This window comes from Dreissena polymorpha, chromosome 5 (genome assembly GCF_020536995.1).
Source record: "Dreissena polymorpha isolate Duluth1 chromosome 5, UMN_Dpol_1.0, whole genome shotgun sequence".
Classification (NCBI taxonomy): Eukaryota; Metazoa; Mollusca; class Bivalvia; order Myida; family Dreissenidae; genus Dreissena; species Dreissena polymorpha.
In genome coordinates, this window is record NC_068359.1 from 37,555,823 (window position 1) to 37,700,001 (window position 144,179).

General features: G+C 34.8%; 6 protein-coding genes across 6 annotated transcripts; 3 read left to right on the top strand and 3 right to left on the bottom strand.

The window, feature by feature from the left end:
• Positions 1-7,619: 7,619 nt before the first annotated feature.
• LOC127881677 (uncharacterized) lies at positions 7,620-9,680 on the top strand. The gene is made up of 3 exons (XM_052429782.1): positions 7,620-8,040; positions 8,341-8,568; positions 9,017-9,680. The coding sequence occupies exons 1-3, from the start codon at positions 7,752-7,754 to the stop codon at positions 9,286-9,288; spliced, it is 789 nt and encodes a 262-aa protein (XP_052285742.1). The 5' UTR covers positions 7,620-7,751; the 3' UTR covers positions 9,289-9,680.
• An 18,333-nt stretch (positions 9,681-28,013) lies between these two features.
• Positions 28,014-38,633, bottom strand: LOC127881694 (NOP protein chaperone 1-like). Its single transcript, XM_052429801.1, has 4 exons — positions 38,482-38,633; positions 38,245-38,328; positions 30,831-30,967; positions 28,014-30,365 (listed from the first exon to the last, which is right to left on the bottom strand). The coding sequence occupies exons 1-4, from the start codon at positions 38,540-38,542 to the stop codon at positions 30,171-30,173; spliced, it is 477 nt and encodes a 158-aa protein (XP_052285761.1). The 5' UTR covers positions 38,543-38,633; the 3' UTR covers positions 28,014-30,170.
• Positions 38,634-52,493: 13,860 nt separating this feature from the next.
• On the top strand, positions 52,494-83,702 carry LOC127881635 (solute carrier family 41 member 1-like). The gene is made up of 11 exons (XM_052429713.1): positions 52,494-52,594; positions 53,889-54,463; positions 56,180-56,287; positions 64,061-64,132; positions 66,301-66,445; positions 73,251-73,397; positions 74,870-75,017; positions 75,532-75,605; positions 78,242-78,376; positions 79,984-80,132; positions 83,455-83,702. The coding sequence occupies exons 2-11, from the start codon at positions 53,921-53,923 to the stop codon at positions 83,638-83,640; spliced, it is 1,707 nt and encodes a 568-aa protein (XP_052285673.1). The 5' UTR covers positions 52,494-52,594; positions 53,889-53,920; the 3' UTR covers positions 83,641-83,702.
• Positions 83,703-90,737: 7,035 nt separating this feature from the next.
• Positions 90,738-95,412, bottom strand: LOC127881681 (uncharacterized). The gene is made up of 6 exons (XM_052429786.1): positions 95,141-95,412; positions 94,502-94,621; positions 94,137-94,215; positions 92,525-92,692; positions 92,026-92,120; positions 90,738-90,829 (listed from the first exon to the last, which is right to left on the bottom strand). The coding sequence occupies exons 1-6, from the start codon at positions 95,300-95,302 to the stop codon at positions 90,806-90,808; spliced, it is 648 nt and encodes a 215-aa protein (XP_052285746.1). The 5' UTR covers positions 95,303-95,412; the 3' UTR covers positions 90,738-90,805.
• A 3,020-nt stretch (positions 95,413-98,432) lies between these two features.
• LOC127881684 (uncharacterized) lies at positions 98,433-107,301 on the bottom strand. The gene is made up of 6 exons (XM_052429788.1): positions 107,091-107,301; positions 106,135-106,254; positions 104,477-104,555; positions 100,399-100,566; positions 99,349-99,443; positions 98,433-98,525 (listed from the first exon to the last, which is right to left on the bottom strand). The coding sequence occupies exons 1-6, from the start codon at positions 107,241-107,243 to the stop codon at positions 98,502-98,504; spliced, it is 639 nt and encodes a 212-aa protein (XP_052285748.1). The 5' UTR covers positions 107,244-107,301; the 3' UTR covers positions 98,433-98,501.
• Positions 107,302-130,344: 23,043 nt separating this feature from the next.
• Positions 130,345-133,846, top strand: LOC127881679 (mucin-13-like). Its single transcript, XM_052429784.1, has 5 exons — positions 130,345-130,512; positions 130,657-130,734; positions 132,053-132,187; positions 132,449-132,760; positions 133,018-133,846. Exons 1-5 carry the CDS (start codon positions 130,458-130,460, stop codon positions 133,092-133,094), a joined length of 657 nt encoding a protein of 218 aa, XP_052285744.1. The 5' UTR covers positions 130,345-130,457; the 3' UTR covers positions 133,095-133,846.
• Positions 133,847-144,179: the final 10,333 nt, after the last annotated feature.

Genomic DNA, 144,179 nt, shown 5'->3' on the forward strand with positions numbered 1-144,179 from the left:
TTGATATTGTTAATGGATCTTAATAATATTGTTTTTAAAGAAAGAGGGATGTTGATAGATATATGTTATATTGGCATGTAACCGAATGTAACCGGTAGCCAGTCTATTATATGTTGTATAAGGTTTATGTCCCTTTTGTACTCTTCGTAATAAAGTAATCAACAGTCTTCTTTTTGACACTATCTTTCATGCTAACCTGCCAGTAGCCACTGTTTAGATCCATTGACGAGAAGAATTTAGCACCGCTTAGTGCGTCAATGCAGTCATCCACTCAAAACATATTTAAATGATTACTCTATCAGTTAATATAACAATTAAACACTTCAACCATAATCTTGTGTATGGGATAGTGTAATGGTTGAGTAAATGATGATATAAACAATAGCAATTTGTTTACATTATGAAATAACAGATAATAAACAAGTTAATGAATACTCCAGGGCCTTACATTATGCACTTTCATCATGCAAATACTGATTAGATAGCATGAAATTGCACCATTTTAATGTGCTATTTCAAAAAAATTCGACGGCGGGAATGGACACCCCTCCCACATCCTCCCCAGTTGAGCCCTCCCCCCTCTGAAAAACTTCTGGATACGCCCCTGTGTAGGAAAGAAGACAATTACAACGAGCGAGGCATGGTATAGGGGAGATAACCCTTGGTTATGGTCAGGTAAGGGTTAGGATAAGAGGTCGTGTTAGGGTTAAGGTATGGGTTAAGGCAAACCCGACCCCTAACCCTTACCCTAACCCTCTAACCCCCAATGCGCATACAATACCTCGCTCGTTGTCGTTGTCCGCTTCCCCCCTGTGTATGGCGTAAGATGGATACGGTCTAACACACCGAGCAAACATTTTATATCGGTACGATACATATTCGTATATCAGCCAAATATCCGTATTAAAAGGGAATTTTCACAGATTTTAGCATTTATTGAAGTTTTTCATTGAATGCTTTATATTGATAAATGTAAACATTGGATCTAAAAAGCTCAGGTAAAAAAAAAGAATAAATTAAAGAAAGATAAAAAAAGTAACCATCAACTTTGCTCGAACCACTGATCCTGGAATAAAAGTCTATCGCTTTGACCACTCGGCCACCATGAGTTGTGTATTTTAAGCAATCCTCGTCGTATCACAAAATACCACGACAACAACAAAACTCGCCAAATTATTGAATCGTTTCGCATTGCAACGCTTTATAATTTTCAGGTTTTTAAATCATCAAAAGATGCACATAATGGATATTTTAGAGCATGGCATATGTTTAGTATTACTGTTTCCTCATAAATATCATAACTACAACGAAAATTTGCGAATTTGAAACTTTTTATTGTTATTTTATCAATTTACCACAACGTGTTAAGTCCCCTTTAACATCGGTCCGACATTGGGCCTGCAAGAGGGCCTAAGGTCATCGTTCCATCGCAATCAAAATCTCGACCCGACATTGCGTTCGTGTTTAATCCCTGTACCCGTCGCATGACAGCTTTGGTTAGTGATCATCAAAGCGGACCGGTTGGATTTGCTCAGGGTACTCAGCTTTTGTTCGACAGAACAAGACACCACTTCAAAATTAAATGCCTTTCAATTAAATATAAATGCTTGAAAGTGCAGATATATTTCGGAATTCGTCCCATGTTTCGTGAGTTTAGAAAGTTGATTAGGTAGGAGTGTTGGTACACACTCCGGGTCCATAAATAATGCAGCCTTAGACTTGGAAGGACCTCATTAACATCGAAGAATAATCACTTAACAGTAGTTCTTTTCTCGGCATCGTTTAAACTATTGAAACGATTCGAACAATTAGGTCATTGACAAAACACTAGGAACCTTGAGTACACAGGGATTGGCAATCATGTTCTTGCGACGTAAAAGTCTACAAACAGGATTCCTACCTCTAAATAGCTCGGGTCGCAAGAAGAAAATCATAAAATAGATCCATTCCTTCTAATCAGCACTCAAAGTCACTGTTTATGTTCCATATCTAAGGTACGATGTATGTATACAGACCCGGAGTCGTATCTACTTGAATACCCGAAGTATTGAATACCTGAAATGAGTCTCGTCTTCTTGACCTCTTCTGAGGTCTTGTCTTGATGGACTTCTTACCTGACCCCGTGTGGTTTTATTCAGCACAACTAGTGCAAGAGCAGATCTTAGTTGATATCTTGTAGTTAATATGGTTGTATATAGTTCTCGAGGACATCAATTTAAATAAGGTTTAACACTTTATCAATTGCTAATCATAATCCCGTGTATCCTGAGTGAGGATTTACGTTTACATTGCATTTATTTTATTTAAAAAACATATTGATATACTAAATGTTTAAAACCATAGAAGCATGTTGATTTACTTTTATTTGATCAGTTAATCTCGGCACAGGTTTTGATTTACAAGCCATTAAAATAATAAATTAAAACACTTAAGACCCCTTCAATAAATATCTGTTCACATAACTTTGTCGAAAATCATTCGCTTTGAAAAGTTGAACTTTACTGTAACGTATGAATAATTGTAAAAATTGTTTTTGGTCAATGAAATACAAACATAAAATATATAAGCGGTACGCGTATTTCGTATTATCAAAGCAAAAAAAGGTAAACGTGAATTAACGCTTTATTCTTATTTTCAAATGTTTGATTTTTGCTATATTCAGATAGAACAGAACACATGAATACGGACATAAGTTTCGTGTTTTGTTTTATAATAAGAACAACGATAAACTTTGTATTCCTTACCAACAGCCTTGCTACGCTCTGCTTATGTGCCAATCGCCTCTGAAGGTGGCATTTGGAAGAATCTTGGACCACCATCTGACCACCATCTGACAATGTCTTGCGTAGATTATTCCCATATTTGAAGTCCAAAAGGAAACGATTTTTCCGAAAGTTAAAATCTTGTTCATATTTTATTGATTTTTAGATGGACTTTCGCTTGCCTTGAGTTCGATATTTTAAGCGAATAAACTTTTCTCATTAAAAAAAATCATGTTCAACTAAATTTACCGACATGAGTACAACAATTGATATACATGTACGGACCATTTATGCAACATTTTACCCCATCCAAGATAGAGATTGTTTTAACTTACACAAATGCAATCTGTTGGTTGGAATGGGATAAAAGTAATTGAATTCTTCCTAAGTTTGTTGACGAATTAATGTGGGTGCCTAATTTGATTTTTTTTGTAGTTTATTGATTAAGTACAGATGAAATGATCGCAAGTTGCATTAAACGACATAGCGATAGCATTGTCGTGTACACTCAATTAATGAACAGACTAAATAGGTACGAATTCTAACTGAATAAGTTTCCGACTAGACGTTGTGAGTAAAAACAAAAACAATTATTAACACAAGTTTATCTCTTTAAAAAAAACAACATGTCCTCACTTATTATGTTTATTTCAATACAAACATAACGGTCAACATCAATATTTGAAACTTAAATATACGAAACAGGAAGTTCAATAAATGCAATAATCATCCCTGAAATTTAAATATTAAGTGCCCAACCGCGTTTTGCAAACTCAATGAAATAATTCTGATCAATCCACGCGCTACAAATCAACAAGGAATAATTTCAGAGACATACAATTAATGAACATAAATTGAACAAAAGAATATTAAACAACAATATAAGCAGGAATGGTAATCTAATTTACTTGAAGCAATATACCATACATGATGTTCTACATTCTTGTGAGGGTTTTCCTTTATTTATTCCTTTGAACTGCTTAAAAATGTTCACAAAACATAAAATTTCATACGTACAAAATGTAAGATGGTTATGTAAAAAGAACACACACAAAACCTACACATTCAGATATACTTGCACTTATTATTTCTGGATCTTCTCACGCATTTACCTAATATTCCAAAGGTCAAAGGTTTAGGTTCCAAGTCCTTCTGCTCTCTTGAATGATCCCTGTGGAACAGCCTATCAGCTGACATATCCAGTATAAGAAGGCCTACCGGCTGACATATCCAGTATAAGAAGGTTACCTTATTCAAAATAGAAGTTAAGAAGTACCTGATGGACAGTTTATAATTTTCTCATTTTTATATCATTATAATCTATGTATCATTATTGTTTTGGTATAGGAATATTTTAATCAGTTCAGCTAGATCTAATAATTTGATGATTTTTTTTCATAACTGCTGAAGTTGAGATATTGTTTTTATCAGCTTTCCTTTAATTGATATTGAATTATTTTTATTAGGTTTTTAGAAGGACATTGCGTAATGTGTAAGTGTGTGTCTTAATTTCAAGTATTTTCTAGCTTTTTTGAATTCCATAAATATATTTCTTTATATTTCTTTATAGCCTTTTCCTTACTGTGAAAACAAAATGCCAAATATAGATTTGTACATTTATCTGTGGTATCATTCCATTTAACAATGTGTACTTATATTAACTTTATTATAAGGTTAATGTTTAAAAGCTACTTTTTGTTGGTAAAACGCTCTCTGTGTCATGCCACCAGCACAAAGGACAACAATGGAAATAAGAGTTGCTCTTTTTGTGTTATCCTTGGTGTTAGTGTGCATGTCATGGTTTATTCATTCTCATGTGTTCTACGATTCTGTATTATACATGTTATTTCAATGTCCATGTTTGTGTACTCCATGCCCAAATAAATAAATCGATCAATAATATGTTGATGGTTTCAGAGTAACACCATGTGGATTTATAAAAAATATTTTGATTATTTTAATAATGCCACGAAGGAAACCATGGAATAATTGCACTATACCACCCATATGTTTTTCCACTCTGTAACTTTCGAATGTCAATGATGAATTAATATTGCTCTTGGGTATTCGTCTACATGATCATATTACTTAGAGTAACGAGTTACCTTTCTAACAATCATATGATGTAGGGGCGTATGTCACAGCATGGGCAAGCATAGTTGTTTTTGTATTGAACCTATTGTTTAACATGTGAACCAAAACGTCAATTTTTAAATTGATGTTTTTTTGGTTGAGTGTTTTCGCTGTAAAAAAAATTCAAACACACCACTGCCCTCTAGTAAATTCAATTAACGGAATGCATCAAGTCAAACATCATCGTTTTACGCTTTTGTATTAGTTTTAGAATAACAGTCCATTCGATTCAGTTTAAACACAATTGATTTTCAACATTTTACAGTTCAGTACTCTGAACAATAAACTAGACATGAAATGATGTATGTATGATCAACATTTGTAGGGAATAAATTTATATCTGATAATATAATATTATATGATATTTTACAAATGCATTATTAACTGGATCATATATAAGTCATATATGGTATTTTTGTTCACCATATTGACATGTTTGATCAATTGTTTAAAAGGTCTAGCAAACAAAACATAACAAAACAAAAGCAGCAACAACCAAATATATTTCAAAAGGCTATTTTTTTGGTATTTTGTATTTTGCTAATTAAATGATTAACTATTCATCAAATTGTTTTAATTATAATACTAACCATTTGTCGTCGTCGGCTCTGGTACACGTTCAACATCTTCATGAGGTTTTCACATTTTCTAAGCTGATTTTAATCTGGGTCACGTGCATCCAAAAACTAGGTTGCCAGGTTAAATTCACACGATCAAATCTTAGCGCGAAACTTGTTATCGCTTTGAGGAGACAGGGGAGATGACAATTGTGGGGTGAAATGAAACTGCAGAGATTATACAGGAAAGAGGTATGATGCGACAATGCAAAGGATGAAGAAACAGGTAGTATGAGATAGAAGAGAGATAAAAGGAGACATACGAGACGTGGCAGGTAAAGGACTGAGGAAGTAACATATAAGTGGAGTGAGGTACGAGCATAGTAATTGGATATAAAAGAGTGGTAAGGTGAGATATGTTAGAGTAGACAGGTAAAAGGGGTTTGATGGAATGAAAGGTTTAGGTTAGACAAGAGGTTGGAGATAGGAGGTAGTTGGTTGGAGACATGTGGGTGTAGACAGATTATAGAGGTTAGAGAAAGCAATCAATATGTCAAAGGAGACAAAAGAGATGTAGGTGGAGACATTACAGTGATTTTCGAGACATGAACGATGTAAAAAGACACCGTAGTGTAGGAGGATGGTTTTTGAGAGAAGTGTAAGGAAAAGAAGAATTGTGATGAAAAAGTTTCTCGAACCTCTATTAAGATTGGGTATAACGTATTAAATGAAGAAAAAAATGTAATATGCTTCTTGGATTTTTGAAATTTGGCAAGACGACTGCGTTTATTTTGCCCCGTAAGACATCCTTGCAATTATCTTGCTAGTAGATCACTAGATATTGTCATATATGAAGGTTCCTGGAGTGAAGCCAGATGTGATCGCAAAAAACATATTTACAAATTATGAAACCTTTAGGCCTTGCAGTTTTACTGCAAACTAAGAAGCTAATGTGAGTCTTTATAAGCGACATTTACTCTCGGGTGGCCATTTTTTTGCGGCATGGGTAAAATTTGAAGCGTTTAGCCATTTAAGCACGAAAAACTGAAGATGAGTAAACGTGATCACCCTCTGTTCGGTTTCTGTCGTCATGTGATCCAGTGTGTTTTGTGCGTCTTTCAGAACCACTCCCGAGGCCACATTTAGCATTCCATTTTAATGATAGTTGGTCCGAATAATGAGGTCAGTTTCTAGGTCGAGTTTCAATCTGGGTCACGTGTCCAATGACACCAGTTAAAATCTTTGACAGAAACAAATAAATCTTGAGGCGATTTATTATTAATTCTGATAGAACTTCATCAGAAAATTCGTTTGGGCAATGTCTATAATGAGTTAGAATCAGGGTAAATAAACTGTAAGTAATATTGGTTTGGGGATAGACTTTGTTACATCCCTTTGACTGTAATTGTTTTAAAGATAGTTCACTTTCATTGTGTGTATCAATTGTTTGAATTTCTAAATATTTCACACAATGGTCGGTCCTGTTCACAAAGGATTTCCCTGCATAAGTCATTTACCCATTTATTTTCGATATGAACTTCACCACAATGGAGCGAGGCAGTCTTCCTTAATTCGCAATATTGAAAACTCAACAAACATTTATATCCGCAAATCCCTGGCTGATTTAAAAACCTTAAAGTAGAAATATTTATTAAAGGAACTTTCGATAAACTTCCCTTAAATAATTTTATCACGTTAAAATACATATGGTCATATAGGCAATCCGATTATCTAATAACATATTCCTTGGATGATTTGAAACTTAATTTAAAATTATGGGTGTTAGTAAATCATTACATATAGACGTCACTAAACGTAAGTCATGCTATAACATTCGTTTGAGCAATCGAGGGCTTTCTTGCCACGTTTGTTTTAGTACATTTTGGAAAAAAACATATATTTATTCGCTTGCATTAGCGTATCGTTTGTCTTTGTTTTTTTAACGAAAGTGCGTTGTTTGCAGCGTCATACATTACCATGCAAGCGACACTTAATATGACTTGTTTATGGTTATTATGGGTATAAATTAATACCACATCCGGGTATACAATAAAATCACTTCCAATCGAAGTTGTGCGCCTACGCCATTATATATTTATGGGTAAGTTTTGATTACACGACGTGCATTGACAAGCCCAAAGGTAGGCTTGGGTGGGTATAAAGCCCCCGGCGTTTGCAAATCTCGATCAATCAAGCTGCATCTCTCAAGCATACCTAACGAAATAGTGATATAGGGATAAACGAGTTGAACAGGAAGACATTTTAATTTTACGAACTTTAAATAATTATTAAATTAACAATGCCGTATGAGTATACGTGTATCTCGGTATTTCTGAGTGTGGCAGTGCTAATAAGCGCGGCATTCGCCAATAATCTGCAGTGCAACACGAATGGCGACTACCAAATCATCCCTAAGGCAGACTGCATGGGTTTCTACATATGCGTTTGGGGGTCGCCCGTCGAGATGCCGCCTTGTCCCGCAGGCACCAGGTTCAGCGCAACCGTTAACGCATGCGTTCACAAAGGCAGCGACTTAGACGACTGCATTCCGGATAGTGGAGTGACGGCGACTCCGGTGACAACTACCGGTGAGTAATTTTGGGGACGCTTACACTATTACTATGTTATCTTGTACGCAAACATGGTTTGAAGATTATGTGAATTATTTACTATACAGGACGTGTAGTGTTTACTCAGAAATTTTGCAAAAACCTTAAATAGCGTTCAGCCGTACACATTGAAAATATTGACAGAACATTTCATTACATTTGTACTAGGGATGGGAACGAATACTGAAAATGATATTCGAAAATTCGTTTGTTATTCATATTTCCGGAAACACATCGTTATTCTAATGTTGGTACCAATATAATGCTTTAAATTACCAGGTCCGCTATCTGTCGAAGAACGTTGCGCCATGTTTGGCGGCATCATCGCCCACCCCACGGAGTGTCAGGCGTACTACAACTGCAGCGTGTGGTACCAGTACATACCTCGTTTGCTGGAGCAACACATGGTCGAGTGTCCATACCCACAGCTCTTCAACGCGGATTCGGAGCAGTGTGAACATTTTGAAAACGTGACTTGTGGATCTAGGAAAGAATTTAAAGGCGCTTGTAAGTATACTTGATAAATTTTAAGCTCCTTTGATGTTATTAAATGACCCCGGTTTCAGCGTCTTGTACATATACATTTATCTTGTCCGTACGACCTTCTCTCGAACCCGCTTGATTGTGCGCGTCGCGCGTAACGCAAAACATATCGAGGAATGAAAGTACTCAAACACATTACCACTCAATCAAAGATGCGCGCCTCAAGATTTCGGAAAGGATACTTTTTCATTACCAGAGTGTTGACCTCTTTCTAAACAGTAACAGTAAAGCAGTCTCTCAAACAGTATAGAGAGAAGGGGAACATATTTTTAACTGATACACGTCTGGTATTCTCATTTGTAATCGTTGTATAGTTACATCGTTGTATAATTTATCCAAATTGCATCTTAAAATTTAAGTATTTTGTTGTTGTTGATGTTAAGTCTCACCTTCTAATTGTTTGACACCTTAGGCGACTACAGACAGAATCAATGTGCGGCAGCCCATTGTATTCCTTGCAATGTCCGGTTCGGCAACTGCGTTGGAAAACTCGACGGCCTTGCCCCGCACGAAGCGAAGCTGTGGAGTCCTTTCTATGTTGTCTGCTATAAAGAACGCGCCGTTGAGCACAACAGATGCCCACAAGACGCTGGCGGCCGGACGCAGTTATTCCATCCGGTATTGATTCAATGTGTTCCTCTGGAGATGATCCCGCAAAAGTACGGAGGTTCGATGCCCGCGTAAAACACATACATTACATTCGGTGGATAAAGTGAAAAACACGTTTCAAGTTTATTTCTAAGAAACGCAAATTTAAAACAATAATTTTCATAATAAGTATATACCCCGAATATCTTGTTTAAAGTTATCTCTATTTTTACAATCATTTTTATAAAGATTTAAATATATATACGATCATAACATTTTCCTTCACAGCTAGTGTTTGAACTTAAAATCGGCGTCATATTAATATGTCATCATAGCACAAAACTGCCCCCATTATTATTCGTTTTAATTTAATTCCATCTGTATACCATTTTAAAAAGCGCGTTGTGTAAGAAAGCGATGTCAGAAAGATGAAGTGTTGTTATGTTTGCATATATACATACATCTTGATAATAAACAAAATAAATAAACCAATTTCTTGTAATACTCATAAAACGCCCCATAAGTTCTTTTTTATTTTTTACAATATATATTTATACTATTGTTATGTCCCTATTTATGTCTGTTCATGTTTCCGTTTTGTTCGATAAGTAAGATAATGTTGTATTTTGATACTTGATGCTACTCGTTAAAAATAAGTATTGGGCACCATGTTCGTTGTATTAACTTACGTATTAACATTCGTGCACGACATTATGTGAAAGGACCTTTCCGGTTACAATATCTACACATTAAAATGCTATTCTCAATAATGTATAGTGATGAACAAAGTGTTTTGCTAGCCTATTTAAGAGACAAGCTAATTCATGTTATACAACATAGCAATAAAACGAAAAATAACATTTTTGCATATTTTCACAAGATTTGTGAGCGAATCCCGGGGATATAAAGTATTAAGCAATACAAGTTCACGTTTTGCAACACTGAATTCGATTGTTTGAATTTACCGATTGTGTACTTTAAGAACAAATGAACTTTCAATGTGTTTATAAATACTTTGTATAACTGGTGGGTCGGTTTTTGCGTGATTGCCTCATGAATTATTTTTACAGAGGAAAGGCTAACAAATAATCTATTAAAAAAGCAACACCCGATTTTATCTATTGAAAGCCAAAATTAATTTCGTCTGTATTATCGTACAAACGTACGTAACGAACAATTTTAACGTCGCTTTACAGCAAACTGGAATAAAAGTGCAGAAGGAATGGTACCTTAACATCAACGAGCTAGTAATTTATACAATTTCATGTTCGTATAGTAATGGATGTAAAATTTACATGCACTCTGTATGAAATTTCCCACTATTATGTTCAAATATTTTCAAGCGCCTCATCGACACGAATTTCGGTTTCGTAACAAATACGATAACATTTTTGGTATTACTGTGTCGCCAAAATGGTTTCGGGCTAACCGAGAGCTAGTTTCTCAATTCGATGTATGAAATACTTAAAATATACATTAAACACACATACAATAATTCTTTGGACGAAATCATTTTGAGTGTTCATCAGATAAACTGTAGTGCAACTTAAAGTAGCTACTTAGTATTCAATGATCATGCCATAAAGCACTTAAAATTTAACTACATTCATTTTAAGATACCGAAATGATATACGTACCACCATTAAAATGGTTTGATAAAGCTATAGTTGCTTTAAGTCAAGCTTTTTAGTCCATTTCCCTTTTATTCCTTTGTCTGACATCATGTTATATAATCATGAAGAATGAAGAACATTTAACCCTTTCCCACTTAGAAGCAAAGTGAAAATGACTTTTGCAACCAGCATAAAACCAGTACCTCGCAGTCTATTCAGGTTTTATGCTATTTGCTGCTCATCAGTAACTAAGGGTTGGAAATGGCGCCTTTAAAACTTGATTTTTTTTAGAAAGGTATTAAATAAATGTAACTTTCTAAGGTACTAAAATGCGTCAAAATATGTATCAATGTCGTAAAGGTTTAACAGAACATTGTTTAAGCTGTACAAAGTTTACAAATGTTATTTTTTTCTTACAAATGGTTTCATCTGAAATATTAAATACAGTCGAACAGATCCGTGTCCGTCGTCTAGCATAACTTTGTATTGCGTAAGATGGACACGCTCTAGCACACCCAGCAAACATTTTATATCAGTACGAAACATATTTGTATATCATTCCAACGTCGGTATTGACATCAGTCCGACATTTGACCTGCACCAGGACCTAGGGCCATCGAACCACCGCAATCATCCCCAGGATTCAAAATATCGACCCGAAATTGCGAATGGGTTAAATCCCTGTTCCCGTCGCATGTCAGCTTTGGTTAGTGGTCACCATAGCGGACAGATTGGATTTCCTCAGGATACTCCGCTTTTCTACGACAGCACAATACACCACGTAAAATGAAAAGCCTTTAAATTAATTATAAATGCTTGAAAGTGCAGATATATTTCAGAATTCGTCCCATCTTTCGTGAGTTTAGAAAGTTGATTAGGTAGGAGTGTTGAGTACACAGGGATTGGCAAACATGTTCTAGCGACGTAAAAGTCTACACACAGGATTCCTACCTCTAAATAGCTCGGGTCGCAAGAAGAAAATCATAAAATAGATCCATTCCTTCTAATCAGCACTCAAAGTCACTGTTTATGTTCCATATCTATATACTTTAAACCCAAATCTCGGGAAATATGCTTCACTTTTCTTAATGTTTAAAACCAAAGAAGCATGAATATTTTCTTTTTATTTTATCAGTTTATCTCGGCACAGGTTTCGATTTATAAGCAATTAAAATAATAAATTAAAACACTTAAGACCCTTTCAATGAACATCTGTTCACATAACTTTTTTAAAATGCTGCACTTTGAAAAATTACTTTTAACTTTAACGCATGAATAATTGTTAAAATTGTTGTATGACATCGTGTACTAAAGGTGCGAAAAATAAGAGGGTTTACTATTCAGCGTTATAAAGCCAATACGTATTAAAGGGAGTGCTCAGGATGTTCAGTGAAATAAAAACAAAATATATAAGCGTTATGCGTATTTCGTATTATCAAAGCAAAAACGGTAAACGGGAATACACGCTTTACTCTAATATTCAAATGTTTGATTTTCGATATATTCAGATAGAACGAAAAGTATATACGGAAAAAAAATTCGTGTTTTGTTGTATAATAAGAACAACGACAAACCCTATTAAGAAAACCTTTTGATTTTCTGTATTATGTTGTTTTGTTTGTTTATAAATCACAATACGAAGTAACGGGTTGTTTTTTCTTGTTCCGTTTTTGTCGAAAGAAAGCGAAAAACAAAAAGACCGTATTTACACGGACCAATGTAATTTGTCATTTTGTCTTATTCTTACCAACAGCCTTGCTACGCTATAAGCGTTCTGATAATGGGCCAATCGCTTCTGATGGCCATCAGAAAGGTCGCACTTGGAAGAAACTTTTGTTGACCACCATCTGCCAATGACTTGCATAAATAAAGTATTCATATGTTTGCAGTCCAATAAGAGACCCGATTTCTTTCCAAAAGTTTCAATCTTGTTTATATTATATTAATTTCTTTAGATGGAGTTTTGTTTGCCTCTTGATTATACATTTTAAGCAAATTATGGTGGTTTCTTTTCTCATTAAAATATCAATATTACATAAATTGACCGATTATAGAACAAAGATTAATATACATGTACCAACCATGTTTGTTACATTTTACCCCATCCAAGATAGAGATTTTTATACTAACATATGCAATCTGTTGGTGGGAATGTAAACAAATTTACGTGGGTGTCTAACTTGACTTAAGTTTGTAGTATATTGATTTAAGTACAGATGAAATGAAATGATGAAAATTGCACAAACGACATAGCAATTATATTGCCGTGTACACTTATATGACATACAGACACAATACATACGAATTCTTACTGAAGAGGTTTCAGACTACACGTTGTAAGTAAAAACAAAAACAATTATAAACACAAGTTCATCTAGTTTCTTTAAATAATGCATGCCCTCACTTATTCTGTTTATTTTAATACAAACATAATGGGAAACATCATCATTTGCAAGTGTATTATAAGAAATAGGATATTCAATAAAAGCATTTACCCACTCATGAAATTTAAATATTAAATGCTCCATCGCGTTGAGCAAACTCAATGAAATAATTCCGACCAATCCGATGCGCTACAAAGCAATAAGGAAGAATTTCAGAAACTTACACATGTGGGCGGTATAAGAAATGTTTTTGGGAATGTTATGCTTTTACAAGGATTAAATGTACGTGCATGTATGAACGATTTTTATGATGGTATGTTGCAATGATACATGCATTCACCGAAACGAATACCTACTTCATTTAGCCAACACATATGACACTGTAAAAATATTTTCAATGACGCAAGTCTTAACGTACGCATGAGCAACTTTCATGCCATAAACAAGGTTTTAATATGCGCGCACGTGAAAATCTTCGCGTGCGCACTTGCAAATATATTTTATGTAGTTATATGGTAATTGTCACTGACAAAGGGTTGGCACATGCTCGCAAGTCTGATTTGTTTACTGTCTTTGCTCATTTTCTATGATGGCATTACTAATCATAATGTATCATTTACTGTTGTTTTTTTTTAAATAAATTAACAATCATTTGAAGTTATGATGCTTAATTAACATCTAAAATGAAGTTCATAGTTGTTGTGTAAGCTTTTACCAATACAATCAAAATACCATAGAGTAGTAAGGTATTTTAAAAGGCTATTTTTTTGTGGAAATTCTTACCAGTATTGATCTTTTTCAATTTTGACTCAATCTATAATGTGGTAAATACTGTATAGTCTTATGCTTATCATTAAATATTGTATTGTTCTGATAAAACTGGTCATAATGCATGTGCGTAAAGTGCCGTCCCAGATTAGCCTGTGCAGTCCGCACATGCTAATCAGGGGCGACTTTCCGCTTAAACTTGATTTTCGAAAAGAAGAAGGGACTTCCTTGAAACTAAAAATACCATTAAAGCGGAAAGTGCCGTCCCTGATTAGCCTGTGCGGACTGCACAGGCTAATCTGGGACGACACTTTACGCACATGAATTAAGCCCAGTTTTCTCAGAACAAGACACATATTGTATTGTTTTTTTTTGGTAAGATGTTGTGATCCCAGTGACGATTGTAAACAATTTCTAATGTTTATCAATATTTCTAGCAATCTATGTTAATGTATAGCTTGTAAACGGATCGTTATTAGATATTTAATATCCGAGTAGTATACTGGTCACTTTAGAACATTTAATTACTTAGTTTGTCATTTATTATTCTGTATCTGTAATCATTGAATTTCAAGTTTTCTATATGTTTGTTTACACTAAAATATCCTTTTAAATATTTTCAAGTCGACCATTTAAGCATACAAGTGTAACTCTCTTGGTCCTGTTAGTGATTAAAAACTAAAGATTAAAAAGGTTAGACCTGTTCATTTTGGACTGTTCTTTTAAAAAGATGAAGTACCGGTAAGTAAGTGGAATAATTGTATTTCTCATAAAAAAATCTAATTACGTATTTTTATCTTCTTCTGATCTTCAAAAAAATTAGATCGCTGGACATTAAACGATACAAATAAAACCGCTGAACGAACAACCGTATTTTTTAAAACTCAGTTTCTTATTTTTCGTTATATAAAGGAACCAGATTTTTAAAGCATATTGGCGCGTAATCGAGATAACGTTGACGTCATCTATATTGACTTCCGGTAACACAAGTTTGTTTGGCGCATGATAAAACGCTGTGTTTAAGATATTTATGAAACTAAATTATTGAAAAGTCATTGAATTTAACGATTAATTAAAATTAAAATAAATCGATGAACAAAGAGGAAAACGGAAATCATTTGGTTGGAGAAAGTTGATAGATACCTGCTTGATACATTTGCACAGAAACGCCAGCGTAGATATTTTTCTTCAAGGAAGTTGGCGGATGAAACCGGAAAAACAATCGAACGTTATTTTACGTCGGTCTCGTCGAACCACACTATATTTCGGAAACGACGTCGTATCCTGGCACTAAACGTTTGTTTGTCAAGAAACGAAGATATTCACGAATTATGGAGTCAAAAAACGAAACAAAGGTTAAAAATAACCTATGGAGGCGTCTGTCCCGAGGTGTGGGAACAGAACACGTGAGCGCGTTTGCGGCACTCTTCAGAAAACTGTTTTCGGATTGAGCAGCCTGTGTCAGATCCGCACGGTCCACGTTCCCCGACGGTGATAGCAAACCCCCAACAAAAGGAGGGGAGTCCAACACAAATCCCATCTACAGAGGGCCCCAAATCACCGTGCCATGGACCGGTCCCGTGTTTGAGTACCCCACATCTCGGTTCCTTACAAATGAGTAGCTGAAGGCTCAGATGAACCTGCTGGAACTCAGGTTCCGAAAGCAGTCGGAGATCCTTGCGCGGCACGGGCATCGGACCTCCGGTCTGCAGAAGATTACAGCCACCCGTATTCCGTATTTCAACGACGAGAAAGTTGTCGAAATGGCCGATCTAGTTGAGAAGATCAAACTGCTTGTTTTTTCTTGTCAAAAGGGATATTTTATATTGTCCGTCCAACGTCTTGAACATTTGTTTAATGTCAAGTTTAAGAAGTTACCGTTTTTAGAGGTAAAATGCCTTCATATAAAACTTTCTTTACCAAAACAATTGGCTGATAGACTTCATGTTGTATCTGAAATGTTTATATTTCACTCCATACATTTATTGAAACAACCTATGTACTACCGGTATTAATTGGTGATATAAGAGAACAGAAACCAAGCAAATGCATTTTTATAAGAGCTTTGTTTACAACAGACGGTGATTCCAGCTCCCCAACAAAAGGAGAGAATCCCATGCCGAATCCAATCAACAAAGGTACCCAAATCACCGTTCCTTAGACTGGTTCCGTGTTCGCATACCCCACATCTCGGTACATCACAAACGCCGAGCGGAAGGCTGAGGTGGACCTGCTGGAACTCAGGTAACGAAAGCAGTCCGAGATCCTGGCGAGGTACGAGCGTCGGACCGCCGTCCAGCATAAGATAATGGCAGCCGGTATTCCATATTTCAACAACGAGAAAGTGGCGGAAATAACCGATCTCGTAGCGAAAGTCAAACTGCGCCGGTACATCCACGAGTCTGGCCTAGGTAAGGTAAGATTTGAAAACATATGTTAAATATTTGCAGGATTTTTTGTTGTAGGTCCATCTTCTTAAAACTTTACCCCAAAAGTCAATGTCAAGTGTAAAAAGTTATAGTTTTGGGAGGTTAAAGGCCGTCATTATACATTTGTCTTTATCAGAACACCTGTCTTATGGACACCATGTTGTATGCGAAATGTTTATATTTCACTATATACGTTTATTGAAACACTATTAAAAAATTATATGAGATAACAAACACCAAAAAGTGTATTGAAATAAGAACTTTTTTATAAGCCCTTTATACTTTCCACACCTAGCAATGGTGTATATTCGATTAATCTAACACGTGTTTTGACTGTGATGAATAATTTCTATGTTTTTTTCCCAATTTTCAGATTTGATGTGATGTTTTGCCGTGAAAGCAATAGGCTGGCCGCGAAGCAGTACAATGGCGCGTTTATATAATGATATTAATGATATTTTTTATAAAATCATATTTATATGTTCAACTTATTTATGTATTTTTTTCATATATATATATATATTGTGGCAAAACGAATTTTTTGAAATATGCTCTGATTGTGTTTATTGATTTAGAAAAACAACAACATTCAATATAAATGCACAATGTACTGCAGTCCCTGTTTTTTTGACATTTTGGCAAAATTATTAATTTATGTTAATTGTTTTGATGAAGAAATAGGTTACTTCATTGAGTTTTATTGTTTGTAGTAACTTTATTTCATTCCTGACCCGACCCAATCCAAACCTTTTAAGTTTTGACCCGCCGACCAACGTCACATAACTATACTAACAATGAGTCAGACTTAACATATAAGCGCATACCGAAGGTTAGAAATATGCAAATTATCGTTCACATATTTAAACATAAGTCGTAAAAATATGAGTAAATAACAAGTAAGAGCTGTCTCCATCAGAAGACATGCCCCGAAAAAATGATTTTTCGAAACCTAAACGCAGATTTCGAAACCTAAACGCGGAACCTTAGTTCAAGGTCAAAGGAGTCAACATTTGTGTGCGTATGGAAAGGCCTTGTCCATATACACATGCATTCCAAATATGAAGGCTACATCTGAAGAGACATAGAAGTTATGAGCATTTTCGAAACGTAAACGCAAAAGTGTGACAGACAGACAGACAGACGGACGGACAGTGCGACTGCTATATGCCATCCTACCGGGGGAATAAAAAGCTCCAGTCCACAGAAGCTATATTAATGTATTTAACGATAGTTATGATGAAAATTAAATACGTTGATTTAAATGCAAATATTTTGTACGAAGGAAATCCTTTGTATGCAGTTAATGTTGCAGGTAGAGACATCACTTATCAGGCCCGTAGCCAGAGTTTTGAAAACGGGGGTGCGAATTTTCCCATCAACGATTGTTATTGAGCAACGAAGTGGCGTGGCGGTAGGGGGGAGGGACGCCTGCAATCGGGGGTTTTGAGGTCCCCCCTCTAGAAAATGTTGAAAATGAAAAGTAAAATCCTGCATTCTGGTGGGTTTTTATCTAAATTCAGAGACTGAAGTCATGGAGCATTTTTATATGAAAATTCACATTTATTGACTATACTCAGCGACTGATCGACATGAATATGATATGACATGCATGTATTCCCCACTGCCGTTTCTCAATAACCAGCTTTTCTGATCAGTCACGGAAATACATTATTTTATACCCGAAGCTAGTATGCGCGCACACACTTTGTTTACATATGCAACAACACATTGATATAATATAAAATCAACAATAAGAACGGTATACAATATCATTATTTATTGGAATCTTGTTAACATTGGTGTTATTTACCATTCTATATTCTACCATTCCTATATCAAGCATATTAAAAGGAATAAAATGATTATTTTTTTCAAAACAACTGTCTGCTACTATGGGTAGTACCCGAGGCCTAGCATTGCTTTAAACGTGCTAATAGTGTTTTGTACAACAAACACTGATTAACAAAACTGGGTCTTCTCTAATCTGCATCAATACTAAACAGAAATAAAAATGTTATAACTGGTTTATTGTATTTTTTGAAATTATTTTTAACAAATTAGTTATTATTTTCCAAACGAATTTCAGAATACAACAATTAATGCTTCATAAAGACCCTTTAACCACAAACTACTACAGGACCCTATCGTCTCAAAGCCCTTATAAATGTATAACAGGGCGTTGAAGAAAAAATATGGACTTATTTTCCCGTATGTTCACGATCCGTCACAGTTAATGAACATTTAACGTTAACGTCCAACTGATCATATATGTTATAACGTTTTAAATTCATTTCAAATAAGTATTGATGCAAAGCATCAAAGGGCATCGGGAATTTCAGTATAAAAGGCACTCAATGAAGTTACATGGAACGATTTTTATACGCCCGTATAAAATACGGGACGTATTATGTGAAACCCCTTGGCGGGCGGGCGGGCGGCGGGCGGGCGGCGGGCGGCGGGCGGAAGGCATCACTTTGTCCGGACTCTAATTCAAATTGTATTCATCCGATCTTCACCAAACTTGGTCAGCAGTTGCATCTAGTTGATATCTAGGCCAAGTTCGAATATGGGTCATGCCGGGTCAAAAACTAGGTCATAGGGTCAATAAGTGCATTTTCGAAGGGGCCACTTTGTCCGGACTCTATTTCAAATTGTATTCATCCGATCTTCACCAAACTTGGTCAGCAGTTGCATCTAGTTGATATATAGGCCAAGTTCGAATATGGGTCATGCCGGGTCAAAAACTAGGTCATAGGGTCAATTAGTGCATTTTCAACGGCGCCACTTTGTCCGGACTCTAATTCAAATTGTATTCATCCGATCTTCACCAAACTTGGTCAGTAGTTGCATCTAGTTGATATCTAGGTCAAGTCCGAATATGGGTCATGCTGGGTCAAAAACTATGTCAAAGGGTCAATTAGTGCATTTTACTTTGTCCGGACTCTAATTCAAATTGTATAAATCTTATCTTCACCAAACTTGGTCAGTAGTTGCATCTAGTTGATATCTAGGCCAAGTTCGAATATGGGTCATGCCAGGTAAAAAACTAGGTCATAGGGTCAATTAGTCCATTTTCAACAGCGCCACTTTGTCCGGACTCTTATTCAAATTGTATTCATCCGATCTTTACCAAACTTGGTCAGTAGTTGCATCTAGTTGATATCTAGGTCAAGTTCGAATATGGGTCATGTCGGGTCAAGAACTAGGTCATAGGGTCAATTAGTGCATTTTCAACGGCGCCACTTTGTCCGGACTCTAATTCAAATTGTATTCATCCGAAACTTTTAAACAACTTTTTATCCTGCGTCAAAGTGGTATGGGGGTATAAGTCACATTCAGTGACAAAGCTCTAGTTCAAGTTGAATTCACCAAACTTGGTCAGAGGTAGTATATAGATTATATATCAGTCAGGTCTGATTGGAGACATGCAACCGATTAACACATGCAATATTTTTATGCAATATTTTTATCCAGTTTTATTTTGCGATATTTTCATCGGGTTTATTTTTTTCGCGATTTTTGAATTTTTTTTTTGCTTATTTCCAAAACAAATACATCAATCATCAGTGTATCATCTCCAATGGCACACGAATCGGGCGTATATTGCTCCGTCATGCGGCGCTCTTGTTTCTACTGTTATTATTAATATATTGGCCGATTATTTTTAACAAAATAAAAAAGATACTGGTATAACCATTATCAATGATTTTGTGTTATAACCCCCAAATAACCATTATCTATGATGTTGTGTTATTAACCCATATAATCATTATCTATTATTTTGTGTTGTAACCCCCAAATATTTCATAGTTAATTTTATTTACATTGGTTGCCATATTTTTACTGGCATCCGTGTGCAGTTTTCATTAATGGAACAGAACTGTGTAGGTTTTAAAAAATCTGCTTCCTCTTGTAAGCGTAATTTCATATTTTTCTCAACTTCAATGGAATATGATTCTGAACTTAATCTTACGTTGCTCATTTACGATAGGGGTTGAGTACTCATTGATATGAAAACACTGTAAAAGTTTTAATGTGTTAACGAACCCCCCCCCCTCACACATATATATCATCACATAATAAAAACAAAAAATGGTTACAATAAAACAGTATATTTATTTATACTAAAATGTATAAATCAAAACAAAAAGTTAACATAGAACACAAATAAACTAATTTGATTCTCCTGGGGCTCGAACCTTGGGCCTCTCACATGTGAAGCGAGCGTTTAACCACTACACTACGGAACCGCTTGAAAAATTACCTTCTAACTAAGATATTAATAAGCTATTAATAGTCGGTTTAAATGTAAACCAGGAAGTTTAAACACTGGATAGTGAGCGGGGTTAAAGGTCCATTCCAAAGTGTCCATACCACTGGCAAGATACGGGTCAGGCCTGCGGCCTTCTATATGTGGTTCTTAAAAAAAAAACAACCCTGTAGGAGGAATTGATAGTAATGAGACTGGGGTGCTGTGATGGTGCTCCTCATTGATAAGCGGCTGCTTCCTTTATCAAGACTCATTATTACAATTAATAATACGTGTCGCGCTTCGCGCTCTATAGCGCCTTTATTAGTAACTCGGTGGTTGCTATGAAAGTGGAACAAAGAAGTTTTGTTTTTATACAAAACCAGAAAGTTTCACCGGTTCGCGTTTTTGCCCAGTCCCTGTGATCTTTTATTATTGCCCAGTCCATGTGATCAGTTATTAATTAAAAGAATTAGCTTTGCATTTTTGGCAATAAATGTTGTAGTGAATGTAAAAGGCACAAATGCAGTACTTATTTACACTAATTTACACAAAAAAATCACCACTATGCAAGATATTCTGACAACAAAAAATATATACATTGATCCGTAAAATAACTTCTCCCCCCATAAGCGAAAAAAAAAACGTATTACATACTAGTCGCCGCACTTCAGTGCAACGCCAATAACAACAGTTTCAGAGTTTGGCATATTTCCTGATGTCAAGTTTGACATAATTAAAACATTGTGGGCAGTTCTGTATGTGGAGCAGAACAGATGCCATAAGATGTTTGTAAACTACAAAAAAGCTACATGCTTTGTAGAAATGATTTGTTTTCTTGCCATACAACAACAAAAAATTATCCTGTCTTGAGCATAGCTGATATTTTTTGTCTGAAAACCCTGCAGGCGATCCGAAAATGGTTGTACGGGTATATAACAAAAAGACAACGCAGTCTGTCGAAAATGCTGCATACAATCGTTAATTGTTATAAATCGTGGTATAATGCAAAATTATTAACCAGTGACTCATTAGTCTTCGGCAATAGTCGACGGGTGTCTTTTGATTTCCGTCATTTTCGGAAGCTGGCATAACATTCCGTTAATTATAATCTAAATTGTTCTCTCTTTCCTGTCGGTAGCATATCGAGCTCAACATTATTGAAACGCTTAATACGAAGACTCACTGGATTCCGGGAAAAGATAATCGTTTTTGCGTCGAATAAAGTTTGGTGCATCTTATAGTTCAAATATTTTTTTACTCGTCTAAAAACATTGGGTGCAATCGCACCCAACGCAACCCCCCCCCCCCCCCGCTGCGGGTATGACTTATTGGCCAATAAATAATTTGCACCACGGCTGTGTGTATCTACATGTCAAGTGAATCGTAAGTCGAGTGGGACGAAACTTGAGCCTAACTCCTGTTCATTGCACATGCAATAATGTTGGTATGACCTGACAAATGTATAATCGCTACGATGTGAGGTGTATTTGTCCTTCACCTATCTTATACCATTACATTTGAACACACGCTGTGCAAGTTAGGTAAGAACAGATGCCAAATACATAAAGAAAGTCGCGATATGATCAAGTTTACTCATCTCATTATTTCTGTTTAAATATCATAAATGTCGTTGTAGCAAAATTAATTACTGAACATAACTAGAGCTCTGTCACATACGTGACGTATACCCCCACGTGCCGCATTTACACAGACGATTTTGCATGCTGTCTTCACAAAACAAGAGAATCTAATTTATGGCAATTTTTAAGAATTATTATGCCATTATCATTTATGGCCATTTCGTCCTTAGAACTTTTGAATTCTTTCGCATGACACGCCGTCCAATGACTGTGAACAAAATTAATGTACAGAGTCATTTTAAAATCTCACAATGAATGACTTAGTTATGCCCCGGACAAGCTCATTTATGGCAATTTCTTACTTTTGAACTCCAAGTGTGACCTTGAACTTGGAGATATCGACGTAATTCTTTCGCGCGACACACCGTCCAATTATGGCAAACAAATGTGTCAAATGATTTTAAAATCCCACAATGAACAACATAGTTATGGCCCGGACAAGCTCATTTATGGCCATTTTTGATATTTGAACTGAAATGTGACCTTGGAGATATCGACGTAATTCTTTAAGGCGACACACCGTCTGATAATGTTGAACAAATGTGCCAAATAATTAAAAAAAATCACAATGAACGACATATTTATTGCCCGGACAAGCTCATGTATGGCCATTTTTTATCTTTGAACTCTAAGTGTGACCTTGGAGATATCGACGTAATTCTTTCGCGCGACACACCGTCCAATGATGGTGAACACATTTGCCAAATGATTTTTAAAATCTCACAATAAATGATATAGTTATGGCCCGGACAAGCATTTGCCCTTTGCACTCCAAGTGTGACCTTGACTTTGGAGATATCGACGTACATTTTTGACACGACACACCATCCCATGATGGTGAACAACTGTTCCAAGTCATTTTAAAAACTTACGATAAATAAGATTGTTATGGTCTGGACAAACTATTCAAACTTGACCTAGACATCATCTAGATACAACTTGTGACCAAGTTTGGTGAAGATCGGATGAAATTTCGGGACGGACCGACAGACTGACCGACAAAAGTGACTCCTATATAGCCCCCATTACCAATGTTAATGAGGGTATAATAATAGTTTCAGTGCTGTAATTATTTGCAACAAGAAACTACTATTAAACATATATAGATTTTAAACTATTCGACTTGATATTGTGGGCTCGCTTTACTGAGAAGACCTTGCACTTACATGCATGCTTAATGGAAAGCCTGAAAAACAACGAAGTAAAAATACGTTTAAATGATGATGTCTATGTAGCTAAGGGAGTCATTTTATTTTCCTACTTATGCTTATTTTGGCTGAAATCTGATTCTCAATTTCAACCATTTTTTTCCATATTAGTCAGTTGATTATTATTATTAACTCTTAAACTGAATAGACAAACTTACATAATATTTTGCATATTATTTTGACGAATATTCAGAGCTCCAGATAAGGATTTAGTCTAAAGGGTAGTTTACCACCTGAAATTATTGTTAAAGGGTACTAGTATTTTAGTCCTTTGTTTCAGCCATAAAGGTTATTTCGGAATTTTGAGGTGTATTTTCCATTTCCATAGAAAACTGACATAGTACATGGCGTGTTTAATCTAGAATTATTATTATTTGTTAATTAATAAATGCAAACAGAATAAATTATCAATTATGATATGAACAGACTTTCTTTAAAATATTCAACTTACATGTGTTGTATCTCTGTCTTGAATGGGTCTTTCTTGCATATAGTATTCATGTAGTACACCACGAACGCCATTTCGCAATTAAACTAAGTTATGGCACTGCTTGTGCAATGAAAAATAAAGTCACACTATATGTGGTCTATGCAAGTTAACCATAAACTTCTTCAACAATGATATCGCTTAAAATTATTAAAAAAATTCTAGAAGCATCATAAGATTTATGGTATATTGTTATATACAATTACTTCCTGCATGAGCCGCTGTACGATTGAAACGTCCCCTTTTCGAACCTAGAACACAATGGGCCGCCATTTTTATTTCAGGGTTTTATTGATTGACTTACTTTTGATTCAAAGGTTAACTTACACTAAACCCTTAACAGGATTATTTGTTTAACCGGTTACGCACTTTAATCGATCAAAATTGCGTACCGAGATTTGTATTGCGTAATGTTACGCACTGCGCCTATTTTTAAAGCGTTTTTTTAAAATATATTTTTCAATGCGTTAATACGCAGGTACGCATCTTATCTGTAGCTCTGATTATTATTATTACGTGAAAATGTTTTAAAATAAATTAACGAGAATCGGTTAACCTTAACGGGTGGGTCTTTCGCTTTTCCGGTTCATTTATGGTCATAATACACCAAAAAGTTTCCCTATATAATTCAATGTAAAAGCGACAACTTTGAGCGAAAATAAATGCAACATTTTGCACATTCACGATTTCGACATTGTTAAATCACGCGTAACGAGACTGCCGAGATAACGCGAGATTTAGGGTTCGGGGGGGGGGGGGGGGGGGTTCTGCCAGTATTCGCTCTACATGACACACCTTACCGATCCGCTATATAGACTTTATAAATAAAATAAAAACATAAATTGCCGATTTATTACTAATAAAAACAATCATTATTTCTATTATAACGTTCAACGACCATCTGCTCGATAATAGTTCAGCACCATTGTAATTAACGGCGCCGGAATTAACTACTGACAAAAATAACAAAATCATACCTTAATTACTGTACTGTTGTTGCAGAAACCTGTCAGAAATTAAAGCAACCCTTGACTATTATAATTTGTGAGTGCAAGTACATTTAAACCCACCCACATAATAAAATTATTAAAAAATAAACATTTTTTTTATTATATTAGCTCATTTTTCTAAATTTTCAGAAATAAAAACCAATTGGTATTTGCACATTTCAGTGCACATAAGACTACTTTATTGTTAAATATGTTCGATTTGTAAATTGTATAATAATCAATATGTTTTTATTAGTTATGATGCAAGCCTAACTTGTTGTGCTTTTAAAATACATAAAAATCAAATTGTTGACAACTATAATATTATTTAAGATCATTATTAAGCAAAAGTAAGTCCCCAATTCCAAGCTTACCCTGGCCAGCTAAACCGGTAGAGTGCTGATCTCTGACTCACTCATGGGTTGGTAAGTTTAAGCCTCAACTCGGGTTCATCTCTTAGAAATAATTACACCTTAGGCTACCCCGTCTGTAACCAAAATTGCAGTTGAGGGTCACCGTCATACATGTATCAAATACAATGTATGTGCTTATGTTAACATTTCCTGAAGATTCAACCACTGAGCAGGATTACTAAGTTAACCCATTTTATTAATGAAAATAAATAAATATACTATTAGATGTATCCAAAAAGACAAACCAACTAGTACCTACTAGTACTATCATAAGGAACATCATCCATTAACCATCTATACTTCAAGGTCTTTTGGCTCTGCTACATCAACAGGAATTAGCGTTTGGTTAATGTTTTCTGTGTTAATCATAGGGATTACAATTTATAATATTTCATCCCCACAACAAAATCTTTACAATGAAAGTAACCATTTTACAGTCAGGTTTTACTTCTATAAGGTTAAAAACTAAATAGTGAATCAGTTTTTGAGATGAGCTTGTACCAAACACACACACAAGCTCCTGCACATACACACACTTTAATGAGCAAGTTTTTGGAGTGTCACAGTTATTGCTTGTTGGTATGTCTCAGACTAACCAGCATATACAAGCAGTCTTCACTTTAGCATTTTTGAACAACTAGCGGCAGCCCGAATCTGTATGCATTAAATGTAATAGAACAGATTAAAATACCCACTAGCCCGACTAAATGAATCTGGAAATTTTAATAGCCCAAATTTAATACATATCACTAGCCCCGGGCTGCTGGCTAGGGGTAAGCGTCAAGACTGTAAAAGCAATTATAATTCTTCAAACATTGATACTTGTCTTGCTTTGAACAAATCTGCCATGACGGGTAGTTAATTGGGATAGCCCAACACACAACCAGTTTAAGATGACTGTGATGCAGGTAAAAGTTTCACCCATATGGATATTTAATTAGCCAATGTATATTTGACAAGGGGCACTTATTTTAATTCGAAGTAAATGTTTTCTTAGCAGTGTTAATTTTCAGGTCAACACATCACATGTTATATTAAATGATTACATGACAACATTGGATGTGTAGCAACTTAAACCAACATCCATTTTATTATATTTCTGAATGTGTAGGATATTTTTTAATGTAAGGGTATGAAGAAGACACACATCTAAAGTATCTTTATTTTATTTTTTTCAAAGAACATAGTTATGTAACTGTGATGATGTATAATATTAATTGCAAGAGTTAATAAAATTCCAGGTGTAGAAGTCTTGGGCTTGATGCAGAATGAGATACAGTATCCCAATTTCTGTTGACACTGTGATATTCCTGAAAAAAAAGTTTTTTTTATAAGTTATAACAATAAACCATTCATAAACATTTAAATACAGCAAAGTTATCTGTTTTAAAATAATTGTTCTTTTTAAAGAAAAGTATTTTACCAAATGTCATCAAACTTCTAATTTGCCCAAACTTAACAAATAAGATATTTTTCCATTCCCCACCCGCTTTTGGCATGTTTCGTTTTTACCTACTTTAAAATCGAAATAAAGCATGAACGACAATTAAATCAAAGATGCTAAGCTAATAACAAATTACACAAAAAATCATACCATATAAGTTATATCTGCAAATTATTGGGAAATTATAATTGCATCAACACAGAACTGTATGCAGACGCACTGCAGTAGCTGATCGAGTACCCCCCCCCGACCTCACTAAATCCACTCAGAGTTGTCTCCCTTAAAATAATGTCGAAAAGGTCAATAGAGACCCCCATAACCATACCTTTTTTTAGAGGCCATTCTAAGCGGAATCGATATATGCAATAAAAAAGATGTCATGTACAAAGCAAGAAAGAACTTGACACAAATCAAAATCGACTGTTTTTGCAACTTTTTTTTCCGGACGTTTCTTAGTGGAATGTAACCTTTTCTAGTGCAATGGTTTACTATAGTCTTCAAGTGTGTCATATTTTAGGGATTCAGTAGTGAACACCCATTCATGCCCTACCATTATCTCCACAAGATAACACCCGAATAATGGTAAAAAGTGTCAAACATGCCTTCCTGTCAACTATGATATTTCTTTTGAAAGTACAGCCCTACATGAAGCGATCATTTAGTGTATTGTAACCTTATTTTGAGTTAATGCATCGAAAACCTAGAATGGTTTATTGATGCAGGATGCTATTTCGCTCTTTATTAAACAAATACAATTTTTAATACGGTACATCATGTTGCGTTAATATGCTGCTCGCAATAAATATATCTTAAAAGTTTTGCTAAAATTCAATATGTTGATTCAGTTTGTGAACATAATAATTTCAGATTCGAACTTGGTATATCAGGGACCTATATTTACTTGTTTGTATAGGTCTGGGTATATACATTATACCATGTAATTTGTTTGACTGAGTAATGTCTTGGGTACGGTTCATACAGTATCACCGGAAGCAGTTCGTACCACGCATATTTGGCAGTGTGTGGTTGGGTTTATGTAGGAAAAGTACATAATAAGCATGTACTTTATGGACATATTTTTGGGTAATTGTTATACAACGTATTTGAAAGCAGTTTGTACAACGCACATCCAGCTGAGACTGGCAAGTTTACTTGCAATTGAAAGGCAAAGTTTTAAAGTCGTTATTGCAACTCTTCAATTAAACCATTTTATTTCAATTATTGATTGAGGTAATGTTGAAATGAAAAATTCCATAGTATTTCTTTAAGGATGCAACTCTGTTGCCAGTTAATTATTTGCGAAAAAAAGCGCAAATATTTGAAATTTTACAGCTTGCAAACTTCAACAAAAAGTTACATGTATACAAATAAGTGGCATATTTTAAGAAACTAAATATATAGTATCAACACTTATATACTGTTGAATTGAACATAAAGTATTAACTGTCTATGTCACAATCAGAAAATGATTTTAACTTCCACAACTAATTAACTATTTTGTTTAGCCTACAAACAATACCAATATCAATTCTAAAATCCACCTTTAGGTCGTAGATGACAAACTTTTAAGTACAAGCCCTCATGTATATTTTCACAATCCTTTACGAGTCATTGATAATCAAAAATATTATTGCTTAAAAAGTATAAATATTAAACATTTCCTCACACTACATAACATCATTGGACCAACTAAACTTAATACAAAACTGAAAGTCAATGTAATTTTACAAAACAATCTTAAATTTCATGCAAAATTTGATATAAAACAACAGGACGGTACAATTTATTTTATTAATATAAATTGAACAAAAGAATATTAAACAACAATATACGCAGGAATGGTAATCTAATTTACCTGAAGCAATATACCATACATGGTGTTCTACATTCTTGTGACATTTCCTTTATTCATCCCTTTTAACTGCCTAAAATGTATGTTCACAAAACATAAAATTTCATACAAACAAAATGTAAGATGGTTTAGTGAAAAAAAAAAACAAAAAACAAACAGAGCTACACATTTATAATGGACATTTTTAAAAGTTCTACAAGCAGAAATTAGTGTCAAGATTTGTAAAATGAGTACAAAATGCAATCCATAAGTAAACATAAGATTTGTAAAATGAGTACAAAATACAATCCATAAGTAAACAATTCAAGATCAAACGATTCTTCTCTTCTCTTGATAAACAAAAATCCTGTAGACATACGAGTTGTATGAAGACTAAATCAGTACTGTATTGCACAATAAATCTGCAAATCCAACTGTTACATACATTTAACCTGATGGGGTAAAAGAAAACCCATGTACAGGCTTATTACTGTAATCATCCATCAATGTAAATTAATATTAATATATAACATGTGTAGTTTAATACACAATATTTTGATATTACCATAACGAATTTATTTATCTATCCATAAGTCAACCAAAAATTACAAATATCACTAAATCACATTTTATTTACAATAACATATCATTACATGGTAGGTATACAAATACAAATGGAAGATAATTAAAATATAACTAAAATACATTTTTTAACAAAAACATTTCCTAACAGATTATACAAATACAAAGGGACAAATATACATTTTTTAAATGTTCTATTTTAAATTGTGTCCTATACCCCCCAAAAAAGAGAACGAGAATGTAAAATACGCTTGTTTAAATGTTGGTTTATATTGATCTTTGAAGGATGTATTTATTTGTTATATGAATGTTGGTTACAAGAAACATAGAAATGCCAGGAAACAAGATCTTCAGTATTTTACCAATTAACCTAATTCAATTCAAACAAATCTGCAATCCCAAGAAAGGCCAGCAGGTAAACTACCTACATACAACATGTCAGCACAAATCTTCCAACCAAACTTAAGTTTTTGAGTAAAAACAGAATCTCCATTTAACATTTAACATAACAGTAACCTTAATCCTACTTGCCTGCATTGCATTCCCAATTTAGGTCTATGTGTAAGCTATCTACACATGTTTTTCAGAGCAATAACTATTTCCAATCTTAAATCAATGAGTGGACACAGTTTTTCTATTTTTAGTCACAGTGGCCTTGACCTTAAGAAGCTACGTCTTCAGGTACGCTACCTACGAACAAAATGTCAAGGCAACAGCTCCATTTATCCTGAAGACATTGAGCATTTTTAAGTTACAGTGACCCAACTTGAACAGAACTTTTTCAAATATTTAGCAGACACTGTCTCCTGGACGCAAGGTATCCCGCGCTGGTGTTCCCTTAATATATCCTGCTTTTCAAAGGAGTGCATTAAAAGTCTTTGTTTTGAAATTAATTAAAAACTAAATATAGCATCGCTACATCATAAATTGTTAAGTACTTAATCAGTATCACAGTTCACATCTTTAACATCCAAAATCTGCTCCACAAGTTGTTTACCGTGGCCAATCTTTCTGTTGGGAAGTTTAATGTTGTCCTCGGTCACAGGACCACAACCCATGGCAATGTCACTATCAGATAATTCTGAGTCCGAGTCACTATCCTCACTGTACTGCTGATCAATCAAGGCAATATTCTGAAACAGAAATATACTACAATCAAAAACGAAATACACTGCACTTTCTACATCCAACTTTAACACAGTGGGAAATTGTACCAGTTTGAATTGATGTTGAATGGAGATAAGAACATCAATATGGTCGTTGATTGCACACCTGTATAATATGACATTGCCAGTTTCAAACTTAGGGATATGATTTGATTTTTTTAAGAAGACCACAATCTTCTTATGTCATATACCAAATATAAATTCCATGTTAAACATTTCAACTCCCAGTCTGATGCAGGGCCTATTTTCATGGTCTCAGGTTATAAAATAAGAACTCAGGCTAGCTTGGCAGAACTGGTAACTTCAATGTCTGAATTAGCAGAATAAACTATAATTGACTACATTATGACTTTTAAAATCAGTGAATTTCACAACTTTTATGCAATTAAACAGTTTGTAACAATATACTACAAGTGTATATTCAGCACACACCATCTCTATGTGAGGTTGACTATCATCATCAATGGCCTCTATGTCTGCAGAGAAGCTGGGATCTGATTTCAATTTCCTCTCCAGTTCATCATTGGCTGTTGCAATTTGCGGAAGAAATTGTTTCACCTGACTTAACACTGAAAATAGATCGAGTGGACATGGACAGTTTTCAAGAGAGAATATTTACAAGGACAGAGGAGTATGCCTGGATTATGCACCTTGTTTCACTTAAAAGTGATCTGCAAATTTTCCAGTAAACTTAATAATGATAATAAAGAGAAATAATGTTCACATAGGGCCAGAACAAAAGCACACAAAATCAAAATGCTACTACTACTATCAATTTAGAAACCAAACTTTTAAAATGGTTACTTTCTTAATGATTATTTGTAAATAAAATGTATGGGTCATGGCTGTACTGTAAGCATGTATACAGGTTAATATTATCACAGTCTTAGCAAAAGTCACAAAACCAATCAAGGATATGACTGAGGTGAAGTTCGAGGTGAAGAAAATTAATTTATGTTGACTTTTTTAAATTATGCGATTCGCGTGCATAATGCAATGGCAAACCTTACAACAGACATTTAAATAAACACCTTCTTAAGGTTCATAACTATATTTATTTATGAAAAACTGTTTAACTTCACATTAAACATATATTATTTATTGTGCAAGGTAAACAGTGATCAACCACAATATGTCATCCAATCATTGTGAACGATGTCGGCAATCTTTCATTTGAGCTCAATGTCTTTACCTTTGAAATACATATGGTATACACTGTCACAGTTTTAAACTAATGACACTTTACCACCGAATCCGAAGTTCAAGATTTGTTCACATGGAACACAGGTATTGGGCGCGTGGCCAAGTCATTTTGACCAAAAATAAACAAAAAAACAAAAAAAAAAACAATCTGATATAATTGGGCGCGTGGCAAAGTCATTTTGACCACCAAAAAAAATAAAACAAGAGATGTGTTCGTCAGAAACACAATGCCCCCTATTGCGCCGCTTTTAATTATATATATATTTTTTTACCTTTTACCTTGAAGGATGATCGTGACCTTGAACTTCCACCACTCAAAATGTGCAGCTTCATTACAACGCCGCTTTGATTTTTTTTGACCTTTGACCTTGAAGGATGACAATGACCTTGAAGGATGACATTGACATTGAACTTCCACCACTCAAAATATGCAGCTTCATGATAACACTGCTTTGAAATGTAAAAATAAATAAATTTACCTTTGACCTTGAAGGATGACCTTGACCTTGAAGGATGACCTTGACCTTGAACTTCCACCAGTCAAAATGTGCAGCTTCATGAGAACGCCGCTTCATGTTTTTTTGACATTTGACCTTGAAGAATGACCTTGACCTTGAACTTCCACCACTCAAAATGTGCAGCTTCATGAGAACGCCGCTTTGAATTTTTAATTATTTTTTTTACCTTGAAGGGTGACCTTGACCTTGAATTTCCACCACTCAAAATGTGCAGCTTCATGAGATACACATGCATGCCAAATATCAAGTTGCTATCTTCAATACCGTAAATCTACGAATATAATACGCACTTTTTTACCTGCCGATTTTTTCTTCAAGTAGGGGGTGCGTATAATATACGAGTTTAGAGCAGAACAAAATTTTTCCTGTGCAAATTTTCAACTTAATCGCTGTTATTCGCTTCGCGGCAGCCATTTTGAATTACACCGTTACATCAAAGGGGGGCAACTGTGCTTATGGAAATTGTCCTGGCTACACCGTATATTACTATACATGCTAACCAACTATCGGTATATTAGATTTATAATAATAATAGTTATTATTTTATTATTATAACTATAATTGTTCTGAATATTGTCAAATGGAATTAAATGTTATAATAAACAGCGTTTCTGTTGTTTCTTTTGCAATTATGACTGCTTGACCCAGGTGTCAGCAGGTGGCCCGTGTACGTGTTATCGGTAAAGTTGTTGAGAAGGGCCCTCGCTTGTCAGCGGGAAACGACTGAATACCCGTGTATTCGAGGTGTTGATAAAAGGGGCCAGATTAAGGGGCCAGAGTAAACGATTGCTAATTTACACTTATTGACACTTACCATACAGGATCTTTATAAACACAGAACGTCAGCATTGGGCATCATTGGTCTTTTTACCATTTTATATCTTACCATTATCAATTTTCCTTCAATAGTATACAAACTATTTTTCATTTACCGTGCACTCCCTCTGGTCCAGGGGAAACAACCATTGAAGTCTCCATCACCACAATTACCTCCCTTAGTACAACTGAGTGACACCACCTCTGCTGGCTTTTCTCTTCCCCCACCCACATCGGCCTACACTTCCAAAAATCTCTCCTTCTTTCATCCCTCCAGGGTGGCAACATATATTTTAAATATATAAATGCATATAGTTCTGTACATATTGTAAATAATGTACCTTCTTGTACAAATTTAGCTGTTTTTGTCTCATTTTTAACTGTAAAGCACATTGTCTTACCCTTAATTTTTATGTGGCGCTATGAAGGTGACCGTTTGGAGACACGTAAGTTATTGCCCTTAACATATAAGGGTTTTTTACCAAACCCACTTTTAAATATTGTTTTAACGCCACTCTGGGGGGACCTCTCTTCGCCATAGCCCAATCTTCCTTAAGTTCCATACAGACAGGGTCTTACGTTGGAGCATTAGGGCTATATTCCCTGTCTGCAAGTGTTCAACATTGAGCCACATACATAAACTTGTACTCATTAATTTTTAACAACTCAATACTCAACTGCAACATTAATATATAATTGAGAGTTACACTCCCTATGTGTTATCATATATTGTCTTTTTTTCCTTTCCTTTTCATATAATTACATGTACACATGCAACTTCACTTTACATTTGAGAGCTGTTAAATCAGGCTCTGGCATCCCTATTAATTAAAGTTCATATATATAAACATATCTCACCAATGATTATATCTTGTTGTGTGGCATTTAGTTTAAACCTTAAATATACTCATAAAAATGGTACTTGACTGTGTATGTAAACATATTGTGGCAATGTTCAACCACTTTGTGATCTGGAAAACCCTCAAGTATTACTATTGTATTATTCAAACATATACACATATGTGTATCCCTTTTTCTATAAGACTTATATTTAAATAGTCCTATTTGGACTCTAACATTTAAAACACAGATCACAAAGTCTAAAGACTCCAACAAAACCCATTGCAGTATATACTGATTCACTGAACAATGGGTCTGGTAATGATAATGCCACATACAACAGTATGTGTGTTTTCACCATCTTTACTTATAAATATTGGGCTATTCTTTCTCTCTCTCCTCCTTAAATAACAAAACAAACAATAACATACAATAATAACATCATATTAATGATAATAATTAATAATAAGCACAGTAACATAACATAAACATAATAATTTATAACTATAAAATAAGTCCAAGTTCTTTTGGATTTATCATCTTTTTTTTAAATTTATTTTTTGCATATAAACTATTATTGTTTACTTTTTCTTAAAGTACAAATTCAGCCGTGGGAAAATCTATTTATAAAACGGATTGACCTACTGGCAATCCGTAATAAGAAATTTCGGCCAATCAGCGCCATCGTTCTATAAGCGCATCAACCAATTAAAACGCCGCTTTTTAACAGCGATAGGCATATCCACTGTAAAGTACTGCGTCTTTTTAACGCTTCATATAAAGGTTATATATTTTTAAACCACCGCACCAACACTGCAAAGTTTTATATTTATATCAATGGTACAGCCCAGTAAAATCGGGCTGTCCATTTTATGGCCGTTTTCGACCTTTTTAAGCAGAGTTATATGTTAAGCAGTGTGCTCGGGCAATGGTTTTTAACCGAAGTCCCGAGGGTAAATAACCCCATTAGTTCAGATTGGGCATCATTATCTTCCAAACAGCCTACTGACTACATATCGTCATCGACAGCGAACAAAACAGCTCCAAATTTATTTATCTTGAAATTGTCAAAAAAGGCACTTTTTATCGCCGATCTGTTTATTGTCAAATAGGCACTTTTTAGCGCCGATCTTGAAATGTCACAATGGGCAAAGTACGTGCATCGTACACTGCCAAGGAAATGCTAGCTGCTATTTCCTATGCAGAGGCACATGGCAACAGAGCAGCCGGACGTGAGTTTGGCTGTAATGAAGCCTGTGTTCGTCTGTGGCGCAAGCAAAAACCCAGTCTGCTTCGCCAGAAAAAAAACCAACGGGCTGAGCGAGGGCAGTCAGCCAAGTTCCCTCAACTAGAATCTTGATTTTGTCAACGACCGGCGTCGACAAGGGATATCCGTGTCAACCATGGAACTGGGCTTCGAAGCCAGAAAACTCGCCAAAGGGATGGAAGGGACGGAAACATTCAAGGCCTCACGCATGTGGGTGTGGAGATTCATGCAGCGCCACAGCCTTTCAGTACGACGGCGCACCCACATAGGACAAAAGCTGCCAGAAGATTATGAAGACAAACTGATTGAATTTCAGCGTTACATCATCCGACAACGAAAGCTGCATAACTTCCCATTGAGCCAGATTGGCAATGCCGATCAAACGCCACTGACGTTTGATTTACCAACAAATACTAGTGTATCAGCAAAAGGGCAGAAGTCGGTCTCGATAACAACAACGGGTAACGAAAAAACCGCTTCACCGTTATGCTGGCCTGTACAGCTGATGGGGGCAAGTTACCGCCCTACGCCGTTTTCAATCGCAAGACCATGCCCAAAGGCGTCAAGTGGCCGAAGGGTGTAGAAGTGCGGGTACATGCGAAAGGATGGATGGACACCAACCTTGTCCATGACTGGATTGAGACCGTGTGGGGCCGTCGTCCAGGTGGTTTCTCTCAGCGTTCCCTACTTGTACTCGATGCCTTCAGGGCACATAAGTCAGATGATGTAAAGACGTCACTATTGTCGGAATACAAGACACATCTGGCCGTCATACCCGGAGGGATGACCTGCATGCTGCAGCCACTAGACGTCGGCGTCAACAAACCCATGAAACAAATGCTGCAGTTGAAGTGGAATGAGTGGTACTGCAGCGGTCCACAGTCATACACTGCCGGGGGGCGACGAAGAAAGCCGGAACTGGAGGAGATCTGCCAGTGGATAGTTGACTGCTGGCAGCAACTAGATCCTGCAATCATCCAGCGTGCTTTTAAGAAGTGCTGCATCAGCAACAGTCTTGATGGCACAGAGGATGACGTACTTTTCGAGGAAAGCGACGATGACGAGAGCGATTTCGAGTGATTCGATGAAAGTGACCTCTGATCAACTCGTCACTCGAAACAACTAAACAGCCCTTTTCAGGGCACCCATTTATCTAAGAAAGAATTGTCTTAAAATTGTCAAATTTTTATCAAATCAACCATAAATTATATTTGCGTAAATAAAACAATCAACAGTAATATAAACCGCAACGATATCTATTGATACGACACATGAACACTTATATGGTACCATTTTAGTGTTTGTGTGTCGTATGAATATATACTCGCGGGAAATAAAAATGGAATTAATTGTGTTACAAGTAAAGAATTTTGTATCTGCAAAAATGTATGACTGTAATCATATCAAATCATCCATAAATTATATTTGCGTAAATAAATTAATCAGCGGTAATATAAACAATAGACATAGATATTTATTATGCAATTACCACGACAACGGCCCGATAACACATCACGATCAATATGCCGAGGTATAACTGTGGGACAGATTGTCGATTGCTATTTCCACAACACAAAAATATATCGAAACATGTTTTCGGAAATGACAGCGTAATGGTCGATTTCGGACACGATTTTTTTGTGCGTATTATATTCAGATTTTCAATTTTTACCCATGAATTTGGACCAAAATCGGGGGTGCGTATTGTACACGATGGCGTATTATATTCGTGGATTTACGGTATTGAAAAAGTTATGGCCGATGTTAAAGTTTTCCGACGGACAGACGCCATATATTTGACATTTGACCTTGAAGGATGACTTGACCTTCACCTTTCACCACTCAAAATGTTCAGCTCTATGAGATACACACGCATGCAAAATATCAAGTTGCTATCTTCAATAGTAAAAAAGTTATGGCCAATGTTAAAGTTTTTTTCGGACGGACCGACAGACTGACATACACACACACTGACATTCTGACTGACGGACAGTTCAACTGCTATATGCCACCCTACCGGGGGCATAAAAATTCTGATATAATATATATATATATATATATACAAGGTAGGTATCTCTTCAATAGTGAAAAAGTTATGGCCAATGTTAAAGTTTTTGGACGGACAGACATTTGACCTTGAAGGATGACCTTGACCTTGCACCACTCAAAATGTGCAGCTCCGTGAGATGCACATGCATGCCAAATATCAAGTTGCTATCTTCAATATTGAAAAAGTTCATTTTTTTCTGAACGGACAGACAGACATACTAGTCCATATAAACGGACTCCCAGAACCTTTGATAATTTTTGCTATGGCGGCTCTTACAGTCCATATGCACCCCTTCATAAACATGGGTGCAGTTCAGCGCAGCGAATCCGTGTGCGTCACTAAACAGACGTTGTTCGAGAAAAATTGAGGAAAATAATGAATAAACTTCATAAACATGATAAATTTACCTGAATGGCAACCTTCGGATGTTATCCTTTGCATGCACCCTATGTTTCAACACACTTTTCTCGCTGACATGTTTATGTTTAAATTTGAAACAGTGTATTCTGTATCGAATACGATATCATTATCGACTTTATAGGCTGGAGCACATAACCCAACGTGCAAAATATTGGTGTGCTGCGACCTAACCAATATTGGGTCAATTTTCCAATATGGCGGATACAGCGTACAAAACAAAACCTAAGTCAATAAAATCAATTATTTCTTGTTTTAATGGTACCATTTAGATAAGTTTGTGGTTTAGATAGGTTAACTTTAATAAGTTCTTGAAGTTTCAGTGTTCCTTAACCCTTGCATTGTTGATAACATTTTGCACCCATGGACAAGAGAGAGCTGAGAGTTGAATTATTGCAACTTACACACATACTGACTGACGGCAGTTCAACTGCTATATGCCACCCTACAGGGGGCATAAAAATTGATCTTAAATGGAAGATTGGGAAACATAGCCAGTGACATCGCTGGTTACCGGAGCGGAAATCCACGGAAAAATCACACTCCTGCCAATACTAGCCAAAAGGTCAGGTTATCTTGTAACCTGGTCCAAATTCCATTGTGCTGGTCAGTCAACAACAAATTGGAACTTGACCTGACTTTGTTTCAGCAGCAATGGCAATTATTCAGTTTTATATGGCTTTTTTTGAGGGCTGGAAGTGCTTGTGAAGCATTGGTTAAGACAAATTTACTTACCTGATGTTGAGCATGGCATGCTCTTGAAATTTTGTCGGAGATCATCCAGTGTGTTCAATTTCTTATTAACCAACAGTTGTGCACCTGAAAACAAGCATAGTTTTCTTTTATATGAAATTCAAACATTTTTCTCAGAAAAGTGTAAAAGTCTCATGGTTTTAAACCTTATCCGAAACTAATAATGACCGAAAATAACTCCAGTGACAGCGTAAGATACATGACCAAGTGATTACCTACTTTTAATGTTTGGCTGCACAGACAAAAGATCCGTTGATTTGGAAGATTCTTTTACATCCATGTTGCAATTACATTAGCTGTGTATACTGGTAAATGTTTAAAAATTTATATTTATTGCATGTTACAATAATTTAGCAACATGTAGGCTGACATATTGGAATAGTACAGTATAAATATTTGACGAAGCGTTATCAAATTGTCAAACACAAAACAATAAGAACAAATACAGAGATGCTCAGTTAAAAAAATATTGCCAATGTCGGCATTTATTTAACCGTTTACATATGCCGATTAAAAATTGTGTTTTAATAAAACTGTAACGTTTTATTAAATAGTATTATATTTGGAAATTTGATACCGATACAAATATTCCGGTTCGTTGAACACACCAAGACACCTAAATAAACACAATATCCATGCAAAGCTGTCGTTCCATGCTCTCTCATAAAATCTCTGCCTTCACAAGAAAATCCTAAGATTTGGTAGGATTTTACAAGTTATACATTTTGAAAAGGAGACTCATTTTCTTTTATATTTAGAAAATATTGTATACGTTTAGGTTCATAATAAAACATAAATTACCTAAATTAAAAAAAAGTAAGAATAACAAAGTGAAAATAATTGTATGAGGTGTCTCGGCTTTCATCACGTGTTTGGTTATGAAGGCATGGATTTGATCCAGTTATGCTTGTTCCAATCTCTGCGCGGAGGTTGAAATAAACACTGAATATACCGTGTATACACATGTTCAATAATAATTGTAAAAGTAACATTAAAATAGTAGATTGTCCATGAAATACACATACAAGATGTTCTCAAGTAAAAGTCAAGTAACATTTATTCATACCGCTTTACATGGCAATTGAAGTAAACATATCAATATATGGCAACAGAAAGAAAATAATTAACAAATTTACATACAGATCTTTATAAGATTAAACATATTCGATCAAATATCCATAAACAAACATAGATCTCTGATTAGATCACAGACTCAGTTGTTTCAAAGATCTTTGGTTTTATTAAGATAACTTCCAATGAGCTGAAGAGTCGTTATAATTTATAATTGTCACTGGTAAGGTCACCTTGTGAACTTATAATGGTATTTAATTATTTTAAAATAACTATTTCTAGTGTTGATAATCATATTATATCTGACTTATATCTGACTTTTCCAATGTGATGGAGATGTTCGAAAAACAATGAGAGAGTGTGTGTGTGTGGGGGGGGGGGGGGGGGGGGGGGGAAATGGTCCTGACTTATTAAAAGTCGCTCTTTTCCACAAAATATGGCACACTCAATACTAAATAATAGCACACTTACACATTGGTTATTATTATTTGTTAATAGTTAATACATAAATGCTGTAGTTACGTAATTATTGCAATAATGAACTCAATAATGGCTGTATATTTTCATTTGTATAAAAGATGGTAAGCATTACAACACTGGAACTCTGACAAAATACATAATTTTCGCGACATTTGTCAGACGCTCAATTCTCAATATGGCCTCTGACTCTGTCGCAAAGTAAATATGCGAAAAATGGGCTAAACAATTAGTGACCAAGAGGTAGACGTTATAATAGACTTTATGAAAGAAAATCTTCATTATAAGATAAACCAAATATAAACAATGGCTCGGGAGATCAGGGCATTGTGGTCGGAGTAAAGCTGATGGCATGCAATTATGTGGACATGTATATGCATTCAGAGGAACTGAATGAATTTGTCAGTTTTGTTCCGTTTCTTTATACCGTCTTTTCGTTGTTAACTAGAAAAAAACGACATACAGAAATCAACACATATCAGTACGTATTCTCATTTTCAAATTACCCAAACTCATACAAAATATATATAAAAAAACATTGATTTTTTTCAAGCATGTTTGTTGTACTTATTATAAACACAGTTTAAATGAAGCAACAATCAATGCTAACAAATTAACTGAATTGAGGTTTCTCGTTTTCCGTTTATAAGCTTTGATAAACCGTAATGCTGCGTTTACATTATGTTCCCGGCAGCCACGGCAGTCCTGTTTGTCCGAAACGTATCGCATCGTGTGAATGTTGCATATTTTGACCTTTAATCCAAGATTTGCTAGGTTGTGCTAAGTTTCCTCACGGTTTATCAAGGTATCCTTGACGTGCCGTCGTAGCGAAAACGCGGCCCTTCGACGGTGTGCTAAGTTTTCACCCATGGTCTGCCACGGATGTATAAATGTTGCTCAAGGTACGATGCGTTCTGTAAAGTTCCTGCACATTGTTTGCGTTTGCCATGCAGGTTTGATACGTTGTACACGTTCTGTCAAGGTATCGTGCGGATCAAACGTGGACATCCGAGAGGTTTCGGACACGATTGTGCTCCCGGTATAAAAGAAAACTCTCAATCAACAGTATTTATCATAACAAAATATTTCCAGTGGCATGAATGTGAACGACTAGGATGATTTTGCGATTGCCTGCTTATTTGCAGCATTAAAAAAATCTTTGCGTTGTAAAGAGCTGAAAGAAGCACAAAAGTCCGGGAAAAGACGAAGAAGGAGGCCAATGTCCCTGTTGGTTCTTGGTGGCATTATACTGATCGAGTGTTCAGGCTGAAATGAAGGTTTCCTGAATGGCACAGCTTTTATATACTTATCTCCGGACCGCGCGAATCGTGTCAAACCGTACAACAACTCAACTGGCCGTAACGCATCTGTCTGCAAAACGCAACACACCGTAACGGGTCGGAATAAAAACGAAGCAAAACGGCTGTCAATTATCCTAGCTTGCCGTGGTTATCTTGACAAAACGTAAGAAAACGTAACAAAAATTGATAGAAACTTAACATGTCGGGGAATGAATAGGATTCCCGTCAGAGTACGGACTCTGTTCGGGTTCTGTTACGGCCTGCTACGTACTGTGAAGTTTTGTTGCGTTTAAAAAGTTCTATCACGTCTCTCATTTCCGCCGTGGCTGCCGTGGCATTTTTTTTTACAGTTTAAAATTTTGGCTAGGCAACCACGACAACCCCGTTGTGTCACGTTTGGCTATCCCGTTTCCCTACGTTGCCTCACGTTCATCCCGTTTCCTCCACGGTGGCCCGAAACGTGATTGCCGTGGTCGCCGGGAACATAGTGTAAACGCAGCAAAAAAAAAAACAACAGAGTTGCGCTACTGTATTGGAAGACACTTTATGAGCGACGTCTCACTCCCCAAGGTAGGAAAATGCAGCAGCATGGCATCGTTAAAGAATGTGTGACAACGTATCTTCGAAGGTGGTGGAGCGGTTTTATATTAACTGACAAGATCTATACAAGCATCGCACCTTCATTCTACGATAATTGGCAAACACACTAGCATTTAAACGATGCTTTATAATGAGGTCAGCCGTAAAAAATACGGCGATTATTCATTTTAAGTTAGAGGGATCTTTTCACGGTTTGGTAAATTCACAAAAATGACAAAAAATGGTTTCAGATTCGCAAATTTTCGTTGTAGTTTTGATATTTGTGGGGACACAGTAATACTGAACATTTACCATGCTCTGAAATATCCATTATACCGGTATGCATCATTTGACAATTATAAAACCTGAAAATTATAAAGCATTGCAACGCGAACAGATTTAATAATTTTAGGGGGTGGATCGTTCGCAAGTAACTGGCGTGGCGTAAAAGAGAAAAATAGTAACTGGTGTTCAAAATGGCGGTTAACGGGTGAATTGTGAATGTTTTCGTCGGAGTTTTTGAAAGGTTTGTACATTTACGATACTTATACGACATTATACTTACGCACAGGATGATCTACTGATATCCATATAACCTCTGTATAAAACCTATTGATAATATCAATATTAAAAAAGTTATTGAAGACTTTATGCACAAGATTCTCATTGTTTACGATTGACACGGTTTATTGTATGTGCATTTGTATGCCATATATAAGGGTTTCACAGCAGTTTTTATGGAAAGGTGGATTTAAAAACCATTATAGTTTACCTGTTATGAGCACCAGGATGCTTCCAACAGGCAATCGCAATATATGCATCAAAATTCGAAAATTAAACCCCATTTCAATAACTGGTGAGCACAGTACTTTAAGTAACTGGTGTTAATTCAAAAAGCACACTAGGTATGTGTACATAAAAACAAGGCTTGAAATCATCAACGTTTAAGTCTGATTTATAGACTCAGACTTAAAAAAAAGAATCGAATTATCATTTTATCTACAATTCGTATCATACAAAAATCACATTTAATATCAAGAGATTTACACAAAGACCACTTTTCATTCATTATTAAAGCATGATTTAATATCGCTAGATACTTGATTTAAAATCTCAGTCTGAGTCTATATTTTAGCCTTTCAACGTTTGTGAATACGGGTCTTTGTGCAGTTACAATCCCATTCATCACAACTTAGCTTTCTGCGTTTAAAGATACCATCGGTATATTGATGACTACTTATAATTCTTTTAATTTCAGTAAATTATGGAAAAGGTCAAATGGTCCAAGAAATCCATCCAATAATGAAAAAGATATAGACAGGACGCGCCTATCAATGCAAAATTATTAATTATGGAATAAAAACAGGCTAATTGTGACATTGGCCTTTGTGATAGGACCTGGAAATTGCGCATGACAATTCCTCTGTGCTATACATGTGTGCCAAATTGATTTAAAATCCATAGATTAATAACAAAGATATGGACCGGAAACACATTTATGGACAGACGTACAGACCGACAGACGGTGCAAAGACTATATATCTTCCTTCGGAAACATCATAACGCATTATTTAATTTTATTTGCAGTTTTTGGATTTCTCTCTCTATGCTACAAGCACTTATGTTTCAGAAACCATGAATTTGAAATCATGGCTCCGCACAAAGGAAAGAAGGGAACGATAAGCAACCTCGGTGGAATTCTGAAAGGCGTTCAGTCGATTCGGGAACACTTCAAAGTTAATGAAGCAAAAATATTACCTTCTTTAAGACTTGGCATTTCATCTAATGATTTAAACGAACTCTTAATAAAACAAATAATGCTCTTTTCATAAAAGCTGATTTAAAGTGACTTTGACATTAAAAAGGGATTCATATTGACAATGTTGTTATAATCATAAACAAATGATTTTGTATAAGCAAAGAATAAGTAATGCAACGGATATCCTTTCATGTTTGCAGTACGCGACTTGTTCATGAGCAATAAGTGTGTCTTAACTGTGTGTAGTATTACAGTTAATAAAAATGTGAACGATATGGATTCTTTGTGTTATTGGAAGGTTTAAAGTATTTCACCACGGCATAGCGGGCACATGGGTATTTTTTTTTTCAAAATACTTGCGCACGCATTACTTATGTGTTCACGTGCGCACGTAATAGTGAATACTACTCCTACAAATATGATATACATCCACCTCATTTCGTTTTACGTCATTTGTATAGTTCCGACAGGAAGTCTTGTCGGAAACTTCATGTCGGTAACTGTAACGACTGCAAATTCATATAACAGCGCAAACTAATAATGTAAACATTATTGAACATAAAAATAGACAATAATTTTCTAATGTCCTAAGAAAAATGTTAATTAAAACTTACAAGTAAAGCTATCCAAGGTCAGAAAACACTACCACTGTTTGTTGCCATATAGGCTTGGCACTGTGTCAGTTGAAAGTTGCATAGTTTAACGTCATTGACCGGTTATAATTAACTGGTTTCTCTATATGATTGGATTCTTTTGCCGTGTTTTATCCAGGATGACTCAAGTGTAGCCCCTTTTGTTATTTGATCTAGTTCAAAGTAATTCTGCATTAAAGAGTAACCCATTTTTCAAAACTTACACAAGTAGTGTTCTTGCACATTTCTCACACATTTAAAGGGTAATCGTTCTCATTTGTGTCTTACAAATGATAATTTTATGCATTAGCATTGACTTAACAATAAAAACTGAAAAATACGTTGAAATCAATTTGCAATAGAAAAATATAGTAAACCGTTGAGACGTAATCGATATATTATGTCTTATTATTTGGACTAAAATGAACACTTGCGGCGCGGAAACGTGTATAAATACGAAGGCATTTTATAATGAATACATGCGCACTAGAATTCAATATGTGCGCGATTAAAAGCAATACGGGCGAAAAAGAAAGCAATACGTGCGCATGTGATAAATAGATCAATGAAAAAGCAAAACGAGCGAACGCAGAACTTAAAGCATGCACACATAAACATTTATAGGCGCGCGCGTAAGCGTTTGTGCGTGTCTACTTACAGGTGAATACGTGCGCACTTATTCACTTTTATTTTCGCACGATAAAAGCCATTCTTGAGCATTCAAAATAATTCGTGCAAAAATGAAACCAATACGTCCGCATGTGAATTGTATAAAAATGTCTCTTCTATGCAACCTTGCAATTTATTGTGATTTCACAAATTAAAGTAACGCATCACTTATTTAAAAAGCAAATATAAACATGCGTATTCTATTATATTTTCTTTTTGTCTTTGTTCTTTTGAATAAACACCAGTTACTTAAAGTGGGGGTACTGTGCTCACCAGTTATTGACATGGGGTTTAATTTTCGAATTTTGATGCATATATTGCGATTGCCTGTTGGAAGCATTCTGGTGCTGGTACAAGGTAAAACTGCTGAGTAACCCTTATATATGGTTTAAAAATGCACAAAAAATGAACCGTGTCAATCGTAAACAATGAGGCATTTGCGTATAAAGTCTTCAATCACTTTTTTAATATTAATAATGCATCTACAGGATTTATACCGAGGTTAAACGAATATCAGTTGATCATCCTTCGCGTGAGGACAATGTCGAATAAATATGGTAAATGTACAAACCTTTAAAAAATTCTCACGAAAAAACATTCAAAAATCACCCGTTAACCGCCATTTTGAACACCAGTTACTATTTTCTCACTTACGCCACGCCAGTTACTTGCGTACGATCCACCCCCTGAATTTGGAGAGTTGTATTGTTGTCGTTAAATTGTGTGAGACTACGAGGATTGCTTATATAAAGTATAAAATACAACAATCATAGTATGAGCACGGATGGCTGAGTGGTCTAAGCGATAGTCTTTTACTCCAGGGGTCAGTGGTTCGAGCCCAGTTGAGGGTTACTTCTTTTTTCTTTTTAAAGTTTATTCTTGTTTATACTAGATCTTTTTAGATCCAATGTTTACATTTATCTACATTGTATATAAAGCATTTAATGACACACTTCAATACATGCCAAAACCTGTGAAAAGGCACCTTTAATTCAATCTGAACAGACTATACTTACTTTAAATTGCTTGCAGTTTTTAAACTTGTTATATTAAGAACATTATATTGGAACATAATATGCCCAAGTTTAGTGGAGAATATCCTCGATTCGACCGTCGTCGTTTTTGAGAGCATCAAGCATGAAGATTGTACAGATAGCAGTGTCTAATTGACTAAAACGAGACAACTGACTCTTGTCGACGACTTATTTAGCTGCGTGAACGAGATACATAACTTTTGGTTACGATTTAACAAGCAAACTCCACGTAAGAAAATGTTATGTCAACCGCCCTCATACCGTATTGATTAGAGTGTTCGCTAACTAAGTTGAATGTCAAATTTCCGAGCCAATTTAATCAATAAATCAAAATAACGCAGTTTTAGGTAGAAACAACAGTGGAAACGGCATACATTCAAAGACAGACATGCTACATCTGTAACAATTTATCGTTTAGACATCCATAAAACAATGGCGTACTATACTCTTTAGTCGTTAAGAACACCACCAGTAATTTGCTCACGGATGAAATGCACGTTCAAAGGAAGTGATTCACGAATAAGGGTTTCTTAAAAGTCTGAACGACCCAGTTGTTATGCTTAAATATGTCCAGATGAGGTTAACATTTTCTATGAATTGTTTTTTTCTACTTACATATAATTTTATATCATAATAAATATAATAGATAAGTTAGTAAATACATTAATTGGCATGATGATACATTGAAAATGAATTATTGTTCGATGGTTTGTTATTTCGGGTTATTCTAACAAAATAAGTACGTAAACATTAAAATTGAAATATGAAAATCATGTTTTTAAATTAATAATGTCAGTTAATTCGTGTTCGTGTCCGGTTCCGTTGTGCGTTAAGTAAGTAAGCGGTTCATTTTAATTATGTAGACCATTTTTTAAGTAATACGAAATGGGACACATGATTGGTGCGTTCAAAAATGTATTTTCATTGAAACAATACATTATTGAAAAGGATCTGTCGTGATATGATACAAACACCATTGAACGAAAAACTCATTACTTTATCGCGATGATAAATCTTCTTTGGTTAGCTTACTATAGGACACACATATTCATGGGGACCTTAGTAAAGTACACGTGGCAATAAAGCACTTTATCGCGATGATAAATCTTCTTTGGTTAGCTTACTATAGGACACGCATATTCATGGGGACCTTAGTAAAGTACACGTGGCAATAAAGCGGAACGAAAACATCCTTTAGTTTAAAGGTATATATAGAATTGCCCGCGGCGTACTGCTTCGTTTTGCAAACTAGATTCAATATTTAATAAAACAATTATTTAAAGTACGCATACAATTATTATTCGGAACGAATGTTCATCAAATTAACTTCAGTTTGTATTGAAGTTGCTTATATGTATCCAATGTTCGTGCCATTACGCAGTAAATCTTGGGAAATGATAACTACATTTGTTTAAAGGTATACCTAATCAAATACGCACCATCACTTAGACAATGTTTTAATTAAGCAGCACTTACTCGTGGGAAGGGGGGGGGGTATCTGGAGCTTACTGGGTTTAAGTGAGGTTAGATGGAACATACTTTCAAGGTGGCGTCGTTTTCGTGATTTTCGTGAAGGAGTAGCGGATATTTTAACCCGGTAAGCCACTTTATATTTCTTTTAAATGTATACGCCCTTTCGACTATACGGTGTTTGTGCTTCCCTCGTTTTTTGGTTCAAGACCGTAGACGTAGGGATACAAAAAGTTATTGAAGGAACACCGTCCACAAATATGTTGTCTACTAACGTGACGTTCGAGAAATTGGATGTACACATATCATTTTATCTTATAATGCACAGTATTGACGCACATGTACAATACATCACAAAAATCACGATTATTTCATTTTCCTTACGCCGTTTTATCTCTGAACACTAATTTATTGCCATTTTGGAACCTGGCTTCCAAATGATAAACATAGCTCATACCCATGTAAGAAGTTTTTACACGAAATACCTGTCATGAATGAACTTACAATTGACATGAATGTTTAAAAGAACGTTTTCTCTGTTAAAATATAGACCTCATTCATACTTTTCAAAGATACGAAACCTCATGCTACATTACAAAGGATTAAACATAGTTTGTATTGTTATAGACTACGATATTATTTTTGGTTTGCTTCGCCTTTTTGCAATACAATGTACTAACTAGTGAGCAACATAGCGCCATTTTTAGAAGGAATATCATGCTTCAACCGCAGTTAAAAGGGAATGCATGGCTTATGCATTTAATTATAATTATGAATTTCATTGCAGTCAATTTAATTTCAGTAAAAAGATCAAACTAATCAATAAGGTCATGGTCAAACCGTTTAAATGCATATTGAGATTCAGTCCTACTTTTGTAAAAAAAAAAATCTATTGTGTAAAGAATATTGTGAACTCTTAAGATAATTAATGATGTGCATTAATACCAAAAAATAATCGACTGTAAAATTCATTTAGGAACAATAAATGGTGGCATTCGTGATTGAATTAATAGCAATAAACAAATACGTTTTTCGTCTAGTTTCTAACTTACTTTCCACATCCCTATAACATATTTCAGAGGCAGAAAATTGAGTATATTACATATTTTTGACATATTTTGAACGTTTAAAAAAGTCATTTCGACTAATAAAACAGTATTTGTGTTAGTTCTGATTAAATCTGTCGCTTTAATTATGTCTAATCAGAAAATCAGGTAAACGTATCAATTCCTTGAAACTGTCATACTCTTAACCGGTCAAAATGTGTGCGAGTTTTTAAAATACAAAAGTAGAGAAAAATCTCACATTATATTCAGAATATGGCCTTTGTGCAAAATCGTTTTTAGAACGTCCGTTTATAAGACTCAAAACCCATATGCATAAGGTTAAGGTTACATTAGATGTCAAATGTTAACATTTGTATTCTTTTGCAGTTGACTCAATATGTAATATATGATGAATTGTTTAGTTTTTAGTTATAAGCACTTAAAACCAGAGTTTATTGGCTGACACAAATTCTAACTCGTTTACCAGCCAACAACCACAATCCCTCTGAATTTAGGTGAAATGATGCAGTCGGTCAACATCAGGTTATTGCTACAGAATTAATGTAAATCTAAGTCACTGGATTAAGCAAATGCGTGCATTGTACCACGTTACTTGCTGTACAATTACAACATCGATGTACTCTTATAAACTTTATTGAAGATTGGAAGGTATTTCGCGTCAAGCTCTTTAATATGGGAAACAGCTGTTTGTCATTTGGAAGTAAGGTCCCAAAATGTGCTTAACAAGGAGTCAGTTACAAAAAGGGAGATAAACCCAAATTGTTTTAGCCATAAATAAGTTATCAGAGATAAAACGGCATCTAAAAAATTGAAATAATCGTGATTTTAGTTATTTTTACTTTACACGTGCGTAAAGGCAATGTATTATAAGAGAAAATGGTATATGTTCATCAAATTTCTCGTAGACAACATATTTGTGGACGGTTTTCCTTCAACCACTTTTGCAACCCGACGTCTACGATATTGAAACAAGAAACCGAAGGAGGCTAACACCGAAGTGCTGAAGTGTATTCATTTAAAAGAAATATAAATAAAGTTACTTACCGAGTACTTACTTGTTATGTTAAAGTCTTAAAGGGTATTTTAACACAAATGCATTGGTTATTCGATATGAATACGCACAAATGTTGTACGTGTTTTGTGTTTAGATGTGTTGCAAACTATTTAATATTCAACATACATTTGCTGTTATTTAACTTAACAAAGGGTTGTAGATGAGAGAACATAGTTTTGGAGGAAATATCTTACGGTCAGACACTTAACGATGTTCGCTTTACGGTGACGACGCATGTACTAAGCGTGTATATATTTATAACTTATGATTACGTACACTAACAAAATTGCATGATAAATAATACATACTCCTACCAGGCAATATTTCTTCCAAACAATCCGTTTCATTATTTATTAAAATACATTTATCGATAAGAGCTGTAATATTTCAGTCTCCCAACACCGATATCTGGCGCAATCAATTCGTAAGTCACGGAGCTGTTGTCATCAATACTTTTCGTTGAATCGTTAGCGTCTAGAGCAGAGAAGCGGGTTTGAATTTATGTCGTTGCCCTAGATGTTAAAACAAACCTTTAAAATGTAGTAAGGGTAAGTTATCGCTTTTATTGCTCATGATGAGCTTTTGGGATACCGTGTGGTCCGTAGTCAGTCAGTTCATACGTGCGTGTAAAAACAATTTTCTTCTAACGAGTTCTTCCCCTAAACCGCTGGGCAAGTTTTACTGAAACTTCACAAGAATGATTCGTGATGGCGCTCTTTCAAACTTGTACAAATATTTAAGGTCCATTGCATATGTAGGTCACCGAATCTAAAAAGCGAAATAGTATTGTTAACTTAAAAAATAAACATGTAAAATTATATGTTTATAATACAATCTTCCTCTCTGAAACCGCAAGTACGAATTTTAAAGGTTTTGTATTTGACATGTATTATTGGATGTTAGCTCTATACCACCCGTGTTCAAAATAGGCCGCTGGGGTCAACAGTAGCCTCGCCAAAATCACGTGATGTATATCGATTAATATACTAAATAACTTTTAATTAAAATATTCTTCTTTAAAACCACTAGGGTCGGTGGTTTGACATTTGGTATTAGGAAACCGCAAAGCCGCGTTGTTTGTCTGGCATGTATCATCGTATGGTGGTTCTCTTCAAAGTTTGTTGGAACCATGCTTCATTGGTGCCGCCCTAGGGGTTACCGTTTCCCGAGTATGTATACAGTGAAAACGTAACAATCTTCTCTGATACCGCATGTTCAGTTTGTTTTAATAAATGTTTATCATGTAGCATCGTATAGTGGTCCTCTGCTAAGTTTGTTCTTGTTATGCCCCTGGGGTCGTAACTTGCCAAGTTACAGGGGATAAATCATTCGTAAAGACTTGTATAGTAGATAGCAATAAACTAAAAGCTTCGCTGAAACCGCAAGGGTTAGTGGTATGATAGTTTATGTTTTTCTCTTCTTAGTTTGTTTTAATCATTCGCTTGGGCTCAAAACTAACCACGCCCTAGGGTCACATGATTGATATAGACTAATGTAGTAAATATTTTCAAAATAATGTTCTCTGAAACCGGAAGAGTCATGGGTTTTATAATTGGTACGCGACATCGTGCGGTGGTCCTCTGTAAAGGATTTTCGAACCAAGTCCCTAGGGTCACACTGACCCCAGTCTAGTATTTTTGTATATTAATAATGTTTTTTATTTGTTCTACTACTCGCGCAGATATCATCAAGTCTATGTCATAGACAGTAAAGAAAACGTGATTAACACAACAGTTATTACACAACCATCACAAAATCTTCACATAAAATGCAAGTTTTTGCATGTTTCAGGTGAGCGACCTAAGACATTTCAACAATTTTTTATGTTTTACTACGTATAAATTGTATTTATCTGAATTGAACATGTGCGTGTATGCTTTTAAGCGGGTTAACATATAGCCAAGCGTATTTCTTACACTTTCTCAAGGAATAACAAAGAAATTGTGACCTTAAATTGAGAAATCTTATCTACCCGGGATGAATGTATTCGGTCCAAACACCACAGAGCGTATATTGTCATCTAGATTATTAATTGTATTCCTGAACTGATTTTCATGCTGAACTATAAATATCAGGAATTATACAATTGTTACTTTTCTTCCGATTAGGTAATAGACGAGTTTAATCATCATAATACTAGCGATGATCACTAAGAAATATTGTTTTGATTGATTTCGAAACTAGCCCCTGTTTGGAAGTGGTTACTACTGTCTGCACACACATCCACATTTATTTAGCAACGAAGAAAAGGCCTAAGAAAATCCATCCAATACACATTCTCTGAGTCCAGGCGCTACCTGGGAACAGCACTTCTTAAAGACAACGTTGAACATCCTTTACAAAATAATTTAGGAATGCAAAAACATATGCGCGATACGATTATCAGATGTGTTAAATATGTACATAATGAATGTGAATGTTAATTTATACTTTGCTTTTGTGATTATAATGTTCTTATATATTAATTTAGATTCGATGCAATATAATAAATGTTTAACTTTTAATTTGTCCTTAAATGATGTTTCAATTCATGTCTATATAACAATAATTAAAAGCAAGTTCTAAAATGTTTGAATTGCATAAAAACCCGAAAAACAAATACAATTCAGATTGAAACACACATTTACAAAACCATAATATTATATTACAATAAAATACGGGCGAAACAACCCACTTGTAAGGACGAAACGACTCAGGGTGACCTAGGGCGAACAGCTTTTAAGGCGAAACGACCCGATACCTGGATAAAGCAGCATCTTTATTTTCTGTTCGATTGCTTCCATATATTTTCGGTTGATATAAATTAGATTATTTTAAAAAGTATGATTTGTAACATTTAATAACGATTATTATAAATAGGAGTGCATCTATAACTTCGCCTGCTTGTAATGCTAATTGTTGGCGACTAGCAGTATATATAGATAAGCTTTCAACTTATAAAACAGCGTAACGCTGCCAACTTATAAAACAGCGTTTTCTATTATATTGTAAAGGCTGCACATGGATACCCTATATATTTTGTTATAGTTGTACTGTCAATTAATCTAAATTAAAAACGTATAAAAGTGTGTTTAAGATTTAATATTGCACTCGAATGTCTTGGTGTGTATTAGGGTGTGTTGGAGTGTTTCAACGGACCCAAAATATTCCACTACCTGTCAGTTCAGAAATGTTGACAACTTGGCAAGTTGTCGGTTCGCAATTCCGCTCTTTTATATTGTGAGTGTTGTTATCAAGTATTACGTCTTGTGAATTAAAAAAAACAACAACAGACAAGCTGTCGTAATTCTGTACGGAATTAACACGAACTTAAATTGTTCTATTACCCAATATGATCAAGAAATGTTGGGAGTTGAATATATTTCGGATGTCAATCTTTTCGGGTTTGTCTGACACACATTGGTTTTTACTATGGAAAACTATTTTGACAATCAATCCCTGTACACTTTTTTCGAGCATAATATGCGACTTTGACATAAGCTGTACGGATGATTGTGATAATCCTTATGGGAATGTCATATATCGAAAACAAGTATGACTGTCTTTCATTCCTTCATTGAAATTTGAAACTTATACATATTTTACAACTGAACGTATGTTTCTCAAAGTCAAACAATATATAAAACCAGTATATAACCCATAAATGAAAACTTTAAGATCAAAGAGTTGATCCACAATCACCTAAAATGTACTTTATATAATGTGAAGAGATTTAAATTACACTTCAACACCATTACTTCGAACACCGATAATCGAAGTCACCATTATTTTCAAAGTATTTTTCTGGTCCCGGTTTTGGTTCTTCTTTTTTTTATGTTAAATTTCATAGTTAAACCAAAGAAATCGTTAATTAGAAGTGATTCTGTCAGTGCCAACACTATAATTCGCACCTAATTATCAGTCTTTAAATCAAAGCCAAAACTGCAAAACACTGAGCGTTATTTCACACATTTGTTGTCTGCACGTGGCGCTTCAAAAGACAGTAATAACACCTTTGTCTTCTGCGTGTAATGTGTTAATTTTGTGTCATCAAAAGCCGGTAATTACTATTTATGTAGTTTTGCATTCTTTAGTAACAAACAAACGTGTAAAATAAAAAGAATAAAAAGAATTGTTTAATTCCTCCGTTTGTTAAAAGTAGAAATCTATTGCCATCTGACTAGTTTACGTTTTTAAGTAAAACAATTATTAATAGTGGCGTGAAACTGAACAACGTTTTCACAACGTTTTAAGTTTCCAGAATCAAAGAAGTCTTCTGTCAAATGTTTATTTCGAGGAATCATTAATTCGAAGTTTTTTTAATTGTCGCGACGACTTTGAAATAACGATGTTGAAGTGTATGTTAATTGCAGGAAAATGTGACAACTGGGCTTAATACATGTGCGTAAAGTGTCGTCCCTGATTAGCCTGTGTGGACTGCATGGACTCAACTGGGATGACACTGTACACACCCAGTTTTCCCAGAACGAGGATCATTTGGTAAATAATGCACAAGTACCTTCTGGCTTTGCAGGAGACATTCAGTAATATGATGGCTGAGTGATAATGACAAGTTCCGGAAACGGAGACCATCCCTACAACCTTCGTTCCCGAAAACCAAGAATGGTTCCCTATTCCCAATCTGGCCCCAGCTCCTTAGTTTCCATGGATACCAAAGATGTGTTTCCCAGCGATATTCATACTAACTTTACAGTGAAGCCAGATGGCAGAGAGAAAATTTTGTATAAGACTAACAGTGGTATAAATGGCAATACTTTACCAGCATCTTTAGAAATTGGAAGTGTTCGAGTTGATGAGTTTGTAGACAAGGGTGGGGGTGATTCAGCTAGTGCTAATGGATCTGAGAAATCAGAAAAAGAAGAATCATTTAGAGATGGTGACACAGAAGAAACCAGTTTTATAAATGGAAATGCAGACACTCAGCCTTTGATAGTAGACGACAGTTTTGATGATGACATTGGCAAAGTTATTGTTAAGCTTGAGGATAGCTCAGAGACTTCTCTGCAGATCATTCTGCAGGTGTCCTTTCCATACTTGATAGCAGGATTTGGAATGGTTGCAGCAGGAATGGTGCTTGACGCAGTTCAGGTACTATATTGCTTTTTCTACTCTAATTGTTGAAATACCACTGATATGATTAAAGATGTGTAGCAAAGGCAATTTTTGTGGTCTGCGCTTTGTGTGTCAGTCAGTCAGTCTGTCCGTCACACTTTTCTGAATCCTGCGATAACTTTAAAAGTTCTTCATATTTTTTCATGAAACTTCAAACATGGATAGATGGCAATATGGAGATAATTAGTGCTGCAACAATATACCGGTATATTGGTATATATCGCAATACGCATATTGTATTGCAATATGATTTTCATCATACGGGTACGAAAATTTTACAAAAATTCATTCACATTTCGTCCAGAAAAGCCATTCGAAATAATGATAACAAGGTAAACAAAACAAAGCAGTGTAAATAATTTTTTTGTAAAAATAGCATTCTGAAAAGTGTATTATACGGAGTAGCGTTGTTATATCAGAGCATTCGTTCGATGCTTTTGAACAGATTATCGTTGAATTAATTGCGCACAGCTGTTAATGTTTCGTTCGATTCTGAATTGAGCATTATTAAATTTGTAATCCGAATTTCGGTAATACGCTTTCAAATTTTAATGCTAATGCGACAATACAAAATTCTAGCGTCAAATAAAAAGTGCTTTATCCTTTGTCTCAATAAAAAGCGCGCGAAAATTATGCAGACATGTAGAACGTCGCATGGAAAGTATGGGTGTATTTTGTGTTGTATAAAAACGGGAACATCACGTCAGGTGAATTACGCGTGTTCAGTGGAAAAAAACGCCCCGGTTGGACGTTATTTCATCACATCTTTAAATAGTAACAAATGCCAAAATGTATTTGATACTTAAGAAAATTTGCGAATGTTTGTGTTTCTTGTTATTCTTGAGCACATTTATAGTAAATATTTACCAGAATTTGCTTTAAAACTGGAATATACGGGATTATCGGGTAATTGGCAAGTTATAATTTTGGTACAAGTTAGCAATATATTGCGATATATTGCAATACGGGTTTTTGAACTGACAATATATTGCAATACGGTTTTTGGCGTATTGTTGCAGCACTAGAGATAATGCATGTCATTTCATTTTGTTCCTACGTCAAGAATTCTGGTTGCTATGGCAACAAATAAAAAAAATATTCTGACAATGGTTGAGTTTCACCGGTAGGGGACCACATTGCTTGGCAATCTCTTGTTTTCAATGTGACTGGTGGCATGATTCCCACAAAACTGAAATGAATACGCATTTTTACCTGTATATAAACATTCCAATTTAAACCTCTGCTTAAATAGTTAATTTTTGTAACGCACGTTTCCGATGTCATTCAATCTGAATTAATGAGTACTGTATGGAAATGCATTAATGCATCAATTTCAATACGAGTATTTAATTTTTTAGCTCGGATATTTTCGGAGAAAATCCGAGGTATTGTCATAGCCAGCTCGTGTCCGGGGTCTCCGCATTTTGTCAAGGTTTTGAACATTGGCTCTAAAATCAAAGTGCTTCAACCTACACATTTGAAACTTCATTTGTAGCTGCACCTTGATGAGTTCTACATGCCACTACCATTTTTGGGTCACTAGGTCAAAGGTCAAGGTCTCTGTGACCTCTAAAAAAAAAAAAAAAATCTAAAAATGTCTGACAACCGTTCATTTATTCAAAACTGCACCCGCAGCCGAGCGTGGCACCCGTTATGCGGTGCTCTTGATTATGCATCACAATTCTTTTTCAGCACTGGCCTGTTTTTGTAGAAGTGTCCGAAATTTTTGTTCTCGTGCCAGCGTTGCTTGGTCTAAAAGGAAATTTAGAGATGACTTTAGCTTCTAGACTTTCAACACAGGTGAGTGATGTTGCCTTGAAACAACGTCCCCACACTTAGTGACTGACTCAGAGATATTTGTTCTAATATTTAACATTCTCAAATGATAAAGAATTGTTTCAAATGTTCACCATTATACAATTTCTATTTCATCTTACTTAACGTAATGATCAGTGGGCGATGGGTTGATGTTTGATGTCTGATTCAAACCATTTCCCAAATGGCAGACAGTGATTTTAATGAAGAATACATGTATACATATACATGTATACCAAAACAAAGGACAATTTATTATTTAATCCAATTAGAATTGTAAAACAATAAGTTGTAAAAGCAGGCCAGAACAAACTGATAAGATGCGCGTCAGATTTGCCACTCATACAAATTATAGAATTCATTTAAAATATTATATTTTTATCATTTTGCCGACTGTGTCCAGTTTGAATGCACCATTTTTTCTGCATAATAGCAAATTTTACAATCGTACATTTTTTGTTAAAATTCTTAATTAAACAAAATGGCAGCATTAAGCTGTTTTGTTGTGTCTTAAGCTACACTCATTTTTCATTTGTAAGTTGTTTCTGATCAGTGGGTTACAAATATTTTTTTGCAAATTTGTTTTGTACTTTACAGTCACTATACTATACTACTGACTAAAAAGATGTTGGTAAAAGTGCAAGATAATTTACTTTACTCTAAATAAAAGACAATGAAATTTGATTGCTCAGCTATTTTATATTAATTTATATATTAAATACAGTTTGTCAACCAGTTCTTGATAATCAGCAGTTCCGATTAATTTGTATTTTATTTTCCATAATGCCCCAATAAAAACAAAATGATAAGTGTCTATGGTATAGATTTGGTAAAGGAATAAATTAACAAAGTTTTAGCAAGAAAGCTTTTGTATAATGCTTACAGGGGGGATAAATGCAGCAAAAAGTTAACTGGAACTGATTGAATAAGTTATTTTTTACATGTGCATATGGATATAGAAGGCTTTATTATTTTTAAATACACTTTTTGCTGATTGAAAACAAATGTCATGACAATGTTTTGAAATACTAATTCTGTAAGTTGAATGATTTTTAATAATTTTCCGAAGGGTGAACTTTAATTGGCTATTTTTTACAAAAAACTGCATATGCCGTCTGGTCTAACCTGTTATCATACAAAATAAATGTTTCCCTTTATTTTTACATCTTCTCACATTGACACTAAATCCTGAAAGAAATTATTGTGGTCAAAAGAATTAACGTTTTTTGCCGCGTTGTTCTAAACTGGTTGACTGACTTAATATAAAGTTAAGTGTCAGTTATAACATATATTTTGTACCGTTGACAATTACGCAATATTCTAGCAATTGGATAATTGCAAAAAGTGTTTATAAATAGATATTTTTCGGAAGGGTACTGTACACTTATAGTTTCATTTTATAGTTTAAACAAAATCTACATATACATTTAAATGTTTATGTCTTCCAAAAGTTTTTGGAAATTTACAATGGAGTAAAATGAACTCAATATAATATGTAACAACTAAATTGATCAAATTTTGTAATGTGATAAACTTTGATATTGTTTACATAAGGTTGATAAAATCAGTAAAATATGCAACAGCTGTTAAAAAAACCCGAAAGTACTAGTATATGGTAAACTTTTACTTTGTCTACATTGAGTTAGTAACAAAAGTGATACAGAAGAGATTGTCAGAGTTGATTAAAATATACCTTTAGTGATCAGGCCTTTTTCTGCCTATCTCACGGGTTCGATAGTCATACCCATTCCCAATGCCAAATATGCATATTTTTTTCACAATTCTCCAAAAAAAAAAATCCCAATTTAAAACAAGAGGGCCTAAAAGGCCCAAAGTCGCTCACCTGAGATAACAAGATATTATTGGGACAAATCTTCTGACCAAGTTTCATTAAGATCGGAAAATAAATGTGGCCTCTAGAGTGTTAACAAGGTTTTACTATAGCCATATTAGGAAAAATGCCCCGCCCCCTGGCAGCCATGTTTTTCAACCAACCGGCTTCATTTTTGAACTCGTCCAAGATATTATTGGGATGAATCTTCTGACCAAGTTTCATGAAGATTGGACAATAAATGTGGCCTCTGCAGTGTTAACAAGATTTAACTATAGCCATATATAGCCATATAAGGAAAAATGCCCCGCCCCATGGCAGCCATGTTTTTCAAGCAAAGGTTACCATTTTTTAACTCATCCAAGATAACATTGAGACAAATCTTCTGAGAAAGTTTCATGAAGATCGGAAAATAAATGTGGCCTCTAGAGTGTTAACAAGGTTTTACTATAGCCATATAGGAAAAATGCCCCGCCCCCTGGCAGCCATGTTTTTCAACCAACTGGCATCATTTTTGAACTCGTCCAAGATATTATTGGGATGAATTATCTGACCAAGGTTCATGAAGATTGGACAATAAAAGTGGCCTCTAGAGTGTTAACAAGATTTAACTATAGCCATATATAGCCATATAAGGAAAAATGCCCCGCCCCTTGGCAGCCATCAGGGTTGTCATTATGATTGTAAACAAATGATTATTTTGGAAAAGTAACCGATTCGGCCGGGGGTCAAGGGGGCCGCCTAGGCCCCCTTGTAGGTCCAGGGCAAGGCCCTGGTAAGGGGGGGCTTCCCCCCGATCGAAAACGAATTCTATACATTTTAGGGACAAAATACTGCTATTCTCAGAGCATAAAAAAAGAGGTTTAAAAAAAAAGATAATTTTAAGATTTTCACATGTTTAGTATACTGTACAAACTTATTATATGGATAAATCTTTGCATGTTCCAATTCTATCCATTTTTCGATAATCCAGTATAATAACGATTTCTTTTTTTCAAAACCAAATTACGGCAAAAATTGACGATGAATGTTGTCCGACATTTAACGCAAGTTCATATACAAATTGAATTGTGGGATTGGGGAATTCCCATTTAACATGCGTGAATCACGTGACGCGATTTGAGAGCATTGAAAACCGTTTATATTTAGTAATTACGACAAATCGACGACTCAATCTAAACTGTTACATGTACCTCCTTTCAAAAAAGTTTGCGAAAGTGAAAATGAAATTCTGAGAATAAAAACGCGTCTTTAAATTTTACCAAGTACTTTTCATTCCGGATCGTGATATAACTTGTCAGGTCATTCATGCATGTAAACCTATATGTATGCATAATTTGGCAATCTCGAAAGACGTTATTTACCTACTTATAACATTATGTGTTATGCCCATTTGTATAACAAAATGCATTATTAAATTGAAGTAATTTCAAATGCGTCTAATTAAATGTGTTATCCGAAATCATTTCCAGATTTCATTATTCACCGAAAATTAAGAAAATTCTAGCAACAGAGACACATTTCTCGTGTTTTTCATACACAGATGAAAATCATGCCAAAATTAGACTTCATGTATAACGTCACGTCATTCTTCCTCGGGGAAAGCGTGGACTTTAATATTTAGATGCTGAATAACAACTTCGTAACGCAGAGGTCGCTAATATCTTTTATTTTGGTATAAAATTGAAGAGCATTTTTTAATATGTGGAAACCTTTTCTCTAACTAAAAAAACTAGTTAATTACGCTCTACAGTGCTACATTCGTTGAGATACGGTCAGTAATAATCTGTGAAATGTACAGCTATTTGATACAATTTCACGTGGGGTCGGCGTGTATTCGGCTGCCTGAGCGCTGATTGGTTGACGTGCACTGCTTACCAAGAAGAATTTGATTGACAGCTGGAAAAATCAATATTGGCCACTCGCTGAGAAATTCATTGAAAACAGGAGCTCTTAGGCGGAGTAAATGGACTGACTGAATGGGCGTCGCTCTACTATACTACGGTTATTCCTCGTCAATTATTGTCGGTTTTTGCGTGATCAAAACTTCCGATAGCAATTTTAAAGATTCATGAAAAACAACCGATTTTCTGGCGATTTTAACCGATGAATTCGATCGGCAATCGGTTAATTATGACAACCCTGAGCCATGTTTTTCAAGCAAAGGTTACCATTTTTGAACTCATCCAAGATATCATTGGGACAAATCTTCTGAGCAAATTTCATGAAGATTGGAAAATAAATGAAGCCTCTAGAGTGTTAACAAGGTTTTACTATAGCCATATAAGGAAAAATGCCCCGCCCCCTGGCAGCCATGTTTTTCAACCAACTGGCATCATTTTCGAACTTGTCCAAGATATTATTGGGATGCATCTTCTGACCAAGTTTCATGAAGATCAGACAATAAATGTGGCCTCTAGAGTGTTAACAAGATTTTACTATAGCCATACATGTTACATATAGCCACATAAGGAAAAATGCCCCGCCCCTTGGCAGCCATGTTTTTCAAGCAAACGTTACCATTTTCGAACTCATCTAAGATATCATTGAGACCAATCTTCTGACCAAATTTCATGAAGATTGGACAATAAATGTGGCATCTAGAGAGTTAACAAGGCAAATGTTGACGCCGCACGCCGCACAACGCACGATCCACGACAGACAAAAAGCGATCACAAAACCTCACCATGAGCACATTGTGCTGAGGTGAGCCAAAAAAAAATGTTTTTTATTATTTTATTTTTTTTTAAAGAAGTGTCTGATGACATATGATTATTAGACTCTATATCTCAATTTTATTTTTTAAACAACCTACAAAATATATAACCATAATTTATATGATTGTTATCCAAAATGACTGGAAAACCCCCTGCCCAAATAAGGCTTTTGTCGATGAAAATTCTTCCCAATTTGGAAGATTTCGCGACTCGAAAAATCCCAATTTTGCTAGGTACTTTTTCCCAAAATAGACAGAAAAAGGCCTGGTGATATTTTATAGTTTTCGTTAATGTTTTTGTTTCTTTTATTCTTATCAGAAGTACAATATTTAATAGTTTTCAGTCCATTAACAAAGTATTGACAAAAAATCAAACAATGCAGGCATACAATTTTCCATTTGTGAGTTGGTTTAAACGTATTATATATAAAACAAGCTGTGTAATTGCCTTAGGAAACCGAATTTCAAAGTGTGACCAACCAACACATTGATAAAATAATCAAGCCTTGACAATATTTGTGTGTAAATATGTCATCTGTAATTTACACAAAATTGAACCAATATCCTTAAAGTATTACTAGCCCTGATGAAATAATCAAGCTATGACAATATTTGTGTGTAAATCTGTCATGTGTAATTAACATGAAATTGAACAATATGCATGAAGTATCACAAGCCCAGATGTTACATCGTTGTAGTTTTCCCAATCATGCCCCTGTTATTACCATAAAAAAAATGTCATGACATCCCCACAACTATAGTGGGGAACTTATTGTTTTTGTCCTGTCTGTTGGTTTGTTAGTTTGTTGCTTTGTTTGTTTGTTTGTGCAAACTTTAATATTTGCCATAACTTTTTCAATATTGAAGATAGCAACTTCATATTTGGCATGCATGTGTATCTCGCGGCGCTGCACATTTTGAGTGGTGAAAGGTCAAGGTCATCCTTAATGGTAAAAGGTCAAATATATGGGTCAAAATGGCTCATTTAATTTACACTTTTGCAATATTCTAGATACATTGTAGCAACTTGATATTGGCATGCATGTGTATCTCATGGAGCTGAACATTTTGAGTGGTGAAATGTCAAGGTCAAGGTCATCCTTCAAGGTCATAGGTCAAATATATGGGGACATAGTGTTTCACAAACACATCACTTGTTTAATAACCATTTCATACTTCTTTAGAAAATAAAAAATACCTATCCTAACTCCTGATATTTGTCTGAAATAAACTGTGTATATAGTATACAATGTATGATATATTTAATGTGAAAGCAACATTGTAAATTTCATCCTAATCTGTTGCAATTTAAACGTCATAAAAATGATTTCTGAAATCCAAAGTGACTGTGTTACATATAATGATACAATTGCAATTGCATGAAAGACCATATTGTAAGATATGCTCAGAGGGAAAGTGAAAATACACAATGTAGATGTATGCAACTGTATGCACTAGCAAATAACTTGAACCAGGATGTATGCAACTGTATGCACTAGCAAATAACTTGAACCATATTTTATGCTGTTTACTGTTCATCAGTATCTAAGCGCTGGAAATGGAGCTTTTAAAACACAAATCTTTAACAGGGCAACATTCAAGATTTCATGACAATAAATTTTTACCACATGCTTGTTGTAATAATTATTTTTTTCCTTTCAAAACTTTTTGTCAATTAGTTTTTGACAATACTTGTGTTAAGTACTATTATTGTGCTTTACTATTGACACCGCCTTTTGAATATTGCATGATCCATCCCTAGCCCATACTGTTTTAACATTACCTTTCATACAAATGGTGCACTTAAGGTGCATTTCCTAACCCTCTCAATCAATGACAAGCTAGTGGACATTGTTTTTCCACAATATTATTTGTTTTTCAAACACGGAATCGCCGCTGCGTTTTGCACTGAATATTTAAGAATCTATTACCACCTGTGGGATTAAAACTGAGAGTATACTCTCAGCAACGTCTTTTCCAGACAATTCGGGTCATGTAACAAATTTTAAAATATTTGGTGCGACACCAATAATGAAAGTTTCTTAGCCTGTCCGCGTTTAGGAGTCCACATTTTTATTCTCCCCCCAAAAATTTTGCGGGGAGCATATAGTCGCCGCTTCGTCTGTCCCTCCGTACGTGTGTCTGTCCATGCACAATTTTTGTCCGGGCTGTTTCTCAGCAACTAATGACCGGAATTCAATGAAACTTTATGGGAAGCTTCACTACCAAGAGGAGATGTGCATATTGAAATTTTCCTTTAACTGTACATTTAGTGCAATTCTTGTCCGGGCTATTTCTCAGCAACTAATGACCGGAATTCAAAGAAACTTTATGGGAAGCTTCACTACCACGAGGAGATGTGCATTTTATCAGCGGGTTCTGGTCAGATGATTTTTTACAGAGTTATGGCCCTTTGAAATTTTCCATTAACTGTACATATAGTGCAATTCTTGTCCGGGCTATTTCTCAGCAACTAATGACGGGAATTCAATGAAATTTTATGGGAAGCTTCACTACCAAGAGGAGATGTGCATACTATCAGCGGGTTCTGGTCGGATGATTTTTCACAGAGTAATGGCCCTTTGAAATTTTATATAAAAAAATTCCTGTCCCCCCAATTATACTGTGCCCTCAAGACGTTTCTTTTTATCTGAATATATAGTGCAATATTGTGACAAAAAATCTTTGGGGAGCATCACCCATCTTGTTTCTTGTTTACAATGGAAGTAAATTTTTAGATAGACACCAGTTCGAACCAATGTCTATATAAACATAATACATAAATTACAGCCGGACTAAAGGTCACAATGTACTTATTTAAATCAAATGGGGTATAGAGTGAAATGGTACATCTTAAATGACCAAGAATTGATTGCAATTTGTTTTCCCATTTTTATAATCATTTTCTGTACAATTAACTTTTTTATTTTAATTTATTTTTTTGTCAAATATAAATCGTAAGAACGATGTAACAATCCTTATCGTTGCCCTGCTGTAAAGAAAAATCTTTTCTTTTGATTTTCTAAGGGACTTCAAAGGGTTAAGATGTGTATCCGACTGGTAAAGGGTAACTAAGTATGTCCCACATGAAGATCACTATTTCATAAAGTTAATACCTGCAGGAACATGTCTTTTCTTTTCTTATGTTTTTTGGCTTATTTGCACTATGTTTGTGGGCGTCTGTCTAGAAATTTGATTTCTTCTTTTTCAGGCTAATTTGGGTAACATGAGTAAATCCTCTGAGAAGTGGAAGATGATTGCTGGAAATATGTCTCTCATTCAGGTAATGAAAGAATTTCCTTCTAAATGCAATTAAAAAACAAGGGACAAAATTGTCACAAAACCAGGTTTTCATTGTGAAAAAAATCTGATAAAGGGAGAAAACTGAAACTGAACTTTTGAAATTAACAAACAAAATTAACCCCCTTTGTAATTATTATTATTTTTTTAAATCTATTTTTAGTCGTGGCGACCTTGACATTGGAGATATTGACGTGATTGTTTCGTGCGACACACCGTCCCATAATGGTGAACAAATATGCCAAATGATTTTAAAACCACACAATGAATGACATAGTTATGGCCAGGACAAGCTCATTTATGGTCATTTTTGACCTTTGAACTCAAAGTGTGACCTTGACCTTGGAGATATTGACGTAATTATTTCGCGCGACACACCATCCAATGATGGTGAACAAATGTGCCAAATGATTTTAAAATCTGACAATGAAAGACATAGTTATGGCCCGGACAAGCTTGTTCCGCCCGCCCGCCAGCCAGCCAGCCCGCCAGCCCGCCCGCATTAGCCAATCTAATAACCAGTTTTTTCCTTCGGAAAACCTGGTTAATAAATACCAGGAGCATGTGTGATGCCATCATTCATGTGAAAGTGTCCATGGTGTTATACGCATGCCTTGGGCTGCTTAAAGAAAGCTAGATATAACAGTAACTTTGTTGTTCATAATGCAGTTTTAAAATTACTTACCACAAATATTTACCATGAGGAGACAACTTGTTGCTGTATACTCAAAGGTTATGGTCACACTAAGAGCTTAAAGGTTAAAATTGGTCCTATAACAGCTTGCCCGTACTGTAACTTTGGCATTCAGCTCAAAATGTGCAGATAACTCTCAAAATGTGCAGATAACTTACCCCACAAATGACTGTTTGTATGGATGTTACACACCATCTTTCTTTCTGAAATGTCTAAATCAAACTTATTGGGGTAGTGAATATTGTTACCGTCTAGCAACCAGTAGGTTCAGTGTTTGATCCTCGCTGTGTGAGCGTTCTTTTGATCTCCCCCAGACACCAAGCACTGGTTCTAGTCCCAGGAAAAAGATTTGAGAGCATTTCAAATGAGCCTAAGGTATTCTATGCAGTTCAACTAAAAAAATAGGTTTAAATTAAATTTATTTGGGTAATTTTTTTTTATAAAAAGCTTGTGTGGATTGAAACATGGTCCTTCACCATGCAATTTTACAACAACTTACCACAATTTAGCATGAGGAGATAGTGTGGCAGAAACATTCTCCTTACTACAAAGATCAAGATCTAGCTTAGAGGTCAAAGGTCAAACTCCATGCAATATGCAGTTTTAATATAACTAAGACAATGTCCGACACAAGAAGACAGCATGTAGCTTGTAACACTTGTCTCCTTACCTCAAAGGTCAAGGTCACATTGAAAATAAAGAATGTTGTAACTTGGCCAAAAAATACCTTTTCAAGACTGCTACTTCATATTTCATTATGCAATTATAAAATAATTTACCGCAAATGTTAACTATATGAAGATCTGAAGGTACCCTTAAAGGTCAAAGTCTCAAATTAAAGGTTAAATTTTGCTATGAAAAAGTTTATTTGCACTGTATTTTCATCATCTTGCAGTTTAGAATAATTTACCACAAACAATCACCATGAAGCGTTGGCCTGTCATTTATAATTAATGTTACCCTTCCTCATAGGTCAAGGTTACAAGTAGAGGTCAAAGGTCAGGTCCCAATTGAAAATTACATGACATATATTCGATTGTAGGCAAATTACAGTTTGTGTGGACTGTAAGAGCAGCATCATAGTAATAACAAGAATGATTGACCATGAGTTTGAAATGTTGTAAGCAGGCATCTTGCTATAACTTTGGTGAAATACTTCTCTATATCCTCATATTCTCAGAGAAAAAAATGTTTTTTGTTATGCCTGTTTAAAATGATGAAAAGTTAATGTTGTTTCTCTCCTTGAAATACAAGATGGAAGACTAAAAACCAAAAATATTTGTATGTTTCTCTTACAGGATTTTGTCCACATTTTTTTAATGAGCCATCATTTTAGTCTCATGCATGCTTTAATTATAATTATGGTTATTTCTCATAAAAAATGTCACTTTTAGTTAAAAAAAAGTATAAGCAATAATTTCTGTCTGTTTGTGTTCATGTACCATTAATGCACACAGGCGCAGGCTCTGGTGGTTGGTTTCCTGGCATCACTGTTTGCCATGGTGATGGGCTGGATACCAGACGGCAAGTTCAACATGCAGCACGCCCTCCTCCTGTGTGCTAGCAGCATGTGTACAGCAGCCCTAGCCAGCTTTGTACTAGGTAGGCATGGTTGTGTTTACCCTTTCCCACTTAGAAGCAAAGTGAAAATGGCTATGTGCAAACAGCATAAAACCAGAACAGCCTGCGAGTAACTCGCAGTCTGTTCAGGTTTTATGCTGTTTGTTGCTTATCAGTGTCTAAGGGTTGGAAATGAAGCCTTTACAATTTGAATCTAGTAAGAATGGTTTTTAATTAAAATAACTTTCTGAGGGACCACAAATTCGTCAAAATACCTATCTACGTGGTAAAGGGTTAAACAATCAGGGCTTGCTCTGACATTTGCCAAATGAGCCAATGGCTACACATATGGACATTAGCTCAAGACAAGATTTTCTTCCTATTTGCCCATAAAATATCCAAAATAATAAGAATTCTGACATAAAAAAGTAAATGGCTACAGAAAATGGTGAGCCAGGGGAGCCCTGAGGTCAATAAGTTTTTTTAGCTCATCTTTTTTTTTTGAAAAAAAATTATGAGCTATTGTCATCACCTTGGCGTCGGCGTCGGCGTTGGCGTTGGCGTCCGGTTAAGTTTTGCGTTTAGGTCCACTTTTCTCAGTAAGTATCAATGCTATTGCATTCAAACTTGGTACACTTACTTACTATCATGAGGGGACTGGGCAGGGAAAGTTAGATAACTCTGGCGTGCATTTTGACAGAATTATGTGCCCTTTTTATACTTAGAAAATTGAAAATTTTGGTTAAGTTTTGCGTTTAGGTCCACTTTTCTCAGTGAGTATCAATGCTATTGCATTCAAACTTGTTACACTTACTTACTATCATGAGGGGACTGGGCAGGCAAAGTTAGATAACTCTGGCATGCATTTTGACAGAATTATGTGCCCTTTTTATACTTAGAAAATTGAACATTTTGGTTAAGTTTTGTGTTTAGGTCCATTTTATTCCTTAAGCATCAAAGCTATTGCTTTCATACTTGCAACACTTACTAACTTCCATAAGGGGACTGTGCAGGCAAAGTAATGTAACTCTGACTGGCATTTTGACAGAATTATGTGCCCTTTTTATACTTAGAAAATTGAAAATTTGATTAAGTTTTGTGTTTAGGTCCACTTTATTCCTACAGTATCAAAGCTATTGCTTTCATACTTGCAACACTTATTAACTATCATAAGGGGACCGTGCAGGCAAAGTTATGTAACTCTGACTGGCATTTGGACGGAATCATGGGCCCTTTATACTTCGAAAATTGAAAATTTGGTTAAGATTTATGTTTTGGTCCACTTTACCCCTAAAGTATCATAGATATTGCTTTCATACTTGGAACACTCAAAAACTATCATAAGGGTACAGTAAAAGGACAAGTTGCATAACTCTGGTTGTCATTGTTACGGAATTATGGCCCTTTTTTGACTTAGTAACTTTTAATATATGGTTAAATTTTGTGTTTCGATCCACTTTACTTCTTAAGTATCAAGGCTATTGCTTTCAAACTTCAAATACTTTCATGCTATCATGAGGTTACTGTACCTGGCAAGTTGAATTTTACCTTGACCTTTGAATGACCTTGACTCTCAAGGTCAAATTATTAAATTTTGCTAAAATTGCCATAACTTCTTTATTTATGATTAGATTTGATTGATACTTTGACGAAACTACTCTTACCTGACATACCACAATAGACTCCACCCAAACCGTCCCCCGTGCCCTCCCCCCCTCCCCCCTTCCCCCCCACCTCCCCCCTCCCCCCCCCTATTTTTTTTTTTTTTTTAAGATCATCTCACAAATGACCACCACACCCTCACACTATACCCCCACCCCACCCCCCACCCCACCCACCCCCCAATTTTTTGTTTTTGTAATTTTTTTTTTTTTTTTTTTTAAGATCATCTCACAAATTACCACCACACCCTCACACTATACCCCACCCCCCCCCCCCCAATTTTTTTTTTTTTAAACGGTTATGTTTGAAATACCGTCCAACCATCGCACCCAAAAAATCCCCCCCCCCCCCCCATCGCCCTTAATAAATGTCCACAACCCCACACTATACACTCCTCTTCACTCCACCCCTCCCTCCTTTGTGATTGAAAATGAGAGTCCCTTCGCCTTTAAAAAGAAAATAGATGAGCAAGGTGCTCTTGTTTGATTGTGTTGTCATTTGGTTTTGCCATATCTGATTTTTTAATGAATTTCATATATTAATTATAAGATTTACTCCACTTCATTGTCAGGTTATTTCTGGTCAGATGATTTTTATGCCCCTGGTAGGATGGCATATAACAGTTGAACTGTCCGTCAGTCCGTCTGTCAGTCTGTGCGTCCGTCCGAAAACTTTAACCAAAACTTTTGCAATATTGAAGATAGCAACTTGATATTTGGCATGCATGTGTATCTCATGGAGCTGCACATTTTGAGTGGTGAAAGGTCAAGGTCATCCTTCAAGGTCAAAGGTCAAATATATGGCTTCAAAGCGGCGCCATAGGGGTCATCCCAGTGGGCATCAAACATTGTGCGAACGTTGGTGCAACGTAATATTTAGGTCGCAACGTCGGCAACCATTACCGAACGTCGCCACAACATTGCATACAAAACATTACCCGGACGTCCGGGTAATGTTTTGTATGCAACATTGTGGCAATGTAATATTTAGGTCGCAACGTCGGCAACCATTACCGAACGTTGCCACAACGTTGCATACAAAACATTACCCGAATGTTTTTATCAAACGTTGCAGTTTGGTTGTCACAATGGTGTATATGAAAGTTTTCCCGACGTTTTTTTCCAACGTTGCTGCAACGTTGCAGGGCTCGACATTAACTTTTGAAGCCACTTGTCCGGTCGGTCAAGTAGACTAAAATTTCACTTGTCCTGACCAAAAAGCAACTTGTCCTGACCATTATATATTAATCTGCTCAGAACTTTGCAAGATAATGAAATAATACAAAATTCTCAAATCATAACGACTGTAATCATTTAAAATACATGTTAACATAATTGTAGGCAAGTTCAATACAAAAAGAACTGACTGGAATAACAGAAAACTCGAGATTATTGATTTTTAAACATACAAAGCCATAATACCTGACAAAAACTTGTGTTATGTAAAATCATTCTATACATAGAGATGACGTCACTTCGTTAATTGTCTGTAAGATCGGTGTGTACCGGTGTCGTAAAATGCATATTCTTTACAAGGGAGAATATTCTTGTTATCTTGGCAAAGGAAAATGTTAAGGGTTGCTTCCCTTGTAAACAGTACGGTGTAGTATTGCATGGAACTATCAGAATACCTTGCGCTTTGTCGTTTAAACGTCACATAATATAATTGAAAAAGTTTTGAGGTAACTCCACAGAAATAACGGATTTAAAGGCATTTTTTAAGGAATAAAATTATAACGACCGCTTGTCCCGTCGGACTAGCAAATTGTATATTTACTTGTCCGGACTAAAAATTTGGTTGTCCTGGACAGTCGGACTACCGTTAATGTCGAGCCCTGCGTTGTAATTTATTTTTAGGTTGCATTCAAACGTTGCAGTTTGGTTGTCACAATGGTGTATATAAAAGTTTTCCCGACGTTTTTTTCCAACGTAACTGCAACGTTGTATTTAGGTTGCATTCAAATGTTGCAGTTTGGTTGTCACAATGGTGCATATGAAAGTTTTCCCGACGTTTTTTTCTAAACGTTGCTGCAACGTTGTATTTAGGTTGCATTCAAACATAGTATTTTGTAATTCTTTTAAAAAAAATAATATTTAAAAAAATAAAATTAATAAACAAACCATTTACTGCCAACCGCTCTTTTGAGTATTATCGCCAGATATGCACACTGTGGAGTCCGTTTCCTAGAAAGAACCAGTACTTGGTGTCTAAAGAGGAGATAATAAAATGCTCCCCAAGTAGGAAGCGTACTTTATAATAATACAGTTCATGTATAACATCAATGAAAATATGATTTCTTGTAAATTTTAGAAATTCATTTTTTATTTTATTTTACAGATCAGTTGCTTAAACTTAAAGATGCTAAAGATGAACTTTAACTCAATATGGCCGGATAAAATAATTTGTTTAAGTTGTGTTATGCATTAATATGGTTGATTCTATAGTTTCAAAGTTTCAACAAAAAATAAATAGTCAACATTTTTGTCTGAAACTTTCAATTGTCGCTGTGGTGTAGTGAATGAGATGTCCGCCTAGCGATCGGGAGTTGGTGGGTTCGATTCCCTCTCGGGGAATGTTTCATTAACTCCACTATAGACATCAAATAATGGTTCTTTCTAAGAAACGAACTCGAAAATGTCCATAACTGCCGATACTAATCGAAAGACCGGTTGGCAGTAAATAATTTTTTTTAAATATTATTTAAACAAATCGAATTTTTAATGCGACCTTAAAACAATGTTGCAGCAACGTTGGGAAAAAACGTCGCAGCAACGTTGGCAATAAATCGTCTGGAAAAATTGCATATAGACCATTGGTACAACCAAACTGCAACGTTCGAATGCAACCTAAATACAACGTTGCAGCAACGTTGGATGCCCTCTGGGATTGTGTTTCTGACAAACACATCTTCTTTAGTTGTGTTGTTATTTGGTTTTGCCATATCTGATTGTGAATGAATATTATATATTAATTATAAGATTGACTCCACTTAATTGTTAGGTTATTTCTGGTGAAACAATGTTTTTTTCAGTTTTTGTCCTTTAATTATTATCATGTCATTATCTTATTGATTGTTTGTTTCCTTGCGGGATCTCAGTACCTAATGATCTGAATTTGATGACAATGCTTTCGATTAATTAATTGATAAATTGACAAAATGCACCAATTGGTAGCATCCATCAGTTTTACTGGTATTCTTGTTGCTTTTAGAACAATAAGAAGTTTTTTTAATGTGTTTACAACAAACAGAACAAACTTTTCAAGCAACCATTTAATGCATATTTTTTTAAGATGATATAATTATTTTAGCTCATCTATTTTTTGAAAAAAAAAAGAGCTATTGTCATCACCTTGGCGTCAGCTTCGGCGTCGGCATCCAGTTAAGTTTTGCGTTAGGTCCACTTTTCTCAGAAAATATCAACGCTATTGCATTGAAACTTGGTACACTTACTAACTATCATGATGGGACTGGGCAGGCAAAGTAAGATAACTCTGGTGTGCATTTTGACAGAATTATGTGCCCTTTTTATACTTAGAAAATTGAAAAGTTTTGTGTTTAGGTCCATTTTATTCCTTAAGTATCAAAGCTATTGCTTTCATACTTGCAACACTTACTAACTATCATAAGAGGACTGTGCAGGCAAAGTGATGTAACTCTGACTGGCATTTTGACATAATTATGTGCCCTTTTTATACTAAGAAAATTGAAAATTTGGTTAAGTTTTGTGTTTAGGTCCATTTTATTCCCAAAGTATCAAAGCTATTGCTTTCATACTTGCAACACTTACTAACTATCTTAAGGGGACTGTGCATGCAAAGTTATGTAACTCTGACTGGCATTTTGACAGAATTATGGGCTCTTTATACTTAGAAATTGAACATTTGATTAAGTTTTGTGTTTTGGTCCACTTTACTCCTTAAGTATCATAGATATTGCTTTCATACTTGGAACACTCGCAAACTATCATAGGGGGAAAGTACAGGACAAGTTGCATAACTCTGGTTGTCATTATGACGGAATTATGGCCCTTTTTTGACTTAGTAACTTTGAATAGATGGTTAAATTTTGTGTTTAGATCTACTTTACTTCTAAAGTATCAAGGCTATTGCTTTCAAACTTCAAAATACTTTCATGCTATCATGAGGGTACTGTACCTGGCAAGTTGAATTTTACCTTGACCTTTGAGTGACCTTGACTATCAAGGTCAAATTATTAAATTTTGCTAAAATTGCCATAACTTCTTTATTTATGATTAGATTTGATTAAAACTTTAACATAACAACTCTTACCTGACATACCACAATAGACTCCACCCAAACCATCCCCCATGCCCCCCCCCACCCCACCCCAGAATGCCCCCCCCCCCAATTTTTTTTTCATTTTTTTTAAGATCATCTAGTAAATGACTACACCCTTACACTATACCCCCTCCCCCCCCCCACCGCCCCCCCCTCCGCAATTTTTTTTATATTTTTATGTTTTGAAACATGGTTAAAATACAAAAATATATATATTTTGTTTTTGAAATACCGTCCAACCATCCCACCCAAGAATACCCCTCCCCCCAGATTTTTTTTTGCATTTTTTTGCTTATTTTTGGAAGATTAATGTAATAAATGACCACACACCCACACCATACATCCCTCTCCACCCCACCCCTACCTCCTTTGTGATTGAACTATTGAGATAGGTCCCTTCACCTTTAAAAGAAAAATAGATGAGCGGTCTGCACCCGCAAGGCGGCACTCTTGTTTAAATTATAATGCCACGTTTACCATCAATGTACCCCTTACAGTAAAAGCAAGACTTGAAAAAATTGACACAAGCAGTGAGTCAATAAAAAACTAATTGAAATAATAATTGTGTTGTTCTTCTCATCAATTCAAAACTACTGCTACTCAACTGCTGGGCTTAGACATGAAACCCTGGGAGTTGATGCTTTTCAGAAGCAAAGTGAAAATGGCTGTATGCGACCAGCATAAAACCAGACCAGCCTGCGAGTCACGTGCAGTCTGTTCAGGTTTTATGCTGTTGGCTTCTCATAAGTATCTCAGGGTTTAAAAAAAAGGCTTTTAAAACTTGGATCTTGTCAGAAAGGTCTTAAATTGAATTTGATTTTGTAAGGCACTACAAAGGTGTCAATTTTGAGTGGTACAGGGTAAAGCAGAATGATGTTTTCCACAGGTTGTGTGATGGTTGGAGTGGTGCTGTTATCAAAGAAGGTCAATATTAACCCAGACAATGTTGCCACGCCCATTGCAGCCAGTCTCGGGGATATCACTACACTGTCTCTTCTTGCAGGGATTGGATCTTTACTCTTCAAGGCTATAGGTGAGAACAGGTGTGGAGATAGTGAAACAATGAACTACAGTTGAATCCCGATGGCTCGAGCTCGTTGGGACCGGCAACAAAAGTTCGAGCCATCTGGAATTTGAGCCATCCGATTTTAATAAACTTTTGTTTACGAACAAGTCTGCAGTATATTTTCACCTCCAGTTGAAGAGTACACATATTGCTTAAACTCCGTACTACTTCCTACTTCTCTCTGCTTTTGAGTTCATAAGAACCAAATATATACTAAATAACTTTATTTACCAATATTTTAAAACTGTTACAAATACAATCAAACACATATCATATAGTAAATTATATCAGCACGTTTTAACGTAGCACATTTTCTGGAAACACAGAGCACTAAGGAACAAACATGCATCATGTATCATCCAATGATGATACGCATTATTTACATATGAGACAGTACTACATTTACTGATTTATTTTAAAAAAATGAAGAAACACTTTATGTCAGTGTGTGTTGCGTTCCTTAGCTGTCGTTGAGCAACGCAGCTTTCTATTACATCCAGTTGACACTGAACGTGCTTTGAGTTTTCGCACTCCTAAAGATAATTTCTGATTGCATTAATACAAAATGTAATCTTTTACTCAAATCAATGAACGATTAAGTCGATGACATGTTTACAACCGGTGTTAAATCAATTATTGAGTGCCTTTACTCAAGAGCTCATAATCGATTTACAGTTTTTGCGAACCGAAGCAAATTCGAGCCATCCGAACATAAGAACGTGTGAAAATTGTCACTGGGACTGTGAAAACAGTTCGAGCCATCCGATAATTCGAGCCTCGCAAATTTGAGCCATCCAACAAAATTATATATGAATATATAGCAATAAAAAATCGGTGCTTTGATGAGAGTTCGAGCCAACCGGAAATTCGAGCCCAGCGAGTTCGAGCCATCGGGTTTCGACTGTACATGTCTCACAAATGATTTACGTGTAAAGAGCAATGTTTGTTAAATGTACATAGTTTAAATAGTGCAGTTATTAAATAGTTCATAACTGGTATCAATATTATTTTTTCAGAAGAATAAAACAAATAACTGAGAGAACAATTCTTCATGTTAATTATTTTATTGGGTTTGTCTAAGAGCTTTTTTAAATTAAAACAAATTTGCTAGATTTAGGTTTGTGATAAATTGTTCTTTGCTAATAAAACAGAAGGTTTCTCAGGATCAAAATTTGAATGACCGTAACTATCAGTAAAATAGTCTCTTTATACAATCTTTTTCAAATATTTCAGTTTATGTAGGAAATGCATTAAAATTATCAAAATATCAGTATATTAACTTATATATCAGGAATAAAACGCCACTCTTAAACTGCCAGGATCATTTGTTCACTTTGTTTATAAGATTTAAAGGGGCTTAGCCATTATTAAGCTAATATGACACGTTAAATTATTTTGTGAAACTTTAAATGTAATAGATTGTCTCCCTTTGTCTGTAGGTACTCAACAGTGGTTGTCCCCCCTGTTGATAGTTATATTTATTCTCCTCATACCACTATGGATCTACTTCTCCCTGCACAACAAGTACACCCACGATGTTGTGTATAACGGATGGAGTCCCGTCTTAAGTGCAATGGTAATCAGTAGGTAAGATATTCTTTATGACATGGACTTATTAGTTTAGAGAAGGTTGCAACCTTATGGTCCAATTCATACCTTTGGTTACCAGTATTATTTATATTCTTCTTTAAAATGCAATGTCATACTTAAAAGGACGATAGTGAAAACAAATTAATATAAATTTATAGAGACGTATGCTATCTTGGCATGAAATCAATTAGCTTTTCACACGTATTTTAAATTTAAATAATTTCTGTTCATCTTAACAGCTTACCTTTTATAAAATGTTTTGAACAGGCTTTCAACCTCACAGTATATACTAGGGATGGGAACACATAATGGAATATTCAACACTTGGCTGAATATTCTAATTCAAAATTCATATTAGAATGTTTGATTTTGGTGCAAAGAAACTTCCAAAAAAGTTATAAGTCGAATATTCGAATAATTACAAAACAATGAATATTTCAATATCATTTTCAGTATTTGTTCCCATCCCTGGTATGCACATTAAGATTTGATATATGTTTGAATGTTACAGTATAGGGGGTGTGATTCTGGGCTTCACAGTCTCCAAGTACCCGGGTATAGCTGTGTTCCAGCCTGTGATAAATGGTGAGTGCGTAGGATGTTGTCAACTGTTAGCTGATTGCCACTCTATAGGCCACATTTTTCATCGAATTTGGATGATACTTGGTCGGAATTTGTATTTTGAGTATATCTTAGCTGAATTCGAATCTGTTTCAGGTTCATTAAAAAACTAGTTAACCAGGTCACTTTTTATGTCCCCCACTATGGTAGTGGGCGACATATTGTTTTTGCCCTGTCTGTTGGTCTGTCTGTTGGTCTGTTGGTCTGTCTGTTGGTCTGTCTGTTGGTCTGTCTGTTTGCGCCAACTTTAACATTTTGCAATAACTTTTGCTATATTGAAGATAGCAACTTCATATTTGGCATGCATGTGTATCTCATGAAGCTGCACATTTTGAGTGGTGAAAGGTCAAGGTCAAGGTCATCCTTCAAGGTCAGAGGTCAAATATATGTGGCCAAAACCGCTCATTTTATGAATACTTTTGCAATATTGAAGATAGCAACTTGATATTTGGCATGCATGTGTATCTCATGGAGCTGCACATTTTGAGTGGTGAAAGGTCAAGGTCAAGGTCATCCTTCAAGGTCAGAGGTCAAATATATGTGGCCCAAATCGCTTATTTTATGAATACTTTTGCAATATTGAAGATAGCAACTTGATATTTGGCATGCATGTGCATCTTATGGAGCTGCACATTTTGAGTGGTGAAATGTCAAGGTCAAGGTCATCCTTCACAAGGTCAAGGTCATCCTACAAGGTCAAACATCATATAGGGGGACATTGTGTTTAGGGAAAAAAAGTTACCACTCTAGAGGCCACATTTATGACTCATCGTTGATGAAACTTTTTCTGAATGTTTAATTTGGCAATATCAAAGTTCAAATCTGGGTCACATGGGTCCAAAAACTAGGTCACCATGTCAAATCTTAGAAAAATCTTATAGTCACTCTAGAGGCCAAATATATTGTCCTCTACCGATGAAACTGGAGGGGACTTATGGTTTGCGCTCTGTCCGTCAATCAGTCAGTCAGTCTGTCTGTCAAACTTTTCTGGATCCTGCGATAATTTTAAAAGTTCTTAATAATATTTTTTCATTAAACTTGAAACATGGATAGATGGCAATATAGAGAGTATGCACATCATTTCATTTTGTTCCTATGTCATGAATTCTGGTTGCTATGGCAACAAATTCAAAAAACAATTATGACAATATTGGAGTTTCACCGGTAGGGGACAATATTGCTTGGCAATCTCTTGTTTCTCATGTAATTGTTATATTTATAAATACCTCATGATGGCATGTTATGTTCACAATGTTTTTGAAATGAATTAATAAAGCATATATTGCATGATATATTGCATGGGTGAATGAATGTTGTTATGGATAATAAGAAGACATATTTCATGTTATTTAATGGGTTTTATCACAATTGTTGATTGTTTGAAATTATATTCCACTCACCCTGCAGGCTTGTGAGCAACATCTCACTATTTACTTGTGCGATACAGCCAATAGGGCTACCTTAGTGATCTTTTATTCACCATGTCACTTATTGCACTTAACCCTTTACCACGCAGATACGCACTTTAATGGGATTGTAGTCCCTTAGAAAATCAAATTAAATTCAATAACTTTCTACTAGATTCAAGTTTTAAAGGCTTAAGATACTTATTAGCAGCAAACGTCATAAAACCTGAACAGACTGCAATTTACTTGCAGGCTGTTCTGGTTTAACGCTTGTTTTTATAAAGCCATTTTCACTTTGCTTCTGAGCTGGAAAGGGTTAACTACTACATTTGTATATTCCCTCTTACTGGTGTGGGGTAACCTGGATACAGTTTAGGCCAGTCGTATCTCCATCTCCCTTCACAGGGTCTGTCACCCTAGTTAACTACTACATCTGTATATATCCTCTTACAGGTGTGGGGGGTAACCTGGATGCAGTTTAGGCCAGTTGTATCTCCATCTCCCTTCATAGGGTCTGTCACCCTGGTTAACTACTACATCTGTGTATTCCCTCTTACAGGTGTGGGGGTAACCTGGATGCAATTTAGGCCAGCTGTATCTCCATCTCCCTTCACAGGGTCTGTCACCCTGGTTAACTACTACATCTGTATATATCCTCTTACAGGTGTGGGGGGTAACCTGGATGCAGTTTAGGCCAGTTGTATCTCCATCTCCCTTCACAGGGTCTGTCACCCTGGTTAACTACTACATCTGTATATATCCTCTTACAGGTGTGGGGGGTAACCTGGATGCAGTTTAGGCCAGTTGTATCTCCATCTCCCTTCACAGGGTCTGTCACCCTGGTTAACTACTACATCTGTATATATCCTCTTACAGGTGTGGGGGGTAACCTGGATGCAGTTTAGGCCAGTCGTATCTCCATCTCCCTTCACAGGGTCTCTCACCCTGTTCAACTACTACATCTGTATATTCCCTCTTACAGGTGTGGGGGGTAACCTGGATGCAGTTTAGGCCAGTCGTATCTCCATCTCCCTTCACAGGGTCTCTCACCCTGTTCAACTACTACATCTGTATATTCCCTCTTACAGGTGTGGGGGGTAACCTGGATGCAGTTTAGGCCAGTCGTATCTCCATCTCCCTTCACAGGGTCTGTCACCCTGGTTAATTGCTACATCTGTATATTCCCTTTGACAGGTGTGGGGGGTAACCTGGTTGCAGTTCAGGCCAGTCGTATCTCCACCTCGCTCCACAAGGTCTGTCGCCCTGGTAACATGCCGGTCAACATGGTGCAGGGTTGCCCAAACTGCATGGAGGCATTTATTGGCACTTGTAAGTTTGTCTTGTTTTTCTGCTTAGCATCCTTGCTCATACAATAACATTTTTAATCATTTTTGGCTCACTTTATGTGCAAGGTCTGAAGGGTGAGCTATTTTTGTGCGTCACTTTTTGGCAATTGTTGTTCACTATCAACCATTTTCTTAAAATAAATTTTTCAAACCAACTGGTGTGATTTAATCACACTTTGCTGAAATGTTTCATTCATTGGGTTTTATAAAAAGTCCTTCAGTTTTAAAATGATCATTTGGTGACCATTTACAACATTCCTAAAAATTGTTTTGATTCATTGGAAAACATGACCACCAAGGTGCTTTGCAGCTTTCTTTTATATGTCTGTATTCTAATTGTTTCAAATATTCTGCTCATAATCTTATGATTGGATTTCAAAATGCTTTCACATAAATTTTCCTTGTTTAATTCTCTAGTTGCCAACAAAGGATATGGCAGACAACTTGCTCATTGTCAGCTTTTGTGATTGCTTTTTGCCCTTCTTCAACATTTTACCTTGTTAACACTCTAGAGGCAACATCTATTGTCCAATCTTCATGAAACTTTGGCAGAACATTTTTCCCTAGTTTATTTTGGCCAAGGTTGAATCTGGGTCATGTGAGGTCAAAAACTAAGTCACTAGGTCAAATGAAAGAAAAGCTGGTTAACGCTCTAGAAGTCACATTTTTTGCCCAATCATCATACAATTTGTTGGAACATGTATTCTTATGATATCTAAGATGAGTTTAAAATGGTTTTAGTCTGTTAAAAAACATGGCCAACAGGGTGCGGCAGTTTTCTAATTATTGGTATGGTAAAACGTGTGCATACTTAATATATATATATATACATGTATTTCTTATTATAAGCTTTAGTAGCCTTCCATTCTAGTACCCAAAAAAAGAAGAAAAAAAATCCCTACCTACGAACCCTGTTTTTTTTCCCAAGGAGACCAGAAACGGACCTAATTTTTTTGTTTTTGGCCTAGAAGTCACATTTATTGTCCAATCATATGAAACTTGCTTTGATGATTTGTTCAAATGATATCTTTGATTCGTTTAAAAATGGTTCAAGACAGTTGAAACACATTGCCACCATGGGGCGGGTTATTTTTCTAATTTAGCTATAATGAAACCTTGTGATCACTCAAGAGGTCACACTTTTGCCCAATAATCATGAAAGTTGTCCAAAACATTTTTTCTATTGACTGATAATTTTTCAGCCAAGCTTGAAAATGATTTGGGTCAATTGAAAAGCATTGCCACCTGCGGGCAGAGCAGTTTTCCTAATATTCCTATTAATCGTGAGGCAATACCAGCATAGAAAGTTTAATTGGGTCTGAGGTGAGGGACTAAGTAGGTCTTGTTAAACTATTATTAATAACTATTATTATGATTATTATTATAATACTTAAAAGTGTTATTATCCCCTGCCAAAGGCGGAGGGATATAGAATTGGCGTTGTCTGTCTGTTTGTCAGGCCTCCATTCGTCTGTCACAAAATTAATTTTTGGCAGGGGATATCAATTCAACGAATTTTCTTGGTATGGTAATTATTTCTTTACCTGATAGACATTTGACACAGCAGTTTACTCTGGGCCCATATTTCAGCTGTGACAGCGCGTGCGGCCCGTATGTTGTTGGCTCTAGTCATCCCAGGGCACCTGATCTTCATGTACACCATTTCCTTCATGACTGCAGGACATACCAGCATCACACTCAAGTTCTCCCTGCTGTACCTTTCAGCAGCTGTGCTACAGGTTTGAGTTTAAACTTTTTTATTATACCCCCACAAACGAAGTTTTGGGGGTACATAGGAGTGAGCTTGTTGGTAGGTCCGTATTAAGTGTCTGCTCTCTAATTCAAGTTGTTTTCATCCGATCTTCACCAAACTTGGTCAGATGATGTATATAGATAATGTCTAGGTCAAGTTTGAATATGGGTCATGCCGGGTCAAAAACTAGGTCACAGGGTCACTTAGTGCGTTTTAAACATTATGCAAAATATTCTATGTCAATGAATTTGGGGGTATTCGTCACGTCTGTGACAAAGCTCTAGTTTAAGTTGGATTAAATTGAAAACTTTAGGCTTATTGAAACACTTGAGTCTGTTACCTGGGTAGAAGTTATAATCAGTATTTGATGTCGCTAATGTGAGATCTAAACAACACTACCATATTTGGGATCGAACTTATGACCCCCTGGTTGCTAGGCAGACACCATATTCATTACGCTGTGGTGACCTTAAAATCCTTTCTATAGGTTATTACAACTTATGTGGTTTAATGTAATAATTTCACCATTCAAACAAAGGTTATATTGATAATTGATATTTTATTTTCAACATTATAATAAATTATTCCCCCCTGTATGTATGCTGGAATTGCCATAGGAGTCTGTCCATATGTTTGTCTGTCTGTCACTAGACTAAACTTTTCTGGGGGTGGCACAATTTACCCAAATACACCCAAATACACCCCAAATATACCTAAATACACCCCCCAATGCACCCCCAAATACACGATTTACCCAAATACACCCCAAAACATCCAACTACTACCCAAATACTCATAATTTTGACTCATTATGGCATGTTTAGCCATATTTTTATCAAGTCATTTTAAAGGGATCTTTTCACGCTTTGGTAAATTGACAAAATTGAAAAAAGTTGTTTCAGATTCGTAAGTTTTCGTTTTAGTTATGATATTTGTGAGGAAACAGTAATACTGAACATTAATCATGCTCTAATATAGTCATTATATGCATCTTTTGACGATTTTAAAACCTAAAAATTATAAAGCATTGCAACGCGAAACGATTGAATAATTTGGAGAGTTCTGTTTTTGTCGTTAAATTTTGTGAAACTACAAAGATTGCTTATATAAGGTATAAAATACGTTAAGAATGTGTACTCGGCAGAATAGCTCAGTAGGCTATAGCGTTTTTACTTCAGGACTCTGGCAGGACTCCAGGGGTCACTGGTTCAAAACCTGTTCCGGGCAATGTTCTTTTCCTTTTTTTAATTTTTTTCTTGATTTTTTACTGGAGCTTTTATGATCCAATGTTTACATTTATCAATATAAAGCATTTAATGAATAAGTTAAAAAAATGCCAAAATCTGTGAAAAGGCCCCTTTATTCACATTTTTAATCAAGTGAAGCAATATTAAAAAAAACGTGGTATCTTAGGAATTAATTACCTTACCCTAACCCTAATGACTTCTAATCAGCGCAAAATCATTATTTTTAATTAACTTGATTAAAAAAGTCCAAAAATATGGACAAACATGCCATAATGAGTCAAAATTATGAGTATTTTGGTAGTATTTGGGTGTATTTGGCTAAATTGTGGTGCCCCTTTTCTGGGGGCATTTTCCAACACTTTCAACCAATGATATTCAAGATGTCACGCATTGTTTATCATGAAGATGTGCATATAACATCACGGTTATGGCCCTTTTCGATTTTTGTCATTAAGGGTTATTATTTGTTTCTTTTGTGACTAGACATAGTTTTTACATATGTCTTGATTCTTTTAATAATCAGTTACCTATTTGTTTTAATAACACCTCAAAACATGTGACAGTTGGTATATTGGAGTTACACTGTCACTTGGTTGGTATGTCATTTCATTAGTGTGTCTGTGCACTTAAAATGTTATAGGTTTGTGGAGCTAACTACTACATTTCTCGTGCGATTGAATTAAAACTTAAAATATGTCGTTACCATGGAGTGTACATGTTCGAGACATGTTTTTCATGCAATTTTATCCAAATGTTTTTGACTCATTTTGCCTTGAACTAATCCATTTTTGTGACAGAAGCTTAAAATGATCTCTTGTGGAACAAGCTTTCTCACAAATGTTTCAAGTGATTAAATTTTAACTTAATATGTGTTATCACCATGAAGTGTAGATGTGCTGAACACACTGATTTTAGATGCAGTAATCAAATTATTTATAAGTTCTGTGTTTGAACATATCCATGGGCTTGGCTTCTATGCCTGTGACCATTTCAAAGCAATGCATGGTATTTTATACCTTTCCCACTCGGAAGCAAAAGTGAAAATGGCTATGTGAAAACAGCATAAAACCAGAACAGCCTGCAAGTACTTCGCAGTCTGTTCAGGTTTTATGCTGTTTGCTACTCATCAGTAACCAAGGGTTGGAAATGAAGCCTTTAAAACTTGAATACATTAAGAAAGGTCTTTAATTACATTTAACTCTCTTAGGGACTACAAATGCATCAAAATACATATCTAAGTGGTAAAGGGTTAAGTCAGGTGACAAAGCTTGGTATGGGATTACATCAAGTGAAAGTGTAAAGTCAGGTGACAAAGCTTGGTATGGGATTACATCAAGTGAAAGTGTAAAGTCAGGTGACAAAGCTTGGTATGGGATTACATCAAGTGAAAGTGTAAAGTCAGGTGACAAAGCTTTGTATGGGATTACATCAAGTGAAAGTGTAAAGTCAGGTGACAAAACTTGGTATGGGATTACATCAAGTGAAAGTGTAAAGTCAGGTGACAAAACTTGGTATGGGATTACATTAAGTTAAAGTGTTCTCCTGAGGCATAAAAATTAAGAGTAGTAGTAAGTTTTTTTTTCCTGAATCTTTTGTAAATAAATGAGTACAATAATTCTGTAATGCTGTCAAATTCTCTTTTGCATGTAAATGTTTGTATAGATAAGTTTGAATCCCACATGAAACGTGTTGTTCAGTTTCATCACAGTTTTGCAAGGATAATTTCATCAGAATATTCGTTTTAAAATGTCCATCCCCAATATGTAGCCCTAATTGTCAACAGTTTGCCATACTGTTGTACATTGCCAACTGGATGGTGCACTTTCATCTGTTGTTGACATGTTGCCATACTGTTGTACATTGCCAACTGGATGGTGCACTTTCATCTGTTGTTGACAGGTTGCCATACTGTTGTACATTGCCAACTGGATGGTGCACTTAAATCTGTTGTGGACAGGTTGCCATACTGTTGTACATTGACAGGTTGCCATGCTGTTGAACATTGACAGGTTGCCATGCTGTTGAACATTGACAGGTTGCCATACTGTTGTACATTGACAGGTTGCCATACTGTTGTACATTGCCAACTGGATGGTTCACTACATCTGGCGTGTGGGGGACGACCCTGACAACGTGGCCATACCGTACCTGACTGCCCTTGGGGACCTCCTGGGTACTGGGTTCCTCGCCCTTGCCTTCCAGATACTCTTCATGCTTGGAGACAGAGACAGTGACCTGGGCGACTGAGGTTTAAGAGTCGGATCTAAGGATTGTTACTGGTTGTTTTGCTTTGGGAATCTCTAGTTATTAAATGTTTTTTTAATGAAAAAATAAAAATATGTTCAAACCCAAAAAACAAATGAATTTTCCTATATTAATTAATGAAAAATACTTTAATATACAGTATACTGGAATTCTTTAAGTATGCTCCTTTGCAGTTGTTATTTTATGCATGTACTGTCATGGAATTAATGACAGAATTGAGCATATTACATTCTTCAATTGTGATGTTGTTTTTTAACATGGCAACCTATTGAAGTCATAATGCCTTAATGCAGCTGAACCTTTGTGAAGGTAGATCTGCTTTTATACATTTTATCGTGCAAACTACCAAGGTAACTAAAAACCTTAAGAAGCAGTTAATTATTTAATATCTTTATAAAATGTGCATGTTTCTGATGTTTTTGAATGTTATGATTGTACCGGTAATTTATTTTCCCACTGATAGCTATGGTTTACCAGCCACATTCCACCTTGTTCTAATACCAATTGGACCATACTGTTATCTGGTGCTCTTATTTTCCTAAGGCCTTTGTTTTGCAAATCTCTGTTATTATAAATGACTATTGTTTTATGTTGACAAATGCATTATTTATTGTAAGATATATGTCAGATCAGTCAATGGGTTTTAAAGTTATTTCATTAAAGGAAAGGGTAATGAATTTGTTTTAAATTATGTTTAAAACACATACTGTTTTGTTTACATAAATTATATTAAAAACTGGGTAACCTGACATATATTAACATAGTTGGCATATTTAGTGAAACAGTTGATTTAAATTCTAATATTAATATTGGGTTTTGCCTGTGCACAAGTGTTCTAATAATGAAAAATGAAACATAAAAATTCAGTACTAATATTAGTTAGAAAACTGGTTGTTTAAAGTTATTATAAGTGATGTATTAAGTTAATTTTGAATGTATAAATACTCACAATTGTAAATACACTTGTATTTAAAATAAAAATATTTGTGTAGAAAACATTAGTTTAACATGTGTTATGTTTTGTTAATAATGTCAACTTTGTGAATGTAAGGTATTATAATGTACATATTAATGTCATTTAATTTGGTGCAGACCATTCAATATTTTACAATATTGGCCATACGTGTGTTCAAAACATTTGGTTTTGACGGTCTAAGTTTTTATAAAATGATAATGTCAAGGTGTATTAAAATCTTTCTTTTAAAAAAATAAATAGAATTTACATAATGTAAAATAATGTTGAAACTTTCAAACAAGTAAGGCACTCAAAACATTCTGGAAATAGCATTTCACAATGTCCACATGACGCTTATGCTCTCTCAAAGACTTTTTGCCTTAGAGTGCGCTTAACGTAATGTAGCAAACAAAATATATAAATAATAAATCCTATTACAGTGCATAAGGACTTTTCACAGGGAAAAAAACATGTATGTTTCAGGTTACAGGCTCAAAAAAATGAGGGTCGGTAGGACGGATTTTTTTTCATTTTTTGGTTAGAAAATGGGACGGATTTTATTTTTCATTTTTTGGTTAGAAAATGTTCAGAAGTATTTGAAAATGTTCAGAAGTATTTGATGTTCGTACTGATTTCGTACCATTTTCGAGAATATCACTGTGGTGTAAACTGCGGGCCGTTTGTGGTCTAAATCGCAACCGAATAGTGTTAAACAATATCTTTGTTGTCCAATCGCGATTTAAAAAAAAATAAAAAATTAAATAAAAAAATTGCAGTCGGGGGTTAACTGACATGGTCGGTCGGGTAACATGGAACAAACATGTTTTTTCTAAGGCCTAAAAAGCATTAAATACAGTACTGTGATATATTCGTACTTTTACACAGCTTACACTCTCACATTTGAATCTGTATCATTATATGGTATGTCAGCTGTGGACTTGTCCAAATATGTCCCAGTATTGAAACCATGACAATTATTCAATTTCTGTTCCTGTGTCAGGTTTTGTTATGCATTGCTATGTCACATTGTAAAACTCATTTAACAGAATTTATGTTTATTCCAAAAACTAGTAGTAGTTGTCCTCCCTTTTTTGTCTGTTGGTATTACAGATAAATGTGATTGAACAGATTCTGTCAAGATTGTCTGCAGATTCACTGTGGTGCATTAAATGGGTTGTCTTCCTTATTTTTTTTGTATTGCCTTCAAATCCAAATTTATACAAAATGTGTGGATCTTATTTCATGAATTTCTTGTTTAAATAAATTGAAGGCAAGCTTTTTAAAATAGAAAATAAACAAATAACATAAAATTTAACATTTTTTTGTTTTACTGTTTGAAAATCTAGATTGTCTTGATATAATTGTAATGTACAGTACATATCACACGATTGATTCTTGGGTGATCCTCTTTAAATTTTGGTCAATTTCTGTTGGTCCGGTATATATTGAGATCACCAAAGCTGGGTTTAAAACTGGAGATGCCCAAAGGAACACATGTATTATATACACTTATTTGTAAAGTAAATAACTTTAAAAAAATCTCTGAAAATGAAAGGGTTAGCGATGTCAACAAGTTCTGGACTGTTGCATATTTAGGTCACTAGAGCTAAAATATACTTTAACAAATTAAAAATGTTAAAAGTCTCTGAAACTGCAAGGCTCAGTGGTTTTATATTAATTTTGCTGAATTACATAGAATAGGCATCCTCTGCTTAATTTGTTTAAATTATGCCACTCTGGTCAAAACTGTCCATCTCAGGGGTCCCATTATTTATACAGACTTATATAGTAAATAAATCTCTTGAACCACAAGTGTAAAGAATTATGTATGTCATGTAAAACATAATATAGCGATCCTTTATTAAGTTTATTCAAATCATGCCACTGGGGTCAAAAACTGGCCACACCGCAAAGGGCAGGTTAATTATATTGACTTGTATTTTAAATATGTTTTGAAATATTTTCTGAAACTGAAATTGTCAGGGATTAAGTATTGGGTGTGAAATGTTGTAAAGTGATGCTTTCCTAAGTTTGTTCAAATCATGCCATTGGAGTCAAAAATGGCCATGCCATATTGACCAGGTTAGTGATGGTATACTGCCATTTTGGCCCTCTTGTTCATATTGCAATTTCATTTCAATAAAAAATGTAATATATAATTTATTTATAGAAATTTAATATATATTTTACAGAAATGTACTGTGTAAATAGAAAGTCTTAATTAGTACTCTAAATCTCTAGTCATGCTTCTCTTTTCATGCATTGGCAAAAAAATTGTTGATCATGTGCTTCACATTTTGTAGCTTCATAAATCGTAATTATTCCCCTACCGGTTTCACCGGAGGGGACTTATGGTTTGTGCTCTGTGTGTCAGTCAGTCAGTCAGTCAGTAAGTCAGTCTGTCACACTTTTCTGGATCCTGCGATAACTTTAGAAGTTCTTAATATTTTTTCATGAAACTTGAAACATGGATAGATGGCAATAAGGACATTATGCACGTCATTTAATTTTGTTCCTACGTCAAAAATTCTGGTTGCTATGGCAACAAATAAATAAAAAATTCTGACAATGGTGAAGCCGGTAGGGGTCTTGTATTGCTTGACAATAGTCTTGTTATAAATGATTTGTAGTTATGGTTTTAATGTATTTAGTTTTAATTTGTTAAGGTAAACTGGACACTGGACATGTTCTTATATATTTTAAGTCATTCAAAATGTTTTTTTTATGCCCCCCTCCCCCCGCCCCCCCCCCCCTATATAGCAGTCAGACTGTCCGTCTGTCAGTCTGCCTGGCATTCCATTTTCCAGAGTTTTTTTATGCAATACTTTCAGATATTGAGATTACTTTTGGTATGTGAGTCTACCTACATGACCCACAGTAGAAGTGTGAGTTGCGTTCAGATCCATTGACTTCTGGTTAAGCTATGGGTGTTGGACTTGTAAAAGTCCAACACCCATAGCTTGAATCTGTAAAAAAAACGTTTTTTTACTCAACACTTTTAGATATTTTTGCAATTTGGTATGTGAGTCTACCTACTTTACTTAAAGATGAAGGGTGAGTTTTGTTCCGGTCCATTGATTTTTGCGAAGTTATTGTACTTGGACTTTGACATTTTGTCTATAATAACTGTTTTCTGAATTTGTTTTACGTAATTATTGCAGATGTGGAGCTTATTTTTGGTAAGTGAGTCTACCAACATGACTTACAGATGTAGAGTGAGTTTTGTTCCGATCCATTGATATTTGGCGAAGTTATGGGCCTTTGACTCATCAATTTTGTCTAAAATATCTGCTGTGCGGCTTCAACGGGGCATTGTGTTTCACAAACGCAGGCCTTGTTTTAGTATAATATTGAAATATATGCAGAACAATAGTTTATATGAATGTCAACTTTTTTTAATGTCCTTTTTGCATTAAAAAAACGATGTTTCAGAGGAAAGGCAGTTTTTCAGTTTTTGTGGTTTAATAATGACAATAATGAAACTTTTTTAATTGCATAAACAGAAACTTTTTTATAGTATAATATGTGAAAATTACATTTTGTTTTGCAATCTGAATTTCTATTATTATGACCCCAAGTATACATACTTAATAAACATCTTAAATTTCACGCAGTCTTGTCAGGAGCTACTCTTTCTGTTATAAAGGCACACATGGCTTTGTTACTTCATGAGCGGACACGGTAGCTCCTGACTAGTCTACGCAAATTTGCATGCTGGACTGGAGCCACCCTGGTCGCATATGACATAAAACCCATTTTCACATGAGGTATGGCATAAGACCCATTTTTACATGACATATGGCATAAGACCCATTTTCACATGAGGTATGGCATAAGACCCATTTTTACATGACATATGTCATAAGATCCATTTTCACACGACATGGCATAAGACCCATTTTCACATGACATATGGCATAAGACCCATTTTCACATTACGTAGGTCATATGGGTATGCTTGACTTTGCCCCTATGGAAACATGAAGTCTTGCTTAGAAAATATATTGTGTTATTTGGTGTCAATATTGCTAAAGATGAGATGCATTTTACAAAAAATAAATAAGTTTGGAGGTCATGGGTTCAACAATTGTTTTATTTCTAATTAACTTAGCAAATATGTTTTCTTTTATTTAGGAATCATAGTACTATGTGAAAGAGGAACCAAGAAGTTTCTATATAACCTGTTTTAGGTGTGTTTTACACTCTTACCAGTATAACACATGTAAATATGCTACCCTGGGCATGTTTTTCTGTGATTGTTAGTTGCATTTATTTGATTTTTTACATACCTTTTTTGAACATGTTAGTTATTTTTTACTGCTTTAATTTAATGCCCATTTAATGGAATTAAGAAAAAGATATGGTTTAATTTTAATGGATAGCATATGTACGTATGAAGATTTATATTCATATAAATACTGAATCTTTAAAGTATTTTATGACGTGTTCAATTGTAAATGACAATATTTTTCGACAGAGGCATTTGCATATTTGTTATCAGTATTGTCTTCATGTAACACAATTAATAAAATAATATATAAATCAACAAATATGAATTTGAGATGCAGCTGTTATTAATTTTATCTAAGATTGTACATTGTTTTACAAGGATGCTAATAGTCATATGTAGTAATTGTTATAAAAGCATGAACTAAAAACATTCCTACTTTTATTAACATAATTAAAGGTAGTAACAGAACATGTTTAAGACTTAAAAATTGATCGGCATAAAACAAGAAAATAGACCTGAAGATTTATTTTTATTTAATGCTTTCCGGTGGTTTATAGAGAAATATCAGTGAATTAAAACTGATAATTTCACTGTTTCAAACAGTGAAAATTATCAGTGAGAATTATCGATAATTTTCATTGTTTACTGTGAAATGACGTCATTTTTTTGACGAAATGACGTCATTATCCCAGCAAAATTCGTTAGTTAAACTCTTGAACAATGTATATAAACTGTGAAAAATGCATTAAATAGAGGATATTTGTTGGATTCGGTGGATTATCGATTTTAATTCACGAGTGATCATAGAAAATAATATTTTCACGAGTGGCGCAGCCACGAGTGAAAATATATATTTTCTATGATCACGAGTGAATTAAAATCGATAATCCATCGAATCCAACAAATTTTCTTTTTATTTTATGCTTTATTTCACAGTTTATATACATTGTTAAAGAGTTTAACTAAAGAATTTCGTTGGGAACATGACGTCATTTCGTCAAAAAAATGACGTCATTTAACATAAACAGTGAAAATTATCGATAATTTTCACTGATAATTTTCATTGTTTGAAACAGTGAAATTATCAGTTTTAATTCACTGATATTTCTCTATAAACCACCGGAAAGCATAAAATAAATAAAAAGAAAATTTGTTGGATTCGGTGGATTATCGACTTTAATTCACTCGTGATCATAGAAAACATATATTTTCAAAATATTATTTTCTATGATCACTCGTGAATTAAAATCGATAATCCACCGGATCCAACAAATATCCTCTATATTATATTTAATACTGTGAACATGTTGTTTTTTTCGCAAAATTTTATGTAATTATGAAACTTTTTGGTTAAAAAACTTACTTATTAATGTTATGCAATTTATATCATGATTTATACTGGTTCGGGTTTAAGACTTTGAATATGCCAAATGTATTCATTTTTATAATTGATCTATTTATTCATCTCGGTGCATAAGTCACAAAATATGATATGTTTAAATCCTTCATGACAATATACATTATTTACCAATTTATTCACTGTTCGTTCTCTTATATTTCCGTAACACTTTTCTTAACATGGCACAAGGAAGCATTCACATTTCTCATTGTGAATTTATCTTTTTGTAATTTGAACTATATTTTTCAAAGATCTATCAAAAAAAATTATATATATATTGATGCATCTTTGAATTATACATTTAAGGCACCAGGCAAGCCTGTGTGGGTCCAATGTGGGCTATACCCGTGCACTAATATACCATGCCGATACAAGTTTCACCCATATATACGCCTCAGATGCGTATTGACAATGTCATGTGCGTCTAAAACACCAACAATAAAAAAACAGAACTAGTGTCAGCAGAACACTTAAAAAGGCAACAACTAAATGCGCAATGATATCTGTGCTATTTTATCAGTACAAAATAATGTTTCAATTTGAAACGAACACTCCTTAGGTTTTATTTCCCTTGAAGTTGAGGAAGCTGAAACACATATAAACAAATGCATTATGCTTACATATGTGGCAGCATTTTGCAATGCGTGGTTTTAATATGTATAGCTATACAATTCAAGATTCCAAACAGATTGCGCTGTGACTTCTAATTGTGGTATGGAAATTTAAAGTCAGTAATGATCTTGTTTGAAATGCGCATAAATAATTTTATATGCATGTATTAATGACCAAGTTTTAAAGGCAGACCATCGCATACGATCACAAAGTCAATTTTGACGTTTTATTTAAGAATGACCCTGACCGTGATGCAAGAGTTACGGTTCATCCGCGTTGCATCACATATAACATTTGTTCCAGCAATAGAAAACCAGTCATGGCGCGTTTTCATTTCATGCCCTCAAATCGATAAAAGCACTAAAATTTACAGCATCGATTTTGATCATGCTCATATAAAGTGTTTACCTTTGAGCCTAACTTTGGAACAGTACGCATTAGCATCATAAAAAATTTGTGAAACCTGATCGACTTATACTTGGATATGTTTATACGTATCCAGCTATTTGTCAATTCATTACACAAAATATTGTCTTAATATTCAGACCCATGCACGCTTTATCTGTACGATCTCGTACAGGAAGTGCCGCAATTACGGGTAGCACCGGGTGTAATGGTTTAAACTGTCGGAAGAATTCATTTGACACTCTGGTAAACTGTATGGAGGTCTGTGGAAGCATAATAAGAACGGACGGACGGACAAAGCGACGACACTTTTGTCACACCTCATTTCTATACATATTTCATAAATTGATATCAAACCTTATTATAACTGAGATTATTCAATTTGCGAAGTATCAGAATAACTCGTAGATGTGCTTTGGTACTGCAACGTTTTGAAACAGTATAATTACAATAATGCATAGAGTGTTTAGCATATAAACGAGCCGCGCTCTGGGAAAACGGGGCTTATTGCGTGTTCAAGAAGTATCATCCCAGATAAGCCTGTGCACACCGCACAGGCTTATCAGGGACGACATTTTCCGCATACAGTGGATTTGCGTTAAGTACTTCCTGCAAACAACAAATCAATACAAACGGAAAGTGTCGCCTCTGACAAGCCTGTGGGGACTGAAGAGCTTATCTGGTAGGACACTTTCCGCACATGCATAAAGCCCGATTTCCCGAGAACGGGACTCAAATAAATGATTGTAAACGCTTTCTACGTACATGTTTACACTCGTCCGGAAGGCTGAAGACGGCAGGAGGAAGCGAAGTGTACGTTGTAACATCCAGAAACCGTGAGGTGGTTAACAGGTGTACGCCTGTGAACAATTATTTGTTTATGTTCGTGTTTAGATCACATCTTAAATATGTAGTAATTTGTTCTGCATTCTTTCAAGTTCGTGTAATATTTTTCACAAACTGAAGAATGGTGAATGACAGACGCACACATAAACAGACGGCCGGAATACCATAGCAAGGTTATGCGGGCATAACTTTGTTCTAATCAGTCGGATAATTCTAGCGTGTATGTTCCGCACAACAGAGAAACAGACAAGGAAAACGGCCGTCACATTACTGTATATTAAAATAAAGCTGAAGTCTTTAAACCGTAATCCTCGGGTCCTCAAAGCGTTGCGCTTATTTAACTCAGAAGTTCTTTGGGAAACAAATAAGAAAACAATGTTCTAATGAAACAATTGAAGTTTTCGCTTGTATGGCTTACCAACACCGGGGACAACGCCATGGTAGCTGAGCGAGACTGGTTCGCATTCACTACCGGACACGTGGACGCTCATCCTCAGAGCGCCGAGATACAGTCCGCTCCACATGTGAACCTGGGAGCTGTTGACGCCAGAATAGATGTGGTACGAGCCTCCGTAGTTAAAATTGGCTGTATAATTAACGTTTAATGCTTTTTATTTTATGCTTTCCGGTGGTTTACAGAGATTTATCAGTGAATAAAAAGTGATAATTCACTGTTTCAAACTGTGAAAAATAATCACTGTTTTACTATGAAATGACGTAATTTTTGACGAATTGACGTTATTTGAAAAACTAGCAAAATGAAGCTCAATAAGCATTCCGGAAGGAATAACGTTTGTTTGATTTTGCCATGTAAAACCCCCAACTTTATGTCACGGCAGGATGTGTTATCATAGTTCACGTGTCTAACTACACACGTACTCTGAACAGCTAAGCAAGAAATTACACGTTGCAAGGTCGTGCATATTTTGTTGGAGCTAAAGAGAAATCTTAAAACATTAAGAGGTATTTAAATCAGCAATATTAACTTTTATACTGCGATGACCTAAGCAAGTTTTGAAAGACTATATATATTAAGCACGAAATGTTTTCTGCATGAATATAATAAGTATTTAAAGCCAAATGTTAACGTTGCCAAGGCTCGCAATATTGTTGGGACAAATAAAAAAAGAACACATACTTTGTAGCATACAAATTGATAATTTCTATTAACAAGTGTGCCATTGGCACAAAGATACGCCCACTAATAAAGATTTTCAAATTAAGATTGGAAACAGTCTTGTTTATCCTGTTTGTCTTTAAATTTGAATTGTAACATACTTCGACTTAGTGACTTGGTTCTTTCGCATTCCACTTCATCGTAGTAATTGTGTTCACTGTACCAAGTTATCCGAAAGTCCTAGTTAGGCTAGATACTTTTTGACTTTTGAACTTGGAAAGGAGTCTGGGTCTTGTGTGCGACAATCTGTTTAACAATGCGTTTCATTTCTACCAAGGTATCTAAAAAATGAACGCTCCGGACATGGTGTTGAGAACTCATTCCCTTTATGTAAAGTTTATATGTGACATTGACCTCCTTCCAGGCTAATCCGTTCTGACAAGGCATTTGAAAATACATCCGCGCTGGACAAATATACGATTTTGACAAAGTGCTTTGACCTATTTCTTATTGGAGCTATAACATGGACACATGACCTTGAAATTGAAGCTACATATCTGGATCTTGTACAAGATACTCCTTTTCCATGCTATCGCTACATTTCTCAGTGCTGGAGAAAGATATGCCTTCAACACAGTTTTGAATGAATTTCTTATATAAGCCCTGACATTGAAATATGACCTTGACCTTTGACTTAATGACCTGGTTATTCGGTATTACTCGTCTTATGCTGCTTTTCACTCCCACCAAGTTATTTGAAAATCAATTCATGCTCAACAATTTTTGTTGCCCCGGAAAAATACTTCCCCGACGCCTGACTGTACAACCGCTCGCCTGCTCCGGATTTTCAACAATACGGAAGTTGTTTTTAGAAATGGAGTACTTACTACTTGTTTGTACAAGGTATGGTTACCTGCTACACACGGCTCTATCATCGGGAACGTCAGCGGCTCCACAGTACACATGCCATTTTTAAGAGTGTACACCTTGTGCTGCAATAAAAACCAAATTTTGGGAAAACCGACGGGCGTTTCTAGGCGTCGCACTAATTCTAAATGCACGAAAGTACAAAAAAGTGATTTTGAGAAAATCGCTTCTAAAGTGTAGAAATAACAAACCATGTATTATTAAACAAGATATCTTTATGAAATTTTGACAGGTGGTTGAGATGTATGCAGTCTCTTAATATGCAAAATTTAAGACAATTGCTTTTAACATAAACAAGTATTTCCCAGAGCGAGGCTCATACACCCGACACGTAACAAACCCAACACGTACGTGTTTATAGTCGCTGAACATGATGTAGTTGGTCCTCGCCCCGGTGGCCGGATCCACCAGCTTGCGACCGATCTGACGTGTCTGTCGGCGCGTGTAGTCGTACGTTAGGTGGATAACGTCCTATTAACGAGGGAGACAGTGGCTTATTTCAATAAAAGAAATTATTTATACGAGCATCTTTCTGGGAAAACTGGTCTTAATGCTTTTGCAGTCCGCACAGGCTAATTAGGGACGACACTTCTCGCATTAACTGGATTTTTGTAAAGAGGAGATTTCCTTTAAACAAAAATACCGTAAAAGCGCAAAGTGGTTTTGTTCAAACATTAAAAGTGAATCCTTCATTAAAATCATACCTTCATTTTCTAACACTGTTTAATGGAAAGAAAACAGTAACAAAACAAGTCCACGTTAACAACAAACAAAACACACACTTTTTGACGGAGGAAATAAAAATTCCCACTAGTTCATGTACCGGTAATCTCAAAAATTTAATGGGAATCCATTCGGGTGTATACCTTCTTTTTTCCTATAAGTAAAAACAAGCACACAACAATCCATCGGTAACAAAAACCCAAACTCTGAGACGGAGGAAACGATCCTTTCAAATCATTCAACGAGTGACTGCAGACGCAAACCTACGTCACTGATACTTGGTTGAGAAGAACCGGATGTCAGCACCGCAGACAGCACGTACAGTTCCGCAGTGAATATTTCCGGTGTGCAACATGGCGTCCTGGCTACGTCTGCAGACGACACCACCGGAAGTGATAACAGGAACGCTAAACATACCAAAATGATCATTATTTATTGCTATGATAGTTTCAGACAAATACATAAATCAAAATATGCAGACGACAACACCGGATGAGTGCAAACTCTGTCGCTCATGTCTTCCTGGTTTTTGTGTGTTCCTATTTCCTTGTCTGATAAGGAGACGTCCTCGAGTGCAGTTTCGTGACGATACAACAACTAGAAGTTACTAAAATTGCACTATATACTTCCCTATTCGAGTATAAGAGAAGATGAATTAAGTGTCAAATAACAAGGTTGCGTCAATAACAGTCAGTAGGTCATTTTTTGCAAGCAGAATGCGCATGTTCAAGGGCAGGAACTACTAGTAATACAAAATGTACATAGTTTATTTACCAGGTAGATGTCTTATATAAAAAACGTGGTAACAATTCAATATTAAACTGTTACAAAATGTAAGTGAAAACGTAAAATGTTCTATTTGTTTCACGCACTGTAAACGTTGTCTGATCGAGATATAGTTTTAAGACTTCATATATTATCTTACCAGTCTCTCTTAAAGTCCCCATTCGCGGATATATATATATATATATATATATATATATATATATATATATATATATATATATATATATATATATATATATAAATATATATATATATATATATATATATATATATATATATATATATATATATATATATATATATATATATATATATATATATATATATATATATATATATATATATATGGGCAGAATCGTAAGTAAACGTGTTTTTATTGAGGATATCAATGAAAATCCTGTTGAAATCGGTTTAAACCAAACAATATAGTGATTTTTATTTTGGGGTCGAGTACGGTTAAGTACGAAAACGACCTAATTAATATTCTTGATTCGACACGTTAATTCAAACCCATAGAAACACCATTGCGGATATGGGCGAGTTTAGCGGAGAGATGATAAGAACAAATACAAATACATTTGTTACAGACGGAAACTGAGTTGCAACGCTACGTTTTTGCTAAATCTATGTTTTTATCTTCCATATGCTAATAATGTTTAGCGAAAGCTAAATATAGATATAATTTGCATTACTCGCGACGCTGCAATGATTGTCGCCTATTGCATGTATTTATGATCATTTATATATTTTTTCATCGACTCAAAACCGATTTCGACCAAGTTTTCGATATCAATCTCGAACAAAAAAAATATTTCAATGAATTTATGTAAAGTTTATTTCTCGCTATACGATTTATATGCAGAACAGAGATCTATTACGTGAACGGGGACTTTAACGTACTGATATCAGTTTCTTGAAGATATATGTGGATCCCGCGTGCACAATTCATAATCCTGACAAAATCATCAAACAATCGCAAACACATAGATAAACATAATCTAAATTAATGAACTTACTTTAAAGTATGTGAAAATAATTATGACTTACACGGGTAATGATTAACTAGACTGTCTATTTCAATAATACGTCGTATTTAAAACGCCATCGAAAATGTGCATTATACAATGTGTAAACTATTACACATTTACCTATATTGCGCGAATAAAGCAGGTTGGAATAGCAAACCAGTGTACCGTAGATTCGCTTCGAATGACAATGTTATGGTAAACGATTTTATTGGTGTTAATAAACAAATGATTAGGAATGTTCAAATGGTTATTGTACATTCACGTATGGTATGTCATGGTTATTTCACATTCACGCTTTTGTCTAGCATGGTCATGTTGAATCGGTGTTGGCAATGAATGTTGAAAGTATAGATATGGCCGAAAGAAACTATAAATTGTATACTGATCAAGATATGTGTGAGTCGATTCAGCGCTTGTCAAAGCAAGCTGCGGACGTACTGCGCTTAGTGCAAATGCACATTTCAGAGCGAATCATACATAAACGAATGATAAAACCAAACAAGAAAGAGAACAATGGCGCATTTCTTGCTCATTAACGAACTAGTAATCTACCACTTAGAATCGAAACCGAAAGGTTCATCGTCTTGTATGCAAATAATGTGTCCTAAGATGCGTTTAAAACGAAAGAAATGCTGCGGCCGATGGATCTGTTGACAACTCACTCAGAGCTTGTTGTTTATTAAATCTCTCCACCAAGATATTAAGATCAGACTCATCTGTTAAATGCAGTAACACACTAACAAATAGCAAAGTTCCTTCTGCGTGGCAACGTTCCGATAAAATAAGTTTTTTTTACCGCTCTTTGCATCCTACTGCGTCACTAGTTACCACACGTATCCCACTGTACTCATGACTTGTGCTGGCTATAATGTTTATCAATGTGTTTCTTTGGGTGTATTTGAAAAATCTATAATACAGATTTTTAAATTGTTTGGGACGTACTGACTCATTAGGCCGCATACTTTGATATGTTTTATTGTTGCTATCATTTATCATAATTGTGGAATGCTGTTTTTGCAATAGTTAAAAAAATACAACATTGAGTGGCATATTTCATAAGCTTAACAAAAAATGCCAACTTATCATTGAATACATCCGTTTACAGTTCTAGATTAACAATTAGATCAGTGAAGGATGAATTAATATGCGTCTAAAAAGTTGGAACAGAAATTTATGGGGACGCAGCTATTGTGGTTCAATTAATTTTTTCCGTTCTTCTATGCAAATTTAACAGAAAATCGTATAGTATTCAAGGACAATAGGTCAAAAGAGCTTGCTGGTTTTTCCACGTTGCCGAAATTTTATGCCCACAAACATCGTCTCCAATTTTGATGACACTACATTTTAACGTATAGAGCAAAAGTGAGCACAAGGCTATTTTTTGCATTATTTACAATTTAAGTGCCATAATTAAGAAGAGTTACAAGCGATGCGTCAATTTATAGATCTAAGTTCTATATTATGCACATACAAGTGTTACCGGTATACAGTTTGATGATAAAAATATTTCAGATCGAGAATAGAAACGGAAAGTTTGCGATTTTTTCTATATTCCAAGAGCTAACCTTTAGAAGTGTTTTAGGCGATCTGGCTGATATTAAAAACAGCCGATATCTTATGATCACTAACATTATCACCAAGTTTCACGATTATACGATTAAAACTTTTTGAAACCATCACAGGCGCCACCCGTCCGCCCGCCCGCCCGCATGCCAACGGAAATAAGTACAGACAGTATTCCTGAGCAAATCTTATAATTTTATTTGAACCACTACCAAACAAAGACATTGCGAAACCAGCCCTACATGCGTCAGTCACTTTCCAACAGGTGCATCGACCTGAAAATAAAACGTATTGAACAATCTTAATGGCAAATACTACTTTTTCGGTAAATAACATTTCAAACTATGCGTGAATTATAAAATAATGATAATAATGAAAGAAAGGTCTCCTAAAGTTACCATCCCACCCCACAACCTTAAAGATATCCTGTAAGACATTTATTCACAACGTCAATGCCAGTTGTACAAAAGTACCCCCTGCAGCTTTCACATATGCATTTTCCTTGTTTGCGTATTCGTGCAATACACTCAATTACAATAACTGGCTGAATACTGGTCACGATTAATGTCCCTCCCGCTTTTTCACATAGCAATATATTGGTTCGGGGGTCTTTCAATAATGGTCTGCAAGAACAACAAAACAGCTAACCATTACAAAACAAACCGCTAGAGGAAATAAAGCTCATGACATTTATTATGTGTTAGCTTTTCCACTTATATTTTTCCGAAATGGAAAAAACAACATACAAATTCACGAACCGAAACTTAAACTTTACATACTCATCTGCTAAAGAATGTTTATGTTTAGACTTAATATGCTGGTAGTAAAGTCAAGATTGTATATTTCCAATAATTCTTAATACAGACTATTATAACTGTAAATTAAATGAAAGTAAATGAAGTAAAACATAGCATATCTAGCTAATTAAAACATAGCTAATAAAACGTTCTTTATGCTTAAGTTTTAAGTATATTAATGGGTTGACGCATATTGGTCCAGGTATTATTCTTTTAAGCCTTAAAAACCAATCTCATGGAAAATATAACAAGATGTTGTCGGTTGTATGAATGTCGTGCAAAAGGTTTTACAGAAACATACGTGTTTGCACTCATCCGGTCGCCTGAAGTCGCTTTCGTGTAAGGTGACGTCACTTCTAACGTCTAAGAACTGGTATGACGTCAGCAGTTTAGCACCTTGGTATAAATCAACACCGATTAAATAGCTTCATATATATTTTCTTTATTAACACATTTATAACAGCAGAGAGAGGTAATGTTTATATTGCATATTCAAGCACATATAAGCAGTTACAGATACAAGTTAATTGTATGTCTCGAGTTTATATTATTAATTTATTACGACCATTTACATATTGAAATAAAAAATAGCGGCATATCCATCTTTCGTTGCCGCCCGCGACTGCTAATCATCAAATTCAATTATACGATTTAGCATTGATATTATTATGAAAATTAAGAACTGTTTAGTCAAACCATTCAATAGTTTGATATATAAAATTATTTTTTAATATCAAAATTGATCCAGTGGAATATAAATTAAAAGTTTTGTATAAAAGTTAAAGAGTGTATAGGTAAGAAATAAGAAAACGCTCTTTGTTTGGCACTTCTTTGTTGCAGTGGTGTCTAGCCTTACACATTATATCTAGGGTGTTCATGCCTAACAATAACAACAACGACAGGCCGGAAAGAACTGCGTTGTTCTTTGTAAGGTAAATATTCTCAGTTAAAGAGAATAGACTTTATTAATATGGTATTATTTGAAAACTGTATGGTCGTATCTTTCTTAACATGTATAGGGTATACTGGATTGTAGCTTTGTTATGTTGGAAATTGACATCAAACATTTCATATTTCATGTATTTAATTATAGAACAAAGAAGGAATTTATTTTAGCATAAGTAACCTATTGGCGCGATTAGGCTAGAGACTGTGATTGTAACTTAAGTTGGATATGTCAAGTTTCAAATACAATTATTTGTGTCTCTGAAAATCAAAAGGCAAACAAAAGTACAAATAATAGTGAAACGCATTTTGCCAGCTTCTCCTCGTTTCCTAATAGCCCTATACGTGAAGTAAAACTGAGTAACATATAATAACTATAATATTGAATATCACATTGAAAACGTACTGCCATCTGGAGCGTCCCCAAAGAAATTGACGGAGACGGGTGCGCAATTCTGGTCGGACACGTGCGTGTTCATCCAAAGCGTTCCCAGATAGGTGCCACTCCAGATCTGTACCTGCGTGTTGCTGGCAGAGGATCCGACCCTGTAGGTGCCACCGTACGTGAAGTTGGCTGAATTAAACACCGAAATGGGATATGATAACGGCCTATTTACCTGATAACTCGTCACAACGGTCTATCTGTACAAAAACTAAACAAAAATTTCATTCATACAAATGAATTAATTTTTAACAACGTTATAGCTTTATGTATTTTAAATAATTCACTATAATTAGAGTTGATTATTTTGTTATTATAATGTAATGGTGTTGTAAAGAGTTTCAATTAAAAAAAATAATTTTCATAAATTTTCTTTATCCTATAAAGGAAGCACCAAACATAATCATGCTGATACAATTTTAAAAGAACCCAGTTCGTAAACGCATAGCTTAAGCATCAAAACCTTGGTTCTGGACTTCATAAGAATCTTAAGTGTGACATTCAGGTCCAGTATATTTGCAACTTGTTGCAAATCACCGGTTGGATACAAGACCTGTGTGGTACAAGAGTCCACAATGACGGCAGACGATGTGCCGTGACAGGGATTCATGAGGCAATGTTCGGCATATTATGTTAACCAATAATATGGGGCTTTTGTTCATTTGTGAACCAGATATGAATACAATGTAGTAAATAATTCGATTGTTTTAATTACTTGAAGAATAAAGCTATGCTGAACAAAGATATTTTATTGTGCCATGATTGTCAAATGCATGTTATACATGTACTCAAATCCAATGATTTTAAACAAAAACAGACATGTACATTTGTATCATAATTTAATATTACTAGATCTATTTATTTTCCAATTAGACTAGCCAACAACAGCTGTCCTAAGACTTTTGTTCTTCTATAATTTTGTACATTCATGTATTTAAAATAATAATATCTAAGGGAGAAAACTGCGCAGAAAGATCAATCATGACTTATCTACCGCAGCGCAGCGTAGCGCCACTCGTTTTTCGTTTTTTGTTTTACCAAACCAAGAACGATAAACGCGACCAAATACTTCTTTTCAATTTTCAAATATTGATTTTTATTAAATTAAAGTTAAAACGAAATTTGTATAGTGAAATACGTTTCGTGTTTTGTTTTATAATTTGTATAACACAAAACGATAACAAGTCGATTTTGTTTTTATACTTTGGTTTTGTTTCGGTTATAAAGAAATCGGAAAATGAACCAATATGCGTTGATTTTTGTTTGTCGTTAAGTCGATTGCAAAACGAAAAACGAAAAGACGGTATATACACTGTCGATCACTTGTGTGTTGGTGGTTCAAATGAATTCGAAACTATGTCACGATTAAGATAAGCGTGTTGTAGGGTTGTACGGTCTTAATCATCAATAGTGCCATACGTGTTGTTAAATTGTGCTGTTGCTGGACTAAATAGATCTAATAATTGAATTAATACCAATCCAAATTAGATATTAGATCCAAGTTAAGGTCCATGCCAGATTTGGCGTTACGAATATAAAAAAGAAAGGCCATACGCATACACAGTTAAGTCATTTGTTTCAATCAACCCTACCGTCTCTAATTTTATGTGCATACTCTCTTTTTGGAATTCCATGTTAAATTTAACGTTATTAAAATATAGACACAATTAAAATAGATATTTTGAAGATATCTACATGTCAAGACATACTCTTATTTAATTGGTAATCGAAATGTGTACCATGACAAAGGTAAGCGACATACATACATACCCTATTTTATAGATGGAAACAAACATTTTATATTTTACCTAAGAAACAACAGTAAAAGCATGAAATGGTTGTATCATGCAGTATTGATGCAAGAAGAAACTGTAAAAGTTACGTATATTGGCAAGTGTGATTGGTTTAAAGTCTTTTTTGTGTAAAAATCAAGACAAATGTGAGGAATAGGTGGTAAGGGTATTGTCTAAAGCAACGGCAGTGTAAGTAGGGCCTATCAAATATTAACAACATTTGTTTATGAGCTATAGTATTTAATTGTATCGTTTAGCATCGTATCGCAGCTTACTGTGTGACGTTGTTACAAGTAGAAACGTTATAATATAGTTAACTGAGATCAAGCCCAGATGGCCCAATATATGTGTGTCGATGAGGTTAATGACAAACTGTGGTTAACTAGTGTTGTTTAAAAAACCCCGGTAAATTCATCTTCAAAGGACGGACGAATGAACAAAACTATCACTGTATGGCAATCGCAATATGATTCTCGAAAAATAGACAACGTCATCAACTGTGTTTGGTAAATAACGGCATATAGACCAGTTCACGCGTGACGTCACGCTCACCTGCGTGTTTACATCCGGGCTTTATTGGTAGTCAAAAGAAAGATACAATCAATAGGGAGAAATAGAACGTGATCGGTTATATTTAAACGAATATGTTTAGATTTTATTTTTCAACATGCCAACAAGTTGTTCTACGTTACTGAAACAAATAAGATTGAACAAAATTAATAAATAGATCAATTCCAAATAAAAAAAACATTTACAAATTAACCATAATGGTATTTGTCTGGGCAGGGACCTATAGATCTACCCTGGTCCGGGAAAACTAACATGTTGACACATTAAATAAACATTAAATTAAATTAAATGCAATAGTTTTCATTTGACTGTTTGCACCAATCTTAAAATCGTTTAAGCCTTTGTATTCCGGTGTTTAATCGCCCCTTTGTTCTGCCTAATCCGATTATCTCGTTTTGATCAGATATTGTCCAGACCTAACTAACAACATGGTGTCATAAATTACACTAGGTGGCAGATGACAGTCTGGTCATTAAACGCAATTGATGATGCCATCATCTCTTCAGTCTGGACTAACCGCCGACATACTTAACAGTTGCTTAAATTAGATATGTTACATATTGTACAAATTTGAAGTCTAAAGATTATCGGAAATTGAACACGGTAAAGATACAAGCCCGTTTTATTTATTAAAAAATAAAGTATTTATGAATTATAAAATGTAAATAAAAAATATGAAACGTATTTAGCGGGCATCGGTTAATTATAAATACGTCATTCCGTATGAAGATGTAATGTTACGGCAGAGCACGAAATACATCATAAAAACAAGAAATTACGTTTGACATCAATGGGGGTAAATAATAATGAAACAATATGTATATATTATATTATATATGTCTATATATTATGTTGTGTGTGTGTGTGTGTGTGTGTGTGTGCGTGCGTGCGTGCGTGCGTGCGTGCGTGCGTGCGTGCGTGTGTGTGTGTTAAATGTTAGATAGTTGTCACTCATACTCGATCACTAGTAACCAGTTTACATGAATACACAGTTCAATTTGCATCATGTGAGGTTGTGTTTTTTAGTTGTATGTTAATATTCCTCAAGTCATTCTCTGAACAACACCCATCCAAATTAAAATTACATGTAAATACCGTCATGAACTTCGCTTTTAATAGGGCTTTGTAGTACGTTTATTTTCAATGAAACACTGACACATTCTATCACTAATTTTTTATTACTCGAGTTTACGCATGCAATTGATACTTGTAATTTTATAATAAGATGTATGATTATTTTTATTGAAGCTTTTCTGCAAATAATTATACGGCTAATGCATAGAGCTCTTTGTTGTGTCGAATTGTCTGTCGTTCAGTCTTCAGACAATCTTAATTACTTTGATGCTAATGACTCGTTTTTTTAAAATGCAAATACATGTGTTAATGCATTATTTTGGCACTAAATATTATATTTTTTAAATATTATTTAGTTTTTTTTTAGTTTCTTATCGATTTATTGACTAAACAAGTCTCGTTATCCATATGCTTTGCCAATCTCTTGCACGCCGGTTACATTACATTCATGTGAGAGCAAGGAACGACAACTCTGCGTGGAGAATAATGCTTTGCGTTAGCTGTAAGCAATGCTTTTGACTACCAGTGCATTGCGCATGCGCGAAAATCAGGAATCAAAACAATAACAATGAACTGGTCTATTGCGGGAGGGTCATTTAGCGTACCTGTGATGCAGGGAGGGACCAGGGGCTGATTCAGGGCTGTCTGGGTGCATACTCCGCCCTTGATCGTGTACGTTTGGTGCTGGAAAGTATATTTTGTTATCGTTATAGATTGACATATGTTCATTTATATGCAAACATTCGAAAAAAACCTTGACATTATGTTGCAATTAAAACTGGATTGATGCCTTAGTAAGTTTGAAAAATAACAATACGAACCATACGATGGTTAACAATACATTTAAACATTCAAATAGATGTGTAAAGTAGCTGGCATAATAATCGGTCATAATGACCTTGTATTAAGTAAAGTTGGTTATCGATGTTAATGTTAATATCAAATATATATTTTAAATCGAGAATGAAACTTTTTTGTCACTGCGCTTTTGAATACCAAACTTTCACATTAAATATATCCCTTGCTCTTATAGTATCGACCCTCCTCATAGTATCATGCCTTTCAGGAAAAACCTTCAAAAAGTGCTGGAAAGTTAATGATTTTTTTTCTTCAATTTTTAGAAGTTGATATTTATTTGATGGTTATGCATGACTAATACGACGATCAGTCTAATGATTTCCGTTGTTTGTTGGAAAGTAGGTCATGTTTATTCCATGGTCATGCGCATAGTAATAACTCTTAGCAACCAGTCCATAGGGATATATGGTGCAGGATCACGTGACTTTGTTGGGTTTCCAAAATAAACATTAAATGGAAGTAAACACACCGGTAAGTGCTGCTTTTTTCCAAGTAACTTTTTAAAACAATTTTTAATGGGAATTTTAACTAGTGCATAAAAGACAGATTTTTAATCTGCTTATAGCAAGTTGAACAACATCAGAATTACTTTATTTAATAAGCATTTGCTCTTGTTTAAAAACTCAATGTATACTGCACGATTTTGCTTCACGCAACTTGAACTTTTGTCACCGATTTCAGACGTTTTCAATGATTTATTTTTATACCTTTACATATCGGCACAAACTGCAAGAAAAACTGTTTTGTATGTACTAAAGTTTTTTTGCTTATGTATTTCAATAACTTGACATATTTGCAAAAATAAAGTTCTTAACGGTGTGTTTCCTTTCTGTCCAGCCCGTGTGTAAATCACTGAAAACCCCGTTGATTCTGCACACTGGGATATTATGCGACTATTGTAATTAAAATATATTACTACAGGGAGCTAAGTCTAGCCAGTATTTTGTCAATACATTTCCGATTTAAATGGAGTTTTCGTTGTTATGTCCAATAATACACTTTTAACTATAGATTGGCATGCGTTTTTTGTATTGGTTCACTTCCTAAATTCATATGTATTCACAAGAGGGCCTATACTACGTATAGACATGCTACTTTGGGAAATGTATATTACTCTGTGAAAAAATGCACATCAGAATTAAATTTCTGTATTGGGAATGTTTTACAGGATATTTGTGTTGATGACAACTGAATTTTACAAATCGATTACATTATGCACTATGTAAATTGTATGGCTTTTACCAAATTCATAAACGTACATCGATGCACGGGCATGAAATAAACCCTGCATAATTGAGCGGAAGTAAAAAACATTTGGGACGTTGTATTACTTAGAAGGTGATATTGACATTCTCGAGACCTTCATATATAAATAGGAATAAAACATCGGTTAGCTATCACATACGTTTTTATAGTCGTTGTAGACCGTGAAGTTGGCCCTGGCCCCGGTGGCCGGATCTATGAGGGTCTGACCCTCTTGACGCGTCTGCTGGCGCGTAAAGTCATACGTCAGCTCGATGACATCCTGGATGACGTCATTCCGGATTCAGAAAAGGAACACAACAGCGTTGTTTAATATCGTCTGCTTAACATATGTCTCGAACATAAACTTTAGTTGATACATGTGTATTTGCACTAACCATTACTATAATAGTCAAGTACAAAGCAACCGATTTAACAAAGCGTGTTAATGTGGTAAACTAAAAATTTGCGTATACCACAATCATGTTAACATGTTTATGAACAAATATTAAAGGGGCCTTTCACAGATTTTGGCATGTTTTGAAGTTTGTCAGTAAATTCTTTATATTGTTAATTGTAAACACTGGATAAAAAAAGCTCCAGTAAAAAAATCTAGAATAAAATTACAAAAGAAAAAAAGGTAAACCCCAGCAGGGCTCGAACCACTGACCCCTGGAGTCCTGGAGAAAAAGTTTACGATTTAGACCACTCGGCCATCCTTCCGATACACTGCAGTATTTTAAATCTTGTTTAAACAATCCAAATACACAAAATATAACGACAACAACAGAACTCTCCAAATTATTAATTCGTTTCACGTTGCAACGTTTTATAATTTTCGGGTTTTTTAATCGTCAAAATATGCCTATAATGGCTATTTTAGAGCATGATTAATGTTCAGTATTACAGTTTCCTCACAAATATCATAACTAAAACGAAAATTTGCGAATCTGAAACATTTTTTCAATTTTGTCAATTTACCCAAACGTGAAAAGGCCCCTTTAACAACCGATTAAAATAAGCGTGTTCAACTGATCGAATCAACATTCGCCTATACTGTAATAATTTAAATATGTGAATTAAAAGAGAAAACAAATCGATATAAAATATAAATCATACGTCATTTATGACAGGTAAAGTTGATCCTGCAGTGAGAACGGCGGTCAATGAGTACATGCGCGCTTTGAACTGTTGCGGAATGCAGCATGGGGCCGGGTCCGCCGTCCAGGAGCTCGAACACATGACAACGAGGAAAAATAATATAACCAGCATGCTGAACGATGTACTTACGGAGCAAACAATCTGAAATGAATGCCTGTGCAGCGTTATGCTTGCTTTATAAGTGACGAGGCATCATAGATAAGACATTGTCTTGTTACGGATTCGACACTTTCATAAACACGATTGTTCGTTTGTCATAACGTCAAGCCCTTGAAGTTTGATTACTATCCCCGGTTTACTGATTGAGCGTTAAAGTCATTGCGTAGTAGGAACACGCATCTTTTAGTAGTATAAGGTGGGCGACTCTTTCCTAGTAATAAGTAATAAGGGCACGGTTATAGTACACATTCCACGAATGAAACGATGTTCAATGTTTCTTTTCACTTCTCTTTCTTAAAATAAACAATGCGCGAGCTTGGCATTAGACATTGGATTTGTTTTGTATGTGCGCAGCACACACGCGCTCGATGCTTTCCACTTCTGACAAGGAAACTGGAAACTCATTGTTGTTGTCAAAGAAATTCAGCAGAGGTAATAAGACTAAAATTACTGACGTCCGCATAAAGAGCAAATGTCCTGGGGCATGTTCATATAACATACATAATGCAAGTTCTATGTGGGGCTTTCTAAATTAAAACCGTGATGGTGAACGAATATGCTCGCATTACACGTTTACTATATATAACAGGTTTATTTTTCTTCCTCAGCTCCAAAATACATGATAATATAATAACCAAATATAAATTCAAAGCGAATCATAACGTTAACTGGTGTAACTATAGATAGACATTCACCAAAAGAAATACATTAAAAGATAACAATTTCGCAATTTGAGGACACCATCTGACAATCCCACACATGAATCACATACGATGACGTACTTTTGCACCACACTAGTCTGTCAAATGCGTAGAAGACAGATAATAATGCTTGTCACAAGGTGAGACACATGCCCGAAACCGTCGGAGAGAAAAAGAAACACACGCAAACAAGATTAACATTAACATTTATTCAAGGAGCAGTTTAACACAAAATATTGTCACATCATAAAGCATTATGATACAATATTATATTAAATTACAAGCGGGTATAACAGGCATATATCGATGGCATACAACAATTTACACAATGCATACTCACAATCATCATTAACATTATTTTTGTCTTGTAGCAAATATATATTGATATAACTGTTCAGAAAAACGTTAAACACTTGCTTTTTGTTTAAACGCTATTTCTAATAATATGAGTCCATGTCATATGCCTAAAATAATCGCAAATGTAAATGAGAATGAAAACACATCGGGAACACGGTCTAAACACAATACCCGTTTTACGAATGGGATACCGAAAACGTAATGGACACCTTCCAGTTATAATGGCAGCGATGTTTGACATTTTGAGCATGCACGCTTTGTATAGTTTGTTTGAATTGAATCTTGTTACATGACTGTCCAAAGTGCTCAATCATGACTTAATCATGTCGTCATAAACACAGCTTTCATAGTATTTCAACACGATCTTTCTGTCGACGAAAACATCTACTAATTACATTTGTGCATGGTAAACTTGCAATATATTATAGATAATATCTATTTGTCACAGCAGAATTATACCGCCAGTAAAAAGTTGTGCTTAATCCAACTTTGATATTCATGTGTATATAACGTTTCATGGTTATATGTGATGTGCTTCTGGTTTTTTTTGTTTTTTTTTGTACCCAAACAATCACCGCTTAAGTTCTCAACATGTCTAAACATCTGCATGTACGAAAATGCGCAGCCTTTTGTATACGGTTGCCTTTAAAACAAAGAAACAAAAAAAACATAAACACATGTACGGTGGCACTAAGGTGATATCACCGCTCCAAAAAAAGAATTCGGGTAAACACAATTTTTGTTTTAACGTCTCCACAAAAAACATTAACTCGGGGAAACACAAAATAATTCTGTTTTCACGAGTTATTTCTTTTTTTTTGACCCGGGAAAACAGAAGTTCTGTTTTTTTTTCGGAGACGGGGAAACACAATCGCTATATTGTGAGCACAAGATAATCTGCCAATCACAGGCGGATTATATGGAGGGAACAAGATACTATCTTGTGCCTTCAAGTTAATCGGCTAATCAGAATCCTTGCATTAGATCATCCATTAAATTCACTGTTGTTTAAAATTTCGTGAACATGACAGATCGAGATGAACTCATACGGGGCTATTTCAATGATTTTTAAATTTAGAAGCTGTGTTGTCATTGGTAGAGTTGTCTTTGACCGCTGCTTAAACTTCTTGATACTAGCGAATTTTCATTGGCTGATTATTTTGCCATGACATGTGTACGCGTCGCTTTTTAGCTCACCTGATTGCTCTGGTGAGCTTTTCTGACCGATCTTAGTCCGTCGTACGTCCGTCCGTCCGTCCGTAAACATTTGCTCGTAAACACTCTAGAGGCAACATTTCTTGTCCCATCTTCATTAAACTTGGTCAACAGCTTTGCCCCAATAAAATCTCGGCCGAGTTCGAAACTGGGTTGTGCCGGGTCAAAAACTAGGTCACTAGGTAAAAAAAAGGAAAAACCTTTTAAACACTGTAGAAGTCACATTTTATGTTCAATCTTCATGTAACTTTGTCAAAATGTTTGTCTTAATGATATCTTGATTGAGTTCAAAAGCGGTTCCTGTGTGTTGAAAAACATGGCCGCCAGTGGGCTATATTGTTGGCTATATATTTATATTATATTATATAATATATATATATATATATATATTATTTGGCTATATAGAAACCTTGTAAACACTCTAGAAGTCACATTTTTTGCCCAATCATCATGAAAGTTGGTCAAAACATTGGTTTTATTGATTTCTTGGAGAGTTCGAAAATGGTCCAGGTCGGTGAAAAAACATGGCCGCCAGGGGACGGGGCAGTTTGCTCTATATGTATATAGTGAAAACATGTGAACTAAGTAGAAGTTACATTTTTGGCCCAATTTTCATGAAATTTGCTCAGAACATTTATTTCCTTGATACGAGAGTTGAGTTCAAAAATGGTTCCGGTCAGTTTAATAACATGGCTGCTGGGAGGGGGGCAGTTTGCTCATTATGCCCCCCCCCCCTCTTTCGAAGAAGAGGGGGTATATTGTTTTGCTCATGTCGGTCCGTCCGTCCACCAGATGGTTTACGGATGATAACTCAAGAGCGCTTATGCCAAGGATCATGAAACTTCATAGGTACATTGATCATGACTTGCAGATGACTCCTATTGATTTTTAGGTCACTAGGTCAAAGGTCAAGGTCACGATGACCCGAAATAGGGAAATGGTTATCGGATATTAACTCAAGAATACTAATGCCTAGGATCATGAAACTTCATAGATACATTAATCATGACTCGCAGGTGACCCCTATTGATTTTCAGGTCACTAGGTCAAAGGTCAAGGTCACGGTGACCCAAAGCAGTAAAATGGTTTCCGGATGATAACTCAAGAACGCTTATGCCTAGGATCATGAAACTTCATAGGTACATTGATCATGACTTGCAGATAACCCCTATTGATTTTCAGGTCACTAGGTCAAAGGTCAAGGTCACGATGACCCGAAATAGTTAAATGGTTTCCGGATGATAACTCAAGAACGCTTAGGCCTAGGATCATTACACCTCATAGGTACATTGATCATAACTAGTAGATGACCCCTATTGATTTTCAGGTCACTAGGTCAAAGGTCAAGATCACGATGACCCAAAATAGTAAAATGGTTTCCGGATAATAACTCAAGAACGCTTAGGCCTAGGAATATGAAACTTCAAAGATACATTTATCATGACTCCTAGATGACCCGTATTGATTTTCAGGTCACTAGGTCAAAGGTCAAGGTCACGTTGACCCGAAAAAGTAAAATGATTGCCAGATGATAACTCAAGAGCGCTTATGCCTAGGATCATGAAACTTTATAGGAACATTGATCATGACTCGAAGATGACCCCTAGTGACTTTCAGGTCACTAGGTCAAAGATCAAGGTCGGGGTGAGCTGAAATAGTAAAATGATTTCTGGATGATAACTCAATAACGCTTATGCCTGGGTTCATGAAACTTCATAGGTATATTGATCATGACTCGCAGATGATCCCTATCGATTAACAGGTCACTAAGTCGAAGGTCAAGGTCACAGTGGCAAATAACGTATTCACACAATGGATGTCAAGGTCACGGTGACTCAACTTAGAAAAATGGTTTCTGGATGATCACTCAAGAATGCTTACGCCTAGGATCATGAAACTTCATTGATCATGACTCGCAGATGAAATAATGATGAAACTTGACCAGGATGTTTGTCTTGACAATTTCTAGGTCAAGTTTGACATTTGGTGAAGATTGAATGAACCGACTCCTCTCAGGTGAGCGAATTAGGGCCATCTTGGTCCTTTCGTTTGTTTAAACCTATTTTATTTTCGCTCGATTGTATCGAAAACCTCATGCTTTTTCAAACGCTATCGGGTCGCTTTTTTTTGTTTTACGATTGTTAGTTAAATTAAAATAATCGGAATATTGTGCAATTAGAATGGCATCATACGACAGTCGTATCACTATGAATTCATGCACTCACAAGCTGCAAACGCGACAATACTATTTGGTTTATGAAGGAGGGATGGTGTTCTTTTTTTAATTCAATTAAAAAACACAACAAACTGCACAAAAGATGACATTGTAATGCGTAACTGGCACATACATTTCATCACATTCAAAATACTTTACGATTTTACTTGATACTAATTTCTTCATGTTGTGTGAGTCACATTAAGTATTTTGTAAATTGACCTAAATTGATTGACAAGTGTCAAAATAAAAAAAGAGGAGCGCTGAACGCCGTTTCCACACTCTTTTAAAATTCGCCTATGAGCTGGGTTACAAAATTAAATAAAAATGGTTAAAATTGAATCAACTGGTTAAATGTGAAATATCGAAAATGCAACCACTGTGCCGGGTGTTTTCACAATAATGTACGGAAACCGGATAGTGCCATCTATAATCTCGCCACTCTTTCATCAAAGGCGACACACGACACTCGAAGCGAAACACGATATTTTGCGCGACAGTCGCCGCGAGGGGGAAAAAAGGGTTTAATAATTTGTTGGTAGGGACAAGATATACATTTTTTTCATAAACTCATATATTGCTCTTATTACCCCTGTATACTGAATGAAATTTATGTTCAAATAATACATTCTATTTATTTCATCTAAAGGAATAAAGGTTCAATCTTTAAATATATCCCCTATACAATGAAGTCTATCATCAAACCATGACTTAAAGAAAATACTTGTATTTCCTATTAAATATGTTTGGATTATATAGAAAAGTGGATAATATAGAAAATCGTCTGTTTTTAATTCCAATTTATTACAATAAAGTGAGAAGCTTTTTAAAACATCTACCCAAAAAAGGAATATTAAAGTTAATAATATTTTTACTTTTCACTGAGGAACGATAATTATAATATGGGCTTATCATCTAAAACTTGATTCATGTCCCGAAGAAATATTAAAATTCTCCGAGATATTACACAGTTACAAAGCAAAACAAAAAATCACGACCTTCAACTTTTTAAGGTGAAGCTAACCGCTTAACCAAAGAACGAGTAAAAGGAAAGCGACACATATTCTGGTAATAGTGAAAAATTATCAAATGAAATAGCAAAATGCATGCAGGCATCAACCAGAAAAAGAGCAGAAATAAACAATGCATGACCTTTTAACTTGAATTGTGATCTTTTATTTATGATCACAGGTTCCTATGGACACTTTGTCTGATAATGGGGATTTATAATTCTTAGTTATAGTAAGGAAACGAACATTTATGACATTTGACCCTCATGTTCGACCCTGCCCTTTCTTTGGGAAACATGGGAGTTGCATAGACACATATTTTGGTAACGAGATGCAGGTATCTGGAGATGGATTAAATTCCTCACATGGTTTTAAACATTAAAGAACGAAAACGAGGTAAACTTTCAAATAGGAGCATTGAAGTCATACATGGCTGATCGTCGGGTAATGGCTTTATAGTAATCGGCATTATATTAAATCGTTATTGATATTAACTTCATGAACTAAAACGAAATTTGGACTGACAGACCGACTGGTCTACACGCTCATTCATTCTTTCACATTCTTTTCATTGGGCGTTAAACACAGTAAAATGTGTAAACTGTTAGAATTATTATAATAGATTAAAGTCACTATCACGCCCACCAATACATAAGGCTACTGTAGTATGCTATATAAAAACATTCGACAACAAGTAGTAAAATACGATGGTTAATTACAATAGGAAGACCCTAAAAACAAGTAACAATGATTTAAAAACGTTATATTACAAGCATTCGGCAAGTTTTAAGCATCTAAATATCTAAATATCGTTCCACGATGTAATCTACTTTCGCTTTCGAGTCAGGATCGGATTCATTCGGGTTGCGTTCATTTGCATAATTTATACAAGCCATTTTCGCATTCGCTAAGTTCCAGTTACCCAGAATTCATTTTGATTTCACAGAATGATTATTCATGAGAGCTACGTCATGCTGCCGACGCTTACCGTATCCAATCTCGTGGTCGCCCGTAAATGTTCGGATATTTCACGGGAGATATAAATGAAATTATTTGTGGCCACAAAAAAATAAAAACGAGCATTTTGTAACTCGTTAAATCAATTCTACCAGACAACATATAACGTTGGAATTTTGCATTTTGCTAAAATGAACATTGCTTTTTATATGGGTTAGCTTTATTTAACGAAATATTCGATATTTTTGAGCGTGATTGTTACTTTAAATAATTTGAAGTAAATAGTGCATAATGTATATAATCGTTAATATTGATTTTACAATGATATTATGGTACAATTTTTAATATTGTGGAATGGTTATCATTTATGACATTTATAAACTATAAATATTCTGGCTCAAATTTATTCAAATTAACGCAAATTTTATTTGAAACCTGGTATATTGACAATACTAGTTAGTTGCGACTTTACCCGATTTATTTGGAAATTTATCAATTGCGAATATATCGTGACTATAACAAAATACCCCCAACATTTGATAAATATGTACACAGAATAGATAAGCCGTATAGCGACTCGATTAAAAGTTATTTATCTGATCTTCTAATTCGGTAGGGATACTTTGAGTAAAGCTTATATTTGTTCAGGACGGCTCTCGGTGGGTCACAATCAAATACTGTAATACCTAGTGAAACAAATATTCATCAAATTGAATATGTACATATATCACAAAGAAAATATTGTTGAAAAATACGAAATTTGGTTAATACGCACATTAACTGAATCGATTATGTTCAAGGGCAACAGATTGTCGCTGATCTATCGGAGCTTAATGTAAAATAACGCGGGATTTAAAGCGAATGCTAAATTGAAGATCAAACCCCTATAGTAAACATTCCCAAGTCATTTAAGATTCCCAAGCCCTCAAAATCGTAAACAGGTTAGGGCACTTGGCTTTTGATTCAGTGCCAGCAAATATCAACCCGCTATATGATAAAAACTCGACACATAAAAACTTGAAAACCAGTTTTAATCACATGGTATCTGAAATAATTTCAATGAGAATATTTTTATGATATAACTGAAGAACAGTAATTTTATACATTAATAATAATAGAATACTATCTATTTAATAATACACTATAATATATTGTCTCATTTCTGAAAAAAAAACAGAAAACAAAATCAATTTTTATTTCATTAGTTGTATTATTTATCTTTTTAGTAAACATATACGTTTTACTAACAGATAGATCAATATCAATTAATAAAATTAAAGAAGATTTTTAAAGTTTGTTCGGGAAATATAATGAAGTTAATTGCATGTCTGCTGTTTGAATAAACAACAAGAGCTGTCCCAATACATCTCGCTTGAGTATTTCGCTTTGATAGTATCATTTTTTGTCAGTCGCTTGGTATAATGACTTTATATACGTACATTGACGGTGTTATATTTAAAAAGTTAGATATATGCCAAAAGAAACCAAAAAATTAAGACTGCTAAAAGAAAAGTCGGAAAATGCTATAAACTATAATTTCATCTTTTTATGAACTCATTTTGCTTGAATTAGAATAAATTTACAATCTCAAGCAATGTGTGAATAAAAGCTGCATTAACACATGTCAATGCAAAAGCATCATTATAAGTATGGTCAATGAAAGGTAACTGATTTCATTTTTTTAATTAACAGTGACCTTTATCTTGATCTGACTTGCCCCAAAGGATATCTTAAGTTAAGTATGCATGCATGCTAGCTTCACATCAAATTACAGCACAATGACTCAACGCAAAGTCAATTTATTCAGAATAAACATTATGTTTTTGTATTTTGTAATACTGATATTGACCTGACACGACCCAAATCCAGTCCACCCTGACATCTTAAATCAACCCTGATGTGACAAATGTAATTCTCGTTTCTTATCTGTAAGCTTTTGGCATACATTGACAAATATTTTCGATGATGCTTTAAGTAAACATCAGGCTTCAATCGATGCATATTCGACATCAAATGAAAGACATTTTAATGTCTAATACAACGTCCTTCAAATCTATCGAATGCCAATGTAATTCCCTAATATCCCACTGTTAAATTGACATTCCAACTGTCACTATTATCGTCACGTTAAAACTGAAAGATAACATATAGATTGACCTTGTTCATAACATATTTCAGACTTAAATGGACAGTTGCTTGATTAAGTTATTATAATTTCCACCGCTTCTTTTGTTTCTTTTACATTATCAAACACCTGTTTAAAAACATAAAATGTAGTTTCAATATTCACCTATATCGTGACCGACTTTATACCAAACATTTAAACAAGAATGTAGTTATATAGAAACACATGCAACCTCAATGATTAACAATCGTAAGCAAACAGTAATCTTACCGGGCGCGCATTCAAGTTCTATTGAAATTCTCGCCGGAATCCCACAAGGCTCTATTCTAGGACCACTTATGTTTCTAGTGTACATAAATGACATAATCGTTGACATTCAAGCAAACATTCATTTGTTTGCTGATGATACTAGTCTTTTCATGGTTTTTAACTCGCCTAACGATACTGCCAATCAGACATAGACCAAATCTCAAGCTGGGCCAACAAATGGCTTGTATTATTTTGCCCATCAAAATCCGAATCAATGCTTATATCTCATAAAATTAATAAACTATCACGTCCATCGCTAACCATGCAGAACACTACTATACCTATTGTAAATATCCATAAACACTTAGGTGTATTTATGTCTAATGACTGTACTTGGCATGCGCATATATCTTTTATAAAAGAAAATGCATGGGAAAGAGTACATATAATGCGTCGATTAAAAATAATTCTTGACCGAAAAACTCTTGAGAAAATATATGTTTCGTTTGTAAGACCAATTCTTGAGAAATTATATGTTGTTTTTGATAATTGTACACAATATGAAAAAGACGAACTAGAAAAAATCGAAACCGAAGCCGCGCGAATAACATCTGGATGCACGCGCCTAGTCTCATTAGAAGATCTTTACAATGAGCTAGAATGGGAATCTATAAGTCAACGAAGACGCAAACATAAATTAATTCTAATGTATAACTTTTGAACTTTTGTAATGTACCTACTTAGTTACAATCCCTCTTGCCCGAAACAGTTGGGTCAGGCAGCAATTACTGTCTCAGAAATGCTTCAAATCTTCAAACAATTCAGACCCGAACATCACTGTACTCAAATTCGTTCCTACCGTCTACTTTATCTGAATGGAATAACCTTCCCGATGATGTCAAAAACGCCGATTCTATCCTTTCATTCAAAAGGCGTATTAACATAGGCCGACCAACTCCAAATCCTTTATTCTCAAATGTTGCATATACGCTTAAGAACAAATTGTAGCGCCCTAAATGAACATCTCTTCAGACGCAACATCATCACACCCCCTCTGTGTCTCTGTGGACTCCATGAAACGACATCACATTACTTTCTCGAATGCACTCAGTATGCACATATCCGCGTTCAACTAACAAATAAGATATCTATTTATTCCGTCCCATGCATCGAAACTATTCTATATGGAGACGACGCATTAATGACTATTTAACAAATACCAAAATAGCTGATGCAGTTCATAAATTCATTATCGAAAATAAGCGATTTGATACGTAAACTTGTTACAGTTTCCTTAAAAACCTCTTCCTATTTTTCCCAAACCTCACCCACTTTAACCCCTACACCTTCCAACTCTGTCATCGGAGTTGCTCTTTTTGTCGTTTATGTATTTTTAGATTTATTATTTTGTAATCCAATAATGTTCGTTCTTAATCATGCAACTGTATATATTTCAAGGCGAGGGAGAAGAACCATATAAGACTTTGTCTTTCGTTCTCATCCCATTCAAACATGTTATTATTTAATATAAATGTTGTATGAAATTGCTTGCATAAATATGCTGATTTGAAATAAATATGTTTAAACTAATGATTAACAACGTTAACAGAAACGACGTCTTCCTGTAAAATGAGAATGCTCGAGCATCATTAACTAGCAACACAAAGATGTTGCATATCACATTCATCGAGTTTTATGTCAACTGACCGGAGAAGCATGTTAACGTTGAGGAATGATGCATTCCTGTTCTTGGCATGCCGCTTTCACATCTGTGATAACCATGCCTACATTCACAAGCTAATGCAGAAGTATGTGATTTTTTTTAAGCAAAGTAAGATTTGAAACAACTAGATCGCCTATTTATTTGGTTATGCTGGATTGCTTGATCTTGCTTTAATTTACAAAATATGTTGAATGACTTGTTAAGAAACAAATCAACATTTTTGACTACGCGAAAACGTTTTGATGCCAACATTATGCCACGTGTTTTATTAAAACCAACGCATTCTAATACTTAATAGAGAGCTTCAATTTTCGAATAAATGGATGTCATTGGCTCCACACGCCGCGCACCACGAAGAACCATTTGATATGTTTACATATATCATATATACCGATGGCTAATTTTAACAGGTTGTGAATTATATAATGCGTTATGCAAATTGTTCATCCCATGATAAGATCACGTGTCCTTTTGTAGTATTTTGCATTAACAAACTTGAATGAGTAGGATTTTCGTCACATTATGATCAAACATACTTGATGGAAACATAATTTTCTGTGCAAAATATCAAACATTTTAATAATTCGTTAAACATTTACATTTTGAGTTGTAATCATTACTATCAACACACGTAGATTAATGAAACACATTTATTTCATTCGAATTCACATTAATATTTGACTGGTAGGTTAGTAACTGATTGATATTGATATCTTTGATATGATATAAAATCAAATATTGCATGTGAAAGATGTCTTCACAAACAAGCACTAAATTAAGGCATGTTTATTTAAGAAATAGTTACAAACGACACTGACAGTAACTAAGTCGCAAATAAACACTTCAAATTTGGTTTAATGGTGGTATCTTATTTGGGGGATTTCAAATTAAAAGCTAAAATTTAACTAAAGATGTCAAGATTAATCAACATACCCCATTCTATACTTTAAGAATAAAAAAGCGTTGTTAACATTTAGTATTTATTCGCATAAAACAGGGACAACTCACTTTGTTTTTCTTTAAAGCCCAATCAATTTATTTTTATTTAGCTTGGTTTTTATATAAGTTCTTGCTAAATGTTAATGTTTTATGTTGGATAGTTTGAAATGGCGTGTAATAGTGGCTATACTGCATATAACGGAAAGTGCAACAAAGGTACAATAAACACTAACAGCACAACGCGTGTAGTATTAAATGGACATATGGACAGTATATATATCCGAAATATAGACATACATTTACAAATGCCTGTACCCACTTTTGGCGCTCACATTATTAATATAGCAGCACAAATATAATGATGATCGTTAATGTAACATGGAAACGGTGTGCAAATTATTTTCCAAAACAAGTTTCTGTGGAGATTCGAACTAGCGCCCACAAAATCTTCGACGATCAATATCATCCATTATGACTTTAAAATGTTCAACTTAATTTTTTTCCAGAGCCAACGAACAGTGTCTCAGGAACAATTTTTTTATTTTTATAAACAGATAATTCTAGTGTAAGTCTTATTTGGCAAAACACACCAACTTGATAATCAATCAATTCGTATTATCCTTAAACTGCCACTTAAACCAAATCGGCTTAGCCCCCGAATCCATTCGTTTTCTATGCCAATTTTAAGATTTTTCCAACGACTCCTTTTTAATCAAACTCATTTTCTAGCGAATATGTAATTTACCGCTTATTATTTATCTCTTTACTTTACGCTTGTGTGAACATATTGGGACTTCATTGTTCAAGGTGATCAACAAATTATAAACTCCTATTAAATAGGTGTGTTTAAGTTGATTTGCAAGTGTTTTTACAATTATATAGAACACATCGTGTAGGTATTATCCCTAAAAATAAATAATGCTCAAAGCCCAAAACAGCAATTGCAAATGCATTCATGTAATTTATATAAATTTTAATTAGTCTACTTTTCTTAACAATCTTCACATCCTGACAATGGCGCGGGGCCTTTGAAAGTGACAGAATTTTTCACTGTTATGGTGACGACAGTGCTGCTGTTTTTCATCTAGAAAATCCTTCAGTGCTGCAGTGGTCCATTGACTTGTCGGACCGTTGCCTGCCGTTTGTTAATAACTCTATTTATTTAGGATTTGTCATGGAACAAATATACTTAAATCAAAACCAGTCGTGTAAAATAGACCACATTTAGTTTGTATCTACATATCCCTTTGAAAGATCATGTATACATGCAGAAAATATCCATTCAAACGCTATTACAACTACAACAGAAACAAAACTTTCACAAACTTACGATTTCACATACAGAGAGCAGACACTTCGAGTGGTGTGATTTCCATATTATTTTTGCATGATCTAGCTTTGAAAGTGCATGTGGCTCGTGTCTACAGAATGTCACCGAGAGTGTACATGTTTGTGAGTTCCGGTTATCTGCGCATGCCTAATGAATCCGTTGTGCTGACCAACTGGAAATGCTAGACCAACCAGAACAGTGTGGTTTCTTGTAGGCAATTGAGCGCCACTTTTGGTTGGATATTTTATGTAGCGAATAAAAGACAAAGACATAAAAATTAAATATCGTTGTTGTGCCTGCCTAATAACCGAACCTTTATATTACACATTCTCCACGAAATATGCTATGCCTATATTAATGGGCACTATCACACAAAGAATGCATACTATTTTTCAAACACTCAATGTAAAACAAATACATTCGCATTCAGTTTCCTTCAACAACAAAAAACTTCGGTTAGGTTACAGTATTCGAATAAATTCAGATGAAGCAATGGAATACTATTTTAATCAAACAATGTTCATTTATTGTTCGTTCGGAAGACATGTTTTAGGTAAGAGACACTACTAATAATATTCTCTTTTTTCGAGAGTGAGAGCATACTGTTCACTAATGTTGCTGTGAGAGCATACTGTTCACTTATACATCGATATTTTAAAAGAGTAAACTACAGTTGAAAACACTAGCAAAGGTGGGTTACTCTCCACTATAAAGTAGCTGATACAAAATGTTGATTAAGAACGGTACACTTTGATAATTGTCGGGTTCTTTCGTGTTGGATGACACACTTTTGTATTTCTCAAATGCAGTGCATTTAGAATGCTCTTTAAGGAAAGGCACAGTAATATTGTCTCTACATGAAACATGTAAATTTTGTGTTTTACTTACTCTTAATTAGATACGAATTGGAATACGTATATCTTTATCAGTGATCTTTATGATGGTTTCATTGTTACATATTATATCCTTATCTAGCTTAAAGCACACATCCAAAACACGTTTATTGACCTTTTTCATCGGTATGTTTTTATGGTTTGACATGCTATACAATTCAGTTCTGAAATTACTCGCACGTTTTTATATATTTTTTCGTACCATCTAAATTACTGCGTTACTAAGGACGTCAACTTTGATAAACATAAAGCTAATTTGTAGTTTAAACAGGCTCTAAAACAAACGCCTTTTTCAAACTACTAGATACCCTCTACGTTTATGTTTGGTGTAATGTGTTACGAAAATGTGAAGCAACATTCACGGAGATACATGTACACGATGAACTGTTAACCAGCAATATAATAATAATAGTGTAGAAACATCAACAGCAACATATATATTATAACTGATTAGTAAAATGGGAATACATAAAATGGTGCAAACATTACATAGTTGTGGTCAATATTGTCGCACTTACATGTTGGTGTGGGTCATTAAAAACTTATGTATTTAGAATGGCCTTTAGATTATGTTCGCTATATAAACACTATTTAGTTTAAAACATTGCAGTAAAATCAATAGTCTCAACGACATTAGCAAACCGATGAAGACTCTTCATATTCAACGATACAACGGCGATGCCATAACGTGTGTGTGTGTGGGGGGGGGGGGGGTAACGTTAAAAACAAGCAATTGTTAGTTGTACATAATATTAATGGACATCATGTATCTGTTTTTATGTTTCGTAAACGTTGACCATATGTGTATCATCGGCCCTCAAATTGCTCTTTTTGCATATATACATAATCATTATTTAAATGTCAACAAATATAAATATAACTTTTAAGGACGTCTAAAGTTATTTTAACCATTCGTATGAGCAGCAAAACGCATAAAATGGTGAATGATTTTACATGAAAACTCTCGCATGGGCGCAATGTGATTTTGTGTCCTTTTGAACGCATTACATCGACTAGTATCCTCCAACTATATAAAAAAATCTAAACGCGATTAAATTGGAAAATGGACTGTTTGAACTAACTTTGTCTATATACAAATTGACAGAGAACGCACTGTTGAGTTTCATGTAACAGCGATATATAGGACCATGTCTTGTGTAGAAATGTTCCAAACTGGCAACAGCAATATATTACTAAATAAATCGTATACTGAAATATATATTTTAAATGAAAGGGTATCATGTTCACTGATAACGCTCATCACGTGTCATAGTTTGTACGTTGTCTAATATGAGAGACGTTTAACGCGAATTTAGTGATACTTTTGACAGAAACATACAATATTACAAGCATCAAAAGTAGCTTCATATTGTCGACAAGACCATTTTTATGGTAATGCTGGTTGCATATGAATTTTGTATTCAATGAATGCGTGTATATTTCACGTGACTATTGCGCTAAATTTTTTAACTATGGTTTTCCTAAAAAAAAATCATAATGGCACGACAAACACATGCCAGTTATTTTTTTGTTAATGTTACAGTGCATACTTTTTACGCACAATGCATCTTGTTGCATATACATTTGCGCGTAATTACAAACAATCAATAGATATTACTATCAAATATTTTCGGACGAAATGTGTAGGAGTTATAGTCCATGAAACTGTTACTTTACTTGTATGTTCATATATTTGGACATTAACCAAACGCGAAAAGACACGGTTGTATTGCGGATTATGTGTTTTTATTCAGTTGTGCTCCCCTTTCATTCAGCAACTAATGAGTTTTGTCATTTATTCAGACGTTATGTTTATCCTGTTGAAGCGTTTAAGGATATTGTATTATTTTACTAGGCGGTTAAGATATTTGACGTGGCCAATTTTGACACTTGGGGCATAAACCTATACATACATGATTACTTAGCGATGATATATAACAAACAAAAAATAATCCGTGCATTTGGATTTCAAAGAGAATGTTTAAAGCGTTCACTCTTTGAATACATTTAAGTACACTAATGCTACATATGCAAAGACTTGAAAGAGGTTTACCAGAGGATCATTTCTTTCAAGTTTCGTCAAAATTTAACCAGCGATTTAGGAACAGATGTTATGTTATCGTTATCGTTCCTCAAATAGTTGTAACTTTGTTGTTCTGGTCCTTTTCATACCATTGAGTAATCAATGGTAATTAAATTGAATGCGTTTTAATTCCATTTTATTATTGTTTAATTTGAGTTGCAATGCTATTAGGTTAAACGTTATTTAAACTTATATGTATACTGAATATTGCTGAGCCAAGTGTGAGGTTCAGCGCTCTAAAACCGGTATAAACCCAAAGAGCTTTGCATTGACCGTTCCAAGGCGGTGACCCCAGCTTTATTCTTGTATGTGTGTATGTTGTTTCGTATTGTGCTGTTTCGTACTGTTTTGGTAATAGAAATGGTCACTTGCCTAAAATAAAAGACCACGAAATAGTATATAATAAGAAAGCAATACTGCTCAAGCAGCTGGAGTTTTACTTCTTTATATGAAGTTTCATCAAAATAGAAGTAATCATTGAAAAGTTACGCGCGCCATTAATCCACACATTTCATATGTGTCAAACAAGTATATATCGCGCTGAAATGGTCAGGCGCGTTAAAAGTCAAATGCCGATTAATATGTGTAAACACATTTATCATTCCACCAATTATTTTGTAAATGCGAACCAAAAACGTCCGAGATTAAATGTGTTTACTCATAGTCATGAGCATATTTATTATTTTCTATTCTATCAATACTGTGAAATCCTAAAAATCTTCAGCAATCAAATAGTCATTAGTAACCTCATTAATCTTAACAATAATTTTCATATAAATAATATAACAAAGACTTAATTAGGAACGAGTGTTCGTATTTGACATGGATGTCGGCATATACATAAAACAAAATCATTCGCCATGTCTCCGATGTAAAACGAAGCTCGAACTTAATGGCACCGCTCATTTGAGGGGTCTCGAAGCATCCGTAAACGTTGCGACATCCTTCTCCAGCAAAGGTACCTGTTTGTTTCAAAATGCAATCTCACATTTACTTCAAACTGAACTGACAAGTTTTACAATATTGTGTTATGATTGCAAACATACACTCTTAAAAATAATATAACCTCTTAAATGGACACAAACATGTATATTAGAGCCAAATACACATCTCGCATGGTGAATCAGTAAATATATATTAGATAGTTAAAAAACATACATTTTATATATTTAGTCGTAAATTTTTTTACAAAATGACATCTTTTGCTAGTTTACTCAAAATGACGGCCATTTTATTCCGTTCCATTCTGATAAAACGTTGTTGTAATAATCTTGCATTGATGAGCTTGCACAGAATATTGTTTTCATTTTTATGGCATGAAAACACTATTTACAACCATAACGACACTTACAGCATAGTGTTTATCATGGGGGTCAGAGAAAGTCCTGTCCTTCTTTATTAACATTTTCAAAACATTGCAAAAATTAAGGTAAACATTTGTTGATATTGCATCAAGTATATTGCTTATCTGACACAAGAAAAAAAACTTTTTAAGACATCTACTTCACCAAAAGTCGATTGAAAATTGTGTTGGTTTTTCTTTCACCTGCCAAAATACTTGTGATATTAATAAGGAAAGCAAAGGGAGATTGCACGTTCGTCAAGCGTGTGAATAGAAAAGTCGATGCAATCTTTGAATATTGAGATATGAATACAATCTTTGAATATTGAGATATGAATAACATTTTATTTGCATGCAGTCCTGACTAAATAACCGACACGTGCGCCATGATTGCACTTATATACAATTCCAACAATGTGAGAAATTTTAACTCGAAACAAATATATTTATGTATCCCTTATTCTCATAGTATCGGTCCTCCTCATAGTATTGTGATTTTTAAGGAAAACCCCTCAAGAAATGCTGGAAAATTATTTTATTTTTATATTATTTTTACTTTATTGAATGGTTATCCAAGACTATTACGACGATCATTCTCATGATTTCCGTTGTTCATAGGAAAGTAGGTCATGTTTATTCCAGGGTGATGCTATGATTTTTAAATAATGTAACACACAATTGTGTTTGTTTATTTATGGATCAAATGGAGCTTTATCCAATGTTTTATCTGCCGCTTATTTTTGAATAAACTGCAATAAATGTTTTAAGAAAAACATGAGCAAAAGGTTCGGTTTTCACATAAGAATCTGTGTTAAGACCAAGCACATGCGCATATTAACAAGCCTTAGCAACCAATCAAAAGGGCCATTATTATGAGAACCATTGTACATGGTACATATTATTATTGGATGCTAAGTCAAGACCGTATCTTGTCAAAACAATGCCAATTTAAATGCAGTTTTCGTTATTCAGTCCAATAATACATATTTAACTATACATTGACATATAACACATGCGTGTGTTTGTATCTGTTCATTTACAAAATTCCTATGTATTGATTAAGAGGACCGATACTTCAGATAGACATGCTTTATGGTAAGGACTTGCAGTACATGGTCGGTCAAAATTGTGAAGTGCAATTACCTGCTTATCACATACACGTTTGCGACATGTTTGCAACGAAAAACACTCAAACTAAGCATTTGATCTCTTCATCAATCGCCTATCGTGTCTTATTTGCACCGTCGCAAAGAAGTACTATCGACAGATCATGTATCGGCCGTCTATCGACAATGATTATAGAAGTTGCTTAGATGTGTTGATTTTTGTTCAAGGCCATAATACGGGTTCGTCTAATGCAAATATTAAAACAAAAACATGATGTGCAGACTGTTTAGTCGCCTCATCAAATCCCAATGCAAAAGGATCAATTTCCAATTTATTATAGTCATTCTTGATGTATCATTCTAAAAATTGATAAAATATATCACAGAAATTCGTTGGGGAGTGAACTTAAAGCAAACAAAAGATGATCTTGAATTCGTTTTCGATTTTTTTCAAATAAAAAACGTTAATAAATTGATAATTAGGTACAACGTTCAAAGAATTATTATGCAGAAAAATGTCATTAACTTCGTCAAACGAACATAGTCATTTCATTTCGGGAAATAATTATTGCTCCATGTCAGTTAACACATATAATGATTACTAAAACATGAGTGTGTCTTTAATTGAATATATTAAGTAGAGATAGAGAAACTGTGTTGTTGCACGCATATTTTCACCTGACGTTATACAGGAAAATATACACTGCGTTTACAAAACAATAGACCATACCACTTTATCAGTGCAGCAAGTTGATATCAAATAAAAGCGAATAATAAAGAGACAGGCCTTAAAAGGTATACTCATATACATCAAGCAATATTTATTTACAAAAAACACACACGTTAAAATAAGAATTTATTACAAATCCTACACAATCTTGCATCATCTTAAAACAGATGTATCAATATTTTCATGATAAAGCTGTCAAAACGATTTTTTCCGCGTTTACAGTATCAGAAACATATTTTGACAGTAATCTGATAAATAACCTTTAAATCGTTTGAAGCTAGAGGTATAACAATGTAAACCAACATCTGACGACTATAATATCAGATAAGAGGGTTCCCACGGCACTAGATCGCTTACTTGTGTTACGAATTTGAGAGAAGAAATCTGTTTTGAAGTAGTTTAGCCTAAAAAGTCATGCATTAACCATGTATCATCGAGCTTTGTACAGTCTAATTCAAATGAATTGAAAATACTGTTCCTTTTTGCTGCTGGAACAAAGGGCCATTTCAAACCAAATATGAAAATTGCATAATAATCCTTTCTAAGTGTTGTTTACTTTTTCATGAATAAATATGATTTTGTATTTTTAAATAAATGGTAAATGTCAGCATATCTACATTTAAAGGGATATTATTAGTGAAAAAGAAAATTGTGGTGAGTTTAATTTGCATTCTCTAATCGACTTTTCTAACGTGAATTTCGTTTAACCAATACTTTTTACCTTCTGGATAAGTCATATTCTAAAAGTAAATCAATGTTAGAGTCAAGATAGGGTCAATTGATATTAGAGTCTTTAAAGCATCCAAAGACAATTTTTGAAAACAAAAAGCCTTAAAAGCAAAAATGTAATTCCGTAACACCTTGTCTATCTTGACTGATGTTCACGTAGGTATAACAGTAAAACTTGCCGATGATTTATTGCCAACATGTAGTCATCTATCAGGGTTAGGGGGTTAAATAAGAATGTCTGTGATGTGATGTGTTTCATGTATTCACGGACAAATTACACAGAGGAGTTACTACTGCAAATAGACAAAAGATGTACAGTCGTTTGAATCACGAGTTCACATACCAAACCCTGTTTAATATAATCATTAATTGGATCCTTGCATGTGGACTCGTAAACTTGATGTATATAATGTTTATGTTAATGTATTGATGTATAATGTTTGATGTTAATGTTTTTAAAAAAGAGTGACATTAAAGCATTAATACAAAGAAGTGAAACTCCAGCTGCTGGAGCAGTATTGAATTCTCATTATGTACATTAGTTGGTCCTTTATTTAAGGCAAGTGACCAATTGCCAAAACAGAACAAAACAGCACAATACAAAACAACATTAACAAATATAAGAATAATGCTGGGGTCACCGCCTTGGAACGGTCAATGCAAAGCATTGAAGGTTTAAACCGGTTTTAGAGCGCTCAACCTCACACTTGGCTCAGTAATATTCATGATACATTGAAGTGTAAATACAATTTAACTTCATAGCATTGCAACTCAAATTAAACAATAATAAAATGGAATTAAAACGCATTCAATTTAATTACCATTTAATTACTCAATGGTAGGAAGGAGACCAGAGCAACAGAGTTACAACATTTTGAGGAACGATGAAATGAAACTACGAACAAGTGTCAACTACATTCCTTCTTTTTAGAAAAAGATTTAAGAATATAGCATCATAAAGTTAATATTTCAGATCATCATCGCGCAAATAAAGTTAAAAAAGGTTAAAGGTGCGGTTTATAGTCTGCTTCGATATGCATCTTCAGCCGACTTCGACATTAACCCCTCGATCACGGGGATTTAAGTCGTCCGTTTACATATGGCGCACAAGGCAGCCACGACACATTGACTTATTTCCCTCCCATGTAAACACATCAATTTTGCTTTAAGGGTGGTATTTCATTTGGGGGATTTTAAATTAAAAGCTATAATTCAACGAAAACATGTCTATTAAGAAGATTAATGAAAATGCCTAATACTATACTTAAAGAATAAAAGTGCGTTGTTAACATTAAGTATTTATTCGAATAAAACATGGACAACTCACTTTGTTTTCTTTTAAGCCAATAATTTATTTGAGCTTGGTTTTTATATAAGTTCTTGCTAAATGTTTATGTTTTATGTTGGGTAGTTTGAAATAAAGTGTATACAAGAAGCATTAAATTAAGTTTTCATTAAAATGTTTCCTAGATTCACGCGATCTCAAAAACGCTAAATACTTGGTTGGTTTTAGAAGACGGCAGATAACAGCCTTTATCATGAAATAAATCGCTAGTTTAAAGGGACTTTGTCACGTTTTGGTAAATCGACAAAATTAAAATAAATTGTTTCAGATACGCACATTTTCGTTGTTGTCATGATATTTGTGAGGAAACAGTAATCCTGAACATTTAACATGCTCGTAATATCAATTATATTAATCTTTTTACGATTTTAAACCTGAAAAGTTTAAAGCGTTGATACGCAAAACGATTATGTAATTTGGACAGCTCTGTTGGTATCGTAATATTTTGTGACATTACATGGATTGCGTATATAAAGTAAATATTAAATATAACGAACAATAATATAAATGAAAAAAACAACACATTATTAACGTTCAACATGAGGCATTTAGTACCAGTTTCAACAACAAATGCTTAAGAGCTGTAAAAAGCCATTTGAAATTAAAATTGACATGATTCTTTAGACATTTGTCTTAGTAATCCGACAAATCTCACATATTGGAGTTAATAACAATATTATTGTTCATGCATATGTCATGATAATGTCGAAATATTGTACTTTTCGATACACAAGATACCCGGGGCGCAGAACTAAAAATCATTTGATTCTACCTATGTTTGTCATGTTCTCATGTATGACTATAATTATGTGCCAATTGGGTTTTGCAATTGAAATAACTTTACATCTACGTACGTGTATACAACTGGACTTCAGGTTTTAAAAAACAAATGATTCTGGCAACGAAAGACTTTTATGCAAGAGCTTCATGTAGAATAAAGGTAATATAACTTCGTGTGATATTGTTTGTACAAACACATAAATATAATAATTATCACACACAAGCGAATCTGTAAATAATGCTTAACACAGGGTCATACAATTACATGAAATGTAGCAAATCATATGAAGATTTTTCAGAGCAAAGCACTCAGATTCTACTGTGAAAATATAATTTTTAGATTTTTATTTTTTCATATTTGTATTATCCTTTTATACGATTTCCAACTGTTTCTGTATAATCTATCAACCGAGTTCCCTAAGATTGACAGTATTACCATAAGAACTGTATATCAATTACTTATACTTAATATGCCTTCATTATATTTTTCCTTATGTAAGTAACACATTTCTTCAGTTTTAGATACACATGTACATGTGGAAGGCTTTACGTGTCGAGAGGCAATGCTTAAGGCTGATATTGCTTTTCTCGTGTCACAATACACAATACAATAATTGAGCCCATTTGATGCTTTTCTTCAATGTCGTCTTTTGTATCAGTTTAAATATGAGCAACCCATAAGATTGAAGAATCAATACGCGAATTTTGTATAACTCCCCAAAGCCAACTGTGCATACAGCGGAATACCGTACAACGATAAATCTTCACCTAGTACGCACATTTTTTTTAACAGCGTACGGTAATTATGTATTGCCGATTAACAAGCAAGCATAATGAAAAAGTGTGTGCGTTATGAACTTTTAAAATAAATTCTGAAAACTTTGTTTCTTCAGTCAACCAACCGTAGCAAGCTCAAGTGGTGTCTATAGGAACGCAACCTAGCACATTTAGCACGCGAAGGTTTTTAACTTATATCTAAACATTTGAGCAACATGCTTCATGATATCGTTGTGCTGTTAATGACAAACATAAATGAAATCGGCTGCACAACATATTTTATTTTTAAGGATTTATATTGGTTTCAGTTGAGTCCATCAAAAAAGAATAAAAGTCCGAGTGTAGCAAAACCCTTTAACTGTTCAATATGAAGATAATTTTGAAGATAAAAACAAATAAACGTTATCAGATACTTAGTAACGGTTTGCTATAAAAGCCAGACAACGCTGTTTAAAACTTAGTATCGCAATTTTTGATGCGCAGTAAAGTGAATATTTACCTAAAGCAAGAATTTATCTTTTCGGTTAATTATTGGTGTTTACAATATTTCAGTTAGAAAAATGTTTTTCTTTGTTGTATTAATTATTGGTATGTTGTATTGTGATGCTCAGTATGGTAAGTAAATGCTTTTTCACTTTTAATAGCACATTACTTCACGATGATTTATAATAAAAGAAAATTAAATATCAATTGTTACTTGAAATTTTGGCGAATACAATCATACAAAAGTATGAAATAAACAAATGCGCTGTATTTCAGTCCCTGACAAATGTAATGAAAACAAGCCCTGTTCAGATAACACAACCATGTTGTGCGAAGAGGGATTCTGTCACATAGGTGAGTACAATACAAAGTATTAAATACTTTATATTGCGTTATTATGGCAAACGGATAATACAAACAGTACGGATGTCTCGCAAAATAGGATTTATTTTGTCAAAGTTTTACTGTTGGCCGAAAACCAAAAGTATAATTGTTTATGTAAACTATATTATTTCATTTGAAAATATATAAAAACCATATCATTTTATCTAACACTTTTGACCTGCTATATCCTAGAATGTAAAATTCGTTTGTTGCTAAATTACAAGGAACTTGCATGTGCAATATATTAAACGGTTACCCCTTTTCACGCTACTTACTAAATAACGAACACATAATATATTCTTTTTTTAAATGATCATTTTCCGAAATGCAAAGAAATATTAATAATGTGTTGGATTTGGTCAACAAAGATGCCTACGATATCCTCTTGAGTGCGACACACAGACACAACATAGCACATGTCTTTTCAACGCGACTCACGACAATGAACACAGCACTCGATATTATATTGCAAAATTGCAGATGTTCGACTTAGATTAAATATAAATGGTATTGTTATAATAAATTAAGTTTCTAATCATCGCACCGCGGTTCGCAAACAAATGTCCGTCCTTCATATTACATATTCGCATCCGTTATTCTAGAAATCAATGACTAACTATATCAGAAAACTAATATACATTAATTTACTAATCGGTTGACATTCGACATATCGCGAAATTCGCCCGACAGAATGCCATTGATCAACAGGCACTCACACTTGTATATAATATACATATGTTTATATTTGTTAAAACAATAATTAAGCCCCATTAATAGTTGACTATCATTTATATTGATCGTCCTTTAAGAATGCTAACCCAGGTTATGACTATTCCTACAAATTTATTAAATTCCGGTCATAAGTTGTTGAGAAAGGTTTTGCGAACTTAAGAACTATAGACATAGAGGAAACTTGTATTATAAACGTTCCACTTAAATGTTCGGGGATCATAACATAATTATAGTTACGTGAATTGTTGCGTTGTTCTTCCGTCTGTGATGTTATTCCCTTTAATTATATCAACGTTAAATTCACTCTTCATAGGAAATCGCAGACATTCTAACTAGATGACTTAACACACATTTTAAAGCAAATTTTACCCAATTTAAATTGTTGCCTTATAATTATATACAGATATCCCATTTAAAGTTCAGCATGAAGTTATACTAAGGCATATTAGACAAAATGCACATTGTTTGTTCATGGTGCGGTGTTACTATTATGCTCGTCACTTGTGAATATATAAAATGTATGCGAATTCGTTTTTTGAATATTTCATTCGCATAGCTATTGGAAAAAAATGTACAACTTTGACCGAACAGACAACACCTTCTCAGACTGGACAAGATGGCAGCTCTTCCAGACAACCTATATCCACTGTCACACCTGCAAACGCCACTACTGGCGCTCAGCCAAATGCCGGTATTTGTTTATCTTTAGATTGTATACGATACTTAACAATATGTTAGAAATATTCCGTCAAAGCTTATGAGTAACTTTAAAACAAAAGTTAACATCAATATAAGTATATAATGTTCTACAATAATAAGCAATTATTCGCATATTTACCAACGTAAATTACCTTACAGTGTTATTATGATACACGTTCATCATTTTGGAGAGTTACTTTCAGCACATGAAGCGCGTTGTAAAATAATGTTTAATTTATTAAATGTCAACAAGCACCATCTACAACAACATCAGCCACGCAAGCTTCAAAAAACAACAACCCTCCTAGTAGTACTTCCCCGGCTCCAAACCCATCAAGCTCTGCAACCAGCACCCCAGCTCAATCAACTACAATACCATCATCTATAAAACCAGCAGAAGTTAATACAACAACACAACAAGGACAATCCACAATACAAAGAAAGAAGCGCAATGACGGCATGCAACAGGAGTGCGTATCAAATGGACTTTGTAGTATGCGGGATAATGTCAAACTCTGCGAATGTGTGGGTGGCTATTCTAAAGACGATAATGGATTATGCAAAAGTACGTATTCTAGCTCTAACATACCATATCAAAACGGTCACTCACTTGGCAAAACAATCCTGAATAAGACTGCGCTTTCAAATATATTCGTAACGTGCACAATTGTGTGATTAACGTCGTATTTTAATTATCACTTTTACAAATTGTCGTTGTATTTTATATTTGAAAATCTCATTTGATCTTAGTATTAATTTAAACAAGTTATAGCATTGCTTAGACTGTTAAGTTTGACATGTATTATTGATTTAATATTTCAGAATCTGGCGCGGATAGCTTCCATCAAGCGGGGATACAGCTTTTTTCTGCGATGGTGGCATTGATCTTTCTTATCTAGGTCATGGGCACAGTAAACACTACAATAAAACAACATCTAAGTCAATAATAAGGCAAAGACGTAATTAAAAAAAAACCCCGATCTGTAAAGAAACATGTGTTAGGAGATATTCATACAAACCTACGTATTTTTATATGTGTCTTGTTCTGTGAAAATTTGGCAAAATGCATGTGCGTTAAGTGCCGCCCCAGATTAGCCTGTGCAGTCCGCACAGGCTAATCAGGGACGACACTTTCCGTATAAATTGTATTTTTCGTTTAAAGGAAGTCCCTTTTTACCGAAAATCTAGTTTAAGCGGAAAGTGTCGTCCCTGATTAGCCTGTGCGGACTACACAGGCCTATCTGGGACGACACTTTACGCACATGCATTATGCCCAGTTTTCTCAGAAGAAGACACATATACACTCATCAATTGATTACAGCTTTCTGTTGATAACGTTATGATTTTTAAATTATGTTATGCTGCTTTAATTTGCAAAGGCATAGCCATAGATTTGTAATTGATTGGCTTCGAAAGTGGGTGTGAAGGAGAACCGGTGCATTCTGTCATGGATTGCATTGTGATGTGTGTAATGGTGGCTCGCACATGCCTGATGACGCTCTCACGCATGGAATTGGCAATGTGCGGCCATCATCCATAGAATACGATACTAACTAGCCGGTTAAGAAGTCGTTTGTTTACATCGCTTTTGGCCAAACTAGAAGTTATAGACGAGGAATAGTAGAATTATAATAAAATGTTAAATGGTCAACTGGTTTTACGTTTTCAATTGAAGAAGTTTAGCTTTGTGTATTGGTCAAAAAATAAATAACGTGTCTGAGATGTAATGCGCATGAATTCAACACCCTCATGTCGACCCATTGGTGCAAAAAAGTACCACGTGCCTTCTAATTTCAATGTCACCTGGTACCTTTTTGCACCAATGCGGCGATGTGTTTTCTACAGTTCCTTTTATGCATGTATCCAAATGAGATCTGCATAGAGGCCAATATAAAGAGGATAGAGCGATCATGCTTTCGGTTCTAAGATGATTTTAGAAATTATTTGCAAGTTTGAATTGGAGATGTATGCTACTGTGCTTTGTTCCGTTTCTTTACTTAGTATGCGTTGTTATTTGTAGTTGTTTAATAGAATTGTTGTCCGTATTTGTTTTAAATTTTCAGCGAGTATCATGGCATGCTGTTATAATTATGTTAGATAATTTAGAAGTTCTAATTAATACAAAGTTATTGGCAAAATTATGAGTTAGATACTAGGGCAAAATGAATGCGCTTTGTGATTGTTGCGTCCTTTTGCAACAGGTCTTAAATGACGGGATACCGGTAGTGTATGTTCACAAAACGCCAGTGATATCACCGCATATCACTTTGTTTCTCCTGTTCGATATGATAATTATCTTGATATATAAGAAAATGATATAAACAACTTGAGCAGCGTCATGAGAAATGTAGGAATTATAACGGGTTTGCTACCCGAAATATATAAGTATCGCTTTCGGAAAACGATTTCTTAATGTTCGTCAGCGGTTTTAAAAAGATGCAGCTTTAAATTGAAGCAATTTAGCTCAAGTTTCATAATTTATACAGGAGTGTGAACATTTCAAGTATTTACGAAAGAAATCTTTTTTTAGATTTGCGAATACATCGTCGATTATTCTAAAAGTATCCATAGAAGCGGACCTACCTGTGTTATCAGACATGAAGGAAAATACTGTCTTTAATTAATCAAACATAATACCAGGGTTTCTGAAAAGATAAAACAAAAATTGATTTTTAAAATAACGTTACAAGTGTTCATGACGCATGTTCATCGAAGTGGCTTAAATCCCTTCATAAGCTACTTCATGTGAATTGATTTTATTTAAGTACGGTTAATATTTATTTAAGATATTAGGGTTTACTAGAGCTTAAATATGCGTGTCTCTCCAAGACCATTACAAACAACAGGTGTTTTCAACATGTATTCACAAATGGTTCTGTTGATAGTTATGAAACTTCACGAACCAGTTAATGGAGAACGTCTCTTATAACAGAAATATAACAAATGATATTTAATGTTTACATTAATATTTTTCATGATACCAATATGTACAGGAAAATAAATTATTTTAAACCTGAAAATAAAATTCTAAAACCAAACAATGCATGGTGTGATGAATATTTGTGTTAAACGGTGATTAGATATATTATAGACATATATTCGTCTTTTTAAATACATACGTTTACTATAAATCATTTCTGGTATTTATATGTTTTTAATCTCTTTATACTTATTTATAAAATAAAAATATGTCCCAAAATTTTTCTTCCGTTTCGATACTTTTATTCGTTTTGCTGTCGTTCTCTTGATCTAATGACCACAAAGGTATAATTGAAGTTGAATATCTGTAGCAGCTATACAGTCGATGTAAATTACAAGATGAACATTCATAAATTAAATAAAGAAAAATGCCTATGTCATGAATTAGCTTTTCAAATGTTTAACCACTTATTTTTTACCGATGTTCATGTACTTCGCAATCAAGTCTTGCATATCAGATCAGCTTCGAACAGCGGAAAACTACAGCACAAGATCACAATCCAGAATAAAGATTTTGAGCGGAAACAAATGCTTTTCAAACCTATGTCTGCAAGTTATGGGCTTTGTCGTTGACCATGATCTCAGCTGCAATCTTTTTGCATCTCTCAGTTGTTTAAGCTTTTATTAAAATTGCAGCCACAAATCGATGTATACGCGCCTAAAAACTGGATTACAAATCATTTTCCTTTGATAGGACCATATCCTCAACAATTGAATGTCACTGTATTTGCTTAACATCCCACTACTATATCGGCCTTGAAATTCCAACCTTACCAATACTCGTCACTTTAAAGAGACTTTTTCACATTTTGCCAACAATCATATTCCCAAAAATAGTCCAAGATTCAAAATTTGATGTATGAACTGCAATCAAAGAAGCAAATTAGCAGTTCAGACTTAAAAAAAATACATTTGTTTATTGTTGATTAACCGAAGTCGGAAAAATTAAAAAAGCATTTGTTACGCTTTTCATCGATCATTTAGTTATTACGTGTATAACCTATACGGCGTTTTAAAAACTTCCATACAAAGTAAAGCACCTGTGATGTGTAGTGGCAATGTGTTATCTTTGGCTTCTAGAGATCCCGTGTTCCAACCAGAGAGCAGCAAAGTGTTTATATTTTGTCATTTTCGCTTGTATTATAATTATAGAATACTATTCCATGTAAATTATATGCATGTGTTTGATATAAATAAATATTTTTCTGGAAAAGACCAAATATGATAAAATTTATTGAAATAATGCAATCGGATAATACAAGTACCAACAGAAACTTAGCTATGTACATGTATGTACATAAAGCATTTAGTCAAAGAAACCTGTATATATATTACTATGATTAATTGTATATAATGCATTACCCAAACTTGTTTTTGTTGTTTTTGATGTTACCGTTATAGCATTGATTGTGAAATTGATTCTAAATGTTGTAATCCAAAAAAGTGCCCTAGACCATTAAATGTATTGATACATGTACTTTATTTAACAAATTATGAAATTCAATACTGATCTTTTTGTGACAATGCTATTAAACTTTATTAGCTCATGTAGCGAACTCAGTAAACTGTCACGACGCTCTTACCAGTGTCCTGTAAAATCAACAAATACCTTATCTGTTGCTAATCTAATGCTTTCTTTAAAAGGAGGACAAACTGTGTCAAAACATGGTTCCAAAATATTGCATGCATGGTGCATTGAATATTTACATATATTAAAACATACATGTTTGCGCTAACCGAAACTTGATTCCGATGTTACAGTTACTAAAATGCTTCTAACACTTATATTTGTTCTTGGTGACGCGACACACGACTTGACCGAAGACTTTTGCAACCTGGCATACATCAGTTAGAAATTACATACGGCTTTTGAACAGTTGCTTGTCTCATTCAATTTTTAAAGCAACGAATGAATATATAATTGCACCGCTGTTCACATTGATCTATAAAAAACAAGACAGTTTTGCTATGTATCCCCGATACACTTTCTAACATCAACACGCTAGTTAATAATTGCCTGTTATATACCGATTTTAAATTGAAGGCAAACAATCTCCAAAGTCCGAAAACTCTTTCAGCATATCTTATTTCTAGCGCCTTAGCATAATTATTATTAATACTTGAAAGTGATGTTTTCTAGAATGTTAATTGAATAGAGGTCAGTAGGAGAGACGGATGGACGGACGGACAAAGCGGAGACTACATGCATATGTTCTCCCAAAAATGTTCGTGGAAGATATTACAACCACAGTAACGTGGACTGTTGCGTTTTATTTTAACAAAACTACTTTCTCAACTTAAACAGAACGCGTATAGTATATATTTTGCTAAACAAAAAAAATAAGAATGCGTCGTATCAAATTTGTGTTTATATTTATTTATACGAATTTCTATTTTAAACATCAATTGATGTCATTGTTCATCACACAAATAAAACAACATTCAATGGATAATTGCTTTCTTTTAAATTGCTGTTAATCGCAAATTTTTAATTCCCTTTTTAGTATGTGATGTTATTATATTGTGATGTTTTTGAGGTATGCTCCAGCCAAGAAAATTCGAAATTTGGACGACTACTTACCGACATACATCCTGAAACCAATATAACCCTCTTGCAACTCTGTTGTGCGGATGTCAATAACAATGCATTTGCAACCCTCCACTTACCTCTGATTCGAAAGCATCAACACAAGCAACTGCTGCAAATTCTCTTACTCAATTATCCAATTTAACAGAAAAAACAACAGCAGCAACACCACAATCAACCGTAGCAGTGCAGCCAACAAACAAATGAACGAGTGTGGGAAGACAAAGGCGCAGTGGAGACATGAAACAGGGGTGCTTATCAAATGCGCGAGCAATGCAAAGCCTGCGAATGTGTCAGTGACTATGCTGAAAACGATTATAAATGGATACAAAAGTACGTAGAGGCCAACATTTCACATGCATGGCAAGATAATAACTGAGCATTACAAGATAGCTTACTGCATTTTGTAATATGCTTAACCGTTTGATTAAATTGCATTTGAGAAACTCTTTTTTAATTTTTCGGCTTTGAATTTGACTTTGTATTTAAAAATCAATCACACTGTCCCTCTTAATTAATTGAAACAACTTATAGTATCGGTTAAACAATCATATAATGAAACATGTATTAAACATTTAATCTTTCAGAATCTGGCGCTGAAAGCTTCCATCAGACGGTGGCAAATCTAGTCTATGTTATGGCGGCATTTATCGTTCTTATCTTAGACTAGTACAAACGAACATCAAGAACTCACTGAGTAATATGACACCACATACATTGTAAACAAAATGAATTTGTAAGGTTCACAACTTTAATATGCTTACACATCATTATTTAATTCTTAATTTCCCAGTTGAACAACGTGCAACTATTTACTATTTACTGTTTTCCTATTCTATCTGTGCAACGGCCGTAGCAAGAGTGAGATGAATTTGGTTGGCTAAGAAAGTGGATTTGATTCTAAATGAGTGAATTGTACCATGCATTGACATGTAATTTGTGTATTGGTGGTTGTATATGCCCGATGACGCTCTCCTGCATGGAAACGACAATGTGCGGCCGCTACCAAAAAGTAAAAGAAATCTACTGTTTGAACTAATGTTTTTTTCTCCATTTTCGGTCAAAGAAGAAAATTTAAATTACTATAATTACAAATGGTGTTTGTTAACGGGTTTAGTTTTTTTTCAATTGTAGAAATATTGTTTGATTAATCTTTTTTTTGGCTATTAAACACCGATTTGGAGTTCTATTGCTTTGGAACTGAACCATTAGCACACTAAGTCAAGCTATAATTGTAACGCATTCGAACAAAAAAATAAAGGAATATAATCTGATTATAACTGATAAAGTAACATTACGATTCTAACATTGTTTATAAATACGTTTAGCACATTTTAAATGGAATCTTTATTTTACTACTCTCAGCTGATGCGTTGCTATGTTGCAATATACCATGCTTGTTATTGTGTTTGTTGTTTGAAACGTTCACCGAAGGTTATGAATTATTTATTTGATTTTTTTAAATCTAGACCAGTTTCTATGATCAAACTGTGTATTCTTAAGTAAACACTTGGTCCGTCGCAGCAGTTCCAAAATCATCCCTGATACATCTTGACAACGGATATGACTGTTACCGAAACTTCAATAAATCAACTGTAAAACAGCTGTGTAACATGTTCTATACTTGTTCTACAATATTGAAAGGTCTAGGCTGTAAACTTACGTGATATAACTAGTTCATATGAAATCTAGGACTAAATGTCTACGGATATGTAAAACATAATAAAACAGTTAATTGAACACTTCGACGTGCGTAAAAGATTTTCAATGTGTTAAAAGATTCTAGTTCGACTGATATGAACATTCAGTCAAATATCCATATTCGAAACTAGGGTGTTAAAAAATTAGTTGTAGAAAAAAAAGTATATTTGGTTAATACACAAAGATTTTCAAGGACTTCTACGGATTGATACGAAGAACTACGTAGCGATACGGTTACGCTACGTATTAGCTACGATTATTCCGCGGTTATAATACGGAAAGCCACGGTTCTAGTACGTTGTACTACGGTTTGGCAGGAATTTGCACGATCTTGTAAGATGTACTACATTTCAGCACGAAACAGTACGGACATGTACGGTCCACTATAATAAATTGCTACTGAAATACATCATTTAACTTAAAGCAACCGTTCTTGCATTTGTTGAGTTCACAATCATGAACCGCAGGTAAATTGCGTTTGCGATACATTTGTCATACGATATTAGTAACAAAACGCTCTCGAGTCCGTTTCCTGGGCCTAGAACCAGTACTTGGTGTCTTTGGTGGAGATCTAAAGAACGCTTATTACACGATATTGATATGTCACAAAATGCAGAGGCCGTAGTCGAGCTGCTTGACGATATGCACAGAGGTAATAATGATTCAATATCGTTTAACTAATATAGCTGGTTACGTATTTTGAAAATATTAGAATTTGAACTTACTAGTAATACATTTTTTATTTGCAGGTAAGTTTCTGCCTCATATGCCTTTTGAATCTTGCTCTTACTTTTACGTGATTTAATAATTGTTAAATTAATAGCCGACATAATGAAATACACAATTAATCATACTTTCCTAAGCATAAACTATATTTGTACATAAATAATTTCATACTTTATCAGTTCAGAGAAGAAAACGGAGGTGGTGGATAAGAGACTGGCTTTTAAGACGACCCGCCCTCGGCCAATACGAGACTTTGATGGCCGAACTGATGGCTGAAGATCCGGCGGCTTTAAGAAACTTCACCAGAATCGGGTCTGATATGTTCCATGAGCTATTACACGTCGTTGGTCCCAGGATCACGAAGAACCACACCTGGTTCAGACAGTTCATCAATCCAGATTTGAAGTTGGCAATTACCTTAAGGTTCTAGGCCACATGGGACAGTTACCGTACATTGATGTATGGGTTTCGTGGTGCACACAGTACGATATTTAGTATTGTACGGGACGTTTGTGAGGCCATAGTTTCAGCATACGCTGTGGATGGGATGTTATCCAGACTCCTACTGAGCCTGAGGAGTGGAAGGCCAAACCCGATCAGTTCGCGGCTAAATGGCAAATTCCACATGCCATTGGAGCTCTAGATGGAAAGCATGTAGCCATACGATGTCCCACGAACTGTGGCTCAGTATACTATAACTATGAAGGTTATCATTCTGTTGTGCTGATGGCCCTGGTGGGCGCCGATTACGAATTCATATGAGTAAATATTGGATCGCAAGGAGGATATTCCGACAAAACAAAATAACATGAATATCTGCAATCTGTAAGAAAAACGACTAAATGCATGACAAAACTTCATTAAGAGGACCAAATAAACTGTACCAATAATGAATATTACCTGGAACCAAGTCAGAATGTCGTCTTGTTGCTCATTTGTTAAATGCCATGGCTACTGATGTTGACGCTTGCTATTCTTTTGAGTTTTGTTTGTTCCTCCCGGCTCTTGGTTTTGGATGGAGGAGGTAGACTCTTCCCCAGACACGGCTGATTCCATTATTTCTGTTACGCGCTGTTGCTACCGCTTGCATGTTCTCTTTTTGGGAGTCATTTTGTGTATGACAATACAAGAGGCTGTGGGCGCAATGTTCAATCTTGATTCGTTCCTACCTGTCCGTACCAGTCCGTCGCAATTCCATCTGCTTCGTAGCGGACCGTTCTAGTTCGTACTTACCCGTACTAGACCGTAGCGGATCCGTAGCTAGATCGTACTAATTCGCATAGCATCGTACTTTATTGTACCAGACCGTAGCAGATTCGTAGTTTGATCGTAGCGATTCGTGGCGCTCCGTACTAAATCGCGTCGATCAGTAGCAGTCCGTACATTTCCTTGTTCGTTTTCCAACATTTAAATGTAGATTTGTCGAAATCCGTACTCACATCGTTGTGCTCCGTACTGATATCGTAGCGGCCTACGAATTTTGACAATATCGTAGTCATTCGCAGTCGATTGAATTGTAGCTCATTCGTAGCTCTGATTCTAGACAGTGTGACCGAGGCATTACACTGTAAGTTATAAAACCAGACAAACGAAATCATGGGCTGTTAATATCAGTTTCTGTCTACCAGGAGTGTATGAAGTATACAAGTGTCAAATAGAGCATATTTTATATTGAACGATTGTTAAGTGCAATGCAATCTAACATTCTCGTTTCTATTAACCAGCAAATATTGAACTCGTTTAATAATGTTAAAGGGGCCTTTTCACGTTTTGGAAAATTGAAAAAATTAAAAAAGAATGTTTCAGATATACGAATTTTTGCTGTATTTTTGATATTTGTGAGGAAACAGTAATGAGAATTTACCATGCTCTATAATTTCCATTAAATGAATATTTTGACGATATAAAAACCTGAAAATTATAAAGCGTTGCCATGCTAAACGATTCAATAATTTGGCGAGTTCTATTGTTGTCGTTATATTTTGTGATACTCCGAGGATTGCTTATATAAAATATAAAGTACACCACTCGGTGTATGAGCATAGCCGAGTGGTCTAAGCGATAGACATTTACTCCAGGGGTCAGTGGTTCTAGCCCAGTTGAGGGTTACTATTTTTATTATCTTATTGTTTTATCCTTGTTTTTTTACAGGAGCTTTTGAGATCCAACGTTTAAATTCATCAATATAAAGCACTTATTGACAAACTTCAATACATGCCAAAATCTGTGAAAAGATGAAATTCACAGGTGAAGTTACCAGTTGTTCACCAATGCAAGTCATGTTCCAAAGCGGGTACATTCATTACCTGATGATGATGACAATCATTCCTCTATATCAAAGTACAGGCGTATATCCTTAGATGCTACCAGTAGCTCTGTTCTGTTTTCAGTCGATAGTTGCATTCTTTGTGACAAAATTATTATCAAAGTTAAGGGCTGCAAGCAACATTTAGTATTAAAAATTGTGCTGAAGAATCAATTAAGCTAACAGCGATTCAAAAGTTTGATAAAAGGACGCTTTGTAAAGTTCAGGATCAAAACGTTATTTCCCGTGAAGCAATGTACCATAATGATTGCAGAAGAAATTATACAAGAGAGTGGACTCGCCATGCAAGTCACGAAGGCTCAGAAGCAAGCATTAACGAATCAGTTCACACTGAAGCTTTCAAGTACATATGTTATTATGCTGAAAAGCATATTGTACTAGGACATAATGTGGACCGGCTCACAATGATAAAGGAAAGATAACTTAGCTACATTCTCAAATACCACCCTTCTTGATACAATTAAAAATATAAAACCTATTAACTCAAAGATACGCTGTCGAAACATTTTCCAAACCCATGATATTGTGGAGGATGGAATGGATGAGTTATTTTGTTTATCATATGGTGTTCCTGCTGAACCTAAAGCAGCTGCCAACATTCTTAAGGCAGTAGATATTGGTTGTGCTTTGGAAGCCTTTATCACTGGTTGTCTCATTGAAACGAATGTATTGTTACATGGTCAAGCGAAACAAACTTAAGACATTTGCTAGATCCGAAGTGAATTAGACAATTAGAAGTTCTAGTAACAAACTGGCACAAGTTAAGGCTGAACGCAACATATTGACACAATTGATCCTTCTTTCAATACAGAATGATATTGATCTTGAACGGATACTTTCTTATCCTCTGTCTCCAGTACATTGGATTTTGGAAACAGCTGATGGAATGCCTGTAAAAACGGAAACGGATAAAGCAAAGCTTTTACATTATATGGAGTCTTCTTGAACCAACACCAAATGATGATGTTACCAGTATCCTTGATGGCAACGCAGTACTACACATGGTTTTTTGGTCACCTCCCAACGTGTGGTCTTGATTTTGTAACAGATATCTACCATGAAACTGCAGTCAAATCATCACCATCATTTTTATTTTCAGGTGCAAAAATAAAAACGCCCAGGGAGTGGACATGTTTTCTTTCACACGATTTTAACAAAACACAGCTTGTAATTTACTTTTAGAACCATGGAGCACTGACAAATATGCAGAACAATATTAGGATCGCCAAATCTATTTTGTTCTTGGTGAACGATATTTTCTACTTTCAAGCTATGACGGACTGATAACTGAGGTAGTTTTAGAGGAATGTCTGTTTTCGTCGCATGAGAAAGCAAATACAATGATTATTTTGTACTCCATGCATAACAAAGAATTTAAACCTGACACCGAAACCATAATTGTGAGATCACCCGATACAGATGTCTAAGTGCTTCTTATTAGGTATTGTAGACAAATTGGGTGTTCAATTCTATTAGACATAGGAACTGGAAACAAACGAAGACTCATCGACATAGAAAATATTGTAAAAGCAAAAGGATACCCTTGTCTATCAAGGCGTGCATTTGTAAGCTAACCTTCTTTAATCCATCTTATAATTAAATAAAAAAGGGGTCACTACTAATCGGTAACAAATTCTTATATAAACTATAAATAAATGTGTACAA

Excerpts from the sequence above, each read along its gene's own strand:
- LOC127881635 (XM_052429713.1), top strand. The coding sequence starts at position 53,921 with ATGACAAGTTCCGGAAACGGAGACCATCCCTACAACCTTCGTTCCCGA. Across the intron at positions 66,446-73,250 it reads CCTAGCCAGCTTTGTACTAG|GTTGTGTGATGGTTGGAGTG; the intron begins GTAGGCATGGTT and ends TGTTTTCCACAG. Across the intron at positions 80,133-83,454 it reads TTTCAGCAGCTGTGCTACAG|GTTGCCATACTGTTGTACAT; the intron begins GTTTGAGTTTAA and ends GTACATTGACAG.
- LOC127881681 (XM_052429786.1), bottom strand. The coding sequence starts at position 95,302 with ATGATCATTTTGGTATGTTTAGCGTTCCTGTTATCACTTCCGGTGGTG. Across the intron at positions 94,622-95,140 it reads CTCAACCAAGTATCAGTGAC|GACGTTATCCACCTAACGTA; the intron begins GTAGGTTTGCGT and ends CCTCGTTAATAG. Across the intron at positions 92,693-94,136 it reads GATAGAGCCGTGTGTAGCAG|CCAATTTTAACTACGGAGGC; the intron begins GTAACCATACCT and ends TTAATTATACAG.
- LOC127881684 (XM_052429788.1), bottom strand. The coding sequence starts at position 107,243 with ATGCTGGTTATATTATTTTTCCTCGTTGTCATGTGTTCGAGCTCCTGG. Across the intron at positions 100,567-104,476 it reads GGTCCCTCCCTGCATCACAG|CCAACTTCACGTACGGTGGC; the intron begins GTACGCTAAATG and ends TGTTTAATTCAG. Across the intron at positions 98,526-99,348 it reads GACCGGATGAGTGCAAACAC|GTCGATGCACCTGTTGGAAA; the intron begins GTATGTTTCTGT and ends TTTTATTTTCAG.
- LOC127881677 (XM_052429782.1), top strand. The coding sequence starts at position 7,752 with ATGCCGTATGAGTATACGTGTATCTCGGTATTTCTGAGTGTGGCAGTG. Across the intron at positions 8,041-8,340 it reads GACTCCGGTGACAACTACCG|GTCCGCTATCTGTCGAAGAA; the intron begins GTGAGTAATTTT and ends TTAAATTACCAG. Across the intron at positions 8,569-9,016 it reads GAAAGAATTTAAAGGCGCTT|GCGACTACAGACAGAATCAA; the intron begins GTAAGTATACTT and ends TTGACACCTTAG.
- LOC127881694 (XM_052429801.1), bottom strand. The coding sequence starts at position 38,542 with ATGGATGTAAAAGAATCTTCCAAATCAACGGATCTTTTGTCTGTGCAG. Across the intron at positions 30,968-38,244 it reads CATGCCATGCTCAACATCAG|TGTTAAGTCAGGTGAAACAA; the intron begins GTAAGTAAATTT and ends ATCTATTTTCAG. Across the intron at positions 30,366-30,830 it reads GTCAACCTCACATAGAGATG|AATATTGCCTTGATTGATCA; the intron begins GTGTGTGCTGAA and ends TTTCTGTTTCAG.
- LOC127881679 (XM_052429784.1), top strand. The coding sequence starts at position 130,458 with ATGTTTTTCTTTGTTGTATTAATTATTGGTATGTTGTATTGTGATGCT. Across the intron at positions 130,513-130,656 it reads GTATTGTGATGCTCAGTATG|TCCCTGACAAATGTAATGAA; the intron begins GTAAGTAAATGC and ends GCTGTATTTCAG. Across the intron at positions 130,735-132,052 it reads AGAGGGATTCTGTCACATAG|CTATTGGAAAAAAATGTACA; the intron begins GTGAGTACAATA and ends TCATTCGCATAG.